Source organism: Tenebrio molitor, chromosome 4 (genome assembly GCF_963966145.1).
Source record: "Tenebrio molitor chromosome 4, icTenMoli1.1, whole genome shotgun sequence".
Taxonomy (NCBI): Eukaryota; Metazoa; Arthropoda; class Insecta; order Coleoptera; family Tenebrionidae; genus Tenebrio; species Tenebrio molitor.
In genome coordinates, this window is record NC_091049.1 from 24,951,112 (window position 1) to 25,092,568 (window position 141,457).

General features: G+C 36.2%; 14 protein-coding genes and 4 long non-coding RNA genes across 31 annotated transcripts; 9 read left to right on the forward strand and 9 right to left on the reverse strand.

The window, feature by feature from the left end:
* Nucleotides 1-2,749: 2,749 nt before the first annotated feature.
* Nucleotides 2,750-5,241, forward strand: LOC138129191 (regulator of microtubule dynamics protein 1-like). Of its 3 annotated transcripts, XM_069045448.1 has the most exons (6): nt 2,750-2,976; nt 3,033-3,117; nt 3,168-3,449; nt 3,503-4,038; nt 4,092-4,721; nt 4,769-5,241. In XM_069045448.1, exons 4-6 carry the CDS (start codon nt 3,631-3,633, stop codon nt 4,820-4,822), a joined length of 1,092 nt encoding a protein of 363 aa, XP_068901549.1. In that variant the 5' UTR covers nt 2,750-2,976; nt 3,033-3,117; nt 3,168-3,449; nt 3,503-3,630; the 3' UTR covers nt 4,823-5,241. The 3 variants fall into 3 exon arrangements, with proteins under 3 accessions (XP_068901549.1, XP_068901551.1, XP_068901550.1); XM_069045450.1 differs by lacking the exons at nt 2,750-2,976; nt 3,033-3,117 and having other exon boundaries at nt 3,414-3,830; nt 3,885-4,035; XM_069045449.1 differs by lacking the exons at nt 2,750-2,976; nt 3,033-3,117 and having other exon boundaries at nt 3,415-3,830; nt 3,885-4,038.
* LOC138129195 (uncharacterized) lies at nt 4,398-7,343 on the reverse strand. The gene is made up of 2 exons (XR_011159143.1): nt 6,651-7,343; nt 4,398-6,592 (listed from the first exon to the last, which is right to left on the reverse strand). It is a non-coding gene; the product is annotated as an uncharacterized lncRNA (long non-coding RNA).
* Nucleotides 7,344-7,920: 577 nt separating this feature from the next.
* On the reverse strand, nt 7,921-33,935 carry LOC138129189 (putative fatty acyl-CoA reductase CG5065). Of its 5 annotated transcripts, none has more exons than XM_069045445.1 (6): nt 33,790-33,935; nt 21,290-21,784; nt 20,945-21,199; nt 14,364-14,847; nt 9,079-9,283; nt 7,921-9,024 (listed from the first exon to the last, which is right to left on the reverse strand). In XM_069045445.1, exons 2-6 carry the CDS (start codon nt 21,533-21,535, stop codon nt 8,619-8,621), a joined length of 1,596 nt encoding a protein of 531 aa, XP_068901546.1. In that variant the 5' UTR covers nt 21,536-21,784; nt 33,790-33,935; the 3' UTR covers nt 7,921-8,618. The 5 variants fall into 5 exon arrangements, with proteins under 5 accessions (XP_068901546.1, XP_068901542.1, XP_068901544.1 ...); XM_069045441.1 differs by lacking the exon at nt 33,790-33,935 and adding an exon at nt 30,190-30,365; XM_069045443.1 differs by lacking the exon at nt 33,790-33,935 and adding an exon at nt 29,994-30,183.
* Nucleotides 33,936-33,983: 48 nt separating this feature from the next.
* LOC138129190 (putative fatty acyl-CoA reductase CG8306) lies at nt 33,984-63,576 on the reverse strand. The gene is made up of 5 exons (XM_069045446.1): nt 63,360-63,576; nt 47,266-47,972; nt 34,589-35,021; nt 34,277-34,534; nt 33,984-34,224 (listed from the first exon to the last, which is right to left on the reverse strand). The coding sequence occupies exons 2-5, from the start codon at nt 47,969-47,971 to the stop codon at nt 34,086-34,088; spliced, it is 1,536 nt and encodes a 511-aa protein (XP_068901547.1). The 5' UTR covers nt 47,972; nt 63,360-63,576; the 3' UTR covers nt 33,984-34,085.
* Nucleotides 35,018-38,995, forward strand: LOC138129197 (uncharacterized). Of its 4 annotated transcripts, none has more exons than XR_011159145.1 (3): nt 35,018-38,113; nt 38,167-38,307; nt 38,394-38,995. It is a non-coding gene; the product is annotated as an uncharacterized lncRNA (long non-coding RNA). The 4 variants fall into 4 exon arrangements; XR_011159147.1 differs by having other exon boundaries at nt 38,167-38,276; XR_011159144.1 differs by having other exon boundaries at nt 35,018-38,307.
* Nucleotides 57,796-62,244, forward strand: LOC138129194 (uncharacterized). 4 transcript variants are annotated; one of them, XR_011159142.1, is made up of 8 exons: nt 57,796-58,159; nt 60,408-60,886; nt 60,946-61,247; nt 61,309-61,471; nt 61,523-61,663; nt 61,721-61,880; nt 61,923-62,021; nt 62,081-62,244. It is a non-coding gene; the product is annotated as an uncharacterized lncRNA (long non-coding RNA). The 4 variants fall into 4 exon arrangements; XR_011159141.1 differs by having other exon boundaries at nt 57,797-58,159; nt 61,928-62,021; XR_011159140.1 differs by having other exon boundaries at nt 57,799-58,159; nt 60,420-60,886; nt 61,941-62,021.
* A 427-nt stretch (nt 63,577-64,003) lies between the features above and the next one.
* On the forward strand, nt 64,004-65,013 carry LOC138129193 (large ribosomal subunit protein eL22-like). Its single transcript, XM_069045452.1, has 3 exons — nt 64,004-64,132; nt 64,481-64,630; nt 64,682-65,013. Exons 1-3 carry the CDS (start codon nt 64,124-64,126, stop codon nt 64,970-64,972), a joined length of 450 nt encoding a protein of 149 aa, XP_068901553.1. The 5' UTR covers nt 64,004-64,123; the 3' UTR covers nt 64,973-65,013.
* Nucleotides 65,004-66,446, reverse strand: Mdh2 (malate dehydrogenase 2). The gene is made up of 3 exons (XM_069045451.1): nt 66,270-66,446; nt 65,930-66,099; nt 65,004-65,882 (listed from the first exon to the last, which is right to left on the reverse strand). The coding sequence occupies exons 1-3, from the start codon at nt 66,330-66,332 to the stop codon at nt 65,105-65,107; spliced, it is 1,011 nt and encodes a 336-aa protein (XP_068901552.1). The 5' UTR covers nt 66,333-66,446; the 3' UTR covers nt 65,004-65,104.
* A 3,292-nt stretch (nt 66,447-69,738) lies between these two features.
* On the reverse strand, nt 69,739-77,272 carry IntS2 (integrator complex subunit 2). The gene is made up of 6 exons (XM_069043719.1): nt 76,145-77,272; nt 74,510-76,097; nt 74,265-74,462; nt 70,445-70,612; nt 70,110-70,323; nt 69,739-70,054 (listed from the first exon to the last, which is right to left on the reverse strand). The coding sequence occupies exons 1-6, from the start codon at nt 77,050-77,052 to the stop codon at nt 69,765-69,767; spliced, it is 3,366 nt and encodes a 1,121-aa protein (XP_068899820.1). The 5' UTR covers nt 77,053-77,272; the 3' UTR covers nt 69,739-69,764.
* On the reverse strand, nt 70,610-74,201 carry LOC138127667 (probable ATP-dependent RNA helicase DHX34). Its single transcript, XM_069043720.1, has one exon. The coding sequence runs from the start codon at nt 73,955-73,957 to the stop codon at nt 70,622-70,624; it is 3,336 nt and encodes a 1,111-aa protein (XP_068899821.1). The 5' UTR covers nt 73,958-74,201; the 3' UTR covers nt 70,610-70,621.
* Nucleotides 77,273-77,577: 305 nt separating the features above from the next.
* RpS27 (ribosomal protein S27) lies at nt 77,578-78,127 on the reverse strand. The gene is made up of 2 exons (XM_069043723.1): nt 77,973-78,127; nt 77,578-77,879 (listed from the first exon to the last, which is right to left on the reverse strand). The coding sequence occupies exon 2, from the start codon at nt 77,877-77,879 to the stop codon at nt 77,625-77,627; it is 255 nt and encodes an 84-aa protein (XP_068899824.1). The 5' UTR covers nt 77,973-78,127; the 3' UTR covers nt 77,578-77,624.
* Nucleotides 78,128-78,211: 84 nt separating this feature from the next.
* On the forward strand, nt 78,212-80,057 carry Arc42 (Activator-recruited cofactor subunit 42). Its single transcript, XM_069043721.1, has 4 exons — nt 78,212-78,388; nt 78,447-78,832; nt 78,883-79,550; nt 79,591-80,057. The coding sequence occupies exons 1-4, from the start codon at nt 78,355-78,357 to the stop codon at nt 79,715-79,717; spliced, it is 1,215 nt and encodes a 404-aa protein (XP_068899822.1). The 5' UTR covers nt 78,212-78,354; the 3' UTR covers nt 79,718-80,057.
* A 2,188-nt stretch (nt 80,058-82,245) lies between these two features.
* LOC138128837 (leucine-rich repeat-containing protein 15-like) lies at nt 82,246-83,969 on the forward strand. Its single transcript, XM_069045040.1, has 2 exons — nt 82,246-82,348; nt 82,402-83,969. Exon 2 carries the CDS (start codon nt 82,423-82,425, stop codon nt 83,641-83,643), a length of 1,221 nt encoding a protein of 406 aa, XP_068901141.1. The 5' UTR covers nt 82,246-82,348; nt 82,402-82,422; the 3' UTR covers nt 83,644-83,969.
* A 135-nt stretch (nt 83,970-84,104) lies between these two features.
* LOC138129072 (uncharacterized) lies at nt 84,105-86,031 on the forward strand. Its single transcript, XR_011159058.1, has 2 exons — nt 84,105-85,198; nt 85,249-86,031. It is a non-coding gene; the product is annotated as an uncharacterized lncRNA (long non-coding RNA).
* Nucleotides 86,032-86,622: 591 nt separating this feature from the next.
* Nucleotides 86,623-90,756, forward strand: LOC138129415 (odorant receptor 30a-like). Its single transcript, XM_069045706.1, has 5 exons — nt 86,623-86,680; nt 89,723-90,242; nt 90,293-90,392; nt 90,441-90,530; nt 90,580-90,756. The coding sequence occupies exons 1-5, from the start codon at nt 86,623-86,625 to the stop codon at nt 90,754-90,756; spliced, it is 945 nt and encodes a 314-aa protein (XP_068901807.1).
* A 4,813-nt stretch (nt 90,757-95,569) lies between these two features.
* LOC138129574 (probable multidrug resistance-associated protein lethal(2)03659) lies at nt 95,570-99,754 on the reverse strand. Of its 2 annotated transcripts, XM_069045881.1 has the most exons (8): nt 99,613-99,754; nt 99,331-99,564; nt 98,850-99,280; nt 98,644-98,800; nt 97,846-98,588; nt 96,916-97,782; nt 96,635-96,865; nt 95,570-96,584 (listed from the first exon to the last, which is right to left on the reverse strand). In XM_069045881.1, exons 1-8 carry the CDS (start codon nt 99,693-99,695, stop codon nt 95,650-95,652), a joined length of 3,681 nt encoding a protein of 1,226 aa, XP_068901982.1. In that variant the 5' UTR covers nt 99,696-99,754; the 3' UTR covers nt 95,570-95,649. The 2 variants fall into 2 exon arrangements, with proteins under 2 accessions (XP_068901982.1, XP_068901981.1); XM_069045880.1 differs by having other exon boundaries at nt 96,916-98,588.
* Nucleotides 99,755-101,522: 1,768 nt separating this feature from the next.
* Nucleotides 101,523-105,235, forward strand: LOC138129151 (probable multidrug resistance-associated protein lethal(2)03659). Its single transcript, XM_069045408.1, has 6 exons — nt 101,523-101,645; nt 101,692-101,925; nt 101,977-102,407; nt 102,456-103,345; nt 103,396-103,626; nt 103,674-105,235. Exons 4-6 carry the CDS (start codon nt 103,174-103,176, stop codon nt 104,216-104,218), a joined length of 948 nt encoding a protein of 315 aa, XP_068901509.1. The 5' UTR covers nt 101,523-101,645; nt 101,692-101,925; nt 101,977-102,407; nt 102,456-103,173; the 3' UTR covers nt 104,219-105,235.
* Nucleotides 105,236-105,310: 75 nt separating this feature from the next.
* Nucleotides 105,311-110,286, reverse strand: LOC138129649 (probable multidrug resistance-associated protein lethal(2)03659). Its single transcript, XM_069045934.1, has 7 exons — nt 109,922-110,286; nt 109,640-109,873; nt 109,158-109,588; nt 108,953-109,109; nt 107,238-108,901; nt 106,961-107,191; nt 105,311-106,907 (listed from the first exon to the last, which is right to left on the reverse strand). Exons 1-7 carry the CDS (start codon nt 110,005-110,007, stop codon nt 105,940-105,942), a joined length of 3,771 nt encoding a protein of 1,256 aa, XP_068902035.1. The 5' UTR covers nt 110,008-110,286; the 3' UTR covers nt 105,311-105,939.
* Nucleotides 110,287-141,457: the final 31,171 nt, after the last annotated feature.

Below are 141,457 nucleotides of genomic sequence, written 5' to 3' on the forward strand. Positions count from 1 at the left end.
GGGAGCCTTTGAGCGAAACTCCTGAAGTTAGGCAACCACATATGCAGTAAAATAAAAATTCAGTGTTATTCGGGAATCCATTTGTCAGTGAGACATCTGGTGTGAATTGTATAAACTAAGCAAAGTCATACTCAAGTCGGTGGCTATTTCAGTGGTTCTTAAAACAAAACGATGGTTTAATTGAAATTTATTATGTATTAAAAAATGACTAAAATTAAGATCGACGAAGCAAATTGTTGTTTTTGGCTGTGGCACGTGCCAAAAAACGAACCAGAAGCATGTTTCCATTTATTTCCACGTTGTGGCGTAAAACCAAAATATGTTTTCATCGAAAATCTTTTTGGTTTTAAAGATCGAGCAGAGAAACGGAAAGCACGGGAAAGTGCTTTATTAGTCATTAGTCATCGAATTATCTGTAGAAAACACTTTAAAAATTATTAATTCCCACGTACATCAAACGTGCGTGTTCAGCCAATCAGAGCGCTTGCTTTTATCCAATCAAAAATGTTTATCGGGATAAAAACGTCCTACTACTCTGTCATCTGTCAAAAGTGATTAAAATTGCATGCCACTCCTATCAGATTCTCAAATTATTTTTAATAATTGTGTTTTCAATAACTGTATTATAAATAAATAATTACCTAACGTTAAAGTTTGTATTCTGGAATTAATCTTGCCAAAAATAACACGACTTCATTTTTAATATTTGATAAATTTCCCAATTCCTGCCATGCGCACATTATACTTGCTCTTAACAAAGTAGTTGAGAAGATGTTTCTATACTGCTCCCACCCATGGCAATGTTTGCTTCACTCTCGAGCAAAGTAAAGATTTCTACGACGTTACCCATGTACAGTCGGAACATTATGGATGTGGATTGGGGTTAAGTTGGCACTACCAGCAAAAGTAACTAGGCGTGCCAATAAGGTTATTGGAATTTATGACAGATCTCACTAATGTACAGTTCAATCATAAGTTTTAAGCGACCTTGAGTTTGACAATCCATATCCAAAACATTTCGAGTATAGTAGTTAATAGATATATGTACAGTCGCGAGCAATAAATTTTGGTCGTCAAGGTCATTCTTTGACACAATCGAAAATGCTCCATTGTAATGTAAAACAGTCGTAGATATCATAACCTCTCATCATGTTGTATGACATGAATTGTCATTTGTATTTCAATTTTTTGACACTTTGTTGACATAATCAGGCAGGGAAATTTTTTAAATTTGTGACAATCTAACCAAATTTTGAAGTGACATTGACGACCAAAATTTATTGCTCGCGACAGTATGTAATGCTAATTTTGATATTACTAAGATCCCAGACCTTTTTATCCATTTCTTCTGTCAATTCACGAGTTATTACACGCAAGCGCAAAGAAATTTCATAATTAAAATCACGACCTGCTGTATAATAACCGGCCTGTTCATTTCATTAAAAAAGCATTGCGAAAATGTTTCCGAGAAAGAGCCAATTTTCGCCGATGAGGGCGCCACAGTACGGGCGCTTCTAAAGAATAAAAATGCGGAAAAATATGTTTAGACATGATTTTAGAGTTAAGATTGAGAACAGTAAGTTCATATTTTCTTTCTAAAACAATACCGAATACAACTGTATTTTTTAATTTTTGATTTTAAATTCGAATGTCATTTGAACGAGAAAAACTCTCGGTGACAAAAACTTAAGATGGATAATATCCCCAAAAAGCGCCCGTACACTAGCGCTCTGCGGGGATCACTCAAATTACACTTTTGAACAGGCCGGTTATAATCACTGACCTCTATAACACCTTATAGAGGTCAGTGGTTATAATACAGCAGGTCGTGATTAAAATACCCATTTTCTCAAGATTCCTGTAATTTGCCTTTTTATTCTCACTTTTTATAAGCCACTACCATCGATACCATCCTAACGTGATCCTAACCAAACATTTTTATTTCCGCCCTGTCAAAAGTCAAATCTAATTACACTGCGTTGCCGCTTGATTTTCTGCGTAGAATGCAATGTTGATTGTTACTTGGTTTTGACATTTTTGCAATTGATACTTTGACAAATTTGTCCACAAAACACAACTTATACCACTCAATTTTATAAAATTTACACCGCGTAGTGGGCGAATATAAGTAGTAATGTCCTCAGCTATCGCATGAGCAACAATTGCTGTTGGCGTGTTGACAATAAAACTGGTGACTTTTATGATGTCATGTTCCAACGAGAAAACCATTTTATCAATTAAAGATTACAAAAACCAGGACGTTTCAATTTGAAATTTATGTCAGCCGTCAATAACGAGAATAAAACAAACGGAAAGAGTTATTGTTGCTCACGCGATGTATTTAAATATAAGTTCTTGTTCTTCCAGTGTTAAAACTGCAACTTTCGAAGTAAAATCTTGAATTTTTAGTTGCGCACATAATTTCAAAGGTTTCTTACATTTATTTTATATCATATCAATGTAAAATAATGTTAACAATCGTAATTTGTTACTATAGAACAACAAAATTGGCAAAAACATTACATTAATAATTACATTATTACGTCATTGTTAATAGATAAAGGAGGTTGGAAAACAGTGACAATAGATAATAGAATGCACTTACAGATTAATTGCGGTCAAAACAGATAATTTTCATCTTCTCCATTGTAGATTAAACTAGATAACACATTCAAAATGAATTAACAACAATGTTACCTATTAAAATTGTGGAGATAGGTACTTTCTGACAAACAAAATTAAATTACAATTTTGAACGGGATCAAGTAGTCCGCGTTGGTAATAAATCCAAAACCCCCATACATTTTCAAAACAAATAACTAGCGCGAAATTTTTAAAATTCCATGACACCGTGCCAAAACTAAACAGAAATAGCAATTTGTACTTGAACGATCTTGAGTAAACAACAAACGTAATATATTTATTATGGGAAAAGGACCGAAAGGCGGCAAGGCAGCCCCAAGTGGCCAAGCTGAAGTAAGACTTAATTTTTCCGTTCACATTCACTATCTTTAATTGTTTGCCACTTTCAGCAAAAGAAAACCCCACCAGCGAGCACCAAGGCGGGTGATCAGAAGACGGCGAGTAAAGAGAGCACTCAAAAAGGAGGAAAGAAAGGTATTTTATCTGTCATTTTATAAACAAATCGTTCAACGATAACCTTCTAGGTGGCAAGAAATGACCCAGAATTAACCCCGGCTTGTTAAATGTTTGTTTTCTTTGAGTGTTTGTAGGGGAGTTCTGGTAAAAATGTTGCACAAAATTTTCGAAATTGGACAGTTGTAAAATTGTTATTTAGAGATGGTGTTTGTACATGTGACCGTGTTTGTACACAAATAAACAATCATTTCGAAAATAAATCTCGTTTTATTTATTTAAAAAAAGATTTGAGTACTTGAACTTTGATATTTGACAGTCCACCGCTGTCATTTTTTATCAAAACGTCAAAAGTGCGTCGATTAGTTTTTGTAATAACTCGATTATCGCTAATTTTTATTTTCAGGGACGTAATAATATGTTTAAAATTTAGTTTAGTTTCGAAAGGAGCGGCTCAAAGTCGAGGAATTATGTCCGGCAGCAAATTGGTGACATAACCTCACTTTAGTGCAGTCGCCCCCAAAATTGAGCAAAATGCCGTTACCCCAAAACATCAACGCTATCATAGGAGCCGGCGTGTTCGGCATCGTCTGCGCCGCGACCCTGTACGTGGTGGAGCACTATCGACAGGACCGGAGAAGACACGCCATGGCCAAAGACCTCGCCCGCCTCAACAACGAACTGGCGGTGCTCCGGCGCGAACTGGACTCGCTCCTGGCCCAGCAGAAACAAAAGTATTTCTATAACATGCTGGCGCCGCAACAAATTCACGTCTGGAGCATTTCCAGGGCCACGAAGCGAGGTAAGCGCAACAAGCGCGAGTCCCTCATCTCCACGTCCACCGCCACCGAGGACTACGCGTCGGCGTTCGACGCCGACAGCTCCGATCTGGAGTTCTACGACGTCAGCGATGAAGAAATCGACACATCAACTCTCGAAGTGGTAATACCCCCAAATTGTTAGCTTTGAACTGATTGACTCATTCTCACGCGCAGGACTTGGGCAAGCTGGACGCGACTCTCGACGAGGGCACCGCCGGCGACCTCGACGCCTGCGTGCGCCAGCTCCAGAACCTGTGCCTGGAGTTCCCCGAGAACCCGCAGCTCCTGTGGCGGCTAGCCAAAGCCCACTACCGACTATTTGAAAAGACTGAACTGACAGACCACATACACAAAGGCATCGAAGCGTGCACCAGCGCCCTCAAACTCAAACCCGAACTGGCGAACGTGCACAAGTGGCTGGCCATCCTGCTCGGCAGCCGCACCAAGATCCAGCCCATGAAGGAGAAGATCCTCGACGGGCACCTGTTCAAGGAGCACGTCGACGCCGCGATCCGACTCAACCCGCTGGACCCCGTCCTGCACCACATGCTCGGCCGCTTCGCCTACGACATCGCCGAGCTCAAGTGGTACGAGCGCAAGGTGGCGGCAGCCCTGTTCGCCGACCCGCCCAACGCGACGTACGAAGAAGCGCTGGACCACTTCTACGAAGCCGAAAAGCTGCAGAAGGCCGACTGGAAGGAGAACATGTTGTACATTGCCAAGTGTAAGATTAAGTTGGGGGAGGTGCCAGAGGGACTGAGTATTCTGGAGAGGATGGTGCACGCTAGTGATGATAACGGAGTGGTGAGTAGAAGATGTGGCACTGGTGAGGATTGATCGGATTGTTTCAGGATGGTCAGGTGGAGCTCGAGGTTAAGGAACTGCTGAAAAAATATAGTCGATAGGTAATTTTAGATGGATTTTAATTTAGTGTTGTACTGTTGCGGGCGATTTTATGGATGGATTGGGGTGTATTTGTTTTAATATTTTATACAAGTTTTTACGGCGTAGCATTCCAAATAAAACTACTACTCAGAATAGACTTGCCAGTGTCGTAGACCCACTTATATTTGTATTTTTATTTCAAATTCGAGCCAGATGAGGGAAAAGTACAGAGATATTAATCATGACAACAAGATGGTGCTAACAGATTTTACTCAATTTTGACAAATTGGGTGGTTCGCGTATAGGGCCGCTCAGATTTGCAGACATGATACCTCTAGATTTTCCACAACTTTTTCCTCAACTGTGTAGAGCACACATTAGTATAATTATTACAAAACAGGAGTGTACTTTGTGGGTTCAAATAAATCTCATAAATCCAGTCAGTTTTTGAAACATTCCTTCGACTAGAAAATCACATTTTTATAGTACTCTTGTAACAGATGACAATAAAGGTGATACATTATTGGAAACATTGTTTTAGACAATTTAACGGTTTTCCAGTTCTCGAAACTGCAGTCAAATGTGTTACACGAGTGTTGAGCATAGATCTGGAAAACGCGCTGGTCACCACGTTTCCGGACGTGTTTGTACACGCGCAACGTGGGGACCAGCACTGTCCTGTTGAAGTGACGCCACTGGTTGAAAATGCGAACATTTTCTAATTAATGTTGCAATTTTTTGACCAGTTCTCTGTCGCATTTCTGATACAATACATTTAAACGAGGCAAAGTGTGATCGGGCTGCGTCTTGTTGTGGACCAGTGGCGGCGGGTCAGGGCCGAAAGGTTCGCCATTACGTAGCGGTTGTTTAAACTAGATAAGTGCAGTGCTTATCAAACAGTCCTCGCCATATGGGAGAGTTTTCCATTCATTGATTTACCGGTCCAAAGACTAAGAATATGAGTGACAAAAGTTATCACGTGACTCGCGGTATACGTCAAATTTAATATAACAAAAAATTAATGGGGTTTGGGTTGGATATATTGAAAAAACTTATAGGAGGAAGTTAACTCTAGTTAGATTTTGAGCTAGTTTTCGAAATATCCAAAGTAAAAAAATTTTCGAATTTTGTTCTGACATTTTGCACATTGACGTAAAATCTCATCAAAACCAACTTTTTGCTATTATTTGTTTCGATAAATTTAACATAAACCTCATCATAATTATAAGGGAAAAATGTCACATTTAAGGTGTACAATAAGTCACGTGATAATAACTATTCTCTTTAGACAAGGAACGCCAAATCAATGAATAAAACACTGTGGCCCGATTGTATAAAGCGGTCTGATTGGAGGATATTTAACGTTTTATTTGAATCACCCAATCAAATGGGCGGATTTCCGACTTAACGCGTTGTTAGCTGACACGATGTTAACTAAGCTTTATACAACCGGGCCTAAATGTAGCTTCCTAATAACAGTAATTGAACTATGATGATATAAAGTAGATAATTTATATCAGAGAATTTTGAGTATGCAACCAACAAAACAGCGGTGCCACTTGCCGATGACTAATCAATCAAAAAACTCCTGGACTGTCAAAATCAAATTTTAAATAAAATGTTTGTTTTGACTGTACTTGGCCATAAAAATTTTTCGCGAGAGTGTACCACGTCAAAATCTAGTTACAAAATATATTTAGGTTATGTTTTCATTTTTAATCATTGAATTAAAAATGTTTGGAAACATTCGTTGCTTTGAACACTTGAGCGAAATCCAGCAACTAAAAGAACTGGAACAATTTAATAAAATTTAGGTAATTAATTACACTAGATTCTATCAGCACTAACCTTTTTTCTGCGTCCGTTCTTCTAATCAACATTGGGTTCTCCTGATTCATATTTTGTAATCATATTTAACAATTATTTAACACTTATCTGCAAAATTTTGATTTGTGAATCAAAAGAACGAACACCAATTATTACTTAACTAACAGTACTGAAAATATACAATTTCTTCCCGTTATTATCACTTTTTTTTTTGTCCCTCGTAATAATTTGTTACGTCCCTCTTCTCTCGCGCCAATAGAACCACCCTAGTTCGTTATTCACTTTCCATTTTAACCTTTTTACTAAATATTTTAAATAATTTTGCAATTTATTTGACAATGTCAATTTAAACAAATGATTAGTTTGAAAAATCAAAAATCCTAGACACCAACCGAGCAATATGAAAATAACTAGTGATTTAACCAACCTAATAACTGCAATTTTGATAGGCCAGGTGTTTTTTGAATGTACTGTCGCGAGCAGTAAATTTTGGTCGTCAATGTCATTTCAAAATTTGGTTAGATTGTCACAAATTTAAAAAATTTCCCTGCCTGATTATGCCCACGTCAACAAAGTGGCAAAAAATTGAGAAAAAAATGACAATTAATGTCATACAACATGATGATAGGTTATGGTATTTACGACTGTTTTACAATGGAGCATTTTCGATTGCGTCAAAGAATGACCTTGACGACTAAAATTTATTGCTCGCGACTGTACTTTGGTAAAAAATCATTTATTCAGCTCTTATTTTATATATTTCACACTGTGATACTGTTTTTAAGGGGGGGCGGAGGGATTGTTTAGGTTTAAGACTATAAATTATATTATCTGTAGTATTAATAAAAAAAATGTACTGATCTGATTTTTTTTAATGCTCACTGCAATGGTTTATTACTTTGTAAAACATACTCTCGATGATTGACAAAGCTCCACAATAAATTAAAGTGGTGGCAGATCCTTGGTATCCATATAAAATCGCATAACGTGTAATTCACAACTTTTATCACCTTTAATAACACCTGTAGGGCCTCTAATTTAATAAATCGGACAAGAAATGGGTTTCGTGAAATGACTTTCATTAGACAGGGCGTTGCAATTAAGCGATTCCATTAACTTTTAATACAATTAGTAATCCATTTGGTGAATGAATTTGCAAGATTCTATTTCTGCTTTGTCGCCACTGAACTTTCGTCACCCCTTTTATTTGTAATTTTTAGCATCCCGATTCAGAATTACGTTGTAAAGGGGGTGTGGGAGCTGTGACGTGTGCAACAAGAAACACGTGACAAACAATATCTATTATTTTAATTCAATTCGCTTAAACAGAGATTTGTTTTTATTTTATAATAAAAATTAACAATTACAATTATGTAAAAACAATTTCAGTGGAAAAACAAGCAAATTAACGGCAAATTGTACAATTTTCCCTACTGTCTAGATATCTAAATTAAGTTTCCCTTTTTAAGTTGGCGAATGTTGAAAATGTCCGGTTATTCAAGAACCACGAATACAAACAATAAATAATAAATTCATCAACAAAGCGATCCCTTTAATTTGCTATAAGACTAGTACAATGGTAAAATTAACAAATAAATTATTTGTAATAATAAATACTCGAAGGTGAACTTCTCAAGTGTGTGAAAAATAATTAGAACGTTTCCACTTAACGTTTGAGGAAGAATTTTAATTTTCTCCTACGAGACCGTTACCAACTAAGAAAAATTAAAATTCCCCACGTAAAACCATTTCACTTACACAGCTGGAATGAGCGTAACATGTCGGTAAAAACTAGCAGTCACGGTCAATAAAACAAAAAGAACTAAGCGAAACCAGTGAATATGTCAAGAGGGCGCCACTTCTCCTTTCCACTTACATAACATACAATTATCTACAATATACACTCACGACACATAAGTAATACAAGAAAACCGACGGTGAAAAAGAGGAGCGGGGCCCCGTCACAAACCGAACCTACCTAATGATTATCTATACAAATGGCAGCATTCTGGCTAAGTGTATGAGCAGTCTGAGGGCGTTGCCCCACAGCTGTCTCAACGGGGCGTAACGTAACGTGAGGAAGTGCCACATGCACATCACCGACGCGACCTGCAGACACCTGTACACCCAGTACAACCTGGACACTTGCCTCCGCGCTTTGGGTATCGTGGCGACGTCCTCTTTAAATATGAACCGGCGGATGCCGAGCACGTAGTCCTCGACGTACTGCTCCCAGTCGATTTTGGCCACGTCGAAGTTGAATTCCTCCTTGTCCTTCTCGCCCAAGGTCAGGCTGAGGGTGCGCACGTTCTCGTCGCCGAAGCGCCACTCGTGCGTCGTGAAGTACTCCAGACAGGTGGCGGCTTTGCACAGCTTGTCTTGGATCCGGACCATTCTGCAAATTGCCGACGGATTAGACGCTGCAACTGAAACCCCGACGCCAGCTTACATCGGTTTGCCCCCGGTCATCCACACCAGGCTGTCCAGGACGTAGGCGGGCAGCCAGTGCAGGAGGTACTTGTTCAAGATGTTGAGCGTCCTCGAGGCGGTCACGGTGCCGTCCGGGTACCACGTCACCTCCGAAAACGGGTGTTTCCTCATGTACTTGAAACACAAGTCGATGAAGCGCTTCCACGTTATCGGCTTCCGTTGACCTGAAAATGTCAACGATTAGTACGGATTGGTTAATTAGATTTGTCGCGCTGGGACACGAGACACTCCTCTCTTTGTTGTCGCGAATTGCTGTGAAGAAGGCATCAATTTGTGCAAACACAGGTGTGCACTGTACACACCAAAAGAAACAAAAACACCCGACCGAGCGGGTTTTTCACCTGGACAAACATTTTTCTGTCAATTTTTTGTTTTCATAATCAGCGTGGAATAACATTTGGATAATAGAAACAACAGGTCACGAGAGAGATTTTCTTTTTACACTTTAACGCGGGTCGATGACTTGAAACCCTTTGCATACGTTCAAAAAATGCAAATTTGTGGTTTCAGATTGGCACATAAAACCACTTCTGAAAAATGTTACAGTTAGTATTTTTTTTTATACTGCTCTTTTTTCTATACACGGTGATTCACGAGTAATAATGAGCCTAACGAAATTTGTGATGCAACCAACATTACATTTGCACCTATTATGTGGATTTGTGGAAAAGTATACAGGGTGATTCCACGAGGAATAATGAATCTGACCAAATTCTCGATGCAACCAACGTTACATTTTCGCTACTTGCTTTGCGAAACATTTTACAAAAATTACGATTTGGATCCACGATACCTATCAGTCATTATTATCACTGACATTTTTTTACCAGGCAGAAGTAACAAGGCAAAAGATGATTTAATAACGAACAGAACAAAAAAATGAAGTGAATCAATAAAGGAGATGTTCAAAAACTACCGATTTTTTTTTGACGTGCATTTCGAGGACACACTGTAATTTCCTTGCTTGGCCCCTACGCTCTCCGGATTGAAACCCTTTGTATTATTATTTGTGGGGTCATGTGAAATCTGTGTTATACCGCGCAGAACCTGCACATGCAAATGTGGAATCGAATTCAAGAAGCTGCAGATGAAATAAGACATAAACGTTTGGTTTTCGAAAATGTCAAAGCGTCTTTCCTGAGACGTGTTCAGCTCTACTTGGCTCAGAATGAATAACAATTCTTTTTTATTTGTTTAATTTGTACCCACTAATTGTTTCTCCTCACTTCGCTACTGATACTATTTTTCAAATTTGAGAATATGCAACTTTTTAGTTTTTATGTACTGTCGCGAGCAAAAAAAACTGGTCGTCAAAATCATGTTTTAACACAATGGAAAATGCTCCATTGTAAAACGGTCGTAAATATCATAACCTATCATCATGTTGAATGACATTGCTTGTCATTTTTTTCTCATTTTTTTGAGACTTTGTTGACATGGGCTTAATCAGACAGGGAAATTTTTTAATTTGTGACAATCTAACCAAATTTTGAAATGACATTGACGACCAGAATTTTTTGCTCGCGCCAGTAACTTAATTTCGTATTTTTGTTCCATTGGTTAATTTTAAAGTAGTCTAATTTTTGAATGAAGATGTTTAGGAAAGAAGAAACAACAAATTATTGACCTAATGCTTGATGTGGACGTGTACCATCCGCCTCTGAATGTTTATTTTACTTACTCATGTTATTATAATCGTAACAATCTTGTACCTGATTTTCGTTTTAGATGTCGCGTTTATCATATAGCTTTATCATGCATGTACTAATTATTTCACAAAGTTAAGTGGGCTTCTGTCTTATGTTGCGATGATGTCGAGGTGCTTGTAATAATATACACAAAATTGTTTATTGTCTTTAACTCGTGTGTGCCTCTTGAAGTTTATAAAGTGAGTAAAAATGACTGCAGTTGAAACGAAAATATGTATAAAAAAATTAAAATTAAATCCTGTATTTTTATTGTAACATTCTTATGCATTTTAATTCGTTGGACTAATGGCCAATTAAAGTATGCTAGGAGCACAATAATATTTTAAATAAAATTTAAAATAAATTAGGAAAGGGCGTCACGGGCTTTTGGAATTAGTATATTTTCATACGAGTTGCACATGACAGTCAATTATCGAATGAGAGGGTTTAGAGCACGACGAAAGCAGTGAGGAGTGCTCTAAAAGAACGAGTTCGACAACATGTCTTGTGCAACGAGTGAATTAAATTTTTTCCCCGGTTTCATCCTCTTCTATCTCATTTTCATCTGAAATAGTTGGTGGGCAATTGCTACAGGTTTCCCCATTACCGGTGATGTCTTTATGATTTCCATGATACCAAATGTTTCCTTAACGTTTGAAAGGACTCTCAGTGAAAAATTATGTAAATTAATGTAGCGGTTATTGAATTAAAACGAAATATTTACTCGTTTCATTAAAAAATTTGAAATTTTTACAGAATGTTCTACAGCGTCACATAATCATTCCTGAATTTTTTGAGAATTTTAAATCGATTAGAAGTGTATGTTTTCTTTCGGGCGGTAAAACTTGAATCAGATCATATCAAAAAAAGTCTCATGGAGATCGCCTTTGGTTTTACGACTAATGTTTTAGTGCCGGAGGTTTTTTTTTTTTCGTTTTTGTCTGACGGTCTGACCTCTTTTTTTTTGTTGATCGTATTGTAAATCTGTTCAAGTTGATAAAGCGAAAAAAATATGTTAAAAAACCGCCTGTTTTTGCTTCCATTCATTATTAATTTATCTCAGTAATCAAGACCTTCGCGGCAATCTCACCACCCTGACATGTTAAAACGCGATACCAACACAAATTACATGTATTTTGCTTGCATAGAACGTCGCTACAAGTGCTTATTTGCAATAAAGACAAATAAAAATGAATGCCAAGATCCTTGTGTCCAAATAAAAGAGAAAAATGTACATATTGTAATGGTATTCGCTTTTCTTATTTCAATAAAAATAGTTAAAAACAAAACAGTTTTATTTTAAATTTATTGTGTTAATTTATTCACCTGAGTTTGGATTAACGTGATTTATTTCGATTTCTGATTACATTAAAAAACGATGTTTAAATAAGAATGTTTAAATAGTTGTCCTATGTTGAAAAACTAGTCAAACAAATTAAGAACAAAAATCATCGCTAAGTTTATTATCTGTACCTAAAAACGAAGTAGTACTTAATAACAAATAACTCTAGGATAAATATATCGACATTTTATTTCTATACCATTGACGTCGTTTACAAAGTTTTACGATGGTCGTTAATTTTTTTATTTTTAATTTATAGGGCACTGATATTTCTGATAATAGTTAGGTGGAATCAATTTTACAGATAACGAATATTTGAAACATTAATAAAATTATAAATTAACCAACCAGTCGGAATTCAAATGAAAACAAATTTTAACAATTAAAAATGAATAATAATAAAATTATAGACCCAACAAAAATCTGTTAACTAAAGGGCCTTCAAATAAATTTATATTTAGAGCTACCTATGGAAATTCAATTGTTTGCAACATTTTTCCAACGTAGAAAATGACACAAGAAACGTCTGACATTTTAACGAAATAAAATTAGGTTAGAAAATATTTTTAATTTTTGTAGTGCATTCTCCCTATTCCCCCTCCACGGAATATGTCAATATGAAATTGGGAAAAAGCTTACTATGTAACCTGTGTAACTCCGGGGAATAATTGATTACATACAAAAATTACTTTACACTGTTAACAGAATTAGAATGTCGCGTACGCCTACTCTAAATATATATTTATTTGAAGGCCCGTTATAATCGATTCACGATTAATGTGGTTAAGGGGTGGTTCAAATTTGAATGTCGGAATAATCATGTCATATTTCTGACAGGAAAAAATATAAAATTGAGTCAGTTTATCCAACATGATAAAAATAAATTACAAGCCACCCCTTATCCACATTCATGGTGAATCGATTATAAAAATGAACCACAATAAAGATTTGCAAAAGTGTCAAATTTGACAGAGAATTTGAACCATTTGTCCAAAGTGTATGGACCCCTTTGTAAAATATCTTCGAGTTCGTAACTGTTAGGAGACATTTACAGTGCTTACTAAGAAATGTGCGCTGTATTGAAAATTTTTCTTATCACGTGACCTCTTCAAAAATGGGATCTGTGTTCAATATATCGAAAAAAATATACAAAAAGGTCGGTTCCAATAAAATTCTATGCCCTTATGCAAAATTTTCAAAATAAAATTCGAAAAATTAGAATCATTTGCACCAAGATTAGTCACCTTATTTATTAGTACATTTCGAAAATTGATTCAGAATAAAAATTGTAAGTTTCTTTTTGGACCACCAGTGACCTTTGAGGCGGTAGTAATTACGGAATCAATGAAAACAATAAAAATTCCATACGCTACCTTGGAAAGCACTATACAAAAGTAGATAAAGAAGAGTAGCACTACAATTACTTCGCTAAGTAATTACTAATTAATTAAGATTGTTAAATCTAGAAAGCCTTTTAGTTATAGCATGTAATTGTCAATTCATATCTACTTTTCTTTGCGTAATGTTTTTAATTACGACAAAAGATATCGCTTGAGGACAGTGTAAATAACGTTTAAAAAAATGTAGTCAAGTGGCCTTGTGTTTGCTGTTAACAGATGCCGTAGCCTCATTAGCTGTCAAATCATACATGTCAAACGTCATTTATTCAGCGAACAAGCAATGATGCGAATTATTTACTTTACAAAATGTACAATAAAATGATGATCAAAGTGAGGTTATGTACATAAAGAAAATGTCATAACATACCAACTAAAAAACGAACCGCGTTTGTAAAATAACGGCCTACTTGACTACAATTTTTTTGAACGCTCGTTACAATTTTTCTACTATTTGTCCAATTGTTAAAGAACTAATTCGCATTCTATAGCACAAGAAATTAAACGGTCTTCTTGAAAGAAATTGGGATATCATTCTGACATATTATTTCATGCAAAAAAAAGTTTTTTGCACACTCTTGATGAGAAGCGCTCTAGTTTTTTCATTTCTCTCTCGTATAATTACTCAAATTTAGATTAAAAAAACACCGAAGAAGCCACAGAAAACCAAACACGTGTCGTAGATCAGATTTGACAACACATCTGACAAAATCGTAAGAGTCAATCTACGAGTAGACTTTTGCTTCCGTTGATAAATAGGAAACTTTAGTTTCACCCGAATTACAGTTCTCTGTAATGAACTTGTGTCGTCACTGACCTGTACTGCAGTTGTAGACGGGTATGGGCATGTCCTTGGTTTTCGTCGTCCCGATCCTCCACGCCGACACCAACATCAAGTTGATGACCATGTCGACGGGCACCAGGTCGGCTATTTTCTCCGGATCGCACAGCATCGTCCTGAACAGTCCTTTCCCGGCGGCGGCTATTATTCCCGTTGGTCCGTTCCAGTTGTCCACCCAGCCCTTCAGTGGTCCACTGAAGCTGCACAGCACGATGCTAGGTCTGACAATGACCAACGGTAGGTCCCCCTTGTTCTCTTTCAACCAGCATTCGGCGAGTGCTTTCGTGAACGTGTAAGTGTTGGGTCTGTTGCCTACCAGTTTCGTGGTCAGGGAGTCGAGCAAGCTTTCTTCGAGGCAGTCTACGAGGGAGGTCACTTGATCGGGACCCATGGGCGGTGGATAGATGGTTTCTTTGACGTCGCTTCGGTCGCAGTTGCAGTAAGCCGTCGAGACGTGCACCTAAAACACACGAAAATGTCTATTTCTGAAATAGAATGGTCCCAAAGGAAGAATACCGCAGGAGTAAGAAATAACCAAAACTCGCCAAATCGATAGTGACAGCGTGTAGCGTGTTTTTCACTAGGTGTTTTTATATCATTGCGTATCGACTTACTGTATTAAGAAAACAGTTCTTTTCAGAACTATTTAATTGTCGAAGGTTTAACAAAAGCTAACCGTTGGTAATAATAACATTTTTCTCAGATTTTGACTCAGCATGCTGTTCTTGCTTTGGCCGAAATCTACCACATTATTAAAAAAATACTGAGAGCCCAGTTAGTCGCGACAAGCGACAGTCCACTCGTAGATTGATTCGTACGTGTATATGTATAACTGTCAAAATAAGTTGACATCTGTCAGTAATATAATTTCAAATTTTCTTTTTTTTTTAATTGAACCTATGTACAGGGTGATTTTGAAAGTTGTGCAGATATTTTAATCACGAGCTACTGGCTTCATGTAGAACTCGGAAAAAATAATTAAAAAATTCTATGTCAAAAAATAAAATGACATTTATTTTTTGAACTACAATTTTTTTAAATTGCTTTTAGTTTTCAACGTTGCCAAACAACCTCGTAGGTAAAATTTCGGTACATTTTAAAAATACACCCTGTATATCATGTTTTATAAAATGTACGCCAATACGAAGTAACCTATAGGAAATATGCTTTAAAACAAGGAAACCGCATTGGTGTACGTTTTATAAAATATGATATACAGGGTGTATTTTTAAAATGTGCCGAAATTTTACCTACGAGGTTGTTTGACAACGTAGAAGACTAAATAGCAATTAAAAAAATTGTAGCTCAAAAAATAAATGTCATTTTATTTTTTGACATAGAATTTTTTAAACATTTTTTCCGAGTTCTACATGAAGCCAGTAGCTCGTCATTAAAATATCTGCCCAACTTTGAAAATCACCCTGTATTATCGTACAAATCAATCCACGACTCGAATTTCTTTCCACTGCTAAATGTTTACGTTGCTGGTGACAGTTGTCATCTAATCGAAAACATACTAATAAAATAATGAATAATTTGTTACAACAAACGAAGAGGAAAATTGCTTGCGTGCCTCCAAAAATCGAATATGTAAAACTGGCACCAGTATTGATTCAAACGAGTACATTTTCCCAACCAGAAAACTTGTAAATTAAAACTATTACTGTAAGTGATTGGACTTTCAGTCGATAACAAAATGTTATTCAAAACACAAATGATCAATATGGCTCAGACGTCGGTACTTTGTTTAGTTTAATACACTTTTTTAATGAAGCGCATTGCTTTGGTGTTGTTTAATAACCGATCGGTAGTGAACAATAAGTCATTAAAAATGTAATAGTAATTATTTGTTACCCACTGGTTATTGACACCTCATAAACGCTTCATGCCGTAATGCACAATATTTTTATTCAATAATCTTCTCGGACATTTTTTTAAATACAACTGTCACTAATTTATTACAGAATAGTTTGTACTCAAAATTAACGAACCAATTAACTTGTGCACAACTTTTGTTCACAAGTGGGAAGTTTACACGCACGAGCGCGGCGAGTGCTTTTCTGTATTACTGCAGCAAATTATGCAACATTTAATACAAAAGTGTATGTGTAACAACGTGTTAAATAAAGTTCTACAAACTGAAATAAAATATCTATTTTCTACTCCTATACTTTAATTGTTTTATTAGACATTTACTATCTGTACTTTAATGATATTCATTAAGAATGATTAATGATCGCCATTAAGACACTCTTATTCGTTACGACACTCACCTACAGGGCTCGTGCCGTAATTCTCATACTCATGTCTTAATACCCATCATTAAATGCTCGTTGCATAATATACTGTTGTTTTACTTGTTTAAAAAAAAAGGTAATTTGGTAAAAAAAACTACTACATTTGCAATGATGATGCAAAAATTATGTTATTTTACACTGTGAAAAAAATGCCCGCCTTAGACACATAATGGTAATTAAAAAAACAACAAATACAAAAAAAAATGCATTATCACATTTCAATTGGCATAATGTGTGGTAGATTGCTCACAGGAACAAATAATTTCCTTCCAATAAAGACCTTCTACCGCTTGAAGATAAAAATAAATAACATCATCGCGTTTCGATCATTTTAAGAGGAAACGTAAAAAGAAAACAGAATCAGAATTTAGACCGAAACCGAAAAAGCTGTGACCATCCTCCGTAGCGTAAATAATCTGTTTTACAGTTACGGAACGGTTTTCACTGAGACAAATCTGCCGAAATTAGTGACTAATTACGTCTCGTGTCAATCTTTGAACAAGGAATTTAAAATTCCATTTCGCGCGATCGAAACCGACAACCGAGAGAACACCTCTCCGATCGCTTCAAACATTTACTACAACTTCAGATACTCGAGTCTCGTTCTGATTGTTTTCCAACTTCCAATTCCGGACACGGCAGAATATAATCCCTCAACGCTTCAAACAACGCCAATTACTTTACGTTGCTCCAAGTTTTTTAATTTATAACGCGATTAAGTCCCGGCTCTCCTTATTCAATTTCACGTCTGATCGTTTTTTGATCGTAAAAATTACCCTCCAACCCGCTTGTTTACGAATAAATCAGTGGAACAACGTAAACAGGAAATTGGCCATAATGGTATTTAGAAAAGACATAGATTATTCCGCACGATAGTCGCGTGATACTTGCTAATTCCTGTGATGATAACATCGCTCGACCATTACGATTAACAAATGGTCTGCTTGACGGAAAAATAAAATATGCAAAAGACTAGCACGAGTATTTAGAGGGAAATTTACGACGACAGGACGACGAAAACTGTTTGACTAAATAATCCTAAAGTTCGTAGGGTTTTGGGCGGATAATTTTTGAAAACAATCTGACTGAGCTAGATGGTCACTCCCAAATAAGTTCGACGCTCTGGGTTGTTTCCGTTTACATTCAATAAAATTTTACAAACAACTTCATATTTGAAGGAATCGAAGTCTGTAAAGAAACTCGTTAAAAGAGTAAGAGCTGTAACGAAATTAGATCGTTGGAAAAATTTAATTATAAAAATAGAAAGATGAACGCGAGTCCGAATCGTTGAGCCACAATTTCGACAGGATTATCTCTAAATTGGTGTTACGAAGGAATGAGAACTCTTAAAAGAAGAATGCCGCTATAGCAACTCGTGTTTTTCGGTGGTCCAAAAAAATTATTTTTTTTTTAATTTTTATCTTCAGTGGTGTTGGTACACCTCGAATTTATAAAATATTCCATGAATGGAGGTGAAGAAAGTTCAAAAAATATTAAAAAATAAAGATGAAAGGAATGCTCTTTTTTTCTGGTTTCCTATTACAGCAGGCAGATAGTCCAAAATTTTGAAAAAAGTAAATTACATTTTTTGAAACAGCTTTGAAATAAACTTAAAATGCATTCACGTTGTTTTGGCATAATGGGAGGCCATGGAAATTTTGCATTTAATTTGGTAGTAAAGCTGTCTGTTGAATTAGGTTATGTTTTTGTAAGTTTGAGGTTATAAATAGCGTCAATGTCTAGTACATTGTTGTCAGTTTTACTAGTTTGCAATAGAAGAATACTCAGACAGCGCGGGAGATTCAGCGGAAATCAAACAGGGTGTCCAACGTTAAAAAAATAAATCCTGGTCTTCCATTATGCCAAAATAATATGTAATGTGAACGGTGTTTTGCGTATTTTTTAATTAGCTTGAGATTTTTTTACAATCTGTTTTTATCGGAAATGAACGACGGAAGTACGTAATACACGTTTTTTTTTTGACATTGTGGAAACCAAGAAATATACAGGGTGAAAATGACGTGTATACAGTTCAAGCACAGAAGTTGAATACGCCACTGATATCACGTTACGAAGAATATTGGGTGATTCAAAATGGTTGTGGATAAATATGGCAACTATGTACGAAAATGTATGTGCCAACTCTTTGGGTAGAATAGAGTTGACATTTCTTTGACAGTTCATAGGCGCGCAATTTTGAAAACTGTTAAGTCAATTTGCAATGAAATGTCATACAAATGTCACTCACGCAGTTGCCACATAAATTTTCGTACATAGTTGCCATAACCATACTATGTAAAAATTTGTAATTTTAAAGACACCTGAAATAAGCCCATCTGAACTTTTCGCGTGAACGCCCGGTATATTGTTCTACACCAATTACGTAATACGTTAATTGTATATCCGCTAACCGTTAAGTAATGATATTCATTACCCTCGGTCATTAGTAATTATGACTCATGACTCCACGAATTGTGGCCAATCACAAAAATTCACCTACAAATGATCCCGTGGACTATAAACTTGCTGTAATACATATGTAATAATTATTTTGAAATGAAATATGCGAGTTTTTATACAATTGGTTGTTAAAAAAAGTAATAAATGAGTTTTACTAATGAAAATGACGTCTACTCGCGTGTAATAGCTATTACCCACTTCGCTCCATGGGTAATAAATAACTAACAACCATTAAAAAACGCTCTTTGGAAATATGATATGTATGTATTTCTTTAGTGTTGAAAAAATGTCTGACTTGAAAACTAAAACTTGCGGAGCTGTACACAATACTCACTAGAATCATTACGTTTCATTAAAATTTATTAGAACTTCTTGATTTTACCGAAATTTGTTAGGACTTCCTGAAAATAAGACAGTTTTCAATTCCTAAATTCGACAATTTATACAGGGTGTTCCAAAACTATTACCAAAAAATGTTACACAGCAATGTCCCATATCAATATTAACGCATATTTTATCATGTTCTGTAAAGTTTTGGCGCCAGTTTTGAAACACCCTGTATAAAACTAATTTTTGAATGTCGTAAAAATGTCTCATTTTTAAACGAAAATTTACATTGAAGTTATACAGGGTGTTTCTGAAATAAGTGCGTTAATTTTAACTGGTAATAGAACTCATTAAAAGGAACAACTTTTCTCTCTGCCATTTTGGCGAAAAACGTTGCGTAATGGCTTAAAAAACTAGGAAAGATTTTCCTAAAACTAAGCTACCTAAAAACGTGAAACAACCAGATTCTTACGAAGTGGATTTTTTGCTATACGGGTAGATTTATTTGAATTTCGATTTTGGCGTTAAAACACGTTTTCTGGATGAAAATTGATGTTTTTTTCATATTATTTAGTGGCGTTGGGCTATTTTAGTGAAAAATCTCTCCAATTTTTTTTTGGAATTAAACATCGTTTTTCGGCAAAATGGTAGATAGAAAAATTGTTCCTTTTGACGAGTTCTATTACCAGTTAAAATTAACACACGTATTTCAGAAACACCCTGTATACACATTGCATTAAAATTTATTAGAACTTTTTCACAGCTTTTGACTCCTTATCAACATTTAATTATTATTAGGTAAATTTTATTTGTGCATTTAGAAGTAACAAAATTAAATTAAAAAATGTAAAGTTAAATCTTAAAAAAAATGTCATTAGAACTTTTTGGGCACTAAAATAGTATATTATGCAACAAGGTTTATAACCGCCTTTTTAGTTATTCTATAAGTTTTATTAGCCACGAGCGTAGCGAGCAATTTTTAATTCCACCTTTTAATTGATAAAAAAAAATTCAAACACGCACGAAATTGTACCGGGAGAATTAAAAACTTTTACTGCGTCACCTAGTACTTTTCTGAAAAATATACGATTCTTGGAATACTATTTATTCGCATAGAAAACCGCTAATTTCTGAATCACAATTCAAATCTACACTCCTGTCGTTCAAGCGGAAATGACATCAATCTTATTATCTCAAACAGAAATGCCCAACATATTTGTCACCGCAAAACGCACAGACGCAACTTTATGACCATTCCGAAACCAAAAACATTCAAAATCACAGTTCAAATTTGTACGCTTGTCGGACATGACATCAATCTTATCATCCCAAGTAGAAACTCCTAACGTAATTTGTCACCACAAAACACACAGGTGCCAACTTTATGACCATTTTGGCAACAAAAACGTTCAAAATTTCACTGAGACCAACAACAAACGAAAACAACAAAATTTTGTGCGATCATCTACTTACTAATGCTTCTAAGTTGGTCATCCTTTTGCACAATTCGACCAACCTTTGCGTACCCAGCATGTTGATCGTGACCGAAAGTTTGAGTTTCTCGTCGAATTTAATTGTGGCGGCGCTATGGAACACAATGTTGACTGTGCGGGCCAACGTTAACCTGTCGTTGGGACTGATCGCCAATTCCGGTTGGGTGATGTCGCCCTCGATGGGCAGCACCTTGTGCAGATCCGTCGGCCGGCTCTTCCTTATGGGGTCGAAGAGCTGCAATGACAAAAAAAAAGATGCGTCAGAAGAAATTCCGCTTTCGCCGCCACTCGGATCCGGTGGAAAACGAAAAGAAATGTGACTCACCGGTGAACACAGGAGCAGTTTCAATCGTTCGTGTGCATCTTGTCCCTTCTTCGGCCTGATCAGGAGGTAGATCTTGGAGACTCCCGGACACGACCTGAGCAACTTCTCCAGGAGCACTTTGCCCATGAAGCCGGTGCCGCCGGTGATGAAGACAGTCTTCCCGCCGTAGAACTCGCTGACGCCGATGTGCGAAGATACCGCGTTCTGTATGGCAGCCATCTCTTCCGAAATTCTCTCGGACACCATGTATAATATCGATGATCCCTACTCTGTGTACGCTACTTTTAAAAAAACGTCCATCAACAATATATCCTTTGGTAAAACTTCAACATTTAATCACTAGAAAAATTGGAAATCTTCGTAAAATTTGTGCTTTTCTAAAGGAAGTTGCGGAGCAATTGGAAGTTCTCTTTTCTTTTTCTTCTTCTTCTTCTTTCTCGTTTTCGTCGTCGTCGCGCCCTTCAGTTCTTCATTTCTTTCTTCTTTGTAGTGATCCTGGAACAACACCAACATCAACGGACGCACACACCGGACTCCGCCACTATTAGAAACCGTCGGGTTAGTGGGCTAAGGAAGTGGGTCGAGTGAATCAGAAGATCTTCTAGAAGGTCAATGTCTTCCGTCCGTTAGAGTCGCTGCACCTCCGACCGCCGTGTGCAGCATACTTTCCACCCGAAACAGGACACACACGCGATCAAGGACGCAAACCTGGCCCGCTGAACTAATTCAAAAAAAACCGACGACACCGCGATCGCCCGAACTGGACCCCATCGAACTGTAAAAGTGTGGATGTGCGTGCCGCGGACGGTCCCAATACCACAACCCTCCCCACTTGTGTTTCCCTTATCTCAAAATTACATAGATCGAAGGTTTTTATTTGGATAATGACCAGTTAATTGAAGTGTAGGTATACAACCGTTTTACGCTAAGTGGAGTGAAATAATACGAATTATTGATTCGTGGGAGTGTTATTATTGGAAGCGCGACGAACTACACTCAAAACTTTAATTAAACCTTACATTTGACACAAAATAAATGGTACAACAGCGGGACCAAAACTGATCCCTGAGGAACTGTTCAAAAGCGCTACAAAGCAATTTGCGGAAGAAATCCCAACGCGACTCGTTCTGTGTTGACATTCAGACTGGTGTTCTAGAAGGGTACTTATACATTATTCTTACTTTGCTGCTTTGTATGTACACATCGGTAAAAAATCAATTATTACCATTAGGTTTTTTAGAAAATTCCCACTTTGGTGCTTCGATGTACACGTCAGTAAAAAATCAATTATTACGATTAGTGTTTTTACGTTAATAAATTAAAAATATTTTTTTTACTAATGAGCGTATTGTGTTTCAAACATTGGCAAAACCACAAGATAAGTATTGGAACTTTTGGGCATTAACAATTTTTTTTAAAGATCAATTTAGTTCAAGGTGATTCATACACATAGTTCATCTGTTTACACTTTCTCCCTTAATTTATGGAGAAATTTCCACGGAACTTTCATTCATTAGGTAAAGCACAAACGTAAAGTCTAGATGCGGAAAATAAAAATCGACTGGAACCAAATCCGGTGAGATCGAGGGTCGCCATTTGCCAACCGAGTTTTTTTTTACTTTTTGAAAATATTTAAAAAAATAAACACTGAAGACAAGGGTTAAAATGCCAATTTAAAATAGCTATTCGGCACAATTTTTACTATAAAAAAATTTACATATACAGGGTGTATCTGAAATACGTGTGTTAATTTTAACACGTAGCAGAGCTCGTTGAATGAAACATTTTTTCTATTTGAATTTTTTACGAAAAAGCGTTACAAATTGATTTAAAATTTGAAATAAATTAGTCATCAAAATGTACAGGGTGATTTTGAAAGTTGTGCAGATATTTTAATCACGAGCTACTGACTTCATGTAGAACTCGGAAAAAATATTTAAAAAATTCTATGTCAAAAAATAAAATGACATTTATTTTTTGAGCTACAATTTTTTTAATTGTTTTTAGTTTTCTACGTTGTCCTACAACTTCGCAAGTAAAATTTCGGCACATTTGAAAAATACACCCTTGTATAACATGTTTTATAAAATGTACGCCAATACGAAGTAACCTATAGGAAATATGCTTTAAAACAAGGAAACCGCATTGGTGTACGTTTTATAAAATATGATATACAGGGTGTATTTTTAAAATGTGCCGAAATTTTACCTACGAAGTTGTTTGACAACGTAGAAGACTAAAAGCAAATGTCATTTTATTTTTTGACATAGAATTTTTTAAACATTTTTTCCGAGTTCTACATGAGGCCAGTAGCTCGTGATTAAAATATCTGTACAACTTTCAAAATCACCCTGTATACCCGCCAATGGGTAAGGACGAAAATTTCTGTTGTGATAGAAAATTTGAGCATAAAGAAGACTTCTTTTGCTTGTTGGTGTTTCCTTTGCACTCAGTACTCTGCATGAAAAAGAATTACGTCCAGGGCGTTCAAACTCCTCAGAATGGAGGTCCGGCTCGCAGGACAGCTTTTTGTTAATAGCTTAATCGGAAAATAGGTGAGCAACCAAATTTTTTTAATCGGTTATTAACCAGACTAAGCAGGCTTTACACGTGATTGTGTGTTCAACATACGTATGATCTGGCGAAAACCTCATCTTTATACCCCCGCCATTAACAACGTTTCGAAACGTGTTGAACAACCTTTTCAAGGATGTGTCCTTGGCCACACGACGTGATATGCGTTATTTATACAACGAAGTTCCACCACACTGTTCAACAGTCGTCACAAATCAGTTGGGCAATTTCAAAGAAACGTGGATCGGTCGCTACCGACCTATTTTGTGGCCACCTCGGCCACCAGATTGAAATCCACATGATTTTTTCTTGTGAGGACGTGTGGAGCTGTCAGTACTTGTATCTACGATTAACACCATCGAAGATCCAAAATCAAATAAATGTCAAAATCTTGCGATGCTAGTATCAATGAAGGCACGTTGAGCATTTATTATACTTTTTATACAATGTCAGGTCGATAAACTTATCACTAACCTACCTTAACGCATTCTGTGTTGACACGATTACGTACGATTTCTGATTTTTTATTGCTTTTATTCGTGCATCTAACTTTTTTTCGTGCTTAGTTAAGAATGAACGTGTGAACACAGGCGGGTGGGAGCTTTAAAATGCACAGGTATTTTAATTTTAACTTTGATACGGAGAGCTTTCGGAAAAAAAAGATGATTAAAGATGTTACTCTTTTGACGAGTTTTGTTGGTGGTTAAATTTTTTACGTGGATTGCCATAACACCCTGTATACAGTAGCGCACATAAAGATGGCAACTTTTAAGAATTTGTAATACTTTAAGGAACCTATTTTTTATATTAAATTATGACAAATACCCAGTCAAACGTTTATTACAATAACTACATACAGGGTGATTTTGAAAGTTGTGCAGATATTTTAACCTGTGATAGAACCTCACAGAAGGTAACAATTGAGCCAAAATCCCTTATACAAATGTTGATATTTTTCGAGAAAAAGGGTTTAAAAGTTTGAGAGCCACAGAATTTTATGAAAAAATAGGTTAAATAGGCTTTTTTGTTGTCATTTAATTCAAAATTAAGTCACTTTGACAGGAACCTCAATCTTGACCTCAATTTAAATCAGAAATGGTTTTCACCAACCTGGAGAAAACCGATATGGTTTTGAATCTATGGCGAACCTGCGGACATCAGAGCTAGCACGGCAAATCTACGGTGAAAGGTTTCCTCAAAGAACCTTTGTAAACGTTGTGCAGCATCTTCGCGATTTCGGGCGTTTCGAAATGAATAAGCGTGATCTTGGCCGTCAACGAGAAGGTTGCATTTTAGTTGTAGCAGAAATTCGTTACGAAATCCAAGAGCGGGACTTCCAGCAGTCATTTTCAATTTGGGATTGTTGAAAATCATCTCGTAGGTCCCTATGTCTTACCTCGCCGTTTAAATAGATCTTCAATTAAAAGTTTTGCCCGAATTACTAGAGGAAATTCCTCTAGATCTAGACGAGAAACGACCTTCCTTTTAAATTTTTCTTCCCCTTGGAATGCATTTTTATATTCTGAAATTACTTCGCTTTTTTTTTAATTAAAAATGTACTTGTTTCACCCGAGATATTGATCCGACTTTGCACTTGTTATTTTTAAATACATGTGAAAAGCCCCGAAACTTATTTTTACATCAAACGTGACCCAAAGCATTATTTCTATTGCACGTTACGTGTGGCATCCAAAAATAATTCCAAAGTTCGATGTTTATTTGCAACCTACGAAAATCACAAACTGACCTTTAAAATGCACTTTTCAAAATTTCTTAACCAGCCCAATGTACTGAATTAATGATATTATCCAACATTAAGGGTTCACTTATTTTTTTTTGTTTTTTGTGTTATTACAACAGAAAAAAAGGATGCATCTATTATAAAAAATGTTGTAAGTCGGTTACGTAAAACACCTGCACGACTTTATGATTACATTTTTTTTTTCATACACTGACAAAATGTAAACACGTGACGTTATTTGAAACGGTTATTTTTATTTTACGCTACTTTATCATTCATATTAATGATGTCATAAGAATTTTGATAGTATTTCCGATCAGTAAACATAATATGTTCCCAATAAAAACCTAATTCATCAAATTTGTAATTGTCTTTTTAGTGCTAAAAAAATTAGAAGGCGTTTAGACGTCAATATTGCGTCTGCTTCATGATTTGACAGTAGGGGAAAAAGTAGTACTTTTCAGACTGCCACCAATGCATAAACCAAGTTGATTCTATCAACAGGAAAGGTGATGGTTAATGTTTTTTGGAATGCCAAAGAAACCATTCGTCACTTAGAAAAAGATGAAACAATCACAGTTGACTAGTACTGCCACCTTCTCGAATAGCTGAAGATAAAAACCAAAGAGAAAATTCTTATCCATAATGAGAATACATTGAATTGCTTCACAACCTCTTGGCCTGGACGTCCTATGTGCTAAGAAAAAAGAAGTTTTTGCTCGAATAAAAAAATTCCTGAGGCATTGGACGAATTTGAGTAATATTAAGTAAGGCGAATTAGCCGATTATAAAACCGTCAAGGAACTACAACCCAAGAAAAAAAAGGGGTGGGGAGATATACAACAAAAAATCGCCAGGATTTTGTCTTTTATTGGGTCAAATTCGGAACATTTTTCAAACAACTCTCACTATTTCCAAATTTCCATCTCTCAATATCAATAATTATTTTTGCTGTCTAGCAACCTGTCCGATTTTTTAGTACCTAATACCTGAGGATAAGCTTCTGGGATTGGTGAAATTGAAAACTTTATATGAGCTACAGGAAAATTTATTTTAATCATTTTGGAGTCTCTTTTGCTGTCGGCACATGCCTGCTTTCTATGGGGAGGCAGTTCTGGGACAGGCTGTATAAGTCTCTGTCAGCTCTTGAAATCTGCCGCCATTTATAAGCGTCTTCAAGACACTTTACAGTTTCATCAGCAATGATTCCAACTTGAATTACTGATTTTTTCTTGAACAAGGCGTCAACTGTGTCAAGTGGCAGGTTGGTTAAGAAAGACGAATTGTGAGAAGTTGAACCCGTATTTTTATTTTTATTTTTATTTGATAATGATTGTTCACTTAATTTGCAAATGCAAATTTATTATGCAAATACACTTTCCCTATCAACAAAAAATACATTTGATACAACATGACTAACACATTTTTTTCGTGGTTTGGGGATACATATTTTAAAAAGGTTGAGAACTGCTTCTCAAGAACTCGACATACCTATCGCGAGATTTTTTTTTCTTTGACTTATTTGCAATTTAGATAAATAATTTTTTACTTTGCAGACTTAAGTGTCGGGTGTTTATTTAAATTTCCCGTCAAAGTTGGTGCTGAAGAGTCGATTGTGAACGCACCACTCTGATTAGCTGTTTAAATGTAACCTCACTTTTTGCGTTGTTTGTATTTTCAATCTGCCTGGATGAAGGTTGTGGCCATTTTGATTACTTATTGTAAGTTGTTTGTTGCAATTAATAAAAGTTCATTTGATGAAAATGTATTGTTTATTACCCTAAAAACTGAGGTTAAGTTGATGACAGACTGTCGAGTGGTTCATTCACAATCGACTCTTCAACGCCAACTTTGACAGGAAATTTTAATGAACACCCGATATAATTAATTATGTTTTTAATTCTGTAAAACGTATTATTAAATCGAATTTTAAGTGTTTTAAAACAGATTTGTTAAAATTGCAAATGTGAAATAGAAACTGTAAAGAATGCCAATTTTTAATAAGAGTCAACGATCCAAGTATTTTACGGTTTAGATATACGTACATATACATAATATTCGAATTTTAAAATAAAACAGGATTAGTTTTGTATTTTAGGTGTCATCTAATTTTTTTTTTAATATATGTAATTAGAATAAAATTACATAATGGCCAAATTTCTCAATTTTTTACATTAAAAAATTCGTATTTTAAATAAAACAACATTTTATAATTTGGAAATTATAATTAAGTATGTACATATAATATTAAAGTATAAGAAATCATAATAATTTAGTGAAGTGCCTTTTGTCCTCGTCTGTTTTCAAGCCTCGGCTGCGCCTTGGCCAGAAAACTCAACTCGGACGAAAAAAATGCACTTTTTGGCCTTGATACATAAAAATAATGTATTATGAATAGGTATATCTAAATGTTCCTTATGTGGTTTATGGATTGACTGTCCAAGAAGCTTAAGGATCTTAACGTGCATATCCTAAAACGATCCATTTGCAGAGTCAAAAATCGATTCAAAATTGAAGACTTTCATTCCATTAATAAATCTAAATCAAAATCTAATCTAGGAGATCAATCTATTTATAGTTTTAGTTGGTTATTTTGTTTGTACAACTTTCTTATTTTTCAAGCACACAACAAAATTATTATTTTTAACCGATCTAAATTTAACTAAAAATGTTCTCTTAATATCTTATCAGTAGGGTGTAAAAAGACACCAACAGCTTTATACATAGGTAATTATTATAACATCTAAACTCGTTAATTCCTTATAAAAAAAATCTGTGTTCTAAATACAGATTTTTATTTTTATTTTTTACAGTTCTAAGCTGTACGAGATGACAAGAAACAAAATTAACAATTTTGACAAAATTTAAAAAAAGTTAATATGAAATTGTATCATTGCTATTCTTCCCCCACGTTTTAATTTTCACTTAATCAAATTTCAATTATGTTTAATGTATTAGGTAACTTTGCCAGAGGTCTGCACATCTGACTGCATCTTATTCATCCAATAATCTCTCACGCTCCAATAAGCCGCGCTCATACAAAATTAATTTGATGAAAATTTACACTTCAAACGCACAAATAAAAATAAACCCGTAAACAACAATAATTAAGCGTTTAATACCGAATGACGTCACCCACGTAATTACAACAATTGTTTATCTAATTGTACACATTTGTATTATCCCTCACGCCCTCTCATTACTCTTGTTCCATTTATAAATTTTTTGTGACACAAAATTACCATTACCGTTATCGCATGTACATTGGAAGTGTTTTATTGTTGTAAGGGAACAACACAAGCAAAGCTTTCCCAACCCATCGCACAAAACTTTTCCTTTTCATTTCCATTACCGCCGTGCAGAAAGTTTATTAAATTTCTGCGAACAATACGAAATCTTTTTTGCTTCCTGTTAATACTGGGAAGATCAATAACTTCGATCACGCCTTTCTTCAGCTTAATCCACTCATTTGCTTGCGAATTATGAGGACAGAATATGGCAATCGATACGCGTGTCTGTGCTTGACTCATCGGGCTTCGGCTTAGTTGACATTTCTGTTTTATTTTGACATTTAATGACATTTAATCAACGTTTAATGGACATACGTTATTGGCGATTTAATTTTAGATTTTATCACTCAATTAACGCTAGTTTCGACCTACCTTAACCGTTTGATTCATCTCTTTTGGTTGAACCAGCCGACCAACACTAACACTAGGTTCTTCCCGTTAAATCAATCCCGAGCGATCAATTACGAATTGCTAATTGGCTTCTGAATCATGATCTGTTTTGGATTGTGATGTGTGGAATGCTTGTAGCGTGACATTATCAGTAAATCTGGTAATCCAGCGGCGTGATCCCTGCGGCTTTGACAAAACGGTGGCTTGGTCTGGCGTGCCCGAAATGTTGTTTCAGCGGCGGTTAATTATTTTGCTAGCTTTAAATTTAGATGAAAAGTGTGACATACCGCTCTCCTCTTTAAGATCCAGCCTCGAATCCTCCCATTTCGTCGTCCTTAACCAAACTGTCACTTGACACATTTGACGTTTCGCCCAAACAACTGCCAAATCACAGCCCACCCCGAAAAATCGCCGCTAACACGAGGCCAAGTGTTGCGTTCAATTAGCACCTGGTTAGACCATCTCTGGTCCCGTTAGGGCGCCGGAAGCGAAATCGAGCGACTTTTTAGGCGTTCGAGGGTCGGCGCGACGCCTCCCGGGACGCCGTGGGAGGGGGTTTGACGTCCGCGCTTTCTAGGTTAGGTTAGGTTTTCGGTTCAGCGTCCGATTATGCGGCGGCCGATCGACTAATCGGCGCTAATTGCGCGGGGCAAGGCCCGAAACGCCGCCAACGGCCGCTTTCGGCCCCCACTCGGGCGCGTACTCTTACCTAATAGTCGAGGAAGGCCGGCTCGGGCGTCTTGATATTTCCAAAAAACCAACACAAATATGCATTAACACGTGAAGTGCACGCCCGGTCCCGCGCGAATTTATTTTTCGACGTCGTCAGCGCGAAATACGGGCCGTATTAATGTATAATTTAAGTTGTTTTGTGAAAAAATCAATATAATATCTCTGACACATACCAGCCTTTAAAATTGGGCGAGTACCATGGCCGTGACTGGAACGCCGACATCTAGCGGCATGGCGGCGAACGGCGGGAAGGGCGCTGCGCGCGAGGTTGAAATCTGGACTAGACACACTTGCACCTGGAGCAGGAGTCGCGGAATGGACGCGACGGTCTCGCTCTACACTTTAAAATACCTATTTCACAAAATAATGGATCGTAAATCGCATTATCTTTATACTCGCTTCGGGAATCTTATCAAACAGCCGAACCGATGTCAGCAAATATTTGGGAAACGTAACAGCAAATATAAAATATATCTTGCGTTCCGAGAAGATTATTATATAACAAAAGTAAATACGTATTACCGGGAACGATCTTTTGTTTTGTCACGAGTAAAATGTACTCCAGACTCGACCGGGAGGCAGAAAATTTCTGGAAATAGAAATGTAATGATCACTTGTAAACCACTGGCCGCTTCATTAATAAATATTGACTATAATTAATTCACAATGTGTGTTTGCGTTTCTCAACGCACCTAAATGACCTAAATCTGGTTTTAAGTCTTCAAATCTAATTCTAAGCAGTAAATATGACGTAACAACAAATTCCATTTTTTTAATACTCTTAATAAGTGGTTAATCTGAGTGACATTTTTATGAAATTATGTCTTTTGAAATACCTACTGATTAATAATCTACGTTGCAGATTATTAGTAAAGTCAAAACGAAAACATTCGTGAGTTTAGAAAAATTTTCGGAAATAATTCAAGCTCTGGATAAAGAAAGTAGTTTTAATCTAGTTCGTTGGTCATCGACACTTTCTGAAGTGGACACAACAATGGACCCATAAGGTCTTCAACTCTGACCTTCGTTCTTTAGTATTTATAGCAGTGCAACAAGGACAATGATGCTTCAATGTATTCAACACATCTGCATAAATTTGCGTCAATTTAATTTAAAGTGATATTTTTGTCTGGTATGTTTTCTTAAAGAAATCCAAACAAGCAATGTCACCTCCTAACTTTTTGTCAATCGTGGCGCGTTGAGATTTGCTTTTGTACACGTTGTAAACTAGCTATACTCCGTTCACTTGAGCAATGTAATAATCACGTGCACATCGCATGGTGACTTTCTGACGAGGCCCCTCTCGTTGCGAATCGTCTAAGAAATAAATACCTAACAGTCATTAAATGATCTTCAAGTGCTCTTTCTTCCATTAATTATATGACTTTTTCGTAACTGCTTCTCAACTGGGCATAATTCCGTTACAACTGAATTAACTGAATAAATAATGTTCTGAAATGAACGTGGGTCTTTTATCGTTGTATCACTATCTAGTTTTGTCCGAGCAAACAGACGCAAGTCACGTGATTTTATTACTACACAATCTAAGTGAACGAACTATAGATATCGATGTTTTCTCGAAGAGAAAGGGAAGTAGCTTGAGCTAAAAATTTTGAGATAAAGGTGTTTGTAAGAGGTAGGTTTATGAAATGTTACTTCTGGAAATTTAGCAAATGTGTAGAAATACCTTAATTTTTTTTAAACTAGATATTCAATGAAAAAATCTCTTGCGTCACTTAACATTTGATATTCTTCGAGCGTTTTTGAAGTTTCAAAGTGTGTGGACTTGGAAGTAACAAGAGGTTTGAAAAAAAAATTTCTGATAAAAATTCGCTCTTCCTGAAGAAAATTTAAGCACTTTAATTTTGTTCAATACATAGCAGCCTTCATATCTACAGTGACAAAATACTTTTCTAGATACGTTGCCGTTCCATTTTTAAGAAAAATTACAAAAATTTAAGATTTTTTTACTCCAAAGTAAAGCTATTCTTCAAAAAATTGTTTTACGTTATTATTTTCCACAATCATCTACACCATAAATAACAATAAACACTAAACTTTTCAGCCTGTATTTGAAGAAAACGCTGTTCAAAGAGTGCACCTTCAGACCAATGTATCTTTGTGGGGGGAGTCCCGATATTTTTTTTAATTTCCATATTTGGACTACTGACGTGATCCTCTACAACGCTCTGAATTCGGAATTCGCGAATTTTGAAACACTCTGTATAACCTTCTAGAAATCCTATTATAAAACATAAGCGACAGCCATTTTTTTAAATAAATTGTACAGTGTGATCAACAAGTCTGTTGGCAATGAAACAATTGAAAAGTAGGTACTGGTGTTTTTTGTCTCGTAATTGGCACTGACTGGATTTTTTAACTTGAGACGACATTAAAAACATTTTTGGTTATGCCGGCTTTGTTTATGCTATTACAAAAATGAACCTTTGATGGTAAATTTCAAATTTGCCAAATTTCATTGTTACCAACAGATTCATTCTTGATCACACCGTAGTTTTTTCACACGATTTAAAGGATTCACAGCGTAGCAAAAAATAATCCGTTTAATTTGCCTTATCGCTTTAATGAAATGATTGGTAAATCTTAATCTCAAATGTTCAACCTTCGTTAAAGACTTAACACATATAATAAACAAATTAAAACAGAGTTTGAATTGTTCAAATGAATGACAACGTCTTAAACGTAGATTTATTGTTTTGAATGTAGGTACTGTCAAAATTTTTGCTCATTAGTCAATCATTCTCGTTACCATAGAAACATTAGAAACATTCATTAGTTCGCATTTTTGACGCGGGACTTATTTTTGCTATAATTGTTAGTTTAAGTGTTTAACAGATAATAACCGGCAAGCTCTTACAATTAATTCGAAAGACGTCACGATTATGGTGTGGTGGAAGAGCATTCGAACAAATTACATTCCATTGCAATAATATTATTAATAACAGGTGTAGCACTAAATTAATTAATAATTAAGTAACTTGACACTTAAGTTTTACTATATTCGTGTCATTAAGTTTAACGTAATTAAAATTGTTAATGTTTTATTTGACATGTCAAGATCCAAGGTCAAAATGTGGGTACAATAATTATAAACACGACGTGGCAAGACTAAAACTACGATATATCCGTTTATTTAAGTTCTTAATTGTATATTTGGTGTTTTAATTCATTTGAAACGCACAATTATTATATGTATAAAATTACAACAGTTAATTCCAGTGACATTCAAGAAAATTACGATTGTGCAAACGGTAATCTTATCTTGACAGTATAATAAAGTGTTCCCGTCTTCTCTTGTCATAAAATAATCAATATCTTGTAATATCTTCTTCACTTTATCTATTTTTATAAGGAAATTATAAAAATCCGCAACATAGATGGCGCTGCAAGAAGTGAAATGTCACATTTCAGACACAATCTTCTTTGCTAAAATCTCTTTCAAAGATTAAAACAAAATGATAAAACATTAAAAAAATATCTAACAAATGAGAAATATTTTGATTGAAAGGCAAAATATTATTTTACGGTTCTTTGAGTTTTCCTATTTTTTAAGTAACTTTTCCTGACAAGAACAAACAGTTAACTGCACTTGTCAAAGACTTGGTCTTGCAAAAAAATAAAATTCGACTCTTTTCAAACAACCTTTATTCGTAAAATTTTAAAATTTGCACTTCACATCAGTCATTAACAAAATCTGTTAATTTTAGCATGTAACATCTTCATCCCACAATTAGAGAAAAATATCTACTTACCTCAACGTTTTGGCTCTTCTAACTCCATTCAAACACTCCAGTCAACTAATCTTCCATTATTCCTAACGAACCTACAAAGCGCATTCCGTCCACCCCCCTGAGCCGCTTTCACATAAATTATTCCGAACAATACAATATCAACCACTAAATGACGCAATGAAAACATTTGACACGCCCACAAGTCAAACCTCGTCTAATCGACATAACGGACCGCAACCTGAACACGATCCGCCATTTTTATTCGAATAAATATACAAAATAAGCCCATATAAATACAAAAACTCTTAACAACTATTTTACAACAAGCTGAAGATGAAATAGGCGATGGGGACGACGTACGCCGACGACGACATCTTCATTCCGAACATGCAAGCGAACAAGTACCAGATCAGGGAGAAGATGGCGGCTTGCAACGCCAGATGGAGAATCAACAAGCTGTGGAGATAGATGACAACATGAATAAATCACGGTGAGAGTGAACACTTACACGTTGTCTTTAGCTTTGGCGGAAGAGAGATTCTTGAGGGGCTCTCGGTTCAGGTAGATTCGCGACCCCATCGCCAAGTCCCTAAAATAGTCCGCCCAAGACAACTCGGCTATGTCCAAACTGTAAGTCTCTTGGTCGCTCTTCGACAGCACCTTGTGCAACTCCATCGTCTTCTTGGCGGTGAACTTCCACTCGGTGAAAATGAACGTTTCCAGTCGATCCAGTGAAGTGTTGACGTTCCTGTGCAACTTCATCAAACTGAAAACAACTCTGTTCTACACTTCCGAGCGATAAAAGATTTGGTTGAGTTACATGGGGCGCCCTCCTCCTAGCCTCGTCACGCTGTCGAGAATTATAGCGGGGAGGATGTGCACGAAGAACGAGGAAATCTTGTACCAGGTGATGGAAGGGAGGAACTTCAAGTAGGGGTACCAGACGGCCGATTTCAACGGGAACTCGTGGAGGTATCCGTTAATGCGGTCTTCGATCAATATCCAACTGAACGGGTTCCTCGTGCTGGAAGTGCAGTGGTACACTTCCACTTCTTTGCTTTGCTTGACGCCGGCGCTGCAACCTGCTGCGAGGAGGGTGTTGATCACCACGTCGACTGGAATGTAGTCGTAGACTAGGGTTTTTCCCACGGGCAATCGACGAACCACTCCTTTTGCGGCGCCCATAAAGAAACCTTGAGGGCCGTTCTTGCTGATCGTCCATCCCGGTACGGGTTCCTTCCACGCGCCGACAACTACAAAGTGTAAAAGAATATTTCTTAATAAATAACGGTTTTTCTTGAGGTGAGAATGTGGCGCACAGATTTAAACATCATCTATAGTAATACATAAAATTGTTCGTGAGTCTGTATGTTTGTATGTTCGGCATAAAGTCAGAAACCACTGGACCGATTTCAAAAATTCCTTCAGTATTAGATAGCTTGGTTCTTCAAGAGTGACATAGGGTAGCATCATCAGGTTATCGCGAAAGAGAGCCGAGTAGTAAAGTGAAATGTTCCGTAAGGGGAACGTAGCTGCGAGCAACAGCTAGTAAAAATTGTTTCTACAGAGCAGCTAGTAAATATTGTAACGGCCTGCATACTATTATACGGATGGAAGATGAAGATAAAGGTCAAAGATTGCAACAGTTAACCAAAATAAGCAACAATAAAATTTTATAACATAATGTTTGTGAGTATAATATATGACAACAGTTACTGGAGTTGAGAATTAGCTTATTTACCTGCTGAGATTTGAATGTAACCCGTCAGCTATCTCGCTGATAACAAATAAAGAAGGTTTCGCCTAATAACGTTTCTTTTAAACGTTTTAGTCGTTTTACATTTTCTTTTGAATTAACAAAAAAACAATACTTATTGTCTTGAGATTCCTAATTTCTTATATAACAACTAACATATAAATTGAGAAAAACAAATAATAATAAAACTATAAAACTCTCCGGGACAATTGTCAATATTTGAACGAGCAATTTCCGGTTGGGTTTCTGCAAATTACTTCAACAATTAATTTTTTTGCAGTAAGTAGATCGGTACATATTTCTACTTGTCACCAGTATTATGAACTTATTTTAAACATTGCAAATTGTTTGGAAAAAAGTTTGCAAGATAATTCAACAACTTACTGTACGTCGCTCTTTAACATTGTTTTCTGCAACCAACAATACAATGAAAATGGAATTGTTACCGACTGGATCAAAATGCTTCTGGTTTTACGACCAGAGCATTAAAAACTGTACAATAAAAACACCTATTCATAATGGATTAGTAGTCATGAGTAAAGCAACGAACGCAGTTCTGAGGCGTGTTTTTCCAGGACTATAAATATCTAGATCTTGCCTGCGGCTTTGTTCGTGCATATTACGGAATGTCACAACGTCCATTTCACGCTCAGCAAAGCAACTAATGTTCAGGTTTGATAAAAAAAAACCATCAGTCATAAGATGACACGAAAGTACGTCTATTACACTAAAATCGACGAAACAGAAATAAGCGAGGCGAGCTCACAACACTGATAATACTCGGCACAGATTTATCGTTATTGGACAGGCAGCTTTATGACGTAACGTAATGAAACAAAGTGCAGAACACAATCATGTAACAAATTTTATTTGAGGAAAATCCATTGGTTAGTTTTTGAATTAAGCGGATTCAAACAGTGAACTGGAAAGACAAAAAAACCTTCTAAAAACTGTTCAAATAAACAAATAATATAAAATATAAACAAACTGTCAATATTATCCCACGTTTTTTTTTTGCAGTGGATGTTAAATAAGGAAAGTGCGAATTATAATTTATGTACACCAGATTTTTTTACTCTCGGAAACGTTACAAAGCTGTTTTTTCTTTGTATACCTGAAGAAAACACCTCAGTCGATAAAATAGACGTTGTTTTTTAATTCCTAAATCACGAAGAAATTAATATTGATTTAATCTGACATGCAGTTAATATTTGAAGTATTATCTGCTGCAACACTTATCCGACACCTGCACCACAGCACAATATGATTGTCAATTTGCAGTTAAAACATTTACGTGCACTTTGCGAAACAATTGTATTGTCAATGTACATTTGAAGTATTAAGTACACACTTAGCGCTGTTATTTTGTCACCAATTTGTTTGAACATGTACGAACATTGCTGCATTAACGATTAACACTGAATAATTTTTATTTTTATTACTATGTATCTACTTACAAAAAGCAAACAATGGTGACTTACGTAACATTCATCAGAAGCGGCAACTACGAGCAATAAGTAAAGATGTAAAACTCGCAAGAAAAAATCTAACAATAATCATTGTGGTTTTTGTGGTAAATTCTAAATAGAAGCAGAAGCCTTCACACGTACCAGAAAAACCGAATCTTCCGGAGTTATTATTTTTGATAATTAGTCAGTGCCGGAGGGAAAGTCCATGACCAACTCCTTGGGCTATATTAAATTTGGAAAACACAGTGTTGCATTTCTGTTACGTCCTACTGTACCCACGAAGGTCTGGACGGGTGCTTACACCCCCAACCCTCAGTTTTCTAGAAGTAGGTTGTATATAAGGTAAAATTTTGTAAATAGTAGATAGAGAATTACTAGAAAGCAGAGACGAATAAAGTCATCAACATAAGTGACAGTTATTTTTTCTCTCGAATAAAGACGTCCATCACAAAGCGTCCAATTCGATCGCAACAACCCAGCAAAAACACAGCAGACAAAAGGGTTACAGTCCTAACACACAGTAAAAAAAAAACAAATACATAAACAGGTGGTAAACTCCGTCCAGCGAGAGATTGGGAGAGTTTAAATTGTAGGCTTGTAACCCAACACTACAAAATGCACTAGAATACAATACAAAAAATTTTAATAAAATAAATTATTGTGGTGGTACCTTTGAAATAATTTCGCGGGCATTGTAATCCTACGCCAATTTATGATGTCACAGCAAATTGTCAAATTTCAGCTGTTGTCGTTGCCGCTGTCACTTTGAATCGTCAACACCGTGTGTGGTTTATTTGCTCCGTCTTCAAGTGAGGTATTTTGTTGTGTTTAAAACTTCTTAATTATCTGGGATAAGTTAGTTTGTTGGTTTGTATTGACTAAGTTCTGTATTGTTAACCTCCGAGTAATGTGTGTTTTGTTCGTTATTTCTAGCTTAACTATTTTTTTTTGTGGTGTTTAAACTTTCCAAGTTTTTAAGATTAGTTAGTTTGTTGTTTTAGTTTGTTTCTGCCCTATAAGTTCCCTATTGTTTACCTTCGAGTGCCTTTTTTAAGTGACATTTCAATTTATAAACATGAATCCCTTTAGTGATATCACGAATATCTAGACTGATGCAAAGGTATGAAGATAATATTTTAAATTTAATTATATTGCTTTAAAACTGTTTTGTAGGCAACCCGAAGCTGTTTGACTGCAGCTAGCAACCCAGCAGCCCAGAAGATGATGCAAGTGCTTATTCATTTTTCATAAATGAAAAACTTACAACTGAAAGTCCACTGGAGGTTGCTTTTCATACCTTTATAACACAAAATAGTATTATACCTATCATAATTTTATTGACTTGACATCATCATTGATTAGGTCAGATTAGTCAAGGGTTAAAAGTATTTTTCTTAAAGGTCACTGCGAGATGCTTAGGAGTTAGCAAAAACACAGTGTCAAAGTGTAAAGGTGGTCCAACTAAAACATCATCAAGAAAGTTGACGAGGCAGCGTCCTAGAAGAGTTACAGCAGACTTGCATTGCAATATTAAGCAAGAAGTTCATCTTGTACTCAATGATATGGTGCAGAGCAGTAAGACAAGGGTTGTGTACTGTAAAGCTAGTTTTTTTTCAATGAGATATTTCTTTTTTAAATTTTCAGCCTTATACCGCCACAGGTTCTTCTGATGTTTATTCAATAAGTAAAGTTAATATTCTAAAATATATTTTAATAAGTCAAATTGAATTCGGACTGGCGCACGATAGTCGGTCATTCAGATAAACGTCTGCAGGAAGTTTCAGGATTTAATTTAAATTAACCTTGACGATCTCGTTGTCCATTTTTGTTTTATGTTTATATTACCTACGTATTATGTCTTAAGGATACTCGAGCAGCCCTGTCCATAATTTTGTGTAAGTCAGAAATTTAATTTGAAATTAACCAGTTACTGCAGGTGAAAACAAGAACGTATTTGATTTTATTTATTTGAAAAATTAAATACAGGCGTCCTTCAACCCAAGGAATTGTTTTATTTTAACTCCTAGCCCCCTGAGAAGTTCCCCATATTTTGCTTCACGAACTGATCTTCCGCTATTTTGAACACAACAATTTCGTAGACATTTCACGACCAGCAAAATTAAGTCGTTTGATTTCGCATTGATATAAAATTGATATATAAACGATCTTGTTGGTTGAGGTTTTACTTTTAAATACTCTTGACGCAAATAGTTATCAAGAGTAGGTAACCTACCTACACGTCTTCGTGTAAAATACTGCAACTGTAATATTTTCATTCATTTTATCTCTTATTCGTTAAGGTACTTCATTAATTAGAGCATAATTTCAGGGCACAAAATGTTACTGCTTGAAGGATATATTTCAAATTTTACGCGCGCTAGGTACTACTTTCTCTGCGTAGAATTTAGTGATTTTTATGTCAACCAATCTCTCACTGGACAAACTATAGATACATTATTGGTTTACGAGGCACAATTTATAGACAATTTAATGTTGGTATAGGCAACACACATTACACCGCAACTCGTTTGTGCCGCTTTTATTGTTATTATGGCTATATTCTAAAATAAGTTAAACTACACATAATTTCAATAATTTGACAAAATTATGGTGCTCACTAAGTTTACGTAAGATGTTGTAAAGCAAAACAAACGTTACGTTTTTTAACAATTGAAAATTATGTAGATATTTTGGTAAGTAATTGTTTCTTTATAATTTGATTTTTACATAAACCAAACAAAAAACCTCAACACTTGTCGGTATTCGGCCACAACAAAAACATCTTCATTATTTTATTTGAACGGAGTTGACGCCCACGCGATAAAAACACTCCAATAAAAATGTATTTCTCCTCCTATCACCTTTCGCAGACATTTTAAACATTGCATGAATTATGTCGCGATAAATATTTTTATTAATATCGCTCTTCACCTTGACTGGTACGCGTACGATACTTTTCAAATTAAAAGCGACATTAAACTGGTTAAAAACAACCATCACAATGCTGACTTGGTGTACGAGGCGATCCGCTTAAATGAAATTCACCGCTCGATAAATCCGTAACTCGTAACAGCTTTCGCTAGATTCCAACCCTCGCGATGGAAATAGCAAGAGATGATTTTGTGTTGGGTCGTTTTGTTTCTTCGTCGAAATTTCCTGATTTATTCAGTTTGAGAGAACTTGTGTTTGGTATTGGTAGGGAGTACCTCACGGTTCCCATTTGGGACCAACTTTATTTTATTTTCTCTGTTGACTTTAAAAAGCTTTTCTTTATTGCAGACTAGCTGACCCGGTGAACTTCGTATCACCTACAATCGCTGTTCGTTAGTCTTGTTAAAACTCAAAAACGGCTTCACCGATTTAAATTTTTTTTTTTTTGTAACATTTTGATTAGCCATAATCAATCCTAATCAACCTTCCAACTTCAATTCATTGAGATCAATAGTACTGGCTATATCTTATACGGTTTGAATTTCGTTCGGTTATTAAATGAAACTTGTTTACAATTCCAATGAATTTGATGTCTTTTATGTACATGAAATATAAATACAATTGGTACCACTGTGATCTAAACGCATTTCTGATTTCCGGTTGTCAGCGTTGACAGAGTTGACAGGCGAATTTGACGTTTACGTGGTATCATTCTTTCCAAATTAGAAGAAGAGTGGTCGATGCGGAGGGTAACCCAATATTATAACATCGCGAAGAGCTGACTCGACCGACGTTGTCTTGTCCAAATTTCAATACCTAAATTTGTTTGTGATCGTTTTGTGAATTTGTGAAAAGCTATTGGAAATGTGTAAACAAAGTAAAAATGAGGAATTTTACATGGGAGATGAATTCTATCGGCAGTATTCTACACTGCTGAAATGCTGGAAATGTGATGTGCCCGGAATGTGATCGAGTTGGAACCATACGGTTTTGTTCCAGAATTTAAGTCACAATTTAATTAAGTCAGAATTTCATGTCCAAACTAATTATTTATTTTCTTCCATTAAATTTGAAATCACAATGAATCTCAAGCAGTTTTCTTGGGTGATCCAAAATGATTATGAATAAGTATTGCAACTACATATGTATGAAAATTTATGTGGCAACTGTGTGAATGGGATAGAGTTGACATTTGTATGAAATTTCATAAGCGTGCATTTGATTTTTTAAATTTCAGTACACATTGATTTGACAACTTTCAAAATTGCGCGACTATGAACTGTCAAAAAAATGTCAACTCTATCCCACCCACACAGTTGCCACATAAATTTTTGTACATAGTTGCCAGATTGATCCACAATTACTTTTAATCACCCAATATTTACATTTCGATTGCAAGATCGATGTTCAAGCTAACAATCCGATTGGTTTGATTCCCAATTTCACAATCAGCTGTCACTTGACATTTGTGCATGTAGGCAAATAAATTGGAATAGAAATAAAACAACTACTACATTTGTCGGACAGATCGCGTAACAACACAAAAGTAAAAGCAAATGTAATTTTATTTTAATATACTGGATTGCGTTTTTACAGATTTTCCTTCAAATCTTCCAGTTTTTTTTTCAATTGAAAACAAAAAAAAAGCATCAAGCAAATATGTAGCTCCTATTGTCAGTTATGATCGAGAGTGCATACAAAAATTATAATTTTTTAAATTTGTCCGAATTTTCCGACTTTCCTTTGTAATTGTCCCGAATTTTTTTTCCGAAAACTTATCCAAAACCCTAACAAACACAACCAAAAAAGAATTACGCATAGCCATCGTTCGAATCCTGAGTTATGGTCTTGAGTTCATACAAAAAAGCACTTTCAGTTTTCCCCGAATTATTTTAATTTAGTTTTTCCAGATTTTTCTGCAAATCTTCCAGATTTTTTTTCTATTAAAAACTTTCAATTGAGTTATTTCCATTCCGGGGCATATCGAACAAAAAAAAAAGAATTAATCAAATATGTCGTTCCTATCGTCAGTTATGATCGAGAATGCATACAAAAATTATAATTTTTGCAGTTTGCCCGAATTTTTCGACTTTCCTTTGTAATTGTCCCGATTTTTTTGCCTGAAAACTTTTTCACGACTATAACGAACAAAAAAAAAAAAAAATAATGCATATCCATCAGAAAAAAGCACTTTCAGTTTTTCCCGAATTTTCCAATTTTCCGGGCAACTTTTCCAGTTTTTCTTTACATAAAAACCTCATACGGATTATTACGAACATTAAAAAAAAAAAAATTTGCCAAATCGTTCCAGCCGTTCCCACAGAAAAAAGCACTTTCAGTTTTTCCCGAATTTTCCAATTTTCCGGGCAACTTTTCCGATTTTTTTTTCTTTTTAAACCACCCCTGAAGTAAAGCAAACAAAATAAAAAAATAATTATTCAAATCGGTCGAGCCGTTTTTGAGTTTTAGCGAGACTAACGAACGGCGATTCATTTTTATATACAGGTGTCCCCGAAAAAAAAGACGAGTCCATAACTCCCTTATTTATCGGAGGATTTTAAATATTTATACACCAAATTAAATGGTTGTCAATAGGCTACAAAAAGGCCTAATAAATTTACGTATAGCCCCAAGGGTTTCAAGGCCAAACTGTCAAAATATTCTTTTTCAAATGGGAATACATATTTTTTTTTACTAATTGTAATAGAGATTTTTATTATGAAAAGAATAATGTATCACAAGTATAACTTACATACCAAAAATTAAAAAAAAAAAATTTAAAAACGCTACTATCGTCTACGCTAAAACTACGTTCTGCGCAATCCCACATGTTATTATTTGTCATTTGTTTTTCCAGCTAACTGAATTTGGTTATTACAGTGTAACGCAATGCATTTTGATAGGTTCTCGCTCGGTGCTCGTCATTTGTTTCCAAAAATGGATTATTTTTTAATTTTTTTTTAACTTTGAGGTTATACTTGTGATACATTGTTGTTTTCAGAATAAAATTCTCTATCGGAATTACTAAAAAAAGGTATGTATTCTCATTTGAAAAAAAAATTTTTGACAGTTTAACCTTGAAGTCGTTGGGGCTTTACGTGAATTTGGTAGGCCATTTTGCAGCCTACTCACAACCATTTAATTTGGTGTATAGATCATTAAAATCGTCCCATAAATAAGGGAGCTATGGACTCGTCTTTTTTTTTGGGGACACTCTGTATATAGATTTTTAATTTTTGCTTGTTTAGACAAATCGATTCTTATACAGGATGTTCCAAAACTATCGACAAAAAATGTTAACACAGCAATTTCCCACATCAACATTAACGCTAAATCGTAATCAAACGTTTTTTTTTTCTGCTTCTGTATGATTTTACAGAAGTTCAATTGGTTGTTGCATCGGGTTCTAAATAAATATCTGATCAAGAGTGCTCTGTCGGTTTTGTTGCTTGTTAAGACAACTGTTACAGTTGTCAAGTTTTAACCTTCAATTTTTCTAAGCGTCTTTGTTTTTCATTTTGTCTTGTATTTACATTTTTTCAAAACACATTATACCGTGATATTATTTAAATTTATAAATTAAAGTAGGCTAGGGGCCAGTTTATAGAAAGAGAATTAAATATTTAATTCGAATTAAATTTTAACGCGCGATTAATTAACCCATGAATCCCGAAACTTCGATTGGTTCAATCTAATCACGTGTTCAGTTAATCTCGCATTTGATTACGATTAACTTAATTTTGCTTTTGTAAAGTGGCCCTATGACTTTTAAATTAAATTGGCAACATTGTTGACACCTTCATTTGAATTATTGTTAAAATAATCCAAGCTGGGTATTCGATACAACCAACTGTTAACTCGCCGTTTCATATTTTGTATTGAATTTTGAAGCGCCACTTTGACGATTCAAATCAAGCTGTCAACAGTGTTGCCAATCTAATTTAAAAGTCATAGCCTACATTAATTATAAATTTAAATGATCTCACGGCATCTAATATTACAGTCGATTATTCAACGAAACAAAAAGCATTTATGAAAGTTATTTTCGCAACGTGTGCAAGATGAACTGTGAATGGTTTGTCACTTGGCTAAATATAACATATTATGCCAGACATGCGTTCGTAACATTTCACAAAGCATTCTTTATCAGATTTTTATTTAGACATACGATACATTCGTTTAAAGATCTGAGCGTCAATGTAGGTCGACAGTTAAACCTTTCGCATAATATACATATTGATGTGATATTAAATAATAAAGTAAATAGAATGTTGGGTGTTTAATTAGATGTTCCGAAGAGTGTCATCATCTTAGAGCATTAACTGTACTTCATATGTAATTTCCTTATTCGTTCTGTATTACAATTGTATACAATTGTATACAGGGTGTATCCGCATTCGACCGATAAACTTTCATGGCAGATTCTACAATAAAAAATAAGCATAAAACTCTTAATATACAGGCTGTCCCCAAAAAAGAAGACGAGTCCATAACTCCATTATTTATCGGAAGATTTTAATTATCTGTACACCAAATTAAATGGTTGTTAATAGGCTACAAAATGGCCTAATAAATTTAAGTATAGCCCCATGGGTTTCAAGGGTAAACTGTCAAAATATTTTTTTTCAAATGGGATTACATATTTTTTTTAGTAATTCTGATAGAGATTTTTATTCTGAAAACAACAGTGTATCACAAGTATACACTTAAATACCAAAAATTCACAAAAAAAAAAATGTAAAAAAACACTAATATCGTCTATGTTCCATTTTGCGCTAAACATTGGCGGCATATCTGCGCAATCCCACATGTTATTATTTGTCATTTGTTTTTCCAGCTACCTTAATTTGGTTATTACATTGTAACGCAATGCATTTTGATAGCTTTTCGCTTGGTGCTCGTCATTTGTTTCAAAAGTTAGTATTATTTTTTTTTATGTGAAGTTATACTTGTGATACATTGTTGTTTTCAGAATTAAAATCTCTATCAGAATTACTAAAAAAAAGTATGTGATCCCGTTTAAAAAAAAATATTTTGACAGTTTAGTCTTGAAGCCCTTGGAGCTATACGTGAATTTATTAAGCCTTTTTGTAGCCTATTAACAACCTTTAAATAAGGGAGCTATGGACTCGTCTTTTTTTTTGGGGACACCTGTATATGGGGTCAAAAACGCTTAGTTTGCGAGATAATCAACAAAAACCTAAAAACAATTACGATCTGTATTCCTTGGATTGAATCGGGGGGCGAAATTTTAGTAAATTGTACATAGCTCCTTTTTATTTTTGTATGTTTCATCAAAAAATTCCACCCGTGCCTTTTGTTGCTGGTAGAACTTTTTAGTCGATTATCTCGCAAACTAAGCATTTTTGACCTCATATGTATTGAGAGTTTTATGCTTATTTTTGATCACAAAATCTACCCTGAAAGTTTGTCGGTCGAATTCAGATACACTCTGTATTGTCATTTGGTGGCTTGAAGTAATATAAAGTAAATGCATTCTTCAATGAGCGTATAATGATGGCTATTATTCAAGAGGATGAAAATTCCAACACGAGCCGAGTTTAATTTTCAATTATGTACTTGCATTACATACAATTCAATGTGAGGTTATGTGTATCATGCAGATTTTTTTTTTCAAAGTTGACTTGACTTGCGGTAAAGTCATATTCTGCCTTTTAATGTTAAAATAATAAAACTTATGTACTTAGATTAAAAAGAAAAGATTTTATAATCTTGAAGTCCGGCATAAAGTAATGAAAAAATATGTAAATGCATTTTGTATGAGTACATGATGTATTAATGCAACGTAATAATAACAATAAGAGCTGAAGTGGTGATTATGTCATGCATTATTAATGTAGTATTTGCGTGTGTACAGTACACTTCAATATTATCTTATGGGAAACTGAAAAAAAATTGAATTGAAAATAAACACACAGCTTGTGAAATTGAAAACTCATTACTTAATCATGTAGGTATTCAGTGATATGTCCATAGAAAGGAAGGTCAAACTAGAGTCGTACTTTGGTCTATACTCCGTCCACTTAAATTGTATAGTAATAAAATCACATGAAAGAGGCCAGAGAAAGAAGTGTATTTGAAATGCAATGAATTTTTCCGGTTGGAACATTTTTAGATTTTGAATTTTTCTGGTCCCAAAATTTCTTCGCTACTTAGTTTCCTCTGCGAGAAGACATCGATATCTATAGTTCATTCGCTTAGATTGTGTAGTAATAAAATCACGTGACTTGCGCCTGCTTGCTTGGTGTATTCTGCAGCAGCAATTTAGTCGCAACAATGATTCGGAACACTTTACAAAATGGGTTAAAAGTTTACTGAATCTAAATCGCGTGGTTCCCTTGCTGTCCCGATTTGGACTACATGGAAAAAAATTGGAAGAACGTCAAAACAATTTTGAAAAAAATCCAAAACGAGGTGACAAATAATTTGGTATTAATTATTCCGCTTAAAAAATTGTTCATGTTTGAAAAGATTTGACAAATAAAAAATTTTGCAACAAAGTGCAAAGGTTCAAAACACACAATTACAGAATTCTTCCTTTTCAAAAGCAAAAAGTCATATCCGAAAAATAAAACCCCAAAAATTTTTTTGCTGTCTTTGACAGCAATCAACGATGTACTTACGTAATGTTTTCAAAAAATTCATTAAAAAATATGTTTTGCAGTTTGTCTAGATTTTAATAGGTATATCAAGGCCGCGAAATAATTCTTTAACGTACCGAGAGAAAAATTGTCGCCGAGGCCACTTGCGGCCGAGGCAGACAATCTCGAGGATGTTTAAGGATTTCGCGGCCAAAAGACATAAATACATTTTTTTGTAAATAATCGTAAAAATGTCGGAAGAGAATTGTAGGGAAAGTGATGTTTCAGTTTCGTGTGGATACTCCTCCAGAGTTAAAAAGTACGTATTATAAATTCTGCGGTTTCTAATTTCATACCCGAAAAATTTAAACGCCAGTTTTACATGGAAATTCTTATTTGTAGCACGTTTACTTTAACGGCCGTCGTTAAAAGCAACGGCCTCGAAATTAGATTTCGCGGCCCATTTTAGGTACGCGAAGTGCTCGTTTCGCGTACGGTTGCACAAAAAATTATTTCATATCATAATTATTTGGTCCTCACTGTACATTTCCTCGTTTTTAGTGAGCTGTTAGCTACGCTTCATTATCTCTCCAAGTTAGATTAAAAAAAAAAAAACGAGTCACACTCGTAAATGTTATGTAAAATATGTGTCGCCCGTAAACTCGTTAATGTCTTTTTTTTTTGGGGTAAACAATGACGTAATTTTTGTTTAAACCGTGATCAAATCATGTCAACTTACTCATACTGGGCCTGACGATGGTGCAGGGAAACAATCCTTCCACCCCTTTGATCTCGTGTTCGGCCAGGTGCTTCGTTATGGTGTAGGTATTGGGGTGATCACCCAACAATTCCGGAGTCTTCTCCTCCAGTTCCTCGTCACTTAACTTTTTAACTGTGGAGATTAACTCTTCCGCATCGCACGGTTTGTCGTAGACTATCTCCTCCGCTTCTAGTCTGAACGAATTCACGTAGGCACTGCTGACATGAATGAGGACGTTCAATTTGGAACAGTCCTTCGCCAATTCCGTCATTCTCCTGGTCCCCAACAGATTGATATTGACTGTGGTCTTGAGGGTGTCCCCGAAGTCTAGAGTCGCGGCCGAGTGAACGATAACGTTGACGTTGTCGGTGATGAGTTTCCTGTCTTCGACAGACATCCCCAGATTATCCTGGCCGACATCTCCGGCCACCGCTCTCACTTTCTCGAAGATCTCTTCCACGCTCTTCTCCTTGAGCAGCCTCTCGAAGATTTGATTCTTCTTGATTTCCTCGAGGCGTTCGCTGATCTCTTTGCCTTTCTTCGGCCTCAACAGCAAGTAAATGGTGCCGTGCTTGGGAATGGTGCGCAAGATTTTCTCGAGGAGGCAGATGCCGACGAAGCCGCTACCTCCTGTCAATAGGATGTTCTTGTCCGTGTAGAAGGACACGATGTCGGTCGACGCCATTCTGCAATCAAGGGTTCTATTGTAGAGAAGGAGTGCACTTTGTGTAGACACTAGACGCGTTACGTGCCGCGAACGACCTTAATTAAAAACAAACGACAAAAGAAAACACGAAGACGTTTACGGCGACCAGCCTTGAGGTTTGCACAGTTTGTTAAGTTAAACAACAGAGTCGGTGAGAAAAAACGATTGATGTAAACGTAGGTATAACGTAAATATTGACGCAAGCACAATTATCAACAGGTTGAATGCCTACAAAGTACAAACAATTTGTGGGTAAAAAAAATTTTACTTGTATTTTTTTCCGTTTTGATCAACGATAAATAAAATTAATTGGCTGTAAAAACGATGAAACGTTTGCAACAACCTTAAGAAATCTTTGAAAGTTTCGTAAATGAACCACTTAATTAAGTATTTTTTTAAATCCATAAAAGATTATTAGTATTATATTCTCACAAAAGTAACTACTTCCAGTGCTTAAGAAAAAAATGGAACACTTTCTTATCACATTTCTCTTTCCAACGAATTAGACGATTTTGATTTTTTCTAATTTTATGTAAGTTCAGTGATCTACAAAAAGACATCAAAATTTAAATAAAAAATATACAGGGCGTATTAAAAATGGCTCATAATTTATTAGGCCTTTTTGTAGCCTATTTATAACCATTTAATTTGGTGTATAAATAATTAAAATCCTCCAATAAATAAGAGACTTATGGACTCGTCTTTTTTTTTGGAGGACACCTGTATGTATTAAAAAACAACACATACTAGAAGCTCTTTTAACAATAATGAAATCCTTTTAGAACTACTGAAAATATGAAGCAGAGTAGTTTGTCCCATTTAAAGCTTTGAAGTTAATGTCATTTCCGGATTAAGAACAATGTCAAATTAAGAAATTTTCCAGATTACATTTTATTTGTCTTAGATGGTGAAAGTTGCTTCAAAATAAACAAATCACGGATGCTAAATAGTGACATTTGCTTTGCGGAAGACTTCTCCACAACAGCTCTGCGAGTTAATTTCAGGATCGCAAAAAATCTTAAAAGAAAATAATGATGCACATGACCCGTAAAAAACATATTTCCTTTCAGATAAATAGTTTCCGATGTGTTTTTGTCTATGGGTTTGACGATTTAAGAAATATCACCGGCGTTCGCGACACAGGTGCAGTTTGGGCGCTTGTCGACACTTCCACGTCCCTTACAAAAGGAATAAAAATTTGCAATGACGTCATTTTAATCCTCTTCATTCCCAGACCTGGTCAAGATGGTGATTACGTCTTTCGACAAGATAAAGCGTTTTCACACATGCTAAAACCACATCACATCAGATTTCCGGTTCAATAAAAACATGTTTTGATTCTGAAGAGTTACAACTTGAAAACTTTCGAATGGAGGCGGAGTGAAGGTTTCTTTTCGTTTCGTCTTGGAAATTAATTAACAGTTAACAAATGTTAAGTAGATCACCGATAAAAAAAGTGTTTCTGTCCAGAAAGACATATATTTGTAACAATGTGGATGTTGCAGCAAACTATGAACATAAAAAAAATTGTAACTGACACTAATACGTTCTTTTTCTTAATTATAATTAATTATATTTCATGTGGTTACAATCTCCCCTATAAAAAGCTAACAAAAGAGTACAAAATCAAACGAACAATCTCATTTCTATAAGACCAAAAAAACTTAAGCAATACTTTATTGTGATCTATTTATAAAAACTAAGTCTTCTTACGACCTCGTCTTCACTCTATTCAACGTGGAAACGCTGCAAGCATTCGGGGCACTTTTCCAGATTCCGCAATATTATCGGAAATTTTTGTATTATAAAACAAAAATGTTACGTAATTATGCTATTTTATAGGTTTTTTCTACTATGAATATTTTCTTGATGTCAAGAACCGGTTGGTGGGTATTTATTTTATTGTTATATAAAAAGAAATTGTGGTAAGATATGAATGAACCTGGCTGCATAGTAAAATGTGTATGTACTTTCATCCAGGATCTGGAAGAATTTCGTAAGTGGACTCAGAACTATCTCCGAAAATATTTATACACATTATGATAATTAATTCAATTAATTTAAATATCTAAATTTATTGAATTGGAAAAATACTGTTACGTAAATGTAAACAAATGATGCAGTTAACCATTTGAAGCACTTGCAATCACCCTAATAAATTGCATTATCTATTGTTATGAATTTTATTATCATCATCGCCAAAAAATTGATTTAAAAAAAATAAAAAGTCAACACAAAAAATTAAAATATTCTAACATTGGAAAAACATCAAAAAAATTGCCGGAGTCATTGTCTTCAACTTGGAAGTATTTTCGAACTAAAATCCGGATCTGCTGTTTACTTAATTTTGGAAAAAAAATGAAGGCCAAACTGACAAAACTGGAAAATTTCGAACTATGTACATATTTATCTGAATAATAACTGTGAGAATAATTTCTGATTTTTTTCAATTTGTGTCACATGTTCCTGGAATTTCCAACTATAACAAATGCGTACAAAAAACATTTGTTTTTGAATAGGTCAGAATTAAGCACTAGTACACCAGGTTTTCTAGGAAAATTACATCACATGCTTGTCGACGTCACTTACGAGTATTTGTACGCTACAATAAAACAAACGTAGTTACATTCAATCAGGAATTCCTGTTGTGTTACACTGATTTAAATGCCAACTTTTTATTGGAACAATTTACTCTTAAAGATGGATTTTAAAAAAATATACAGGGCGATTCAAAACTAACGCACCAACTACTAGCAGTTGTACAGAATACAGTGCGAAGAACATAAAAAAATTGAAAACAAATGTTTTCCCAGCTTAAATTAAAAGTTACAGGGTGTTGAAAATGTTAACTAAAAATGTTCTCGGAATAAAATGTTTTTGTTTCAATTATTTTAAATAGAGTATTCATTCAATTGCAGTAATATTCACTAATTAGATTATTTCTCTTTTAGTCCATTTGCTTTTTTAAAAACCGAAATTTAGAATTTCTGTTACACAATTTTTGAACAAATTTTAGTCAATTAATCATGTGCTTTTATACGTCAACAGTTGGTGCGGTGGTTTTGATACACCCCGTATGTAAGTTTATTTCATAACCTTTTTTTTTGTTAACAGTAATTTAATTAAATTATTTGTCTATCAACGTTCAAGGTATTAGCAACGTAATTACGGATAAAAAAATAGCCAAATACGATTTTATTGTTTTATTGACCATCGAGATTTATTATTTACTACCTTCTTTTTTGTGCGTAGTAATGTCAATAAAATGTTTATTACTGCGTCCTCTAGACAATGACGTAGCATTTTCTTGTTTATTTAAGTGAATTTACACACAATAATAAACAAAATAATGAGAGTTTTAGGCAACAATACATATTAATTTGTTTTGCACTCTGCACTTCTTATCTCTACCGATTGACCTTAATAATAATTTTCAACGCTTGGGAGCAATAGTCCACAGTGATACCGAACAAAATGTCACACCATTTTTTTTGGCATTTAGTAACATCATATCAAGTGTTCCAGCTTCCCACCAAATAATTTTTTTATTTATGAAATAGCTAATAAAAGTACTGGACATCTCGACAATCCACACATTTTTTCGTGGGAAAAAAATTACTCTTACATCATTTTAACGCTTAACGCACATGATTCTAAATTAATCATAAGAGGAAATCTAGTCTCGGTAGACTATTTTTTGTTAAAACATTATTTGGTAAGGTCTTTTGTGTACAGTATGAAATAATAATGTTCTCGAATTTATTTTAATTTTCCCAAGGTTTTGTTTATTTTACTTAACTTAATTACAATAATGTTCATTTATTAAAAATTCAATTTTTTTGTAAATGTATCCATAGTTACAAATAAAGCAGGAAAACTAATTAATAGGTAACTTAACATCAACAAGAGCATTGGTCAGTTTAAATTGCTTCTTTCCTAATCACTATTTAAGATAGATTTTTTTGAACATTTTTCCTATTATTCCCAGAAGATGATCAATTCACCGTATTATTTTGGTCCGCCAGTTCTGGGAGACCCTGTATATAGTGGCGTCAAATCAGGTGATCCAAGTGGACAGACATGGTCCGTGCGGGAGGAGTTAATCAAACGATCGTCATAAAATGTTCTTAGGTAATATAACATTATCGGTGCTGTATGAGCTGTCGCTCCATCCTGCCGGAAATAACAATTATGTAACTCATCGTGGTGAAGTTCATGAATGAATTTGCCACGGTATTTTTCTACTTTGGGTCGGCGGTTGGCAATTGTTGCCGGTAGCTCAGTCTTGGGCGGGGTAAGCGAACGAATTAGCCAGACCCGAAAGACAAGAAGATAAGGGCGCCAGGATCCTCCGACACTGATACTTCGGGAGTATCCGGATCCGACGATACTCCGGGGCCGATACCCGAAAAGAAACACACGTGTCCCAGTTAACAAATTTAATCAAATTAGATCCTCTGGTACAATAAATATTTACAATAAGTGAACATTAAAAAAAAATAATGTGTACAATTGATTGTTGGTAAAAAAAAATAAAATTACTGTTCGATGTTCGATTGCAGCAAACAAAAAAAAATCAAGGAACGGTCCTGACCGGTAACGCACAAAATAAATTAAAACTAAAGATGAAATTCCCGCGAGCCGCCGACGATACTTGTACAAGCTCGGTGCGACCGCAAAACAAACGGTATCGAATTAAAACGCAACTCTTAAGTTACCGGCGTCGGATTTACAAATAATATTGTCAAAAAAAAAGTTTGAATTCCAAATTACACACACACACAAGATAAAACACGCGACACAAGAGAGAGAGACAGTAAAACAAAAGAAGAGACGTTATCCCCTTGCCGAAAAACGGCTGCGGCCTCGAGAGAGGAGATACCCGGCACGAGCAAACTGGAGGCTCTGTTCCTGTAGGCGCGATATGATATTCGGGAACGATCTGACCTGAGCCTCCTGCGTCGTCCTTCGGCGTCCTGTGGGGTTCGCGGCTCGGCGGTCCTGCTGCCGTTGAGGCCGCTGCTGATTCCGGTGGAGATGAAAAAAGAAGGCCAGAAAAACAGGAAACTCGACGGATCCGCTGGAACGGGTCCGGCAAAAGGTCCTCGTAAGAGATCCGCTTAAAAGACCCTTTCATAGAAAGAAGAGAACGCCATTAGGTAACGTACGACGGGAAAACTGTGACTTACTCAGTCGGCGTGAGGTCTTTTTTTTTGGGGCGACGAAAAGCCAAAAAAGTCCGTGACTCCCAAGATCCGGAAATTCCGATTGAGTTGGGGTTCCAAAAGGTACGCTATCCAGCACGAAACGGAGAACCACGCAACTCTTCTGACGGGCACGGGAGACTTCGTGAAAATCCCGAAAATCGGTGCGATACACAAGAAAACGCTGCCACGAAGTTCACCCAGTCACGGTACTTTTGCGAAAGAGGAAGAGTGGCATCGAAACGCGAACTTATCGCCTTGCCCAAAAAAGTCTAACCAGTCTCGGTGAAGGAAAACAGACCTTAACAGCTGTCGACCGAAGGAATATCGTGAACCGACAGGTGCGTGCGTGGTCGAATTTTTGACGCGCGACAGCGGGACCGAGATAGGTTAGAAAAATCAAAACAAAGGCACCAAAAGGCCTACGCCGTCGATCATCGATGAGAACCGTCGATCGAGACCGTCTCCAGGTGTTTTGGGAGATGAAGAGAGTTCCGTGAAAGAAGGAGAAAAAAAAATGTCCAGGGACGAGAAGGTGAAGGGAATTTATGGAGTTGGTGTCAAAAAAAAAGGGAAAGGTAAGTGAACGGTACATTCAGAAGACCTACTCAACTCCGATAAACTCTAGGCCGTGAAGAAAGAAGAAGATAGGAAAGAGCGAAATTTTTCTGGCGAAGGGCCAAGGTTCGCGACCTGACAAACCCGACGGTATATAGCTACCGTCCCGCTGAAATTGTGAGGATAAGGGCACGATTCCAGCTGCCTCTTCAGCTGGGGCCAAACGAAAAGAAAACGAAGAAAAGCCGACAAGAAAAACCAAAAGAGAAGGCAAGGTAGAAAGGATTAACGACAACGACAAGCGAACGGGAGGATGAGGGATTGGGAAGGAAAAGACACAAACAAAACGGTCGCGGTAACATGCGATTACTCTCAGCCTAACTGCGAGCGAGAGTTTACTGAATTCGTTACTTTTAAGGTTACTTTCGAGGTGTTCGAGTAACGATGGTGCATCCCCAAGCATTAGTGGAACCCATGGGCCTTCCACTCCGGCCAAATCCGCAAAAAAACGAAAAACGAACGGAATGAAATTTTCGAACCGTGACAAATTCTTTTGTACCGCACTTCTGTAACAGATTTTTCAAACAAAACGGGCCCAATTAAACACCCACAATCCAATTTCTTGAGGGTGTAATTGCGATTCTTAAAAAAAAAATCATTTTCTGCACTCCACATCCGCATATTTTGTGAGTTCACATATCCCGAAAGATGAAACCAAGCTTCATCGCTGAAAAAGTATAAATCCAGAAGATCGTTATTCATTATCTGATTGAACCTGTGAAAATAAGTCCATTTGTTATGAACGTCTTCTTAAAGATGCATTATCGTTTTCAACAATTTCCGAGATTCGTTTCTCTTAACTGAATAATTTTACCACATTACCGAGGATGTGTTTATGCAATTTACATCAATTGCAATATCAAGGAATTTTTCACGAAATTCTCGAAGACAGCGTCGTACTTAATTTGTTGACCGTTACGGATGTACGATTCAATCATAAATGTCTTGTGTTCCTCAGAGAATCCCATTTTCACACAAATAAAAATGTTGTTTTGTTTGGACAAGTTTGGTTGTTCAATCACAAACGAAAGTCTAGTCTTAAAAAAGACTAATTTTTGGTAACAAGAGAGAAAACAACTAGCGAAATGAAATTTAAAAAAAAACAGCGCCAGAAACAAGGTTAAGTACATATATCAAAACTGTCACAAAAATGTAGGGCGAATTCTATATGCCATTCACGATGTTTTGGCATAAGGGGAGGCCATGGAAAAAGTGCATTTAAGTTGGCAGTAAAGCTGTCTGTTGAATTAGGTTATTTTTTTCTAAGTTTGAGGTTATAAACTGCGTCATTGTCTAGTGCATTGTTGTCAGTTTTACGAGTTTCCAATATAAAATACTCACACATTTTTAATCCAATTTAACAAAACAGGAAACTGACTTGAACAGACTACAGAATAGTAGGGACCGGAACCGAAAGATGAAGTGGCTCCTGTTAATTTATGAACCATTTAGATAACCCACCTATACAGTGTCTTAACCAATCAGTTAGTAACTTCTCAATTAATTTTTCATTTTAACCAAAACATTCCTAGAACTAGATTGTATAAAATCTTGAACCTACTTATTAAGCCTTACTTTATTCCAATCTTTCTGCAAAATATTTACACACCCATCGTCTATGACAAAAAAGAACAAAACTATTCAACTTCCATAATTTCATTAGAAAATTCTGAATCATCATTACCTGCATCAAAATCCCAATCAAATTCCGAGTCAGATTCTCCTAATGAAATTATTAAAGGAAGAACGTTTTCAAATGCAAGATTTCACATTAATTTTGCCCAATCTTCCGAAATAAGTTCTTCACAATATCTACAAAAATGTTGGCAAATTTCAGGAGTACATTTCAAAGTAGACTCAAGCCATAAATTCACAACTCTATCGCGAAGTTATAATAGGTCTTACAAAACCCCTGTGCCATTTCAATTGGGTCGTTGTTTCTTCCTTCACTATCCGTGCTACATATTTATCTTGTACTCACCTACGATTTAATTTATACACAAAAAAAAAAACTTGACTTCATTGTAACTTACTGAAAATATGTTCTGCAGTCTAATACAAACACCATCAATACGTTTTAAAGTCGCTTAATTATGATTACGGTAAATTCGGCAACATGTTACTTTCATTTTGATAGGTCCGCATGTCAGGCACTTTAGTGACAGTAGAGATGACAGAAATCAAACATGTATCCAACGTTAAAAAATGAAATCATAGCCTCCCCTTATGCCAAAACATCGTGAATGGCATATATCTATGCAATACATCTTTTTCTGACAAAAAAGTCATGGCTGGTAAGATGTGAAATATAAAAAAATCACTCGTTATAATTGTGCCAATATTAGAAAGAAAAATAACTATTATAACACATTTATGAACAATTATTTTCCAGTGGCTACCAAAAAAGAAGGAATTAACCCGGTTACCTATCAAATATCTGTGGCGAGAGGCAAGAATCTCAATTCCGTTATCTGCTTTTGGTAATTATTGTCGACGAACAGGCGATTTTTTTTTCTAATACATGACCAACAAAAATAATTACAATAAGTTGCACAGTTATTGTCCATTTACTAAACTCCCGCACTGTCAAAGTGTTTGCAAGTTGCCGCACTGTCGTTCAGAGACTAGTAATTTTTACGTTAACGTTGGTGCAAAAATTAGAAATTTCAAATTTGAAGTTAAGTTTCATAAATTCTGTTTCTTTCATTCAAAATATTACTTACACGAAGTGGCTGCACAAGAAGAAGATATGGAATGTAAAAGAATACTGTTAACGGCCAGAGAGAAGCAGAATATTGTTAATTATTGTTTGGAAAGAGGAGAATTAACTCCATTAATATAACCACACTTTTGTTGTTGACGTTCTTATAACTAGATTTTGTGTACAGGCAACTGAAAAGGTATGTCACCATAGGTACACTCCAAAAAAAATTCAACATTTTGACACTGACAGTGCGGGAGTTTAATAAACGGATAGTACTTGCATCGAAACAATTGATGATTTTTATCATGACACAACATTATGAAGCTTATGACATCGCTGACCCTGGACATGTGTACCACTATACGGAGTGCCATTCAAAAAGTACCGTAATATTACTTTGTTTTTAAGAAGAAAGTTGACTGTTAATGCTAGATGGGAACCTCGAGATGGTCCTTTTGTTGACTTCAGTACTGTACGGATGTAGCAAAAATGCAGAACGACATCTTACCAGCAATATATATTAAAAAAAAAATTAAACACAATAAAATTTGTCTAAAAAATTATGACATTTATTTACACCGGTAACAAACACTTGTCACATCAGAATGAAGTCGCTCAGCAACACTTTCTTGAAGTATGTACTTACATGTTACTGTTAATGTGTACATCGTGACAACATTATAATAATGTTGCTTAATCAGATGTTGCGAACCGTGCTAATTGATACTTAGATAGTCCACAAATTAATTGACTACAACGCCAACCGACAGCCGAGTTTGCGTGTGGACTGTGGACTTCAATAGTTCAAAAACATCTTTCAAGACCATTTGAACATTTCAAACCAAATTAAATCTGAACAGAATCACACAAACGAGAAAAAAGCAAAACGTTCAAGTGTAATTCTGAAATTCAGAAAACCAACTTCCCTAGTAACACAAAATATTTATATTATATGAAGGAAATATTTATAAAATATTATATAGTTTTTAAATATTTAAAAGATATATCTAATATTTATTAAATATACTTTTGCAAATATTTAATAATATTTTTAATGTAATATTTTTAAAATATGACTTTTTAATGTAATTTTTATTATTAAAAAACAAATATTTTAGAAATAAATCTGCAATATTTTGAAGTTAATATTGTACGAGTATGTACATTGCTCGTTTACCATATATGATGACAAATTAAAAATTTTCAAAAAATGGCACTGAATCAAAATTTTTGATCCCTATATAGAACATAAAGATAAACATAAAGTAAATATTATTTTTCGTTTCGTCAACATAAATTTATTTAGGTATGTAAGTTTTGAACATTTTTATTTTTTGGATTTTTGTACTGGCACTTCTCACTTGTGCGTATGTGCCCCATATTAGCTAGATACTTTTAACGTGCTTTTCCTTTAACGACCAACGAACCAATCAAGAACCAAGGTCAAAACAAAACTCAACACGCAGTAGCAGCACGCACATCGCACACGCCAGTCGCCAGGCCAGACGTTACGGTACAGATCCGCATGGTCATGGTAGAATACATTAATATAATCTATCCTTTAAGTTTGCAACTTGTGTTTTGCATTTTTTCTGTTTATTTTGGACAAGTGAGTTTCTACAATAGTTGTAACAGGAACAGGTAAATATCAAGAATGAGTGGAAGAAATTATTCCTTGAATTGCAAACGATACCGACATTTGAAAAAACTTAAAATCATGTAAAGGCAAGCATTCAATTACGAATTGCGAATCAAATTCGAATTTTTTAGCAATAGTACTGACAATAGTAATAACGAGACCGTACACACGGTAGACACTACGCCTCTCTCAAACATTAATCCTGCATCAGTATCAGTTCTAGTTAATGAAACTTTAGAGAATCAGGAAAATCTATTGTGTAATGTTTTAATACGTATTTTCTCCATTTTAACGCCTAAATTTAACTAAAAATTTTAGATTTTGCTGATCCTCCAACTACCAAAGAATATAATAATAGTAAAGATGAAACTGTTACAAGCCAAGATGATAAATTAATCACTTTTTTAAGAACTTGGGCTTTAGACACAGGCATAAATTTATCACAACTTAGTGCCTTATTAAAAGGGCTTTCTATTATATTTCCCAACTTAAAAATATATCAAGATGCTCGAACAGTTCTTGGTACCAATAGAAATAACAAAGAAATAGTATCGATGAAGAGTGCTCGTGGTACAGTTGGAGAGTTTATTTATTTTGGAATTGTTCCTAGATTGAATGTATATATGGGTCATGAAAAGTTTAAGAAAAAAATTTTAGAAAAGCATGAAATTAACCTTTCTTTTAATGTTGATGGTATACCAATTTTTAAAAGTTCTTCTAAACAATTTTGGCCCCTTTCTTGTCGAATTCATATTAAGAATGTTGTTGTGAGCCCTTTTGCTGTGGCAATTTTTTCTGGCGATTCTAAACCATTTTCTGTTGCTGTGTATTTACAACAATTTATTGAGGAATTAAATAATTTAACTTCTAATGGTTTTGAGTATAATGGTGATATTATTCCTGTTAAAATTAAGACTTTTTCATGTGATGCCCCAGCTAGAGCATTTCTAAAATGCATTAAGGGGCACACTGGTAATTATGCATGTGAACGTTGCAATGCAAAGGGGCAAAATATTAATAGACGGATTGTTTATTTGGAATCAACTGATTCATGTGCCCGAACACATGAGAATTTTGTATCTAAAATGTTTCCAGCACATCATTTAGCCACAACACCTCTAGTGCTATTAAAGAACTTCGACTTAATAATGAATGTTTCTCTAGATGCTATGCACCTATGTTATTTAGGAATAATGCGAAAAATGATGGTGTATTGGATAAAAGGAGGTGGTACACATGCTGCACGTTTATGTGTTAATTTACGCTTACAGTTGTCAAATAGAATAGCTGATTCTGCAAAGTATGTTCCAAATGACTTCAATCGAAAGCCAAGACCACTAATAGAGTTAGATAGATATAAAGCCACAGAATTTCGTTTTATTGTGTTATATCTAGGACCAATAGTGCTAAAAGGGATGTTGTCTCAAAATTATTACAAACATTTTCTATTATTTCACTGTGCTATTCGGATTTTATCAACGGTAAAATTTATTGATACGGCTTTTATTAATACTGCTAAAGAACTACTAATTTACTTTGTACAAAACTGTGAAAACTTTTACGGTACGGATTTTTGTGTATATAATACACATAGTTTAATACATTTAGCAGATGATGTCAAATACCATAAAGAAGTTTTAGACGAATTAAGTTGCTTCATTTTCGAAAATTTTTTGGGTAGTTTAAAAAGTATGATTAGGCGTCCAAATCGACCTTGTGCACAAATTTGTAACAGAATGTCAGAAAAAATTGATTTTAATTTTATTGATCAATCTCCTAAACCTGTTCAGTGTAATTCAAAAAAAATTCAATTTTCTAATTACGAAATAATCGCAAATAATGCGAGAGACTCATATGTTCTTCTTAAAGGAAATACAATTTTAAAAGTATTAGAAATTCTTAAAGACGATTTTTCAGTTATGGGAACTTTGTCTAATAAATTGGAGAACTTTTATGAATATCCACTTCCATCATCATCATTAGGAATTTTTAAGTTTACGAACTTCAGTTTGAATCATGTAATTATAGATATAGGAGATATTCTTTCGAAATGTTTTGTTGTTAAATGTGACAATTATTATGTTGCATGTGAATTGTTACATTAGGGTAGTCGAAAAGATATTTATAAAATAAATGCAAATTTGTTTATATTTGAACCTATAGTTCTAATGATTTTTTTACTATTGATGGTATATGTATACCACCATGATCAGAGTTTATTGGAACTCTCTATTACTCTATTTCTTACAGTTCAATTTCCAGGATGTGGGATCTAGTAGTGTGGGTAAATGAAGATGCTATTGATTATGTGCCGTCAGTGTGGAAACACGAAGAGAAGAATTTATATAAATACCCACGTGGGTTATCAGAAACAAAGCTTAGACAATATGTTTATGACTGTAAAGATGTTAAAGAGAACTATAGGTGGTGTGCAGCTACCATTAAAAAAAGGGGCATAAAGAGCCTACAAAAGGCAAAGAGTTTGTGTGATCAGGGACGGTACACTACAAATCTAGAAGAGAGTGAAAGTGAAGAAGGGGAACTAACTGGGAAGAGAGTGACGAAACCAACGAAAAGATTTTTAGATTCTGATTCTGAAGAAGAACATGATGTTTCCAAGAAGAAAAAAACCCGTCAGACTGACATTGGCGATTCCGGTGGATCTAAGGAACAACCTATACTAGACAAACAATTTTTTGTGCCTGAATTATCAAATTCGTCAAAAGTTGGTTAGATAACAGTCCTTTGGTTATTTTGATTATATATTTATTCTGTAATTTTGTTATAGTTGAGAGATCTAAATCTCCAAATGTGTCAGCTGTTTCAAATATATCCTCAGCTTCAACACTCACTGTTTCGTCGCGCAGTTCCTCGAGTTATCAAGACCTATTTGGTGAAAGAGTCGTATTTGAACTGCAACAAATTGGAAAACGACTAAACACAATGGAAAACATATTATTGCATAAATCGTCTGAAACCGTTTCTGAAGTAATTGATCCATTTATAACCAATCTGCCTGCTAAAACAAACGAACAATTGCAAGAGCTGAATATATCAATTCAAAATGATGAAAACAAGTTCAAACAATTGGTACGAAGTTTTTGCAGATTTATTATGTTTAATTATATTATTGATTATATGGCTTCTTTAGGTCAATATGTTTTATTTATTGGGAGGAGACGATCCACAAAAAACGGTTTATTTAATAATGAAAAAAATATTTGACAAAAATTTAGCTACATCATATTCTGGTCAAGGAAAGAAGCACAAACATTCTTTTTTAGACTTAAAGTTCCTTTATAATTCCGTCTTTTGTATGTAGTCCAAAAAATACATATTTTCTATCTCATGATGATCTATTTCAGCCTCTACTAGAAAACGCCATCCGAGCGTTACAGAAGAAAAAATCAAGAGGTTTATAGGTTTGTTTTTAGCTACAGCTAAATCAAGGCTGAGCAAAGGAAAAGACAGTTACTAAAATTTAGTGAGTGATGTTTTTCAATCAGGTAGGTGCCATTGAAATATTTTGTTTTTCTTACATTTTTTGAATTGAAACTTTTCAGGTTTTAAGAATTTTCTTTTGATTTTTTTTACCGTTTATCGTTGGATTAATTTCTTTTTGAAGTAGGAAATGAATTTAAGTTACCTTCCAGGTTAAAAAGTATATTACGAATTTTAAAATTATCCATCACACAAATGATTTTTGTGTTTAATGTTTACCAGGTACTTTTTAGCATAATATGGTTTTGTCATTAATTTTCTAAGTAAAGTCATTGTTTTCAGGTTTAATCACAGCGCATTTTGAATTAAACATAAAGGTACATGTTGCTAAATATGACGTCTTTTATGTCCAATATAAGTGAGGTATTGCATGGTCGCGATTATCTTGTAATTAATGTGCTAAATTAATTATTTTTTTTTAGTTAGCACCTCCACTGAAGATGTGTTGAAGGATTAAATATTAATATACATTTTTCCATAAAGTAGTATGTACATACCTATAATGTCTCAGATATCATATTAATATTAACTAAAAATATTCCTGTAATATTTTGTTTAAATATACTGATAATGTTTCCTTCAAATATATTGATAATATTTCTTTCAAATATATTGATAATATTTCCTTCAAATATATTAATAATATTTCCTTCAAATATATTAATAATATTTCCTTCAAATATATTTTAAATATTAAAAAGAATGGTATATAAATATTAAAACGGATGTCACAAAGATATTAAATATACATTTAAAATTACATATTTTAAAAATATTTATGTGCTACTAGGGTTGCCCTGCAACTTCTTACATTTTCTTGTTTACATGGAATATTCCAATAAGACAATTAAAAAACGATTCCGCTTTCTCTGGACATGTACTTGCACGTAGGTACGTATGAATAATCACTCGACTCGTTATGAAATGACAGGAACAAAAAGTAAATCGTCATTGCGACTTGTAGAATTTTTAAAAAGTACATTTCCGCAACAGCCAGACCAGGAACTTGACACCATGTTTGTTGGTTTCTTCATTGTATTGTATGAACGAAAGAAAATTGTGCCTTCGTCTTTTAATACGTTGTTTACAAATTATTGTTTGTACAATTTAATTTGAACAAAAAGGAAAACTGTTCGCTCAGACTCTTTTTTCTGTTCTTAAAACATACATATTTACAATTTGATCTTGTGCTGGTTTTAAAACGAGTTGTTTTTGTAAGTCGCTCCTTTTTGAAGTAAACATTTCTTTAATCTATTCTCGACCTAAAAAACTGACTGGAAATTTACCACCAGTAAAAGGACACTGGAAGTATTACCTACTTTTTTATAATTGCCTACCTAGTGTGATTTTGCATCAACAATTCTTATGGCATTGCATATTGTGTATTGCTTTAATGAGTAACAAATCTAAAAATTGAAATTTTGTGTTTTTCTCTAACTCTAAAATGAAAACATCTAGTAGGTGCCCATGTGTCAATTGCGGAAAAACATTTTAAGAAGGGAAGGATTATGCAAATACAGAAAAGAATAATAAAAACAGCAGGAATTCACGCACTAATAATCTAATTAGGTCAATAATTACCCGAATCAGTCTATGACCCCGCGACTAGTCCTCCCCTTCGTAAACCCACCCGAAATGACAGTTCTAGGTTATGAGATGTTTGCTCTTGTTATAACAATTTTGTCGATCGAATCTACTTACTCTTATCAATTTGCGAGTCTTCGGCAAAGATCCACGAAGAATCGGCACAACACACACACGTCTAGCCAAAGAAGAAACAAGAAAAACGCCAACACCGGTTCTTTTATACCGTGACCAGATTCTCCACATGCAGTTTTGATTACTCAGGTGGATTCACGCGAGAAACTAGTTTTGGTATCGCGGGCGATTTAATGAGTTCGTAAAGGACCGTATCTGGGCGATTTCTACCAAAACGATTAAATGAATAAATCAACAATCTCGAGCTAACACTTGCAACGTTATCGTCGCCAAGGTTGTGCCCTAGTGTTGCGATATTGAACAAGTGTCACCTAAAATTGGATAATTTCACGGGGCTAGAGCCGTTCCTGCCTGCGCGGATGTGATGTGATGTGGTAAATGCGATAGCGATACCATTAGCGGTTTTGGCACGAGCTCCGCGGTCTGCTAACGGTTGATTAATAGATGCATATAAAGTGCAGTAAGGTTATTAACCAGCGACCTTCACAGCATACTTTCCACAAAAATACCACAATTAGAGTAGGTTTTCAGTCGTTTTGTGGCAATTAAGCAATTTTTATTAAACACAATTTAAATTTTAAACTTCTCTTGTGCAAGTGACAGCAATCAATAATCCATCTGGTGATTTTGTTTGTCATTTTTAGGAACTTTTCTCGGGGGCCTCGCGTTGGCATCAATGGAACACACATCGCGTTCACGTGATCACGTCAGTCTTTCTGTTTTTGACAGTGTAGTGAACGTGTGCGATGGCTGTTGTAAGTGCAAATTTAACAGAAAATCGCCAAATGAAACGCGAATTTAGTCACAATATTGACAAAATCACCTCGAAATCGATCCATTTGGCAACTTTTAATTGATTTGTCGGCGAAATTTTGAGCGACGGTGGAGATGTTCGCGGATTAAAACGTGCCCCCCCAGTTGTGCGGATACGTGAAGTGTTCGCAAATGGGGGGGTTAGAGTTTGTTTCATGGGGCTGTTTTGTCAAATTGTGAATGAAGTTCAGCGTTTTGAGACGGCCAGTTTTGTGCGCGGAGGCCGCATAACCTCACTCTTCAACAAAAATGTCTGGCTGAAACACAACTGATCATGTTGTGGATTCCAGACGAAACCTGCCGCCCCCGCCGCCGCCAAGGCCCAACCTAAGAAGCAGCAGATCCGCGGGAAAGGTCTGAAGAAGAAAAAGGTCGCGTTGAAGTTCATGATCGATTGTACTCATCCGGTTGAGGACAACATTTTGGATGTTTTGAATTTTGTAAGTTGCCCTAATTGGAGAAATTTTGATTCTAGTTGTGTGTCTTTGCAGGAGCAGTATCTTAAGCAGAGGATTAAGATTAACGGGAAAACTGGTAATTTTAGTGGGGGTAAAGGCAACCAGCATGCTGTGACCTTGGGTAGGGAGAAGGGCACCAAAGTTATACTCAACTCGGAAATTCCCTTCTCCAAGAGGTATCTAAAGTATCTCACCAAGAAGTACTTGAAAAAGAACAATTTGCGAGATTGGCTTCGTGTCGTGGCTTCAGGTAAAGAAAGCTACGAGCTCAGATACTTCCAGATCAACAGTCAAGATGATGACGATGAGGAAGACAATGAGTGAATTAGTACTAAATATTTTTAAATAAAATGACTAATTTGTAATTGTGTTTATTTTAATCCTAAATTACATAAAAAGACATAACCAAAAAGAAAATCATGACACAAAATGCACTTTCGACTGACACTGACTTGATTACTTCTTATTAATAAAATCTTCACCCTTTTGGATGTTCTTTTTCAATTCGGGAATAGCCGTTTTGAGCAACCCTTGTTCGAACTCGCTTAGCTTACCAAGGCCCAAATTCTTCTCCAGTCCATTTTTACCCAACAATAGTGGAGTTGAAAAGTACTTTGCTTCTGTCACGTCCGACTCCACATAAGCGCACTCGATAATATTTTGTTCGCCTTTGAGCCCCCTTATGAGCGAAATCGCAAACCTCGCCCCTGCATAGGCCATCGACAAAGTGGCGGAGCCGGCTCCCGCTTTGGCTTTCACCACCTCGGTGCCCGCCTCCTGGATGCGCTCGGTCAAAGCTTTGAGCTGGTCTGGAGGGAAAGAGACCGCGGGGGTGGCTTGAGAGATCAAGGGGATGATGGTAACCCCCGAGTGGCCTCCGATAACCGGTACTTTCACGTCCAGAGGGTTCAAACCTTTGGCTTCGGCTATGAAAGTGTTGGCGCGGACCACGTCCAGAGTGGATACTCCGAAGAGACGTTTGGGGTTGTATTTGCCGGCTTTTTTCAGGACTTCGGCGGCGATGGGGACGGTGGAGTTGACGGGGTTGGAGATGATGCCGATCAGAGCGTTGGGGGCGTGTTGAGCCGCCGCCTCGACGATGTCTCTGACGATGGAGGCGTTGGTGTTAAAGAGGTCGTCACGGGTCATGCCAGGCCTTCTGGGCACTCCGGCTGGGATTATGATAACTTCGGCGCCCTTGAAGGCGTCTTTCATGCATTCTGCGCCGTTGAAGCTGGAATTTTCGTTGTAGTGGGTGTTTTAGGTGGGTGAAGGGCTTACCCTGCCACTTTGGCTGGCGACTCAATGTGGGACAAGTCGGCGGCTACGCCAGGGGTGTGGACGATATCGTAGAGGGAGAGTTCGGTGACGAGGGGGCTCTGTTTCAGCAAGAGGGAAAGGGGTTGGCCGATACCACCTGAAGCTCCAGCAACCGCCACTTTGACATTGTTCTGGAAGGTGAAGACTTACATAAATCACCGCCGGCTATAAATAGATCGATAATGTTATCCGATTCGGGGCTTATATGGACACGACCGACTATTTTAAGAGACATACGTGGCACTATCCTGTGAGGAATTTAAGGGAAGAAACAATTATCCATATTTGGTTGTTTTCTAACCTGTTTTGATGTGCTGAAATTTCTTGCGGAAACAAGTGTCGGTCTGACTAATCTCGAGAACATTTTTTTGGATTTTGTGTGAACTGCCGAATTGATGCTGTTATCTTGTTTAAACCTTTTGACCTTCTCCACAACCTTATGTGCGATCGCAAATGTCACAAAATGACATGTGACGTTAATTACGCAGGTTAATTATAAACTCCGGGAAGTGGTTAGAGTGTCGATTTTGGCTTGCGATCAATCCACATATAATCCCGAACATCAGGCAGAGAAAATTTTTTAATTTGTGACAATCTAACCAAATTTTGAAATGACATTGACGACCAAAATTTATTACTCGCGACATTACCTAAAGTCGACTCAAGTTGCAAAAAACCACTTGTCATTTGCAACAGCATTTTTTCAATATTTTTAAACCAAATAAAGGCACAAAAAGGCCAGAAAATCATAGTTTGGATTGAATATTTTCCATATAAGTACAGTTTTAAAGTAATTTCAAACGACTAATGCCATAAAATTGCTGTTGCAAATCCAAATTGGTTTTTTGCAACTTGAGTCAACATTACTTAATATTCTTTATCTTACTTGCATAAATGTAAGCGACAATATTTCAGGTGAAACTGGTCATGAAGAAGCTCCGGTTGGTCGACAATTCTGATATTTCATATTTGCTTATACCCATGATAGAAAGATGTATATCGTGCTTATACCGTACGATCAGTGTTGGGAGTCAGTTTTATTACCCGTAAAGTACCGGTAATATACGGTAAGTTTCATCCCTTTCGGTAATTTTGGTTTTATTACCGGTAACGTTACGGTAATTTACGGTAATTTTCAACACTTTCGGTAATTTTGAAGATGGCGCCTTTTATCTTCAAACAAATCTGATCTGATGCTGTATGATTGAGAGTGATTGAGACTATTGAGAGTGATGACTGATGATCTAAATTCTGAAATCTGAATTAATCGTGCCAAATTCCAAATCCACCATTCTCGCATCATGCGTAAAAAATCGGAAATCCGAAATTATTTTGGCAAAACAAAGCGCCAGGGAAAAATATGCAAATTTATATGCAAAGTTTGTAAAATAGTAAGTGTTTAGGTACAGTTGCGGCTAGTGAAAAGTGAGAAACTTTGACAAATGAAAAATTTTGACTTTGTAAATTTGTGCTAAAATTGACAGTCGCCGGTATTTATAAAATAAAAGGGGTGATATATTGTTGCATATTATTTTAAATTAGTCATTTTAACACTTGGCACGTGCCTATGATTTGTCAAAATTGACATAGTTGATGACGCCGACAACAACGTCTTTAATAAAAAGTTAATTTACAAAGTAAAATTTTTCAATTTTCGATCGAATGTGTAAATTTTTAGTGTCGCACTGTACATATAATTGATTTCATATAAATGTTCATCAAGTGAGCTGTGCATTTGTAAAAGCACCTTTAATTTAGTTACATTACAAAAGTCACATTTATGAAGGTCATGTCCAATAAATCTTTACTTGGTAAAAATACAAAGACAAAAACAAATAAGAATTACTTTAATTTAATCAGTAAAAAGACGTAACATTGCTTTTGAAATCAGCAATGTTAAAATGGACAAAAACTAAAAAATTAGTCAAATCGGGTTCGCGCAGAGCAAGCAACTTTGAAAGTTAAAGTCACTAGCTTTAGCTTTACTACCAACAGAAAATCAGATTTTCATGGCTTGCTTAGATGCACATTTATATGAAATTGAGTATAGGTACAATTTATATTTTTGGAACTCTTATTACTAATTGCGATGTTTTTACAAATATGTATTACCCAAAATTACCAAAAAAACCGTAATAAAACCGGTAATATTACCCAAACAGAAATTACCGGTATTTTTACAACACTGCGTACGATCATCGATCAACAATTATTTAGATCAAAGAAGGCTTTGAGATTTTGACGTATGTCTATAGATGCTCTGGAATGCATAGAAGTATTTTCGGTTGCATATACCTGTTTCAATTTAAATTTGGAAATGTTTGCCGAAACTCAGGGTCACACAGGCAACATCGCTGTATGTCCATTCTCCGTTATTGAAAACACCATTACGAAACTAAGATTCCATGATGAATCTTTTATGTTCTGAAGTAAAAACCATTTTTACGTTAAAATTTGATTAATAGTGACAATTGTTTGACATTTATTAGCTGAGTTGGCAAAGATACGAAAAATATTACACTATCAAAGTCATAGCCGCTCCTTATCTATCTTTGAGTAATTGTTAATCGCACGGTAATTGTTTTTTTTTACGTCAATGGTAGCCGTGTGAGCAACAAGTACTGATTGAGTTGGCAATAAATTCTGGTGATTTTTGGTGACTTTTATGTCATGTTCCAACGAGAAAACCATTTTATTAATAAAATATTACAAAAACCAAGACGTTTACATTTGAAATGTATACCAGCTGTTAATAATGTCAATAAAACAAACCGAAATAGGTACAATTCAGTCTTATAGATTTTATGTAAAATTTTTTTTTGCCAACTGAAACAGTTATTGTTGCTCACCCTATATTTTGATTATTGCATATTATGTTAGGATTTCGATTGGAACAAATTGAGATTATCTTCATTCTAATAAAAAGCAATCAACGAAATTTATTTTTAAATGTCGGCTGTTTTAGTCGAGATTTTAATAATTACGGGAGTACGGGACAATCCCGGCTTCATTGTTTTTGACATCCCCGCACGTCGCACATTCCCCGATGTAAAGATAAATCTGTAATCTGCCTTACCGACCGTGTGAGAACATTTTTAAACAAAAAGTAGTAGTATAACCTCAATTAACAATTTATATGAATCTACTCATTTAATTGGAATAAACTGTCAAAAATGTCTTCGGACAGTTCAGACGACGAGGATGTGAGCAAATTCCGTGAGGCAGCGGACTCCCAATTCATCAGAGACTCAATGTTCGACAAAAGTAAATGTGCGTATAAAGTGAGGTTAGGTGATTTTTTTGTAATTGCTTTTTTATTTTAGCAAAGATTAGTGAAGAACGCAGAATTGAAAAACCGCAGTCTTTGAGACGCAGTAAAGATGACGAGGAACAATTTAACGTGGTCCGCGTGTCACCAGAGTTTCGGGATCATGTGGCAAAACACCTCTCCAACATGTTAGAAGAGCTTCTACAGAAGAAATTGTCATACAAAACAACAAATTACGACAGTTATATCAAACCGAAAAGGCGAAAAAGCGGCATCAAACTGTTTCGAGACTCTTCTCATTATGTCAAGTTAAAATCCAAAACTGAAACAGTCCCAGTAAAAAAAAATAATACAAAGAAAACTGAAAACAGTGATGAGGATGATGAAAAATTTAAGTGTGTAGCTGTGCACGCCACCGACATTTTGACCCAAAAAGAAACAAAACACTGGTCCACACGGAGCAAAGCTCCTGTTTATGCTTACACCCAAACCAAAAACGGCCTCGTTCTTAAATAAAAATTTATTAAACTACTCCTGTTTATAAATTTTCGATTTCAACACAGCCTTATCTAAAATGTCACTGAAAGCCCTCTGCACAAGTTTACACAGTTCCTTGCTTTCCTGCGCCGAAACTTCCAGTTCTTTCCCGTGATGCGCATCAAAGTGCGACGCCAATGAAGCTTGAGACTCGCAGACCCTTGCCAGTTGCATCATGAGGTTGACGATGTCGTCGACGAGGGGCGGGAAGGCCTCGCTGATCCTGACCAGAGCCGGCAGAATCGGTTTGAACAGTTTCACTCTTTGGCTGCTGGACAGACCTACACGGAAATATCGATTGTTTACGAAATTTACAAGTCGAGAGTGAAAACGTACTTCCGAGTAAAGCGTAGAGCAAGTTCAAGGCCATTATGCACAGGTTGAGGCTCTTGGGCAGGGCGTACTGGATGCACAAGTGCGACAACAGCTGGATGGCGAAGATCTGCTTGTTGAGGCTGGGTTGCTGCATCAGCTCTTGCAGGAAGTCCAAGCAAATGTGCATGGAGGGCACCCCTTTTACTATAACTTCGATCAGTTCGCTCGGGTAGCCCTGATTAGTTAACACAATTAAAGACGTAAACTGACATGAACGCGCGCCATCTAGATTAACAGAAATAAGCGAGGCGCGGTAACTGCACCACGACATACTTCACCAGACAACACAGACTCACCTGGAAGTGTACCAGCTTGGCCAGCATCGTGTCCGCTATGAAAACCTGATGCAAATAACTGCACACCAACGACCTGACCTCCTGCAGCGCCCACTGTTGCCCCCCTATCCTCCTGTCGTCCTCGGTCTCTATGCAAGTCTCCAACAACATCTGCACCGCCGCACTCTCCTGCAACGATCAATTGCACGATTTTTTATGTTTCAGAGTCTCGACCGGCGTCAAGTACAAGTCCTTGCCGCACTTGTCGCAATGGTACGCTTTCGAGTTTGCTTTGACGGTGACTTTGACCGGTTCGTCGTCGACTTTGTCGACGTTGGGCTCGCAGAAGCGCTCATGCTGTATCACTTTGAACGGGGAATACCCCAGCTTGGTTTGTTCGCAAAACCGACAAACGAACGGAGTCGAACGGACTCGCTCCTCGATGTCGCAAGCCCACTCCTCCTGGACCAGGCATCCGTAGGTGAGGTTCTCGGTGACGTTCACTCCCCCCAATTCGCAGTTTGGCGTGATTTTGTACTTCTCGTCGAACGGATTCCTCTCGTTCTCGGGGATTCCCGCAGGCTCTTGCGTGTAGATCTCTTTCAGATCGGCCGGTAACAAACGCTTGACGTTGTAGCTGACCTCAGTATTCACAAAACTGACTAAATCATCGATGAAATAAAAAATCTCTCTCTTGTTTATCTCTTTCGAGGGGTCGTTCAGCTTATCTTCGAGCTCTTTTTTCCATTTGGTCCTCAACTTGAGGGCGCGCATCAACAGAGCCTTGCCTTGACCGTAGTAAGGCACGTCCACCAACAAGAAGTCGTCGAAGACGAATTTCGTCAACGTGGAATTACTCCCTATCGATTTGCCGAAGAGCATCAGAGTCTGAAGAGCAGGCGCTCGCATCGTGTTCACCAGGTAGACTTTCTTCGTCTCCAGTATGGACTGGTACACCAACACCTGGTGCTTCTTGCTGATCGGACGCTTGCTGAAGTAGCCGCTAGGTGGCACTTCGATGTCGTCGTTGTGCAACTCCAAGATCTCGGGATTCGTCGCGAAATAACTCATCGGCCTGAGAAAAACGTAATTTTTGTTCTTGGTGTGGTACAGTCTCTCGGACACGGTTTTGCTGGAATTGAACTCATCTTCGACCGCTATCTGGGGGTACAACCCGCTGGTCAGGATCAATTTCAACATGACCAGATCCTTGTAGCTGTCGGCGGAGGCTTCGTTCAGCAACTTCTGCAACCTCTTGAAGTCGTTGCTGATCCTGAACTCGACATCTCTCAGGTCGGTCCTGTCGTCTTCGTCCTTGTCGTCCGTGTAGATCTCGTACTTCAACTGTTTCCGCTCTGTCTTCTTCTCGTTCTTGAGGTTGTACCGCAGCGCTTTCAACTGTTTCAGTTCTCCGTGTCTGATGGCGCGCTCCCCGCTCGACAACTCCGCCAGCGCCACCTTCGACAGCAGATTGGCCTCGTCCAGGATGTCCCTGAACTGTTCCAGCAGCTTGGTGGCCTCGTAGAAGCGCTGCTCCTCGAGGCACCTCTTCCGCGCCCACGCCTTGGACGACTCGCTCTTCTGGTGGTGGCGCGAGTGCACCGGCACGGAGCTCTGCTTTACCGACAACCACTCTTTGTAGTAGTTGAGGAGCGAGAGGGGGTCGCCGTGGTTCGAGTCCAGGTTGCGCCTCAGGTCTTGCGCTTCGGAGTTGCGGTACGCGTTCTGCGTCAGGGGGCTCTGTATGCTCAGGAGCGCCGCCAGGGCTAGGACGGCGTTGACGTTGCCGAAGACCGTCGACAGCACAAGCATCTTGCCGACGGTGAGGTCCACCGGTAGCTGCCCCAGAGCGTCCCCTAGCGGCGTCAGACTCAAACAGTCGACTTTGAGCTCGAGCGCGCCGGTGAACTTCAGCTTCTCGACGCCCTCCTCGATGCTCTTCTCGCTGGGTTTCTCCAGGAAGGGGAAGTGCTTCAGGTCGCTCAGCCCCAGCGAGATCATGTGCAACAGGAGGGACTCAAGGGGGACGAGGTGGATTTCTGCCGGCGTGAAGGGGTCGAAGTTTTTGAAATCTTCTTCGGAGTAGAGGCGGTAGCAGACTCCCGGACCGGTGCGTCCGGCTCTCCCGGCCCTCTGCTTGGCACTGTCTTGAGAAATATTCGTTTCGCTCAGTTTGTTGACCCCGCCGTTGGTGTGATAGGTCATCCGGTTGACCTTCCCCGAGTCTACGACGAATCTGACGCCGTCGATCGTGACCGACGTCTCGGCTATGTTTGTGCTGACGATGCATTTGCGCACACCTTCCGGCGGATAGTCGAACACTTTGTCCTGTTCCTCCAAGGACAAGCTGCTGTGCAGCTGCAGCACTATCCAGTTCTTCTTGTACTGGCTGTATTCGGTCACGGCATCTGCAAGCGTGGAGATCTCGCTGAAGCCGTTCAAGAACACCAAAAGGTCTCCCTTCTGGTGGGGTAGATACTTCTCGTCGATCATCTGGATGATCTGCAGGTAAGGGGTGCAGTCAAACCTGTCCCTTTTGCGCTCGTACGGGTCTTTAATGATGGGTTTGTAGTTAATCTCGATGGGGTAGAGACGTCCGGGGACTCGAATCACTTGGACATTCTCCCGAGAGAAGTAATTCGTGAACAGTTCTAGATTGATCGTGGCGGACATCAGAATCAGCTTGAAGTCTTGCCTCTTGTACAACATGCACTTCATTATCCCCACTAGGAAGTCGCCGTGCAGGTGTCTCTCGTGCACCTCGTCTAAAATAATCACGTCGTACGAATTCAAAGTCTCTTCTTCGGCCGCCTGTCTCAGCAACAACCCCTCCGTCATGAAAATAATCGCGGTGTCGGCGCGCTTGCTCTTCTCAAACCTGATCTGATACCCTACGGTGCTCTTGTAATCAGTGAGACTCTCGTGTGCCACCCTCTTGGCCAAAGACACGCACGCGATTCTCCTCGGTTGGGTACAAACAATCTTACCGTACCCCGCCTCCAGGACGTACTGCGGCACTTGGGTACTCTTCCCGCATCCCGTATCCCCCGCTATCAGCATGACCCGACAATCTTTCAACTTCTCCACGATCTCCTTCTTGTGCTGGGCGATCGGGAGGTCGTTCTGACCCCCCCTCAATTTCTTCAACTTGGCAAACTTACTCTTCTGCTGAAAATCTTCGTAGACACGGATCGCCGTGAGGAAATCTCGGAAGTCGTCACGACCGATCCTGACCCGGTCGCCGTTCCGGTCCAGGACTGGTAACTTGTCGAAGAGCGTCTCGAAATCTTCGGAAAACTGCACGTTGAGGATTTTGCTTCGGTCGGTGCTTTTCGCCGACTGTATCGCTTGGTACTTGTCGTGGAATTTCCAAAAGTCTCGAGTGTTTTTCACGTTGGCTTGCTCCTCCAAGAAACGAGTCAGTTCGACGGCGTAGTGGTCGATTTTTCGCGATTTGGGCGGCGACCGCGACCGCCGACGCTTCGACGAGTGGGAGCGGTCCGAGTGCGAGCGTTTTCGCGAATTTCGGTGCATTTCACAAATTTGAGGTTATGTGGGGTGAATAAACGTCAAATCAAAACACAAAGTGGTGTCTAAAGTTACGCGTCAATTTAGTAGTGTCTACAAGACAGTTGTAATCTGTCAAAACAACTTCCGTATCTACGAGTACCGATGTCTAAATTTATTTCATAAACACGCTCCAGATTATCTTACAATTGTTCCAAATAAAGTAAACACAAAAATGCAACGCGCATTATGGACTTGTATTATTTACCGCTGCACCACAGTACATTGCAGTACGGAACCCGCGTCACTTTTGACGTTTCCTTCCTATACTTGCCTGAGCTGCAATCGTGGCCCTGCACATCTCCTCCCTGTCGCTCTCGTTCAAAACCTGCCCCGTCTGGTCCAGTCTGGGATTGGCTTGGAGATGTTGCATCAGCTGGCTCCTCGACGAGGCCAAACTGGCCCTCAAGACTCGCAGGACCACCGCGTAGAGAGGTGCGCACCGAAACACCCTCTCGTCGCACCTCATTATCTGCAAACCAGTCGACGATCAATCAATCGAGCGAGATTCCACCTCACCTGTAGCGGATCTTCGGCCACGTCGATCCTCGTCAAGCTGGAAAAATCGTCGACGAGGTTTTTGACGGTCAAGACCCAGAGTCTCCTCGGCAGGACCGTGTTGAACCTCAACCAGACGTCCTTGTACAAGTCCTGGAGGTATCTGGGAACGGTGTCGGCCAAAATGGTCCGCGCGAATTGCGTGAACGTCTCGGCGAAAGGCCACACGTCTATCGCCTCCTGCTTGAGGAGTTTCTGCATGAGTTTGGCGCACTTGGAGGGGTTGGTGTCGATGTCGTCGAAAGCTTCGACCACCATCAGCTCGCTGATGTGGACCGGTTTGTACTCGGTGTTGATGGACATGTCGTCCAGCCAGTCCTCAACGAGGGTCAAGTGGGGGAAATGGGTGGCGAGGAGTTTTAGGAGAGGCCCGAAGAGACCGGAGTACGAGCTCTGGTCTTTCTGGGCGTGGTGCAAGAGATATTTGATTGGGAGTTCCGACATGAACTCAGGACTGTAGATTTTGATTTTTCGATTGAACGACGCCAGGATGTGGGCGTTGGTCAGGCGACAGTCCTCGTACAAGAGCAAGTAGTACAAGAGCAACAACTGAGGAGTGAGACTGGTGTTGTCGACGACCACGTCTTGATTCTCTGAATTCAGGTCGAAATCCATGTTGAAAATCGACTGTTTTTGGTCGAAGTACTGTCCGAAGATCGAGCTCTGGAACACCCTCCTGATCTCGTTCTCGGTTAGCGGTTTGTTGGTTTCTGTGTTTTTCGACGTCGGCATTATGACGCTGTTCACGTAGACCTCCACAAGCATCGGCAGCACCGGATGCAGCGGACTCACGCTGGTGCAGATCTGCTTGTATATCCAGTTCTTAATATTGACGTTGTGCTTGGCGAACGCCCTGGATTTGAGGAGCTGATGTATGCAGTGTATCGGGAGGAACCCCATCATGGTGGCGCTGAGCGAGTTGGTGACTGGGACCTTGACCGCGTGCGCTGTCACCACCTGCTCGGTGAAGATCTCCTGGGTGAAGACTTGCTTCATCCGGGTCATGTTGTTGTGTCTGATGGGGATCTTCATGCCGAGAGTCGCGCACACTAGATCGCAGATGGCGCTCAACTGGTTGCTGTGGAAGTGGATGGCCATCAAGAGCAGCATCTCTCCGAAGCTGGCGGTCACCCCGCTGGCCGACTCGAAGTAGGCCTCCTCGCGCACCAACCACTGCACCCACTCGATGCTCCTCCTCTCGTGCTCCTGCAGAGAAATCAAGGAGGGACAGGCGATCAGCATGCAGAGGCCTATCGAGACGAAGCGGACCCCTGCGGGGGTGGGGCTGGGGTGCGAGGTGAGCAGCTTGACGGTCATGTTGACCTCTTCCTCTTGGAATTTGATGGCGGCGATGCCTCGGAGGGCGCAGTAGAGACGCAAGAGCGCAGACGCTTGCACCACGAGGCTGTCGACGAGCTGCCCCTCCGCGGACGAGTTGATTATGATCTGGAGGCGGCGGAGGAGTTCGTCGCGGAGCTGCTGGAGGGCGTTGCTCGAGATCTCGCCCTTCTTCTTCTGCCCGGTGCGGATGAACAGCGCGATCCAGTTCCTGCCAAATAAATTAAACCTCCGTCGAGATCTTCTATGTTTTCTTACCGAATGGTTTGATCGTTCCCCAACAGCAGCCCCGAGATGAAGGCCACCATGTCGCCGTCGTCGCTCCCGTTTTGGTTGTGCTCCAGCGACAGAGTGATCGCCAACGCTGGCATCCTGCACAACTCGACGCACTTGCTCCTTATGCTCAGCGCCTGGGAGGGGTTCATCTTGCACAGGAGAGAAATCGCCGAAGCTCTCACCATGCTCAGTTTGCTCTCTTCCTGTTTCTCTCCGGTCTGGATCAGGTAAGTGCAAACCTCGCGGAAGCAATCTGGAAAATTCGCCACGATCCTGCAAACAATCGCGGGGCCGTTGTGCAAGTGCAACAGCGTCTCAGTTATGGTCAGGATGTTGAGCGTAATCGGCAACTCTGCCAACGCTATGCAGATAATGTCCGAGAGTTCCTCGGCGAAGATGTCGTTGTCGAACAGCTCTGAAGGTTTGATGTAGGACGAGGTTTCAGCGCTTTCGTTTTCTTGGATTTGGGACTGGACGTACAGCAACTCGCCCAAGAGGATGCTCAAGCGTCTCGTCATGTCGCTACGCTCGTACTCTAAAGCCATGCTCGTGTTGGACAAATTCCCGATTAAAATCGAGTCGTTCTGAAGGGTCACGCCTTTCTGGCGCAGCTGCTGCTCTTTCTTCACTTCTGTTTCTAACCTGTGGAAGTCGATGGAGAGAAGTGCGACTATCGAATTTACCAACTCCATTCCGGAGACTATGGTGAGGATGTCCACCTTCATAGTGGTGCACTTTTTCGAGGTGTCTAAAGGTGATATCAGACCCATTCGCACCAAACAGGGCAACACTGGCCGAATTTCCTGCTCGGTGCATTCGCCCAACTGCTGCATGTCCACATTCTGAATGGCTCGGAACACCTTCGGGTCCACCCCTTTCTTGAAAGACATGATGGGGCTCACTGATTTGAGGTTATGTCATGTCCACATAAAAAAGCCCCACATTCACGAACACAAGTTACAGCAAAGTATTCACGTTAACATAAAAAACTATATTTAAGCTATCACTTGTTGGAAATACGTTTACACAACTTACAATATTGATAATTATTGTGAAACAGAAAAGTTGGGTTATGTTTGGTAACAGAACTACAACACTTCCTGCATTACCGATTGGGCAACTTGTCAACTGTAACGAACATGTATGGACTTGCAAAACCATAAATATTAATAAAAAATTTAATTTATATCAAATTTTTTGAACTCTGTAACGGCTGTCACAAACTTATTAAAATCGTGGTTTCTTTTTTAGTTCCAGATTTTTGCATTTCTCTCTGCATCCAACTTTTTCAAAAATTGTTTACTAATTTTAACTGTAACGTTGCGCAATGTCATTCAACATCACTCTCGGTCTAAATTTTCACGTCTCCACACTTCTGTTAAGAAAATTGTAACTGAATGAATAAAAACCTCCTGTGTTCCCAATAAAATTTATTAGAAAAGATGATTAAACTACATTTTTTTTAATGCTGCTTCCTTCTGAAGCTGCACCCCTCCGTCAATCTAGCCTTGCCTCCAGTAGACGTGCACAGTATGGTCGAACATCCTTTGCAGGGTACAGCTGACTGAGCGTGGGAAAAAATCGTGGATATGGCGTAGCACCCGGGACACTTTACGTCCATGAAATAACTGTTTGGGTGCTGAACCAACCTCTTCAGTTTGTGGGACCGCTTCTGTTTTTCGGCAGAAGGGTGCAATAAGTCAACCGCTAATGGCATCTGCGAACACACTCAAGTACGGTCAAAAACTTGAAATATTTAATTGTAGTTATTGCAGATACACTACGTGCACGTTTTTTCACTGTTACTTACTTTAACAACAGCTTTAAACACTTGGAAACGATAATTTTAGTCGAACACGCACGTGGTGCTTTCGGTGTCGACCATGTAAAGGAAAGTGTCAGGCGACAGATGGCGCCACAATAAATACACCAGAACAATGTAACAACCTGACGACAAAAAAGTCCCCAGTTTTCCGAAAAATATGTAGGATTATTCGAAATTTTCAAATATATAGACCACCACAAGTTTTTCAAACCAACAAATCCTGCCCTAAAACCATATTTGTTTACTGCTTTTATTATTTTGTTATCATTTTTTTTGACAGGTTCTTTTAACCTTGCATCCCGTAATCACTTTTTATTTACCTATTTAAAGTAGAGCAAAGTTCAAATTTTATTCATTTTTAATCACCATGGCCCTATTTAATCGAATAGTTATTAAAAGTGGTAAGCATGTAATTTTTTAATTTACGAAACAGTCGAAAACCCAAGCAATGCGATTTAGGCGGTATTCGTAAGGCCAGGGGCATAGCCTCTCTGGGGGCCCTCTCTGAAACCCATCAGATGCTCCAGAAAACGTGCAGAGACTTCGCCGAGAATGAGCTGAAACCGATTGCCGCAAAAGTAGATCGCGAACATTTTTACCCCAAAGACCAAATTAAAAAAATGGGGGAGTTGGGACTGATGGCTGTGGCTGTTCCTGAGAAGTATGGGGGTACTGGCTTGGATTATGTAGCTTATGCTATCGCCATGGAAGAAATTTCACGAGGGTGCGCTAGTGCTGGTGTAATCATGTCAGTCAATAATTCTTTGTACTTGGGACCTATTGAATACTTTGGTACTGAAGAACAAAAAGAAAAGTACATTACTCCTTTTACAACTGGTGATAAGGTTGTGCTGCAGATTGTTTTGGTAGTGGCACATAATGGTAAATGTTCCAGATTGGATGTTTTGCTCTGTCAGAGCCTGGAAATGGTTCGGATGCAGGTGCAGCCTCAACTACTGCCAAAGATGATGGGGCCAGTTGGACCATCAATGGGACTAAAGCTTGGATTACAAATGGTTATGAAAGTGAAGCAGCTGTAGTGCTTGCTACCACGGATAAGGGTTTGAAACACAAAGGAATATCAGCTTTAATTGTGCCCAAGCCCACAAAAGGACTAGAATTGGGCAAGAAGGAGGACAAACTGGGCATAAGAGGCTCTTCCACTTGCTCGCTAATATTCGAAGACTGCCAAGTGCCCAAAGCCAATGTCCTTGGCGAGCTGGGTCTGGGTTTCAAAATCGCAATGATGACGCTGGATGCCGGTAGAATAGGAATCGCGTCGCAAGCTCTTGGAATCGCACAGGCCTCTCTAGAGGTGGCCGCGGAATACGCCTCCAAACGAATGGCCTTTGGCAAACCTCTACTCAAGCTGCAAACAATCCAGAACAAGTTGGCTGACATGGCTCTCCAGTTGGAATCCGCCAGACTGCTGACGTGGCGAGCAGCGTGGCTCAAGGACAACAAGAAGAACTACACGAAAGAAGCGGCTATGGCCAAGTTGGCGGCGAGCGAGGCCGCCACTTTCTTGAGCCATCAGTGCATCCAGATTTTGGGAGGCATGGGGTGAGTTTTAGTGGAAGTGAAGATGTCATTGTCTGGGTAGATACGTTTCAGAGATGCCAGCCGAACGCCACTATAGGGATGCCAGGATTACGGAGATTTATGAAGGGACTAGTGAAATACAGAGGCTTGTCATCGCCGGGAACCTAATCAAAGAACTAGGAGTTTGATTTATATGGCTATATCATGTTTTTATACATACACAGTTTAACGTATTTTTAAGTAATGTGCAAGAATTTAAATTTTAGGGGTCAGTGCGGACCGCGGACTGAACTTATATTAATTAAGCCTTTGCAAGACTAACTCTACATAATGAAACTAAAGTAACTGTCTCTAAGCATAAGTTTCTGATGATCTTATTTATATTTGCACTTTGCAGCAGGGAATTTTATCAATAAACAATACATATCTCTAACCTCAAATCAGAATTTATCAGCCAGAGTTGTAATGTAATAAGATAGTAAGAATTTTATATTTACCTTTTACAAATAAAACTTTCTCAAAACAAAACTTGTGTTAGACTGTGAACGTGACGTTGAAGTATGCTAAATATAGTCAATTTTGACTCAAATTGTAAATCATTTTACAATAGGAGAGAAAATAGTCTTACTTATAACTACCATAAATAATGCCATTATACTCTCTAATTTTATTGCCCCTTTGTTGTGCAGTGCCGACTCAAGGAAGGGCAAACATCAGGTAAATTAAGAACCCCTACTTATTTATGGAATTATTTATGATAGTTATAAGACGATTTTCTCTCCTATTGTAAAATGATTTACAATTTAAATCAAAATTGACTATTTTTCGACGAGGACTTTACCTATACATATAATTTAGAATAAGAGGCATCGCGGCAGACGTAGATTATCTAAAGTGAGCCTTATATGTCAAAAAATTTACTAAACATATGAAACCGCCATTACTTTATTTTGAGGTTACTCACTAGAAATAAAAATATCCTGAGCGCAATGTGTCTTAAAAAAGACAGTTCTTTTTACACTTCGTAAATGAAACAAAGAAATTCCAAATACTATAACAAGAAAATAAACACAAAACGATTCCAACGATAATTTCAAAACCAAAGAACGAACAATACCAACAGCGTCGAAACTAGGGTATTATTAGCAAGGGTTTGTGGCCAACGTAGATTTGAATTTCCAACGCCTACCGCGATGCCTCTTATTCTGAATTATAATACACAACTATAGTCCAATTTTTACCCTTTTGAGGTGACGTCACGATTTCCTTCCTCGCTTTCTCTTTATTGAAACGACAGAAACAGAAAAAACAAAAAAAAAAAAACGCACGTTTATTTATTGATGGTCACTTTGAGGTTATTTTATGCTCCTGTCAATTTGACAATTTTTAATTTCTTTCACTTATTACATTGATTACAAACATAACCTTTCGAAGCAATTGTCAACAAATTTGACACATTTATAGTTATTTATGATCAATTCAAATTTGTTTCTGATCCTAGCTCTAACATACGTAAAGTTACTAGATAATGACGTCATCGCAAAAGGGTAAAAATTGGGCTATATTACACTTCAGATGTGTTATTTTTTAAGATTACATTTATGTTTAGCCTAAATAAATGGTTCTTTATTTTTTGGAATTATGTAAACAATAAAATTGCCAATAATCTTAACGTTCTTTAATTTCTTAATTCATAAGCCTGAAGAAATTCTCGATGCAACCAACAATACATTTTCGCAACTTCTGTACTTGCGCTACAAAAATTACAATTTGGACCCACGACCACGATGCCATGATGCCAATCAATCATTATCATTGTCATTTTTTGACATAGGCAGAAGTAACTGAAATACCAACGCAAAAGATGTTTTAACAACGAGCAGAACATAAAAATTAAGTGAATCAATTATGGAGATGTTCAAAATACTGCCCACCACTTCTTCCGCACGCGTCAATGCGGTTCTGGAAAGATCCTCTCACTCTGATGAGCATCGCTGGCGTTACAGATCTACAAGCATTCAAGAATTCAAAAATTTCAAAAATCACTGCGACCCAGACCAAAAACGGCTCAGGAATTATTTTAATTAATTCCTACAATCTGAAATACACCAAAAGTTGAGAAGGTACTGAAGAGCCCAATTAAATCACTTAAAACCTAACGAAAATATAGCGTATTTTTACATGGTGTGGGTCTCACAGACCCAACCCGTGCGACGCAGGGTTTATTGTGTTAATAGGTATAATAGTATAATATGTATAGTCATGAGCAATACATTTTGGTCGTCAATGTCATTTCAAATTTGGTTAGATTGTCACAAATTTAAAAATTTTCCCTACCTGATTGTGCTCATGTCAACAAAGTGTCAAAAAAATTAAAAATAAATGACAATTAATGTCATACATGATGAAAGGTTATCATATTTACAACTGTTTTACAACGGAGCATTTTCGATTGCGTCAAAGAATGACCTTGACGATCAAAATTTATTGCTCGCGACTGTACCTACTTACGTACAATAAAAATAATTTCAACAAAATATAACGAACATGAAAAGAATTAAAAAAATATTTCTTAGTTAAAAAATCTTCAAAACAGTAAAGAACAATTTTTTGCGTCACCTATTTTGTTAATTGCCTAATACATAACTGTTGTCTCATTATCCACTTTTTAAAGTAAATACGACCAGTTTCTGGTGGAAGACTTAAACACTCATTAAAAATTCGTTACTTTCTGACTGGATTTCGTCCACCACCGAGCTAATTTAAGTTTGAAAAACCTGGTTCTCCTTCAGTGTGTGTTTGGAAGAACATCGCAACTGGTGAGTACACATCACAAGTTAATTCGTTACTAACACTGACTTCCAATTTGCAGACGATAGAAACAATCCCAACAATGTTTCGCCTAGGTATTTGCCTCTTGTTTTGCTTTATCGCAACAAATGATGCAGCAAAATGCACCAAAGAAGAAAATCTAATTCCTTCAGAGTCTGATAGTCAACTTCTTACTATCATCGTCTGCAGACATGTGACGTCCGATATGCTGCTCGAATTCGATTACGAAGCCAAACCTCATAGGCAGGAATTATGGATAAAAAGTTCAACGATTCATAAACTGAAACCAAACTCGTTTTCCAAATTTTCCGGCATCAGTGATTTGCATTTGTCGAAAATAGGGTTGAAAGAAATCGAAGATGGAGCTTTCAACGGCTTGCTCAAATTGGAAAACTTGGTTTTGAGTGGAAACAAGCTAACAACACTCCCTAAAGGTGCTTTCGACAGTTTGACAACACTGAATAACTTGGATCTTAGTAATAATCAGATTGGAGCGATCGAAGATGACAGTTTTTCGGGACTGAGTAATTTGACAATTTTAGATTTGAGGGGCAATAAGATCAAATCTCTAGACAAGAATTTGTTCGAGGATTTGAAGATGTTGGAAATTCTTTGGGTTTCGGATAACCCTTTAACAACTCTTCCAGATGGAGAATTTCCCCAGCTGCGAAAAATCGTCGTCGACAACACACATGTCAAAGAAATGAATGTCAATTTTACAAAATCACCGTTGGATTTCTTCCAACTGACAGACAGCCAACTGGAAGAATTCGATTGTGCAAATGTGCCAAGTCTTACAACGCTGGAACTCAACAACAACAAAATCAAAGTGGTCCACCATTGGGAAAAACTGGATTGCGACCGTGTCTCTTTGCATCACAACAAGATAACTTCTTTTGACATTTCTCCGAACGTTATTCAGTTGCATTTACGCAACAACCACATCAGATCTATAGGGAATACGCCTTCTGGTCACGGCAAGAAGTTAGAATTGTTGGATCTGGCTCGCAACAAGATTTCTGAGATTACTTCAGAGTCCTTTCTCGAACTGACTCAGTTGAAGTTTTTGGTTTTGCAACATAACCAAATTACTGTTTTGCACAAGGACGTATTTAGGGATCTTCCAAATTTGATTACGTTGGATTTGTCTTATAACAAAATTAGAACTGTGGAAGCGAATCCTTTCAACGGGCTGAAACGTTTGAACACTTTACGTGTTTCGGGAAATCGAGTTCGAAAGGATGACTTTAGGAAATATGTTAATAACACACGAATTTGGTAATCAATAATTGATGAATGATGATAATAGACGTACTGCAGAAGAAATATTTAAAATTAAGCGTTTTTAAATTGTTGTTATTTAATGGTGGTTTATCTGAAATATTTTTAGATATCTTGGCGCTCTATTGGTGATTATTAGTTTTTAATGGTCTATTAACAGTGCATGTGTGACGTTGCAAGTGAATTGGTTGCAGATTTGTGTGGACGAGTGATTGTGACAAAACGATAATAATTATGCGACGTACAGTTGACCATGTGTAAAAACTGGCTGCCTCAATAAAATTCCAATTTTTTCGAATGCTTGTTTTTGAGACTTATTTATTGTCATCGCAAATGCGGGTATAATTGGAAATTAAGGTCTTTGAAAGTTAAATGGTAGAATAGAAACATGTTAAATTTATACGTGGAATCAAAATTCTCTTATTGCGTGCGGTTTTAGTTGAAACTTCGCAATCAATAGCATTATGATGCATAAACTTGATGCGCATTCTTGTTCCATTGACTAACGCTTCGTTTGTATTTAAGTTTCTGATCAGTCAAATGATGCAATTAACTTTTAATGCTAACTTATGTGGTGGCAAACCACTAATGGTCAAAGAATTTTGTATTTCACTCCGAAGATTTTTTTTTCTAAATAATCTAAATAAACTCCCTCTTGGAGTAGATTTCACTGCGGGGGGATTAAATCAATTACAAATTACCCACTCCGCATTCGCTCCAAATTCACTCCGCATTTACTCCGCTAATTTTTTACAGTGTATGAACGTAATATACAGGTGTCCCCGAAAAAGAATTTGAGTCCATAACTCCTTTATTTATCGGAGGATTTTAATTATTTATACACCAAATTAAATAGCCCTAAATAGGCTACAAAAAACCCTAATAAATCTCTCTTGGAGTGGATTAAGCATAGACGAAATAATAAAATCGTTACATAGATGTGAATTGTCAAAATGATGTTTGGTTGGTATCAACTAAAATTACTATTCGCGCTTCTCGGAATTTTTGAATTTAAGTTTTTGTTCTGGTGCCAATAGTCAAACGTGACAGGTAGATTTATGCATGTTATAAATTCGAATATTTTATTGGTAGAAAAATGAAAAAAAAATACCAAGATTTATCCCTTTTATAGTGAAATTTAACAATGAGTGCCCAAAAATTGCAATTTAATAATTATTATAATCTTTTAACAATGTTTTCCATTTTCTATCGCCAAATTATTTTTAATAAAATAACGAAAAATTATGTCATTTGTAAATTTTAGAACTGCAAACATTCACAGAGATTATTTTTTATTAAACCAAGATAATAGTGACATTCTGAAATATTCTAAAATTGTTTTGTCCATTTTTCCTCACAAAAACCTCTACCTACTGATATCCCAATAGTACAAAAACACTTTAAATAAAAACATTTGTATCGTGTTGGATGGATGAATGTAAATACTCTCCTAACGTGTCCCTGCTAATGTGAACTTGTCTTTAAAAACTGTATTCGTCTTGATGTGTGTATTACGTTTCACAAGAAAAAAGATTTTGGAAGCCAGACCAAGCCAAGTAAGTCTTAACAATTTTTTACAAAATCTTAACCACTCTTCATATTTTAGCATTGGAAAACATGGCTGCTGAGATGTACAGATGTGAAGATTGTCCGTACAGAACCAAATCTGGTACGAAATTTATAGACCATCGTCATCGCCACATGACCGGTGAAGCCAGCGCTCGACGCGGTCCAATAGATCACAACGCTTGCAGCCGATCCATCGACTTGTTACAATGCGAATTGTGCGAATTTACCACTTCCCTGAGGGTGTTGCTAGACAGACACGTCACCAACCAACACAAAGATGGACAGTCGGCCGTGGATCCGTTGGACCTGATGAAGAAGTACCGCTGTCGCTTTTGCCGCTTCAAGAGCGCGTCCACCGTTGTAGAACTGGTCAATCACAGCTGCTACCACAAGGATCAGCGTGGATGGAGGAGAGAGCAGTACAGAAGATGGTGGAAGAAGGAGCTGATTTGGAGATACGTGCACCGTTTTGGCGGACCCACGTGCCATTTTTGTTTCCTGAGGTACAACATACCGAGTGAGCTGAGGTTGCACATGTTGTGGCAGCATTCTTCGGCGGAGATACTCCAGCTGCAGTTTAGGGGCCAGAAGAATATGCACACGTACAAATGTTTCTTCTGTAATTACACTGCGAAGTACAAAAGGCTCTTGATAAGACATTTGGACCTCAGACATGGGACCAACAATGAGTGGCGTTGACGATAAAATTTTAGCTTAGAAGGTGTATTTGTAATATCAATATTTGATGATTAAAACAATTTTACAAAATCTTTTCTCTCTTTCTTCTCCGTTAGTGAGATAGTGAGCAGACGTGTAAAAAGTGCAGAGATTACTAATGTAAACAACGATGAGCGAGTGAGAGGTGATAAGCAGAAGGCAGCGGACAAGAAAGAGAGGGCATGACGAAATCGCCGAAAGTGAGGAAAGAAAGCAGAAAAAGAGAAAGAGAAGAGAGTAAGATGTCGGATGAAGGTATGAACGCATTCGGAAAGAGTTCCAGAACGGGAAGATCCCCAAGTAGAAGCGAAGAAGGAATAAAAGCAAGGAAATGGACAATGAAATGAAAACCATGATTAGAGAGATAAGAGAGGATACGGAGGAGGACAAAGTACTAAGAAAGGAATTAGCGGCAGTGAGAGAGGAGAATGGGGAGATAAGGAAAGAATTAGCGACAGTGAGAGATGAGATGAGAGGAAGAGAAGAAAAATGGCAGGTGGAGAAGGCAGATTGGAGGAATATGATAGAGGAAAAGATGGAACAAAGAGAAAAGAAGGAGAGGAAGAATAAAATTATAATAATCGTAATAGGGGAATTAAGTGGAAATATAGAGAGGGAGGCGGAAGAATGGTTAGAAAGGGAAATAGGTGTGAAAGTGAAAATAAAAGAAGCACTTAAAATAAACAAAGATAAGATGATGCTGGCAAAAATAGAAAAGTGGGAGCAGAAGAAGAACATTATGCTAAATAAGAGTAAGTTGAAAGAAAGAAAAGATGAGAGGATGTATAATAGATGACGATCTGACTAACGAAGAAAGGGGAATACGAAAGAAGATAGAGAGGTGAGAGAAGAGAGAGATGGAGGAAAAAGGGTAAAAATAGGATACAGGAGGATACAGATAAACGGGGAATGGCTTAGATGGGATGAGACAGAGGAGAAACTGAAGAAACATTTTTAGAAGAAGGAGAGAAGAAGAGAAGAGGACCCGGCGAGAAAAGGTACACAGATAATGTCAATAAAAAGGTAAATGGACCAAGAAAATGGAAAACGGAAAGTGAAAAGAATGAAAGCAGAAGGAACATGGAGCAGTGCGGAGCAGAGCAAGAGGGACAAAGACACGACCAAAAGAACCAAGAGAACTGAGGTAAAAGAGGGAGTATGAGAGGTGTGTGACAGAGGAAATTCCGGTGTATAAGAAAGAGAGAAAATGATGGCGACATGCAGATGTGGGAACGAGGAGAGACAGAACAGGAATTAGACTGAAGGAGAAGAGAGAAGGTGCAGGATGTGCCGCGAGGAGAGTGAGATGATCGAGCACATGCAACGAAATGAGAGAGAGGGAGGGAAAGGAGCGGGGAGAAATACTGAGCAAAGATAGGATGGATGAAACAGATATATGGAAGAGGTGAGAAAGAATAGAGAAAGAAACATTATTCTTCCTCTCCTTGTTTTCTCTTTGTTCCATCTTTTCCTCCATTTTCATCCAGTCTGCCTTCTCCGCCTGCCATCTTCTCTTCCTCTCATCTCCTCTATCCCTGCCGCTAATTCCTTTTTTAGTACTTTGATCTCCTCTCTTATCTCTCTAATCATGGTTTTCATTTTCTTATCCATTTCCTTGCTTTGATTTTCTTCTTCGCTTCTATTTGGGGATCTTCTCGTTCCGGAACTCTTTCTGAGTGGGCTGTTGCCTTCTTCCGACGTCCTCTCTTCTTCTCTTTCTCTCTTGCTGCTTTTTTTCCTTACTTCCGACGATTTCGACATGTCCTCTCTTTCTTGCTCTCCCTTCTTCTCTCTCACTGCCGCTAATTCCTTTCTTCTTACTTTGCTCTCCTCTAATATTTCCGCCATATCCTCTCTTATCTCTCTGAGTATGGTTTTCATTTCCTATTATTATCTATTTCTTTGCTTTGATTTCCTTCTTCGCTTCTACTTGGGGAACTTTCGATTCTCTTTCTCTCTTTCTGCTTTTTTTCTTTCTTGTCCGCTGCCTTCTGCTTATCACTTTCGCTCACTCGTCGATGTTTACGTTTGTTATAGCTGAACTTTTTCCACCTCTGCTCGCTATCGCTGCCAAACCAGGAATTCACAAAGCCGAATAATTTGAATAAAAGACAAACATATTATTTATTGTCTTTTCGCCTAATTGGAATTAAATGTGGATAAAAACAAAACGTTACGAGGGGAGAAGAAAAATTGCAACTTGATTTCGAAAATTTTTAAAAATCGCCATCTACTGATTAGGAACAAGTTTTTCAAAAACGTGAACTATAAAAGAAAAAACTCACTGTATCGAAAATACATTTAAAGGAAATAAAAAACGGTGAAACGATACAGAACAGAAAACAAACCTTGGAATTTAGTTTTTTTTTTAAGTTATATTATGACAGTAAACAATATTAATGGAAGTTTTTTTCGTTTTGAGCAAAGGCCACGTAAACTTTCAGAATATTCTACGATAAATTGTTATAATTATTATATGTAATTTGTAGACATCAGCATAAATAATAAAATAATGTCCTAATTAATAATACATGCTAATACAGCGTTTCTCAACCTTTTAGTCTTTGCGACCCAATTTTCAACCACAATTTTGATTTATATTTATGCATTCAGAGATGAAATCGACATTTTTCTACAAAAAGAAAACGGACCGGAAGCCGAGAAGTTTCAAGATGGCGAAAAAAATACAGGGTGTTTAGGGTATAAATAAGATAACAATCTTCTCCCGTGTAAAGAAATAGAAATTCTAGTAATCATTTTTTCAATTTGTAGAACCACTGTTTGGGATCCACCGGAATTCTAAATTATAAAGGCGGCAGCTATGGCATTTTCCTTTACAAATCTTTTTTGTACAAATCTTTATTAGATTGGTATTAATAATTACGTGTTTACAGGTACGAACAGTGGCTCTCAAACAGTGGAAACAGAATTTAGTTCAGCGTAATAAAAAAAGCAAATTGAAAAAATGTTCCTAAGAAAAGTTGTTCATTTAAACTAGCGGTGCATTTCAGAAAAGTTTGTTACCTTAAACACCGAACACCCCTATTATTTTCAACATCCTACCTTTGCGAAATCGGATTTCCTGTGGTGGCTGCTTTGAAGACAAAAAGACACGAGAGGTGTTTGTAACCTACGAGGGTTTGCCCGAGTAGGTTATTACTTCGAGTGGGTAATACTTAATAACCCACGTATGCCAAAGAACGGTTTATCCAATATTCCAAAATTTTTAGATAATAATGATAATAAGGAAAACCAAAAGAAAAACACTGTAACATTATTAATGAAAATCTGCTCCCGATGGGTTATGAATCTTAATAACCCACGATGCTAATGGCAACGTGGGTTGTTATAACAACAGACTCGTTATAGCCCAATTTGCTTAATTAAAACTAACTAGTAAAACACGATATTACTATTGAATATTGGATAAAAACAATTATTTAGCTGACCCCTTTCAATGAAAAACTACAAATTAATACTGTTTCATTCTATCGATGTGCTTCACTTAACACAAACCTGCAAGAAAACATGCAAAATTTTCCCAAAGTGGTTATCACATTGTTACAGTTTCACGGAGTATGGCCAAAAGAAGAGTTTGCAACAGTTTTCGACGCTGTTAAAGTCTTGCTGTTCTATAGCTTCAGCGGTTGGATTTTCGGCGGGATGATGCTGTACTTACTATCCACATACGTGGGTACGTTCACTTAAATTTCTTCTTTTTTGGGGAAAAAAAACCATTTTTATAGAAACGACAAACTGAGTTTGTATTAACTGCGGTGTCGTCTTAATCGAAGCAATCTATTTCGTCTACTCGTTCTCCCTCTATTTGGGAAACCTGAACGACATTGTCCATCTAGCGAAGAAGGTGCAGTCGTTCGAAGAATTCGGCGAACCTCGAGACTTGCCAAACTTCAAGAATCGACAGAACAAGCTGATGAAGTTCTTGTACGTCAACAGCGTGGGCGGAATGCTAGGTTACTCTGCTTGGAGTTACTTGGAAGAACCCACTTGCAGGAGAACCAGTTTTGACCAGTACAGACGAGAGACCTGTGGGGTGCTGGTACCGATTTACGTTCCCTTCAACTTGGACAACCCGCTTGTGAAGAATAGTGTTTTGATGGCGCAGATCTTTCACATTGTCGTTTCTCTAATGTGCGCCATCACGGTATCGTGCTTCATGTTTACTTGCATCGATATGATCACGCTGAAAATGCAGCATTTGAACGAAAATCTAGAAGGCGTCAAGGAGCTACCGCGCGACCAGAAGAAAGGGAAGCTCATCTGGTGTATCAACTATCATGTTCACATTATTGGGTGAGTGATAATCGTAAACAAGTATTCTTGTTAAGTTGGTATCACCACAGATTGACAGAGGAGTACAACAACATCTTCAGCACCATAAACGCGGTACATTTTACTTTGTCGGGAGTAATAATGGCGCTGTTGATCTATCAAGTTCTTCAGGTAAGTACAAAAAAATCAAAACTTTTTTAAAATTAGATTAGCCTTTAGGAAGTGGTACTGAAACAAGCGATACAGCTGCTTGGGTGGTTCCTCATAATTGGTCTGACGTGCCACGCTGGACAAAAGCTGATAAACGAGGTACGCAAAAATAGTAGTGACAAGACGATCATTTGGAAGTACTTTTCAGAGCTTTTCCTTATCGGAGATAGTCTACTGTTTAGACTGGTACGAGTACGACTCCCAGTTGAAGTACTACATCCAAATCATGATGATTCGTTCGCAGAAGGAGTTGTCAATAAGTGCAGGAATTTTCAATCAATTCTCCTACCAGTTCTTTCATTTTGTACGTATCAAAATCTTCTAACCACGAGTTCCTACAGGTGCAGTTTTAGATTTTACAAGGAGCGTACACATACATGACGTTTTTGGCCAGCTACCAATAACTCACTGGTTTTTGTTATTCACTGCAATGTTGAACTAGAATAATCACTCTATCGCTTTTGACTAGCTCTTGGTACGGCAGTATCGAAAGCAGTAGTACCCGAGTAGGTACTATTGGCAGAATTTGCACTTGTAATCTCTTCTGGGTCGGAAAAGAACAAACAAGTTTCAGAATGGAAATCAAAATTTGTTGTAAGAAAATTAAAATTAGATTTGGTTCGGAGAGTTGGTTTCGGTACGACCACGGAGAAAGTTTTTGCTGAAAGTAGTCTTAGAAGACTGCGAGGAAGGTTGTGAGCTCAGCATGCAAATAAGTAGTACCTCAGCGTACTCCTAGCACGACTATAGCGTCTTTACCTTTAGAGTTTTCCAGTAGCAATTTCATTGTTAGGTTTTCTTTCGTCGAGTTTTCTTTCTCTGGAATCAATTTGTTCTGTTGTGGCAAACAAAAAGGGCGAAGCAAATAATTGAAAGATTTTTTTTTACTCTTAGAAATTTCCAGTGTACCGTTGGGACTTGTCTTTCAGAATTTAATTGATGGGGTAAAACCTGTTATTAAATAATATAAAAATTATATGATCACTAAAAAATTATTTTCTCAATAGAGCTCGTGATAACACTTTTTTTAATGCTTTGGTTTCAGCGGATAAAGGTTACACACCTTTAAATTTAAGTGATAATGTAATTTCAGATATTGTTGAGCCAACCTGACACTATAGCAAATATAAAACAAAAGTCTTTACATGGGAGATATTTTAAAGAGCTAGAACAGCCAGAACTGAAGGGGAAACCATTGAACACATCATTTCTTCTTGCACCGTTTTGGCTCAAAGCGAATATAAAAAAACGTCATGATATATTCGCAAAAATTATACACATGAATTTAGCAGTTAAATTCAATTTATTAAAGGATACACAACCACATTACATTTATAAACCAGAAAGTTGTTTAGAAAATGACAATTACAAATTATATTTTGATCGGACAGTTTTAACTGACATTCACATTCAGCATAACAGACCAGACATTATTATTTTAAATAAACAACAAAAGCAAGCATATCTTTTAGATATAGCTGTTCCAAATTCACACAATATAACACAGACATATAATACAAAAATTAATAAATATTTAGATCTCTCCGTTGCTATGAGAAATCTTTGGTGTTTAGAAAAAATTTCGATTTTACCATTTATAATTTCAGCAACAGGAATAGTACCCCAATTAAAAATTTAAAAATTTTGGACTTAGAGAACACATTGGTGGTTGAAATTCAAAAAGGTATATTATTATACTCATGTCACATCGTGAGGAAATTCCTTAACATTGACACAGAACATAAAACACAAAAAAGTCAAAATGTGGAGGCGAGACGCCGGTAATTATGTTGATAAGCACTGCACTATTACTTGATAGTATTATCCGTAATAGTGTATGTACTCCGGCAAAATTGCCGTGCCGCCGGGTGGAGGTGGGATACGAAAAATGATCACTCAAGTTTGTAGTGTTTTAAGAGCCATTTCGTTTCCTGTATAATTTTTTTCATTTGGGTTATCAATAGCAAAGTTATAGCGTTGGCCGTTTTTTATAAGACAGCCTGTATATGCGAGTGTATAACTATTATTACGTAGATAATAATGTTTTTTAAGTGTTCCTTGAAAGTGTAATTGGATAGATAATATTTACCTATAGTGTATATTTATGTATTTTTGTACTAAAGGTTTTTGCGCTTTGCTTTTAAATGGCTAATTTTTGACTTTTCAATTATTGATTGCTTATGTCTGTGATACAAGCTGCGAGAATTTAAACCAATTTGTTCCGGCGTAATAAGCGGCCATAATGATCACTCTCGGAAATTCGAAAATAATAATTGAATTTCTTCTTCCATTTCATGCATTGTCATAGATACAAGACAAAGTATACAGACAAAAGAGTCTTGACTTTTCTACATATAAGCGCTTTTCCAGATCGTTATCAATGAATTTTCGTAATCCAGGTGAAAAATAATATCCAAGGGGCAAACTTGATGTTTATAAATCTCGGGCAAATTACAAAACTATGACATCTTGATTATGCCCTAGATACATAAATAACAATTAACCATATGATAAGTCAAATAAAATATTTTATAACAATTACACTTCTAATATAGATTGAATAAATAGTTTTAGATTTGAATGTGTAGTTTTATTTTCCAAATAGTCATCCGAATATCATTTGTGGTAAAGTTTTGTCAAGGCAAACATTTTCGCATTGATTTAGTTGAGTCTGTTGTCAATGTATGTCACATATTTTAGCCGGTGAAGAATAAAATCCCATTAGTGCAATCACCCAAGTCTTAAAAACGTAATTTTTACATGCCTTTTTAAAATGTTCAATCAATCATGTTCAATCAAGATTTACATAAAAAATTGATCGTCAATAAAAAATGCTGTAGGGAAAAAGTCGTCCTTGAAAGACGTCTGGTTTGCAAGAAAAAACTGTCTTAAACGTGGCTGCAATGCTGCAAATGCAAAAACGTAGATGCGTATGAAACAAACGCGCAATTTTGCAGTATTTTGGTCATCCCTTTTCGCAGAAGCGCAGGTGACATATTTGACGTTTATCTTGCTAACCTTACAAACACTTACAAAGTTAAAGACAAGATTTGGACGTAATTTATTATACTGGACGCTTTAATTCTTCCATAAAGGACTAAAACACGATCGGGATATTTTAGCAATGTATTTAGTTCACGTACGCTTCCTGTGTCTTCAAATAAATTGACTCTCTTAACCTTACATTTTGTAAAGCCTACATTTGGATAGTGTTCCACGAGAAAACGAACTGCGTCATTGAAGTTCTTACGACACTCTCCATAGGCAAAATGTTTTTCCTTTTTCAACAATATTGAAATTTCTGCCCCTGTAGACTATTATATTAGTATTTTCAATAAATTTTCACAATTTGACGTTTCTAATAAAGCGCGCCCAATTTTGACAGACTTTAAAGTGTGTACAAAATGTTGCTTGGCAATTAATCATCAATTGTTTCAAAAGGTAACTGCTCAAATACCTTCAAATTTTACATTAAATTTTTAACGACAAAATCTAATCTTTTCGTTGAATCAGACAAGTGATTTACTTAATTGTTTGTGTAGACCCCTATTTTTTAATGTTTAACAATCTAATAATAATCGCGCATAATTTTCGATAAAGGAAACATGTGTTAAAATTACATTTTTTAACTTGAGGTAATTTTATTATTACTAATTGAACCTTCACGATCTAAAATATCTGCATTTTAAATTTCATAAACATCCGTTGGCAAATAACCGAGATATTAGGCTCGAAAGTCTTAGCTGAGACACCCTGTATAGGCTGTATATTATTTTAGTTTTATTTTACACTCATGGTCTGTTTAAGCAAATAAGTACAGTGAGACTATTATCAATTCTACGTTCAGTTTTATCAGTTTAGTTAAAGGCAATGAGCGTAGCTTTGAGAAAATTTAGACTTGCAAACTAAAACACTAAAATATACTCTGGCATTATTAAGCTTGGCTAATGTTCATCTTTATGGAACGTTTAGATATCTTTAAGCATTTTTTAAAATACACTTAGAAGTTACGAGACATAAACAGATTTAGATTATTTTTTTATCGTCACGATATGTTAATGAATCTAAGCGACAAAGCCAATTTTTTCTAAATTGTAGTAACCAGTCACTACAAGAAAATGACTTCTTTCAGAGTTTAAAAAAAAATGCAACATCTCGAAAACATTCAAACCAAGAGAAAAGTTCATCCGAAAGACAAAGCAAATTTTCTATAACATATCTTGTTTTGGAAATATTAACTCTGCATTAATTAAAACTTAGTTGGCAGTGACCCATAGTTTATAAGCTTGTTGCAATTTTAGACAATTTAATTTTGAAAATTGAAAGTATATTTTATTAAAAATTAAAACAAACATGGATAGAATATGTTAATTAATTAATGTGAAATAATGGAAATATGTATTAGTCTTGTGCCAAAATGGTAATTAATTATACGAGTTTTATACGACACCATTGTGTCGCACGCGTTTTTTAGCAAATGAATAAAACGAGTATAATACAATATTTTTTCTATTTTGCCCCTTAAATTAAAAAAAAAAGTTCAAAACATAATGCTAGGAAAATTATATTTGGCAAATGTAAGGGTTGGTAACGCTGGTTAGACAAACAATTGTAAGTTCTGAATTTAAAGTGTCGTGAAGTGCAGTGATCACGTAGCAACAACTCACTATGAGTCACTGCCAACATAAAAAATTTAAGTAAATATTCCTGAAACGCGTATCGAAAAGAGCTCCTTTTCGAAACCCGTTTGAGTGTTATACTGACTGTGTTATAGGTGCAAAATTGAAAAATTTTATTTACACAATTTAAACAATTCACGAATATTGCCATCAAGAATTTATTTGTTAATTTAGGTTTGCAGTATTCCACGTAGGTATTAGGTACGCTGATTTAAAGTGTGTAGTAACATTGAACTGTTGATAACCATACATTTTACGGTTCAGGTAATTATGTAAAAATGTATAAATATGTATTTATACATATACATATTTAAATGTGAAAAGAAAAAAAGTACCTACTATCCAAGCGATAATCGAGAAAAGACATCCTAAACTTGATCAATCAGAGTTGAGCATCATCAAGGTAGGATGACAGAACAGACACGAAAGTAACTAAATGCATTTTTCATAATAAAATATTTTATTTAAATAATAAAGGCGTCTCGAAAGCACAACAACTAACTAAATACTGATTAAGTAAGAGAATAATGTTATGGTTATCACGTGCCAAGTACTTCTCTGTTTGAATTTCGAGTAACCAAACTGTAAAAAATTCCATCGGGATTTTGCAGAAGCTGTTGTGGTTCTCCAAATTCAGCAACACGTCCAGCGTCCATCACCAAGATCTTGTCCGAATCCATAACGGTATTCAGACGATGCGCAATGGTCAGCACTGTGCTCCCCTCAAACCTTTTTTTAATGGTAAGCTGTATCAGTTCATCTGTCTTTGTGTCAATGTTAGCAGTGGCTTCATCCAAGATGATGATTTTAGCATTTCGCAAAATTGCTCTTACCAAACAGAGCAACTGCCTTTCTCCCACACTGAAGTTGGCTCCACATTCGATTACCGTGGTTTCCAAACCAGAAGGAAGATTGGCAATGAGTGTTTTCATCTGGACATCTTCTAGAGCTTGCCAGATTTCACAGTCTGTGTATTGATCAAATGGATCCAAATTCTTACGCAACGATCCGATAAACAAAATTGGGTCTTGAGGAATGATCGAGATCTTCGACCGAAGTGTGTGGAGAGATACTGATTTGGTGTCGACCCCGTCGATAAGAATGGTGCCTTCAAAATGGAACAAGCGAAACAGAGCAGAAATGAGAGAAGTTTTTCCAGCTCCTGTTCTACCAACGATTCCTAGTTTTTCACCAGATTTGACATTAAAACATATCTCTTTAAGGACCTTAGGCTTGTCAGGGGAATATCGCATAGTCACAGATTTGAATTGGACGGTTCCTTCTTGAGGCCACAATTCTGACGGCACCAATTGACCATCATCTTCTTCAGGCGTGAGTTCTGCGTATTCAACAACTCTTTCTACTGACATTGTATACGCCTCGACGTAGCCCCATGTTTTCATTCCTAACTGAGCCGTTCCTATCAGATTGAGTGATAGTGTGAGTGATAAACCCACTATCCATACAGTGGATTCTAAAACAAAAATTAACTTTAGATTTCGAAGACGTTGAACGTTGACTTACGAGTTTCGAAGAGAAGATAACTGAAAACAATAATTGCTGTGTATAAAACGCAGATCATGTCAACCCAGAATGTAAAGGTAGAGATCGTTGCTTGTAACAAGTAGTAAACAGAAGAATGGACGTCTTGGTGATGGTCAAATTCCTGTTGCAAACATTTTTGGGCATTTAATGCTCTAATGGTAGTCATGCCTCGTACTGAAGTGACTAAATGACTCAATACTGGACTTCTTACTAAAGTGTGAAATGATATTTGAGAGATAATTAAATGTGACAGAACTTACCGATTCCTTCAGTCTTTCGAACACTCTTGTTAATTGGTTTGTATAAATGTGCAAAGGCATAGAAAGACAAAATCAATCCTATTGCAGGCAATACTAGCCAATAGTTCAAAATAGAGATAACCACACAATTTCCAATTACGTAAAATGTAGTTGTTATGACCTCAAATAGCATTATGGGAATGACCTGATCGATGCACCCCACGTCTTTAGAAAATCTGTTTAAAATTCGCCCGGAAGAATGGTCATTGAAAAATTTCATTGGTACCGCAAGGATTGCATCGAACAGAGCTTTATGCAATTTTTGTGAAACGCTTGTGCAATATTTTATATAAGAATAAGCTAATGAATGAGCTGAGATAACTAGAATTACTGTTAGAGTGGCATATAAATACAAGAATGTTTGAGTTGACAATATTTGTCTTCTTTCAACTCTAGAATTGTTTGGATTGTCTGTTAGATCGAGTGAAAATGCAACAAACAAGTCAATTCCGCTGGTCAACAACTGAGCAAAACTTAACATGATCAAGATAAAAACTAACATCGAGCAGCGACCGGCAAAGTAAAAAGTTTTGTACAGATTTTGAGAAGGTGTTTCTGAGCCGCGACGCTCTTTGACTTCAGAAACTGCACCAAATTCTTTCAATGCGGTTGTTTCTATTTTATTATCATGTGCCAACTTATTAACCTTATCGATGGTTTCACCAGCTGTCAGTGTTCCATTTTCTATGAAAAACATTTTGTTGACTTTCGTGAGGTATTTGATTTGGTGTGTGACCAACACGACACATTTACTTTTCAAATAATTTAAAATGCATTCGTTGAAGATGTGTTCAGCTACGTGAGCGTCAACCGCCGACAAAGGATCATCTAGAAGGTAGATGTCAGCATCTCTGTAAACAGCTCTAGCCAAACTGATTCTAGCTTTCTGACCTCCACTCAACATCATCCCTCTCTCTCCCACCAGTGTTTGGTCACCGTGAGGAAAAAGAGATAAATCGTCTTCCAGAGCGCACACTCTGATCACTTTTTGGTACTTGTCCATATCCATTTCTTGCCCAAACAGAACATTTTGTCTGACACTGGCCGAGAAAATCCAAGCTTCTTGCGCAGAATACGACAGTGTTCCTTCGACGTCAACCAATCCTTTGGTCGGCTCAACTTCTTTTAGTATGACTTGGAGGAGTGTTGATTTGCCACTGCCGGCAGCTCCTGCAATGCCCACCAGTTCTCCAGCAAAAACTTCAAAACTGACATTGCTCAAAATTGTGGAATTTTCAAATTTCACCTCAATATGTTTAAAACAAAAACCTGGAGGGCGGACGGGTTGAGGCGACGTGGATAAGAAGTCGTTGACAGTTTTGTTGTATCTTTCTCGTACGTTGCTCAAATCTTGAGATTCTTTATACTCGCAAAGTAAAAAGTCTTCAATTCGTTTAAGAGAACTTTTGGCATCTGCGTAATAAATCAAAGCTATTTGCAAACGTTTTATTACCGTAATATTAAAATTTCTGAATGCGTTGAACAAGACAAAAAAGAATTGAGGTGTTAATGGTAGTTTTGTTAGTACAGTCGTTAATACACAAAAAAAGACTGTAACTTTGTCTAAATAGAGAGTGATACTGACGTTACTCTCTCGGAGTAGATTAGTGGTGATGATTTTATCTATTTCATATCTGAAAAGAATGAAGAAAAGAAAGAAAAGAAGAAGGATAGTAACAGTATACTCACTTTCTGGAAACGTCTACTAGTTTGGTAAAGGGTTTTTCCCATGTGTACATTTTGATCAATTGAATTCCACAGATGATATCGTTCATTAGACGAATTCTGCGATCAGTTTTTTCAGCAATTCGTAATCTGTGACGCGCGACGTGCCGCACCAAATAAACTGAAACAAATGTTGTGCTTGTTGGGTCGAACCACTGAGGAAGACAAACCTTGCAGGATAAAAAACAGGAAGAATATCAAAAATCCAATCGTAACAGTATTTCCCAAAATAACGTTAAAGTAATATATTCCGACCACCAGCTTCAGAAGGCCAATCCAGATATAATGCAAAAACGGAAATACATCTAAAAATCGATCGACGTCATTCGATAATAAATTAACCATTTGGCCCAAAGTGAATTTTTGACAAGTCCCTTTTTTCAATGTGAGATATTTCCTGTACATGAGAGAAGAGCAAGCTACGCGAACCTTCATCCCCAAAGAGGAGAATTCTAAATTGAACTGGTGAAAATATAGCACTCGTAGAAGATTCAGCGATATAAGTGCTAACGCAAGCAGATAGGCTTGTTGCTTGGTGATAGTTTCCTCTTCCGGATTGTAATATTCCAGAAATTGTTTCAAACACAAAGGTTGTAAAAACCTACAACAGTAAATATTGCATGTTTTATGAAACGCCAAACTTTTGCTTACGTGACAGCAAACTCTAGTACCAGTAGTACAACACCGTAAAGCATATACTTTAAACCGAAAATTCGGAACAGTGCCCTGAAAAGAGATGGTCTCTTACGAAAATCCTCTTCTTCCTTCCACTTTTTCTCCAGCTCGTCTCCAAGTGCTTCAGAACTGTGTTCGGAAAGGTTTGGGAAAAGGTCTGCTTCGGTGAAGTCATTTTTGAAGTTTTTCACTATTAGACCTAACTCCCAGCTGAAAGATTTGATTAATTCAAAGCAAGAAGTTAATGAGAAAAATTACCAAAACAAGAAATGTGATAGAAAATTTGCTTTGGTTTTCGGATGCACTTTTCTATTGGTCTGAATGCTTTCGGCTTGTTGCATTTTTTAAAAACTTTCAAAGCAATCTGTTTCTATTTAGTGACTGGTTACTACAATTGAGGAATAACCTAAATATAATACATATGTATTTATCATCGCGTAGGTAATGTTAATGTTATTTAAATATTCCATATAACTATAGTTGAACAGATAACATTTATATATGTTTATACAAGGTGTATTAAAAATGGCGCATTATATTTATGTCACGCGAGTCTACGTTGAATACCAAACAAAAAATTCTAATGCCAATCACTCTAGCTTAGTTGCTATGTTGTAATAGCTTCAAAATTAATGAACAGACAAGATTTTGCATTTTTAAAAATGAAATCACAAATACCAAAGTACCTAAACCAGTAAATCAAAATGGAAAAATTATTGAATTATGTGATGTAAATATTATGAGCCATTTTTAATACGCCCTGTATATTTTACTGCTAAATGTTTTGCGCTTTGCTTTTAATTTTTTTTTTAGATTTGTTCATATCCAAGGTTCCTCACACCTACCTATACCTATGAGCCTAACATGCATGCAACCCAAATTACATTACAGGGACGCGTTCAAATGAAATCCTGGGTTGGGAAGACGTTAGAAACCTTCAATTGTTGTGCTTTTTTAAAGCGTAGATTACTTGGAGCATATTGACAGCTAACCTAAAATTTAGAGCCCAAAAATCTTTGTTTTTTTCGTTCTTTGCAATGTTTTACATTAAAAATAGAATAACGTAACAATTCCTATTCTCGAAGCAAATATCTAAGGGCATCCTTTGCTGAAAACAAACATGTTTAATTATGTCCCCATTAAACATAAACCAATGTCATTCGTGTCAAACGGAGGGAAATTCAAACTTTACACTGTTCTAAACGGTTTAATTTTTCCAATGTCTACTCAGCCCAAGATTTCATTTGAACGCGCGAAATTACTTATTGCATGAGGAAAAGTCGATTTACTTACAGCGCACAAAGACTGTCATGAATGTGTAATAATTGTTGTACTTTAATTGTAGTCACGGTTTAATGATTCAACCAACAAATAGTTCTTTATCGTACTAAAGTAAGGGTAGATTATTTTCTTTGAGAATTCGATGATAACAAGACACTTCAAAATCTTGCGTTTAGTTGGTTTTAAATCTTTATCGCAAAATATGTGATGTTTTTCCATTTTTCGATTGGGGAAACGCATTCTCGCCAAGGCGACCCATCTGAAATACTTTTAAAACATCTCGATTCATTATTTGTTCATTGGGCTCTCGCGGTCGGGGGAAACTACCGCCAGTGTCCATCGCTCACAATTAACTGTGGTCCAGTGTAGTACACAAAGAGCCGCGCGCCACGCAGAAATGGGATTATGGACCCATGATACACACACCAACTGACACGTGAAGAGAGGCACCCCTATAAGACCGTTAGTACTTCCTTTCCACTTTTGATTCCTTATATTAGACAAGACTTGACTGAGAAGTTTCATGGATATCCCGTGGGTTCATTCTAACAGGGGAGAGTCGGGACCAATCTAAAGAAACTGTCTTGCAAAATCTTAAACATCGCCAACGAAATAGATTTTTGACTAATGACTACTGCAATGTGGCTGAAGTTGGAATGGAATGTTGCTACGAACAAATCCAGAAGGTGTAGACTATCATCAGGATTCTCTGTTAAAATTTAAACTAAAACACTAACATTATCAAGTTGATATTCATCTTTATGCAACATTCAGAAACATTGATACATAATAAAAAAATCTTTATCTTTAAGCATTTTTTTAAATACATTACAAGTTATATAATATATGATAATGACGAGGCCAATGTTTTTTAAATCGTAGGAACCAGTCACTGTAAGAAACTGAATTCTTTCAGTATTTAAAAAAATGCAACGATCCGAGAATATTCAAACCAAAAGAAAAGTCCATCCGAAGGACAAAGCAAATTTTCTATCACAATTCTTGTTTTGGTAATTTTCTTCACTAACTTTTAAGTTTGCATTAATCAAAACTTAGTTGGCAGTTACTCATAGTCGTAAAAAAATACAAAAACGACTTCACAGAAGAAGATCTTTATCCAAATCTTGCCGAACACAGTTCTGAAAAACTGGGAAACGAACTGGAGGCAAAATGGCAAGAAGAAGAGAGTTCTCGTAAAAGACCTTCTCTATTCAGAGCACTGTTCCGAATGTTCGGTCTAAGATTTATATTTTACGGTGTTGCACTGCTGGTGCTGGAGTTCGCAGCCACGTAAGCTAAAATTTTGGCATTTCCTTAAACATGCAGTCTTAACTGTTGCAGGTTTTTGCGACCTTTGTGTTTGCAACAATTCCTAGAATTTTACAGCTCGCAACAGAAACATTTCACGAAGCAACAAGCCTGTCTCTTTGGCTTAGCAATCATATCGCTAAATCTTCTACGAGTTCTTTATTATCACCAGTTTAATTTAGAGTTTTCTTCTTTGGGGACGAAGGTTCGCGTAGTTTGCTCTTCGCTCATGTACAGGAAGTATCTCCGACTTAAGAGAGAGACTTGTCAAAAATTCACTTTGGGTCAAATGGTCAATTTACTGTCGAATGACATCGACCGATTTCAAGATGTTTTTGGGTTCCTGCACCACGTCTGGATCAGTCCTCTGAAGCTATTGGTTGGATTCTATTACTTTAACGTTATCTTGGGAAAAACAGCTATGGCCGGGTTCTTGATATACGTACTATTTTTTATTCTCCAAAGTATGTGGGATTTGGTGGTTCGACATATATACAAAAAAAAAATTTCAGTTTTTACGATGGGGCGTCTTACGAGTCACAGAGTAGATGTTGCTCAGAAAACTGACCATAGAATACGCCTAATGGACGACATCATCTGTGGAATTCAAATCATCAAGATGTACACGTGGGAAAAACCTTTTGCCAAGCTTGTAGACCTTTCTAGAAAGTAATATTCTCCTTCTACCTTATCTTGTAGCGTTGATTCCCTTGGCGATTTCGATTTCTTCATTTTCTTTTACAACCAGCGCCCTTTTTAGTTCATTCTGCTGTTGGGTTGCTAGATCCCATTCTGTTGACTTTCAAAATTTTTCTTCTCAAAATATTTTTTACTACAAATCCACTCTACACCTACATTCCAAAATATTTAGTCACATTGGAAGTTATTCAATTGCTTTGCTTCAGTTTTTGGAAGCTCTCGTTCTTTGTTGCATTTTGGATTGGCCTAACAGATACCCCAAATAATTCTGGTTCTGAATTGACAAAAGTATTGTCACCTCAAACCTTTTTGTACGTGTATTCCATTCTTACAATACTTCTGGTAGTATCAATTCATTTATTAGCTTTCTTTTACATAAAATATTGTGGAGCGATTTCAAAAAAGGTGCATGATGCGCTACTCCATACAGTTCTTGACGTACCGATAAAATTTTTCAATGACCATTCTTCTGGACGAATTTTAAACCGATTTTCCAAAAATCTGGGATGTATCGATCGTATTATTCCCGTAATGTTGTTTGAATTGATAACAAATATATTTTACGTGATTGGAATATTTGTGGTCATCTCTATTTTGAACTATTGGCTAATATTGCCAGCAGTAGGATTGGTTTTGTTTTTTTATTTATTGGCACATTTATTCAAACCCATCAACAAGAATCTTCGACGAACTGAAGGAGTCGGTAAGTTTTCTCATCTTTAATTTTCTTTCGAACAGACTGAACTATTTTAGTGAAAAGTCCTGTACTGAGTCATCTGGTGGCATCAGTCCAGGGACTAACGACCATAAGAGCTCTAAATGCCCAAAGACGTTTGGTACAAGAATTTGACCACCACCAAGACGTGCACACTTCTGCTTACTACTTCTTAAAATCAACAATTTCTACTTTTAATTTTTGGGTTGACTTGAGTTGCATACTCTACACCAGTGTTGTTATTTTGACTTATCTTCTCTCTGAAACACGTGAGTTTGCTAAATCTTTTCACAACTTAGTGACAACTTTTTTTTAGAATCCAGTCCATGGATGGTGGGTTTAGCAGTCACACAATCGATAAATCAGATAGGAATGGCTCAAGTAGCCATGAAAACGTGGAGCGATCTTGACGCTCGCATGACTGCAGTACAACGAGTTCTTGAATACGGAGAACTCTCGCCTGAAGAAGATAAAGGAAACTTTGTGCCGTCAGAATCCTGGCCTCAAGAAGGAAACATCGAATTCAAATCTGTGACGATGCGATATTCTCCTGAAAAAACAGTTGTTCTTAAGCAGATATGTTTTACTGTCAAATCTGGTGAAAAACTTGGAATTGTTGGTAGAACTGGAGCTGGAAAGACTTCCCTGATCTCTGTTTTGTTTCGCTTGTTTCCCCAGAGGGTACCATATTTATTGATAGGGTTGATACCAAATCAGTACTTCTCCAAACTCTTCGTTCGAAGATCTCCATCATTCCTCAAGATCCAGTACTGTTTATTGGAAAGTTGCGCAAGAACTTGGACCCTCTTGGTCAGTTCTCTGACTTTCAAATCTGGCAAGCTCTGGAAAACGTCCAGATGAAACGATTGATTACTAATCTACCTTCTGGTTTGGATACTATGGTGATCGAAAGAGGAAACAACTTCAGCGTGGGACAAAAACAGTTGCTCTGTTTGGTAAGAGCCATTTTGAGAAATTCCAAAATCATCGTGTTGGATGAAGCCACTGCGAGCATTGACCTGGAAACAGATGAACTAATACAATTCACGATTAGAAGAAGATTCCAGGAATTCCACGGTTTTGACCATAGCGCATCGTGTGAATACCGTTATGGATTCGAACAAGATCTTGGTAATGGATTCTGGACGAGTCGTGGAATTTGGACAGCCGCAGCAGCTTTTGTAAGATACAGAAGGAATATTTTATAGCTTGGTTACTCGAAATTCAAAGGAAGACCTAGGCAACATGTGAAAACAGAAGCATTATTTCGTTGGAGTCTAGAAGGTTTATTCGAAATTTTTTTAAACATGTTAGAATTTTTTAAATACAATACGATTCTATTAGGATTCTTCTAGATCTTTGTGTATATACAGGGTGTTTTTGAAATGCGTACACAAATTTTAATCACGAGCTACTGGCTTCATGTAGAACTCGGAAAACATATCTAAAAAATTCTATGTCAAGAAATAAAATGACATTTATTTTTTGAGCTACAATTTTTTTTAATTGCTTTTAGTCTTCTACGTTGTCAAACAACCTTGTAGGTAAAATTTCGGCACATTTTGAAAATACACCCTGTATATCATATTTTATAAAACGAACACCAATGCAGTTTCCTTGTTTTAAAGCATATTTCCTATAGGTTACTTCGCATTGGCGTACATTTTATAAAACGGGGTTGTAGGACAACGTAGAAAACTAAAAGCAATTTAAAAAAATAGTAGCTCAAAAAACAAATGTATGTGAGACCTCAGCAAAGCGCTCAACTCAACGTGTAAACCATTTTCATTGAGATAGTCAACAATGTTGTTGTTGTTGTTATTGTTATCTACTATTTATTTATTAATTTAAAATAAAACTGTTTGATAAAAAAAAGAATATTTTATTCAAAAAATAGAAATTACGTCAAAACCTCTGAAAATAGATATACACAATGTTGATAAAAGTGGCCGTAAAATTAAATTTTATATCTAGTGTCAGAAATGGTAGTTGCCATTTAAAAAATAAAGTTTTCTACATTTCTTATTATCAATTTTGAAAAATTGCACTATGCAGTAAAAAAATGCTACTAATGGCGCAGATGATCGGCTAAATCTTAAGAATGCAATGAAAAAAAAATCACTTACCTATTTTCAATACTTCATGAGTTATCAATTTTTTAATGAAGCCCTGCAACTCGGCTTTTTTTCGAAAAAGATGATATAGGTCAAAAACGATGATAGATAAGATAAGATGGCCAGGAAGCGGCGCCATTTTGAAAATATTTTATTTGAACTTATAGCAGTCGATTATAGTCGTCTACCAATTTTCATATTAATCCGATTTTGGAAAAATTTCTAACGAACGGGCTACGAATATACAGGGTGTCTACCAAAGGAATAGAGTGCTTTTTCATCCCTCATATAATGATTGCCCTGCCTGCACTCATGGAAACAAAGATACAATCACTTTATTACTTTGTTAAAAAATATACAATTTCATTTGTGTACACTAAAGTTTAGATTTAATGTGTCCAGTTTGGACAAATCACAAAACAACACAAATATTAACACCAATTCAGACTTTATCGGACAAGATCTAAACTATGAGTAAGTCTGATTTCTCCTTTGAGCAATTTTAACAAAGTTTTGGAGAACTTCTTCTCCACTTTCTTTGGCGAACAAGTACAGCAAGCCGTCCGGATTCTGCAAAAGCTGATACGGACTATCAAATTCGGCAACACAACCGTTGTCCATGACTAAAATTTTGTCCGAATCCATAACAGTGTTGAGCCGATGAGCCACCGTCACCACTGTAGACTCTTGAAATTTTCTTCTGATTATTGACTGGATCAACTCATCTGTTTCAAAATCAACATTCGCTGTGGCTTCGTCCAGAACAACAATCTTGTTGCTTCTGAGCATGGACCGCACCAAGCACAACAGTTGTCTTTGTCCCACACTGAAATTTGATCCTCCTTCACAAACCGGACTGTCAATCCCATTAGGTAAATTGTCGAAGATTTCTTTCAACTCGAGCTCGTCAAAAACCTTCCAGATTTGTTCGTCGCTGAACTCGTCAAAAGGATCCAAATTTTTTCGAAGCGTTCCCAAAAACAGAATCGGACTTTGCGGAATAATCGAGATATTCGACCGCAAATCATTTAACGGTATGTTTTTAATGTCTACGTCGTCAATGGTGATGATTCCATCAAAGTTGAACAACCGGAAGAGGGCTGAAATTAGAGATGTTTTTCCGGAACCAGTTCTACCAACTATTCCAATTTTTTGTCCAGATCGAATTTGAAAAGACACTTGGTTGAGTGCCAACGGTCCAGTAGGACAATACTGCATCGATACTGAATGAAACATTATTTTTCCTTCTGTTGGCCACAGTTTTGGAGGAGTCGTTCTTCCATCCTCTTCCAGAGGCAGATGAGTATATTCAGCAACTCGTTCGACTGAAGTTATGTAAGTTTCAAGTTCGCCCCACAGTTTCACCAAATACTGAAATATTCCCAAGATACCAGTGCAATGTGTTATTGCTAAACCAACAGAACTACTGGAAGCACCTGAAAATGTATCAGTTGAGAATTAATTTAGAAACAAGATAAATAGGTTACACCTGATGCAAAAAAGAAGAAACTGAACATGACCAGTCCAACGTATAGAACAGTCATTAAGTCTGTCCAGAACCCTAAAGCGCAATATGACGCTATCGAAAGATACAAAGCAGAACTGTGAAGGTTCTGGTGATTGTCAAATTCTTCTGATAGTACTTTTTGAGCACCGAAAGCTTTGATGGTGCTTAGTCCTTGCATAGTTGCGGTCACGTGCCCAAAAACAGAACTCCTGGCTGAAAAATATCTGTTGAAAGGTTGTTTCAACAATACCGTACGTACTTATTGCTTCCGTTCTTCTTAAATTAGTGTTGGTGGGTTGAAATACAACACAAAGAAAGTAAACGATTACGATTTGAACGATCGAAGGAAGTATCATCCAGTAATTAAGAACCGAAATAAGAATAAATGTTCCCATAACTGATAAAAACGCAGTGGTTACATTTGCGATTGCCAGGGGCATCAGTTCATCTATCAAACCGATATCGTTGGAGAATCGATTAAGAATTCGCCCAGAAGAGTGCTGATTAAAAAATATCATTGGTTGATAGATTACTTGTGTCAAAAGGGATTGGTGCAAGACTCTTGAAGCATTCGTACAAAGTTTAACCAGTGATATGTTTGCTATGTACGTCACAACAATCAAAGCGATCAGCAGACTTGTGTAAATGTACAAACAGTTTTTTCTGGTGAAAAATATTGTAAATGTTGAAGTCAGAGGTGCAGCTTCTTGTTCCAGATTGATCCAAAATGTAAGAAAATAGTCGACAAAATTGATCAAAAATTGCAACAATACAAACAGAAAAATTGTTACGCATGTTATCAACCAATGACCTGCTGAATTGCAGTAAAGTTTGTAAAGCACTGTGTTGCTGACTCCTTCACTCCGATGTTCTTTAACTTGAGAAGGCGAATTATGTTGTGTCAGATCAAGTCCAAAAGTATTAATTTTGTCTTCACTAATCTGTTCATCTTTTAAAATCAAAAGTCTCTCGTATTTGTCACATTCAACGATTTTTCCTTTCTCCAAAATATAAATCTTGCTCACATTTCGAAGATATTGGATTTGGTGAGTGACCAAAACCACACATTTGTCTTTCAAATAGTGCAAGACGCATTCCTCGAAGATTTGTCGAGCAACGTTGGCGTCAAGAGCTGATAGGGGATCATCCAAGAGGTAGATGTCTGCGTCTCGGTAGATCGCTCTTGCCAGACTGAGTCGAGCTTTCTGTCCTCCACTCAACATGACTCCTCTTTCTCCAACCAAAGACTGATCTCCATTCGGCAAGAGAGACAAGTCGCTTTCAAGCGCGCAGCATTTGATCACTTTGTGATACTTGTCCGTGTCCAGATCTTGTCCAAACAAGATATTTTGTCGAATGCTAGCTGAGAAGATCCACGGATCTTGAGGGGCATAAGAGGTGGAACCTTTGACACTAACATGTCCTCCATTAGCACCGATTTCTTTCAGTATGACTTGAAGAAGCGTCGACTTGCCACTGCCGGAAGCTCCGAACACACCGATTAACTCTCCTGATTTGGCACTAAACGTGATACAATTTAAAACATTAACTGGGAGGGACTCATCCCATTTAAAACTAGCATTGGTGATGGATATACCAACTGTCTCTTCCGCACTGGAGTCAGAACTAATTTTACAGTTGTTTGGCTTTTCACAATCATCCAGAAGGAACTTTTCAATTCTTTTGACGCTAATTATACCTTCTGTCAATTGAATGAGGGCTAATGGTAACAGAAAAGTCACCGAGAGATTTAAAGAATCGTAAATGGTTTTCATGGAGTAAACATTCTCAGAAGTTAGAGGTAATTTTCGTAAAACCATGGCAAGGACCCCAAAAAATATACAAAGTGGTGTCAAATACAATCTGACTGCGTTGTTGCCCAGTCGAAGACAATTCGATAATATGATTCGCTTCAGTTCAAGACTGTAACAAACTAGGTACTAACTTGGGAAGAAACACAAAATGAGCACTCACTTTCTTGCTGCGTTTACTAGTTTCAGAAAGGGTCTCTCCCAGGAGTACATTTTGATTGCTTGTATTCCACAGACGGCATCGTTTATCAAACGAATTCTGTTGTCTGTGCTAAGAGCCACCTCATTTCTGTTTATAGAAAGTTTCTTTGACATAAATACTGAAACGTAATTTTACATCAACTGAAGACACGAGGAAAGTGACTCACTTTGAAATAACAGGCAGAAAGTTATTGCTCCTACTCCAGCAACAGCAGCAGGACCGAGTGTAATGTTCATGTAAGACACTCCCAAAACAATTTCGATTGGTGCAATCCAAAGGAAATGTACTAATGCAAAAGCTCTTTCTAACCGATTCACGTCATTGGACAAGAGGTTTATCACTTTACCAACTGTGACCTTTTGTAAAGCGATTTTTTCAAATTTTAGAATGCTTCTGTAAATTAGCGAGGAACAAGCGATGCGCGTTTTCATGCCCAAAGCAGACATTTCCAAGAGCATCCAGTTGAGAAACAAAACTCGAATGGTAGACAACAGTGTTATGATTCCTGCACAAATGTATGCTTGATTAGATGTGATTTCTGTTTGGCCTGCTGTGTGGTATTCCAGTAGTTTTTTCAAAAACAGGGGTTGCAGTAAACTGAAATAATCACTTATGCAACTGTGTCCTTTTGTTTTTTTTTCGACTTACAAATTTACTAGCTCAGCAGGTACAAATACAAGTCCGTTAAGCAAAAGTTCTAATCCAAATTGTCTTATTAGAGCTTTTCCTAAAGACGGATTCTTGCATAGTTTTTCTTCGTTTGTCCACAGTTGCTCCAGCTTGTTTCCAAGTTGTACCGATTCGTGCTCCTTTGGAGGGGAATAAAGATCTTGCTCGGTGAGTTCCTTCTTCCAACCTTTTACAAGTATGGGTAGTTCCCAACTTAACTGGATTAGTTGAAAACAATACAAAGGAATATTTGGTTCTTACCAAAAGAATAAGTGTTGAAAAAAATTTCCACTTTCTTTTGGATGTTTCGGTCTTTCATCAGACGCACCCTGTCTCTTGTCTTCCATTATTAGATTCACTAGTGGTAGACAATTCGCACAAGTTTCTGTTTTTAAGGTAACTTGTTTTAAATCTTATCTAAATTGTTAATGACTATAGCCTTCATTTACATATATTCGTAAAAATTTGTTTATTGATGGCCGATTTCACCGACGTCAGTTAACGTTAATTGTAGGTTAAAATGCTTCATTACCTTAGTTATCTATTGTTGTAACAATGTTTTCGTCTATTTTAATCTGTAGTTAAATTTAACTCACGTTCGTGAAACCGGCCCATAGTATTTTAGTTACTTTGAACATAAATGTCGCACTTATCGCACTGAAATATATTCAAAATATGCTCAATGTTGATAAACGTTTGTTCTTACGCATTAGGTGATACATACAGGCTGATTCACGTAGCCCATTCATTAGAAACTTTCTGATTTCCCCAAATCATATTAATATGAAAATTGGTAGTTGACTATAATCGGACTATAATACCGGAAATCGACGCCATCTTTATTTTTTTAAATAGAAAGGCCTCATTTTGACTTCACATTTCGATTCTACGTTAAATTTTGAATTTAGAACGTCTTTTTGTCAACACTTATCTGTCATCGTTTTTGACCTATGTCATCTTTTTTGCAAAAAAGCGAGGTTGCAGGGCTAAATTAACAAACTCATAATTTTGAACCATCAGAAATAAATAATTGATTTTTTTAGTTGAATTTATACTTGAAATCAAAATTTTTATTAGTTAAAACTTCGCAATCAGTAGCATTACGATGAATAAACTTGATGCGCATTCTTGTTCCATTGTATATTACAAATACATTAAATAAAAAATAAAATAAAACATTCATTGTTTACGTTCATACTCTATAAAAAATGAGCGAAGTAAATGCGGAGTGATTTAGGGGCGAATGCGGAGTGGATGATTTGTAATTGATGTAAACTGCGCTCTGCGCAATATCATTATGTTATTACATATTTGTCATTTGTTTTTCCAGCTAACTTAATTTGGTTACTGGTTATTACATTGTAACGAAACGAATTTTGATAGCTTTTCGCTTAGTACCCGTCATTTGTTTCAAAATGTAGTGTTTTTTTTTTAATTTTTTCTTATTTGAGGTTATACGTGTCATACATTTTGGTTTTCAGAATAAAAATCCGTATCGGAATTACTAAAAAAAGTGTGTTCGCATTTGACAAAATTTTTTTGACAGTTTAACCTTGAAGTCTTTTCCTGGCTTTACGTGAATTTAGTAGGTAATTTTGTTGCCTATTCACAACCATTTGATTTGGTGTACTTATAGATAATTAAAATCCTCCAATGAATAAGGGAGCTACGGACTCGTCTTTTTTTTGTGGACATCCTGTATATTATACATACATCCTTCTGCACCTTTTCTCCACGTAAACTTTAACTATGCCAAATCTCACACTCTTCCTTGCGCGCAATTTTCTTAAAAAGGGGTACAAAGTTTTTCCTTCATGTATTAATGTATGTACAGATTCGAGTGATGAAAGAACAGACATGATTCTGATTTATGGCGAATGTTATAAAAATGCTTCTGCCGTTGCGCGTTAATGCAGACAATAAATATTTTCCCGAAAAATGTTTGTTTTGTCACAATTTCATTTAGCCAAGAGAATGACGTTTATGTCAAAATTTACGAAACTGCACAGGTAATGTTAATCCACGTACACTTTGCAAATGTACTGTGTGTTGCATATAAGTTTGTTTCCCTCCACTACCCGGCGGCACGGCAATTAACATATCAATGCATTGTGAGTTGCTATGCAACCAGTTATACACAAACCTGTCAAAAATGGTCGAAATGTCGACTAAAAATGTCATTCAAAATTATAAATATTATATAAATTTGTCAGGCACATTTCTGATGCTCTGATTGGGATGGAACAAGTGCATTATGTGCATTTTTTCTTCAGTTGTATATATTTTTTAAATTAATCTCAAGAATTATTCAAACCACTTGGCAATTTTTTTTTAACTGTCAATTAGTTATTTTTGTTACCTTGATTACCTACTTGATTACATACATGCATTGACTTGTGTTTTTTAAAACTAAACATAAGGAATAAGTAAGAATTAGTGTAAAAAAATATTCCGGTATAATGACTTGAAGCATAATAACATAAGTGTTGAAAAAAAATTCCACTTTCTTTTGGATGTTTCGGTCTTTCATCAGACACACCCTGTCTCTTGTCTTCCATTATTGGATTCACTTGTGGTAGATAATTCGCACAAGTTTCTGTTTTTAAGGTAACTTGTTTTAAATCTTATCGAAATTGTTAATAATTATAGCCTTCATTTGCATATGTATATTCGTAAAAATTTTGTTTATTGAGTACTTTAGTTACCTTGGACATAAATGTCCCACTTATCGCACTAAAATATATTTAATGGTTAGGTACATGCTGAATGTTCATAAACGTTTGTTCTTACGCATTAGGTGATACATACAGGGTGTCCCAGAGTTGCGAAAAAGCTCCATAACTTGTTTGTTATTAAAGATATCAACTTTTTCTTTTTTCTAGATGATAGCTACGCTTCTACTGCATATTCGGAAAATATTGCGGTATATATACAGAGTGTCCCAATATTATAAAAACACTAAAGTTATGTTTTTTTAAATGGAAACTACCCAGTTTGATTTTATATTTGAATTCTATGCTAAATTATGAGTCAAATTTATGCAGGTCGTTTTTACTTATCTGCCATCGTTTTTAATCAGTGGCGCTTTATTTACCAGAATTTCGAATTGCAGGGGTCCCTTCAAAAAAATGTCAAAAACTCATTTTTTTCACATGGCACCCTGCATTTATTATTGCACTGGTCGAAAGCTTTTTTGACAAGCTTTCCAACTGTATAGCATTTGTATAGCCGAATGTGAAAATCTAGGGTGCTATCTTAAAATCACTAAAAATCACTAAAATAATTAAATGCTCAATTGTTAAACACTGTTTTGTTGGGTGATTCATCTTTATGGAGTGACCATATTGTGTGATTATCTTTTGTTAAGCCTACTAGATTTTTGTATTTTCTTTTTAACGGAAAAATTGTACCAAATTTAGCAATTTTAGGATAGCACTCTAGATTTTCAGATTCGATTATACAAACCTATATTGTTCAAAAGCTTGTCAAAAAAGCTTTCGACCAGTGCAATAATAAATACGGGGTGTCATTTGAAAAAAATGAGTTTTTAACATTTTTAATTCGTTATGTTTAAAAAATCGCAGTAGGCATATGCGACTAAGCAGGTTATTGAGTAAACACTCAGCAGATGCAGCAAATATTCTGAAATCAAACAGCGTCAATCATTTTAATTTATGTACAACGATTTGGAAGGTACGAATTTTCGAAGGGACCCCTGCAATTCGAAATTCTGGTAAAAAAAGCGCCACTGATTAAAAACGATGGCAGATAAGTAAAAACGACCTGTATAAATTTGATTCATAATTTAGCATAGAGTTCAAAAATAAAATCAAACTGGGTAGTTTCCATTTAAAAACACATAACTTTAGTGTTTTTATAATATTGGAACACTCTGTATATATACCGCAATATTTTCCGAATAGGCAGTAGAAGCGTAGCTATCATCTAGAAAAAAGAAAAAGTTGATATCTTTAATAACAAACAAGTTATGGAGCTTTCTCGCAACTCTGGGACACCTGTATATTTAAACTGACAGTGCAGTGATTAATGCATTCACTGGTATCTCTGTACAAGTTTTTATCAGCACAATATGTTAATAAATTAGACTAGATTCATGAGTGATTTATCGAGTCTAGTGACCTATTATTATCAATTAGAAACTGATTAGCTTTTTTAAAACAGAGCTTGAAGAAAATGCAACAATCAAAAAGCACTAAAAGAAATGTCCATCCAAAGACCAAATCAAATTTTCTATCACGCTTCTTATTTTGATAATATTTTATTTCGGGGATCTTGCTTTTTTTTCGACAATTTCAGTCTGTAGTTACCTACTTATAATCGTAAAAAACTACCTTTGCAATATCTTTGTAAAAGTACGAAGTGGCACTCTACAAAAAAAATAAGGCAGTATCCTAACCTGAAAATATACATTAAAATAAAATCAAAAGGAATAATCTGAATGCAAAGTTGAGGTTTAAATTGAAAAGGAAGCTAACAAAAGCAAGTCACAGCAAGTGTTGAAAGTGGCCACCATTTTGCTGCATACATAAAACTACAAGACATTTCATATTACTAAAAATGTGCTGCAGTATATCTCGTAGCATTTCAATCTGATTTCTTTGAATACCTCAATTTTAAGAAAGCCACATATGGAGAAGTCTAACGGAGTGAGGTCTGATGATCTTGCTGGCCAAGTTTCCATGCTTACAACTCGACCAGAGAAAAAATCCAAAATTTTCTCGACTAGTATGAGCTGTTACTCCGCTTTGCTGAAAGTAACCATTTTCAAATTCTTCGGGATGCACCTGGTCTAGAAATGTGGCAAACGATTATTCCCTATAGTGGTGACAAAACGGCTAATTTTCACAAGTCACAAACTACTGGCTTATAAACAACAACAAATATTTTTTGTTTTGTTTTTGTTTTGTTATTTGTTTTATTAAATGAAATGAAGAAATTCATTAAAAAAAATCGCTTATAGATAGCTTTGTTCTTTATAAATTACTTAAACTAAACAAAAAATGTTGTTGCCATTTTATTCTTGAACTGAGTAGGAATATCTTGGAAATTGTTCTCATTATCAGGAATCGTAAAAAGGAAATATGTCATCAGATTAATGAAGAACTTCTTTCATGTGTCAGCTGGGTGGGGTTGCTTCATTTTATGCACTGCGTCGGACCACAGCAAATTAAGAGCCTCCCCGACTATGAGAGCTCCAGGGAACGAATAATGAATGAAAACATTTTAAACTTATTTTAGAAAGATCTACTTAGTTAGGACGCGTTTCCCCAATCGATAAATGCAAAACGATCACATACTTTACGATAATCAATTTAACGCAACTTAAATGAGGATTTTGAAAATAATTTTTTGTTATAATCGAATTCTCAAGGAAAATAGTTTACTTTTGCTTTAGTGCAAGAGAAGCATGAATAATAATCAATCTAGTCTAATCAACATATGTGTTGAAATGAGTCGAGAAAAAAGAAGAGAGTAACAAACCCCATCTGCCATCAAAGATATTTGTGTCATTCCAAACCTTGAAAGAAACAATCGGAAACAATGACTTTTGATTCCATGTATTCTAGAAGACATTTATAATTGTCACCCAAAGACTTTAAGTAGACTCCAAAAAAAAAAGAAAAAAGTGGAGTGGTTTTAATAATTCAACTTTTAAACTGCAATATATTAAACGTTTAATAAATTGTTAGTCATATTATTGATTTCTCTTTTTTATATAAACTTTATCGAAACCTGCAGTGATGAAATCTTACTTGGTTGACGGAATCATAAAAAAGCAGAGACAACTTTTAAAGAACATTAGCTGTAGTTGAATATTTGAGAATTTTTATTTATTAATCAATACCATTGTTAATTGTTTTTAAATGCTTTAGTTTGATAACAGCAACGAAAACTAATGCTTTTTTGACACCTTGAAGGAGAATAAATCATGCCACAGAATTAATCAGTGATTTTACAGACATTTTATTAAACGATTTGGATCTAACTAAGTACATATAAGTACCCTATATCACACTGTACAAGTTTATTAATAGTTAGTTAAGATATAAGTGTAAAAATTATTGTTTATTGCACGAACGTGTTTAAAATACGACCGAGGTACGAGGGGTTATTTTAAAGGATGTGAGTGCAACAAAGGAACCGCATGTCTTACAACATTTTATCTACGATCGTGAGATCATCGCACCGGTTTCAACATAAATTTGTATAAAATAATAAATTATTATTGATTCAATATTTTATGAATAACCAAAGTTGTTTGAAAACCACGTCGTTTAGCAATCTACTTCTAAACAATATTTCCAATAAATTGTATTGTTGTTTTCTGACAGTTCTGTGCCATAAAAGTGTGCACTATAGCTATTTATGCACCAAGGGCGTTACAACGATGATTACGCCCGGAGAACGATGAATCCAACTCGAGGGCTTTAGCCCGAGAGATGGATATCGTTCGATGGGCGTAATCATTCGGTGACGCCGTGGTGCATACAAGATTTTATTTTTCACTATACGTGTTCTTAAAAAAAATGGCATCTTTGCAATTTTGAATTGATGAGGGCGTTATGAATTCATTACGCCCGCTTATTCTTATTACGCCCGCTTATTTTTATTACGCCCTGTATTATTCTCCGGTTGTTATGGACATGTTTACGTATTTCGTATCCTAGGAGTTATCATGCAATTATACTAAAGTGAAAAATAAAAAAGTTTTATTCACTAAACGTCAACTTTGATAACGATTTTTAGTGCAAAAAGTGCCTACTTTTTACATGATTGTAGACAAAATGCTAAAAGTGCAGCACATTTGCTTCAAATATGTTTTGAACAAGAGCATTTTTACAAACAAAATTACATTAAAAAACACTTTTCAAATGCACGTAGATTGTCGAAGCAGCTAAAAGAAAGTTTTTTAAACCATTTCTCAAATCATGATAGTTACGTGCAGCTCCTGAACGACAGAAATCCTGTCTCACTTGAAATTCCTTCACCACCGTCGAATTGCGGTCTAAAATGTTTTCACAATAAAAACCAATATCAGTTGTAAATGCCCAGTTTACAATTAGGTGCAAAGTGCTTTCGTCAAAGTGTTTACAGTCAAAGAAAAAATTGTAAATTCTGCAGTTATTCTCGCAAAACTTATCTGAAAACGATTTAAAAGGGTTGTCTTGCATATTGATCATATCAAATGTGTGATCGTCAAAAATGTCCTCGGGTAGAGATTCAATTAGATTGAATTCTAAACGGAGGTTTAAATTTGTTGCTGCCAGATTAAGAAACACCTCTTTGTCTACACCAGAAATGCGGTTATGACGCAAATGAATTATAGCACAATTAGTTTTTATGAAAGTGAATGAACGCTTTTCCAAAAATTCAATTAAATTGTAAGTAAGATCAAGTCCATTTAAACTAGGCGTATCAATAATTGCGTCTGGATTCAATCGTCTTAATTTGTTTTCTTTTAAATCTATTGTTTCCAAATTTGGTAGATTAATAAACGCCTCATCTTCTAACGCCTCTATGTTGTTATTCACCAGTTGAAGAGATTTTAGTTTCAGATTTTTGAATGTCCCGTTTTTGATCGATCCCAGATTGTTGTTGGTAATTTTGATGTAATTCAACACTTTTTCAATTTGTTCAAGGAAGCATTTTGTTTTAAGTTCATCCACGTTACAGTCGTCAATTTCCAAGAAATCAATTTCGTTGATGATGTTTAACATTTTGCAGTTCAATCCGGTTAGATTTTGTTGAGAAACTAGAACTGCTAATGTATCATTGTCTGTGATTATTGCAGTTGAAGTGTAAAGTGTTCTCTCAAAATTTGGGCCTCCTATCAGGCTGTAGCTGATAGTGTTTATTGTAAAAGTATCGCTTCCAAAAGTTACTTTAATGATTTGGAACAAGAATAAAATCTTTTTAACAATGTTCTTCACCATTTCGTGAGCCTCTATCTTCGTTCTACACGACCACACGACTCCCTTCGACAGACTAAAATTATTCTTTAACTACATTTCAACACACTGCAGTCATCAGTTGGGTAATAAGTTTCTAGTAATAATTTATTTAACGACCCAAGTTTTTTAAAGTATTTTTTTAAAACTGAATAATCAATGTCTATTGACAGAGATAGCCTAGAAATACTTAGGGAATGAGTAAAAATTAAGTGAAACATTTTGAAGGGTTTTCCAAAAAATGATAGCTTTTGCAGCACACACTTCACATAATTGCAAACTCCATAGAATCCTTACCCGGGGCCATTTTTGACGATCATACTTTTGACACAATCAATATTCAACATAACCCGTTTAAAAATATTTCAGAGCAATTTTGCAAAAATAACTGCAAAATTGCCAACTTCTACTTTGACTGTAAAAATCTTGATGAGAAAACTTTGCAGCAAATTGTAGACTGGGCCTATGCAGATGATGTTGGCTACTGTTGCGGAGGCATTTTATACGACAATGCAACCTTGGCGAACAAATTTGGAGCAACAAAAAGCCGGACATCGAAGCGGTAAATGTCCGGGTTTTTCTCCTGATGAATTGCGGGTTGCTTTTTCTATTCCGTCGGGCTCATTATTCCTCGTAAATCACCCTGTATATTCGTAAAAATTTTGTTTATTGAGTATTTTAGTTACCTTGGACATAAATGTCCCACTTATCGCACTAAAATATATTTAATGGTTAGATACATGCTGAATGTTCATAAACGTTTGTTCTTACGCATTAGGTGATACATATATTTAAACTGACAGTACAGTGATTAATGCATTCACTGGTATCTCTGTACAAGTGTTTATCAGCTCAGTATGTTAATAAATTAAACTAGATTCATGAGTGATTTATCGAGTCTAGTGACCCATTATCAATTAGAAACTGATTAGCTATTTTAAAACAGAGCTCGAAGAAAATGCAACAATCAAAAAGCACTAAATGAAACGTCCATCCAAAGACCAAATCAAATTTTCTATCACACTTCTTGTTTTGATAATATTTTATTACGGGGATCTTGCTTTCTTTTTCGACAATTTCAGTCAGTTACCTACTCATAATCGTAAAAAACTACCTTTGCAATACCTTTGTAAAAATACGAAGTGGCGCTCTACAAAAAAAAAAAAGAAGGCAGTATCCTAACCTGAAAATATACATTAAAATAAAATCAAAAGGAATGATCTGAATGCAAAGTTGAGATTTAAATTGGAAAGGAAGCTAACAAAAGCAAGTCACAGCATGTTTTGAAGTGGCCACCATTTTGCTGCATTAATAAAACTACACGACATTTCATATTATTAAAAATGTGCTGCAATATATCTCGTAGCATTTCAATGTGATTTCTTTGAATACCTCAATTTTAAGAAAGCCAAATATGGAGAAGTCTAACGGGATGAGGTCTGGTGATCTTGCTGGCCAAGTTTCCATGCTTACAACTCGACCAGAGAAAAAATCCAAAATGTTGTCGACTAGTATGAGCTGTTACTCCGTGTTGCTGAAAGTAACCATTTTCAAATTCATCGGGATGCACCTGGTCTAAAAATGCGGCAAACGATTATTCCCTATAGTGGTGGCAAGACGACTAATTTTCACAAGTCAGAAACTACTGGATTATAAACAAGAACATATATTTTTGGTTTTGTTTTTGTTTTGTTATTGGTTTTATTAAATGAAATGAAGAAATTCATAAAAAAAGATTCGCTTATTAGATAGCTTCGTTCTTTATTAATTACTTAAACTAGATTTTTATAATCCAGAAAAATTAATTAATTTGACAATGTATGAGAGAATATTTTGATAGACTATTTACTGAGAAAAATTTTAATGGTAAGTACAAATAAACGTCCTTCTGTGTTTAAAAACTGTTTTTTCTTTAAATTTTTGTGCGGTCATTGACGGTCATGACATTTGCACTGAATTGGTATCTAAGGTGATTTATTGACAACAATTTTGCTCTAGTACAAATTATCGATAATTGCATTAGTGCAGATTATCGGTTGTAATTCCACGAGAGCTCTGAAATGATCGATTTTTAACACGAAAGCTCTCCTGAGTAACAACGAGTGTCACTTTGACAGTATTAATTTTCCGACACCAAAGGTCAAAGTGACACGAGTGGTTACCTTTTGAGAATTTCATGAATTAAACAGTAGTTACCATTTGACAACAGTATTTATTTTATTACTTTAGCAATAGGATTAAAAACATCTTGGAAACCTACTTGACGAATTATCGAATTATCATTATCAATAGTAATACGAGAGGGTACGAAATTGCCAGAAATTTTTGATCTCATTATACGAGTATTTGTTTCGACGACAATTTACCAAGAGTGAGCGTAGCGAACGAGTGGAAATTGTCTAAGAAAGAAATACCAGTAAAATGGGGAGAAAAATTTCCCGCAATTTCGTACCATCGAGTTGTATTCGGCATGACAATTCCACGAAGGAAAATTTCATTTTCATTTTACACAATTTTTTTAATTTATACGTATTCTTATGACTCTCAAAGCGTTAGTTAACGTTGTTGAAAACAACAAAAATTTTACTGTGGATCAAAAATGAGTTTATCAAAATTCGAGGAAGGAGGAGAAAATTACAGCGATAAATTTTAGGAAGGTGGAGATGATTACAGCCATAATTTTTCGATAATTTTAGAACCATGCTAAATTATCGATGTAATTTGTTCCTAATTGGTCCAATGATTCAAAATACTACAAACTGATTGGTTGAAATTTTCTGAGTGGAATTGTCACTATAATCCAAAAAATAAAGCCTTACGATTGGTCGAAAACGATGATGAATGAAATAATCGCTGTAATTCGATCGCTATTGTCTAAAAATCAAATATTACCTACAGCTTTTTGATTGGCTTCAATTTTTCGAAGGAAATAGTCACGGATGTTCCAGTGAAACAGCATATTATTTGCCATGACCGGTTCTTAAGCTCGCAATAATATAATTTGTCACAACTGGCATTTACGAAAACACGACGATTAAAATGTATTCGAGCGATGAAAGAACAGATATGAATCTGATTTATGGCGAATGTAATAAAAATGCTTCTGCCGTTGCGCGTTAATGCAGACAATAAATATTTTCCCGAAAAATCTTCGTTTTTTCACAATTTCATTTAGCCAAGAGAATGACGTTTATGTCAAAATTTACGAAACTGGACAGCTAACGTTAATCCACGTTAACTTTGCTAATGTATTGTGGGTTGCATATAAGTTTGTTATTATTATGTTTATACATACATGATTAATCATGCCGAGACATATTTTTAACGCTGAACATAGTCCATACTTATTCCCTATGTTCAGTTTTAAAAAGCACAACATATCAATGCATTGTGAGTTGCTATGCAACCAGTTATACACAAACCTGTCAAAAATGGTCGAAATGTCGACTAGAAATGTCATTCAAAATTATAAATATTATACAGGGTGTCTCAGCAAAGAGTTTCGAGCCTAAATCTCGGTTATTTGCCAACGGATTTTTATGAAATTTAAAATGCAGATATTTTAGACCGTGAAGGTTCATTAGTAATAATATATATATACAGGGTCGTCCCGATATAACCTGCCAAAAAAATTCTGGGCCATTGGAAGGATCTAACAAGTCCAAAAAACCCCCCTTCGGTAGGTCCAAAATAATGGGGATAAATTAACCCCTATCCACACCCATTAGACGCTGCTGACCACAAAAATACGTACCTACTCAGGAATTAATTGTTGGTGTTTGTAAGGATGACAGTATCTAAGCAACATAGGTACCTGAATCGTTTATGACAAATCTCAAATCTGACAAACTAAATCAAATTAATGACATTTATTGAAAATGCTGTACACTGTGTGCGTTAATTCACCGGCTTATTTAGGTACAAAAGCTGATACTGTAGACTGAGATGAATGACTAATAAATAAAGTGGTGTTCCTCAATGTGTAAATAAATGTAGAGGTAGTGTGTGCAAAACTGTGGAAGAACTGTGTAATAAGAGTATCGTCTTAATTGTGGTTAAATAGCCAAAATAATGTATTGAATAAATTTATTTACACTTTACATATTCGTACTTTTAACTCTAACTGAAAATATCTACTAACTAATGAAAGGTAGGTAAACTAGACTAGAAAAATTATTTTATAATAAATGTTCTGTGTGCCTTCCGTTGGCATTTAAGCACATTTGAGTACGCTGGTACCAATTTTCATAAACAGAATTCAGCATTTCTGGGTTTTTACGAATCTGTTACGCGTTTCTGGAGTTGGCCTTTTGTATTCATTTCAACTTCGTATACCAAATCTTTAGTGTGGTCCCAAAAATTAAAATCCAGAGGGGTTAAATGGAGGATCGGGGACGCCATCGTATTGGAATCAGTCAGAACCAACCTCACATAAATGCAGATGTAGCTCCACAAAAGTACAACGAGACGGAAGGACTCCTTCAGGAAAACGGTCGCCGTATAGTCGCCTTGCCGGTCTTGAATTACCACGTGTTTCGCCATAGAGTAAATGCAAATCAGCGTATTCTTGTTTTGTGAATTTCATAACTTTTTGAAGGATTCGCAAATTTAAAATTAAACTTGACAAATGTCATAGGTGTTACAGGTACCGTTGCTAAAGAAATTGCAGCCAAGTAACCAGAATTACCTTTTTAAAACCGATTAACTCATTAGCGTAGGTACAGCAAATTTTGACCAAATTTTCAATTATTTTTATCTCGAAAACGAAAAGACTTTTAGTAGAAACTTTTTTTGTGTATGAGTTCGACTCATCGTCACCTATTACTGGATTTCTTCTGGCAGGTTATATCGGGACCACCCTGTATATATATTCGTATGAAGAAAAATACAATTAAAATTCGAAATTCACAAAATAATTATGGTAAATTATATGTTTTTAATTTGTTGTAGCCAATTTAGGGCGTCTTCGGTAAGTAGATAGAGTTTGGAGAAACCTTGCTGGAATTTAGTAAGGGGACATTCTTCCACAATGTGTTGGATGGTTTCTTTTTCTGCACCGCATTCACAAGAAGGGTTTTCACGAATGTTCCAGTGAAACAGCATATTATTGCATTTGCCATGGCCGGTTCTAAAACGATTTAATTTACACCAGATTTTCCTTGGTAGGTCAAATCCCGGAATTTGTTTTGTAGGATCCTCAATTAAATTTTTGTTGAAAATATCTACGTCTTGCCAGGCTGTTTTCCAATAGTCAGATTTGGAAAATGGTTGCATGAGGAAACCACTTTTTTCCAAAGTGGTTTACGCGATTTTAATCTAAAGGGTGGTAAATTTGCCATGTCTTGTGTTATGGAGCACATGTTCGGTGAATTTTGAAATTTATCGCAAATTCGTTTTGTTACGTATTTTCTTCTAATATCGTACGGAATAATGTGCGCTAAGACATGTAGCCATGGTGTTGGAGTAGATTTTAAAGTACCCGTTATTATTCGAAGTGTGGTATTCAATTGAGCGTCTATTTTGTTCACGTGTGCACTGTTCTTCCAGACAGGGCAACAATATTCTGCCGTAGAATATACTTGAGCTAGACCTGTGACACGTAAAGTGTGTGCATTCGCTCCCCAACTTGTGCCTGCGAGTTTATGTATAATGTTGTTTCTCGTTTTCAGTTTCTGTCGTAACTTTTCGATGTGTAATTTGAAGGTTAGAGACGAATCAAGAGTTACTCCTAGATATGTCGGAGAATAATTATGCTTAATTGTAGTTTCGTTAAAGACTACATTCAGTTTTCTATTTTTCTGGTTGTTTACGAGATGGAAACAGCAAACTTCTGTCTTTTGAGGATTTGGGCAAAGTCGCCATTTTGTGAAATATTTATTCAAAGGTATTAAATCTTCTGACAGTCCGTTTTCTACATTTTCAAAATTCTTATGTTGGTAAAAGTCATTGCTAGGTCGTCAGCATAGACGAATTTTCGGGAATTTGTTGGGGGTAAATCACTTGTATATAAATTAAATAAGATTGGTGACAATACTGAGCCTTGAGGTAAACCATTGTTGAGAAATCGAAATTTACTGCTTTTGTCTTCAACGAAAACCCTGAATTGACGGTTAGACAACATATCTTCTAAGAGTGAGACCATTTTTCCACAAGGTATTACGTTATACAATTTATGTATTAGTCCATCTTTCCAGACGGTGTCGTAGGCTGCGGTGAGATCAACAAAAACAACTCCAGTCTTTAGATGTTTTTGCTAAAATATCCCGACCGTGTTTTAAATTGCGCGTTTGTTTCATAGGCGTCTACGTTTTTGCATTTTCAGCCACGTTTAACACAGTTTTTTGCTTTTTTCTTGCAAACCAGACGTCTTTAAAGGACGAGTTTTTCCCTACAGCATTTTTTATTGACGATCAATTTTTTATGTAAATCTTAATTGATTCAACATTTTAAAAAGACATGTAAAAATTACGTTTTTAAGATTTGGGTTATTGCATTAATGGAATTTTATTCTTCGCCGTCTAAAATATCTGTATTTTAAATTTCACAAAAATCCACTGGAAAATAACTGAGTTATTAGGCTCGAAAGTCTTAGCTGAGACACCTGTATAAATTTGTCAGGCAAATTTCTGATGCTCTGATTGGCATGGAATAAGTGCATTATGTGTATTTTTTCTTCAGTTGTATACATTTTTTAAATTAATCACAATACAATCATTCAAACAATTTGACAATTTTTTTAACTGTCAAGTAGTTATTTTTGTTACCTTGATTACTTGATTACATACATGCATTGACTTGTGTTTTTTAAAACTAAACATAGTCCATTATGGACTATGTTCAGTGTTAAAAAATGTCGTGGTATAATGACCCCAAGCATGAGTTGAAACACCATCCTCTTTGTATTTAAATGAATTTTTCATTTCGTTGCATTGTTTTGGTTTACTAATGAGACAGCCTAGATAATAGAGCGAAGCCCTGAAGTAATACGCACAATCGTTAGCTTTGAAAGTACCTATCGATAAGAAGAAGTGACGCCATTTTTAACTATGCACTTGGAACAAATTAACTAGATGAGTATAAGAATCTAGCTGATAAGTTAATTGCAATGCAATTTTCCAAGTCTTCGAGCGATATACTATCGTCAGCATTTAAAATTTTAATTTTAAAAATCGACAATTCGCAATGAAAAAAAATAAGAATTTAAAAACTGGTTATTAGTTATATGACTCACTTCTCCTATACTAATTTTAAGGAAAAAAAACAAAAACCTTAACTGAATCAATTAACTACATAGAGGTTGCATTTATCTATGAATCATCTTGATTTTGGAATTCTAATTATTAATCAGTATTTGGATCTGGACATCTTCCAGAGGTTTCCAGATTTGACAGCCGGTCTATTGGTCGAGTGGGTCCAAATTCTTGCGCAATAAACAAACCTGATGAAGGTCTTCGAACGAAGAGTTTGGAGAGATGTCGATTCTGTCCAGACCCAGTTCTGCCAACAATTCCTAGTCCTTCAGGAGATTAGACAGTAAAACATATTTACTTAAGCCAAGTAAATACAAGTAAAGAAAAAAATGTGAACGTCTTGGTGATGGTCTAATTCCTTCATCAAACATCTTTGGGGATTTAAGCTTTAATTGGTCTCAGTCGTTTAACTGACGCAACCCGATGACTTAGTGAAGAGGATTATTATTTGAATGAAAGTGAAATCTGACAAAACCCGTAGATTGTTTTAGTTCTTCAAATACTTTTGTTGATAGGTTTGCATAAATGTGCAATTATACAGCGTGGAAATTAAGTAAGGCATAAATCCAGTAATTCCGTTGATATTCATTTTTTGGAAAAAAATCTTTAAATTCAGCAAATATTTTCAGTTTCTTATGTCATTTGTTATGAATGACGTCATCGACTTTTTTTTTAATAACAATCTATATTTTTTATTACTGATTTTGGTAGTACTTTTTATTCCGTTTCCAACCGTATTAAAAAAAATCGAGAAAAACAGTGTTAAATTTCAAAAATTAAAAATTCATTACATTGGGAAAAATTATCTAGTTGCCGGTGTACTCGTATAAAAACAAAAAACATTAGTTACGGCTGGCAGAATTACACAATTTGTAAATGTCACAATAAAGTACTGTCGTGAGCAATAAATTTTGTTCGTCAATGTCATTTCAACATTTGGTTAGATTGTCACAAATTTAAACAATTTCCCTGCCTAATTATGCCCATGTCAACAAAGTGTCAAAATGAGAAAAAAAATGACAATACATGTCATACAACATGATGATAGGTTATGATATTTGCGACCGTTTTACAATGGAGCATTTTCGATTGCGTCAAAGAATGACCTTGACGACGAAAATTTATTGCTCATGACTGTAGGTGTTATTATTTTGCTTTTTCTAAATTAGAAATACTATTTTATTAATGATGAAGCAACATTTTGTTTAAATGGATCGGTCATTAGACAAAACTGTAGATATTGGGCTAGGGAAAATCCCCATTGGATGCAGGAAATTCATACCCAATATCCTCAGAAAGTTAACGTTTGGGCAAGAATTATTGATGACAGAATTTTAGGTCCATTCTTTTTTGCAAACAATTTGACTGGAAATAGATACTCGTATCTTTAATTCTTACAGTCGGGATTGATGCCTGCATTAGCTGCATTATTCCCCAATGCAAATAACCCTGACCTACCATCCTACCAAATAATACCATTTGGTTACAACAAGATGGCCTCATTACACAATTAATGTGCGACGTTACTTGGACCAAGTTCTCCCAGGAAGATGAATAGGAATAAGAGGTCCGATGGATGGCCGACTAGGCTTCCTGATCTAACGCCATTAGACTTCTTTTTCTGGGGGTATTTAAAAAGTAATCGACCCAATAATTTAGAAGATCTCAAGCATTTTTAATAATAAAATCCTTTATTTAAAATATAAATACCTGGCGAAAGTACCGTGCGATCAACAATTACTTAGATAATGGGCGGCTATGCCTTTGACAGTGTCAGATTTTTCGTATCTTTGCTAACTCAGTTAATGAACGTCAGAGAACTGTCACTATTAATAAATAATGTTAATAATGATAAAAGATTCATCATTGGATCATCTGATTTTTTAGATTCGGACACACGTTCCAAATTCCAAAAGCTTCTTTGATCTAAATAATTGTTGTTTGCACGGTATAATAACCATCTGGATACTGATTAAGTGAAGGAATAAAGTTTTGGTTTTCACGTGTCAAGTACTTCTATGTTTGAATTTCGAGTAACCAAACTGTAAAAAATTCCATTGGCATTGTGCAGAAGCTGTTGTGGTTCTCCAAATTCCACAACACGTCCAGCGTCCATCACCAAGATCTTGTCCGAATCCATAACGGTGTTCAGTCGATGCGCTATAGTCAACACTGTGCTCCCTTCGAACCTTTTTTTAATGGTACGCTGAATGAGTCCATCCGTCCTTATGTCAATATTAGCAGTGGCTTCGTCCAAGACGATGATTTTGGCATTTCGCAAAATGGCTCGCACTAAGCACAGTAACTGTTTTTGTCCCACACTAAAATTGGCTCCACCTTCGATTACAAAGGTCTCCAGACCAGAAGGTAGATTAGCAATGAGTGTTCTCATCTGGACATCTTCTAGAGCTTGCCAGATTGCACAATCTGTGTATTGATCAAACGGATCCAAATTCTTACGCAAAGATCCGATAAACAAAATTGGGTCTTGAGGAATGATCGAGATCTTCGACCGAAGCGTTTGCAGAGATACTGATTTGGTGTCGACCCCGTCGATAAGAATTGTGCCTTCAAAATGGAACAAGCGAAACAAAGCAGAAATGAGAGAAGTCTTTCCAGCACCTGTTCTACCAACGATTCCTAGTTTTTCACCATGCTTGACATTAAAACATATCTCGTTAAGAACCATCGGTTTCTCAGGGGAATATCGCATAGCCACACATTTGAATTCGACGTTTCCCTCTTGAGGCCACGTTTCTGATGGCACCAATTGCCCATTATCTTCTTCAGGCGCGAGTTCTGCGTATTCAAGAACTCTTTCTACTGACATTGTTTGAGCGTTGAGGTAGCTCCAGATTTTCATTCCTGTCTGAACGTTTCCTATCAAATCGAGCGATTGCGTGAGTGCTAAACCCACTTCCGATGCAGTGATTTCTAAAAAGGAAAAATCAAAATCTCAACATTTCGAGAACGTTTAACAATCTTACGAGTTTCGAAGAGAAGATAACTGAAAATAATAACCACTGTGAATAGAACGCAGATCACGTCAATCCAGAATGTAAAAGTAAACATCGTTGCTTGTAACAGGTAATAAGCAGAAGTGTGGACGTCTTGGTGGTGGTCAAATTCCTGTTGCAAACTTTTCTGGGCATTTAAAGCTCTAATGGTTGTTAGTCCTCGTATTGAAGTTACCAAATGACCCAATACTGGACTTTTTACTAAAATGTGAAACACCATTTGAGAGATACTTAATTAAATGTGATTAAACGTACCGATTCCTTCAGTCCTTCGAATGCTCTTGTTGGTTGGTTTGTATAAATGTGCAAATGCATAAAAAACCAAAATTAATACTACTGTAGGCAATATCAACCAGTAGTTCAAAATAGAGATAACCACGCAAATCCCAATTACATAAAATATAGTAAATATGACTTCAAACAGTATCATCGGAATGACTTGATCGATGCATCCTACGTCTTTAGAAAATCTGTTTAAAATCCGTCCGGAAGAATGGTCGTTGAAGAATTTCATTGGTACGGCAAGAGTTGCATCGAACAGTGCCTTATGCAACTTTTGTGAGACGCTTGTGCAATATCTTATGTACCAGTAAGTTAATGAATGAACTGAGATCACTAGAATTACTGTTAGAATTGCATATAAATACAAGAAAGTTTGGGTTGGCAATATTTGTTTCAGTTCAAAACTAGAGTTGTTTGGATTGTCTGTTAGATCGAGTGAAAATGCAACAAAGAAGTCAATACCGCTGTTCAACAACTGAACAAAAATAAACATGATCAAGATAAAAAGTGACATCGACCAGTGACCAGCAAAATAATATTTCTTGTACAGATTTTGAGAAGGTGCTTCAGAGCCGCGACGCTCTTTGACTTCAGAAATTGCACCAAATTTCTTCAATGCGGTTGTTTCGATTTTATTATCATTTGACAACTTATTAACCTTATCGCGACTTTCACCAGCTGTCAGTTTTCCATCTTCTATAAAATACATTTTGTCCACTTTAGTGAGGTATTTGATTTGGTGTGTGACCAACACGACACACTTATTTTTCAAATAATTTAAAATGCACTCGTTGAAGATGTGTTCAGCTACGTGAGCGTCAACCGCCGACAGAGGATCGTCTAGAAGGTAGATGTCAGCATCTCTGTAAACGGCTCTAGCCAAGCTGATTCTAGCTTTCTGGCCTCCACTCAACATCATACCTCTCTCTCCTACCAGTGTTTGGTCACCGTGAGGAAAAAGAGATAAATCGTCTTCCAGAGCGCACACTCTCATTACTTCTTGGTACTTGTCCATATCCATTTCTTGCCCAAACAGAACATTTTGTCTGACACTGGCCGAGAAAATCCAAGCTTCTTGCGCAGAATACGACAGTCTTCCTTCGACGTCAACCAATCCTTTGGTCGGCTCAACTTCTTTTAGTATGACTTGGAGGAGTGTTGATTTGCCACTGCCGGCAGCTCCTGCAATGCCCACCAATTCTCCAGCAAGAACTTCAAAACTGACATTGCTCAAAATTCTGGAATTTTCAAATTTCACCTCAATATGTTTGAAACAAAAACCTGGAGGGCGGCTGGGTTGAGGCGACGTGGATAAGAAGTCGTTGACAGTTTTGTTGTATCTTCCTCTTACGGTGCTCAAATCTTGAGATTCTTTATACTCGCAAAGTAAAAAGTCTTCAATCCGTTGAAGAGAACTTTTGGCTTCTCCGTAATAAACCAAAGCAAATTGCCCACGTTTAACTACCGTGATATTGATATTTCTGAAGGTGTTGATCAAGACAAAAATGAATTGAGCACTTAGTGGTAATTTAGTCAGTATAGTCGTGAGAACACAAAAGAAGACCGTAATTTTGTCTAGATAGAGAGGAAGATTGACATTATTTTGTCGGAGTAGATTAGTTGTGATGATTTTACGGATTTCATGTCTGAAAAAAAATTGAAGCTTTATTACATGGAAATATGAAAATTTGTATCAGACAAGATTTAGTCAACCATCTACAGGGTGTTATTGAAATGCGCAGCAAAATTTTAACCACGAGCTACTGGCTTCATGTATAACTCGGAAAAAATATTAAAAAAATTCTATGTCAAAAAATAAAATGACATTTAATTTTTGAGGTACAATTTTTTTAATTGCTTTTAGTCTTCTACGTTGTTCCACAACCTCGTAGGTAAAATTTCGGCACATTTTAAAAATAAACCCTTGTATATCATATTTTATTAGATATTTTCATAGCAAGGTGGACCAGACAATCATTTATTATGATAATAATTATGTCCACTTTCCGCTTCACATTTTGCTACACAAATTTTTCCTATTAATGAATTGATCGACTCCCGAGATTTTAGCTTGCTGCGAACGATTTTAGCGTGTCGCATGAAACTAATTTTTTGCTCGGGAATAAAATGAATGTGATGAAATCTAGTAATGCAATAGAAAAAATTACAAAGTACTCTTTGTAGTTTGTAGCATTGACAGATAAATCCAGAAAAATTATACAGGATAATTAAAAAAAAGTGTACTCACTTTCTGGTAACTTCTACTAGTTTGGTAAAGGGTTTTTCCCACGTGTACATTTTGATCATTTGAATTCCACAGATGATATCGTTCATTAGGCGAATTCTGCGATCAGTTTTTTCAGCAATTCGTAATCTGTAACGTGCGACGTGTCGCACCAAATAAACTGAAACAAACGTTTTGTTTAGGCCAAACCATCGAGGAGGACAAACCTTGTAGGATAAAAAACAGGAAGAATATCAAAAATCCGATGGTGACAATTTTTCCCAAAATGACGTTAAAGTAATACATTCCTACTATCAGCTTTAGAAGGCCGATCCAGATAATATGTAAATACATAAACACTTCTTGAAATCGATCAACGTCGTTAGATAATAAATTAACCATTTGGCCCAAAGTGTATTTTTGGCAGGCTTCCCTTTTTAGCTTGAGATACTTCCTGTACATGAGGGAAGAACAAGCTACGCGAACCTTCATCCCCAAAGAGGCGAATTCTAAATAGAACTGATGAAAATAAAGAACTCGTAGAAGATTCAGCGATATAATTCCTGATGCAAGCAGCCAGGCTTGTCGCTTCGTAATATTATTCTGTTGCGGATCGTAATATTCTAAAAATTGTTTCAAACACAAAGGTTGCAAAAACCTACAACAGTAAATGTTGCATGTTTCATGATAGTCAAAATTTTTGCTTACGTGACAGCAAACTCTAATACCAGTAGTACAACACCGTAGACCATATATTTTGGGCCGAACATTCGGAACAGTGCCCTGAAAAGTGATGGTCTCTTACGAGAACACTCTTCTTCCTTCCAGTTCTTCTCCAGTTCGTTTCCGAGCTGTTCAGAACTGTGTTCGGGAAGATTTGGAAAAATGTCTTCTTCGGTGAAGTCATTTTTGTAGTTTTTCACTATTAGACCTAACTCCCAGCTGAAAGTTTTGATTAACTCAAATTGTAAAGGTAATGAGGAAAATTACCAAAACAAGAAATGTGATAGAAAATTTGCTTTGGTCTTCGGATGCACTTTTCTTTTGGTCTGAATTTTTTCGACTTGTTGCATTTTTCGAAAACTCTGTTTAAAAGCAATCTGTTTCTATTTAGTAACTGTTGACTTACACTATCATTATGGTATGTTTTAGTAGATAATATAATGCATCATTACGTGAGTAATAATAGTTTTTTTACGAGGTTATAATTGAGCAGATAATATGTATTTATACTGCGTAGCCCAAAATTAGCGCAATAACTCAATAGGGCAATGTCATCTTATTTTAGAAAAATATGACTACTAAAAGAAGTGAAACTCAAAAAACGTTGTTGATATTTTATTCTTCAACTGAGTAGGAATATCTTGGAAATTGTCCTCATTGTAAGGAACGGTAAAAAGGAAATATGTCATCAGATTAATGAAGAACTCGTGAAGAACTTCTTTCACGTGTCAGCTGGGTGGAGTTGCTTCATTTTATGCACTGCGTCCGACCACAGCTAATTAAGAGCCTCCCCGACTATGAGAGCTCCAGGGAACGAATAATGAATGAAAAGATTTTAAAATTATTTTATAAAGATCTACTTGGCTAGGACGCGTTTACCCAATCGATAAATGCAAAACGATCACATACTTTGCGATAATGAATTTAAAGCAAATTAAATGAAGTGTTTTGAAGATAATTTTTTGTTATAATCGAATTCTCAAGGAAAATAGTTTAATTTTGCTTAGTGCAAGATTAATCCGGTTAGATTTTGTTGAGAAACTAGAACTGTTAATGTATCATTGTCTGTGATTATTGCAGTTGTCATGTAAAGTGTTTTCTCAAAATCAGGCTGTAGTTGATAGTGTTTATTGGAAAAGTATAGCATCCAAAAGTTACTTTAATGATTTGGAACAGGAATAAAATCTTTTTAACAATGTTCTTCACCATTTCGTGAGCCTCTATCTTCGTTCAACACGACCACACGACTCCCTTTCAACACACTGCAGTCACCAGTTGGGTAATAAGTTTCTGGTAATAATTTATTTAACGACCCAAGTTTTTTAAAGTATTTTTTTAAAACTGAATAATCAATGTTGTATTCGTCTACTTTAATATCTGACAGATAGCCTAGAATTACTTAGGGAATGAGTAAAAATTATGTGAAACATTTTGAAGGGTTTTTCAAAAAATGATAGCTTTTGCAGCACACACTTCACATAATTGCAGATTGTTGTAATTAAAAACGCAGCTATAACTATATATGTACATATTTTCGCAAAATTTATTTGAAAATTGTTTATGCTTACTCGCATAAACGAGACGTTAGGCGAGTGTAGTAATCATCCGAGTATCGATATCCTATACGTGCGAGTCTAATACGATCTTTTATCTACGACTATTGGCAAAAATCTCGTTTTTAACAAACCAAAACTATGCATTCAAAAGTCAAAATTCAATGACCGTAAATGTTTGTCTGTTATAATTAATAACAGATGTCTTATTTAATAGTCGTAGATAATATAAAATATTACGTTAGTGCACGTGTTTGTTTGTTTATTTAAATAACCCATTTCAGGATTCCACAAATGCATGACGAATTTCTATGATAATAATGAATTAAAGACACGGCACTTTCTTTTTCATAACTATCCTTGATGGCATTTTTTTTGCTAAAATCGTCAAATTTTACATTTACAAAAATATGTATATTTTGAAAATTGTTAAATGTCAGTTTCAATCGTTTTAATTCAAAATCAAAGCAACAAAATTGAAGCAATTTGCTCAATACCAGGACAATCAGCTAATTCTGGTAATAACCTGCTAATTTTTAATTTTTCACAGTTGGAACCGGATCGTTTAAGTCTTGTGTATTTCACGGACGACCTGGAGTGCATTCGGAAGACACGAGCGTCTCTGGAGGCGTCACAGCAGTTTGCGTCGTTTTTCCAGTATGACGTGTATTACAAAGTGGTCTGTTGTGCGAGCAACAAGGAAGAGAATAGTAGATGATATCATTAAGGGTGGGGTTTACCTGATTTGAAATGGTCGAAAAACGGTGGTTTTTAAACATCCATATCTTTAAAACCACAACAGATGAAGACAAGGTCCTTTCTTTACCTGAAAGATACGTCTTTCCTCTAGGGCCCCATACTTTTCTTTTTTAGATTTCGTTATAAATAACAATAAAATAAATTGCAATTTGAGGACTATACAGGAAGCTGTAACACTAAAACCTGATTCGAAATTAACAAAAAAAAAAGTATAAGAATGCCACACACGAAATGGCGAAGAAGATTGTTAAAGTGATTTTTTCATGTTTCAAATCATCGAAGGAACTTTTGGGTCAGATGATTTTTAAAGCAACTCCATCAACTATGCTCTGATAAATTTGCATTCGCTGCAAAATTCTGACATATCAACTGCAATTACCACCGAAATTGATACATCTAGTGTTGTAGTGCAGTAGTAGAAAAGGAATTGGGAGAAAACACAAAAAAGGGAGAAGCCAAATGTGTGAGTGAGAGAAAATTCAAAGAAAAGTAGAACAATTCTTAGAATTAGCAGATCAACAGAATTGGTCAAACTCTTTATTAGCATTTGCGCAAAGGCGTTTACTTTTATTTCTCTTTGTTTTTTTGTTGCATAGAATCAGAAATTTAGAGTTATTTCCAGATTAGCAATCCAACGACAAATTATGTAAATTTGGTCTGGTACTAAGAAAAATCTTGTTTATACATACTTCGATGTAAAGACGTTACAGCTTGTCTTGCGGTCAACAAAAATACAAAATGCTATTTTTTGCATATCGTAATGAAAGTGGCACTTTTTTACACGCAAAATCGTAGTGAAAGGAGCACTTTTTTACACGAAAAATCGTAGTGAAAATAGTACTTTTTAGCATCATTTTATTCCATCTCCTTGGAGATGATTGTCAAAGCATACCTTTTTTTTTTTTTGTATTTTTTCATAAATCCTTTTAGACTAAATTTCTCAACTTTTTTCGATATGCAAAAAAAAATAGTGTATACAACACGTTATGAAAGTCTTTTGTTCACTTATTTGCAAATTTCTGAAAAAAGTATGACTTTCATAACTAGTTGTACAAATAACTATTGTTGCATTGATGATTTTCTATTTTTCCAATAATGTGATTTTAATCGGTTGGTAGTTTATGCTTTCTTGAATTTCAATCAATTATTATTCCATCAGGTTAACCTTAAAAAATCTGTATGTTTCAAGAAAGTTTATGTAAATAGGGAAGAAATACATGACATGACATGATCAATATTCAACATAACCCGTTTAAAAATATTTCAGAGCAAAATTGCCAACTTCTACTTTGACTGTAAAAATCTTGATGAGAAAACTTTGCAGCAAATTGTAGACTGGGCCTATGCAGATGATGTTGGCTACTGTTGCGGAGGCATTTTATACGACAATGCAACTTTGGCGAACAAATTTGGAGTAAGACAGAGCTTTTGTGCTTTGGGAGCTGGACATAACTCTCAAAATTTGAGAAGTCATGTAATGATCATGATTTTAATAGTTTGGGTATACTTGTTCTAACTGCATTGAAAATCGTATTTATGTATTTGAAAAGAGATTTAAAATGTGTTGAAACGTCGTTTGTATTATAAAAAATGTTTATTGGATCTTTTTCACACTTGCCTAAAATATTTTTCACTCAAAAATTAGGAAAGTAAAGAAAATGCATTTTTAATAATAAAACCATTTACTTAAAAGATATATGCGTGTCGAAAGCATCATAACCAAATATATTCTCATTAAATAAGCAAATTATGTTTTGGTAATCACGTGCCAAGTACTTCTCTGTTTGAATTTCGAGTAACCAAACTGAAAAAAATTCCATCGGGATTTTGCAGAAGCTGTTGTGGTTCTCCAAATTCAGCAACACGTCCAGCGTCCATCACCAAGATCTTGTCCGAATCCATAACGGTGTTCAGGCGGTGCGCTATGGTCAAAACCGTACTCTCTTGGAAACTTTTTTTAATGGTAAACTGTATCAGTTCATCTGTTTTTATGTCAATATTAGCAGTGGCTTCGTCTAAGACGATGATTTTGGCAGTAACTGCTTTTGTCCCACACTGAAGTTACCTCCGCCTTCGATTACCGTGGTTTCCAGACCAGAAGGAAGATTGGCAATGAGTGTTTTCATCTGGACATCTTCTAGAGCTTGCCAGATTTCACAATCTGTGTATCCAAACTTCTTTTAGTATGACTTGGAGGAGCGTTGATTTGCCACTGCCGGCAGCTCCTGCAATGCCCACCAGTTCTCCAGCAAAAACTTCAAAACTGACATTGCTCAAAATTGTGGAATTTTCAAATTTCACCTCAATATGTTTAAAACAAAATCCTGGAGGGCGGATGGGTTGAGGCGACGTGGATAAGAAGTCGTTGACAGTTTTGTTGTATCTTCCGTTGCCCAAATTTTGAGATTCTTTATAGTCGCAAAGTAAAAAGTCTTCAATTCGTTTAAGAGAACTTTTGGCTTCTGCGTAATGTATAAAAGCAAATTGCAAACGTTTTATTACCGTAATAGTTAAATTTCTGAAGGTGTTGAACAAGACAAAAAAGAATTGAGGAGTTAATGGTAATTTCGTCAGCATAGTCGTTAGGACACAAAAGAAGACTGTAATTTTGTCTAGATAGAGAGCAAGAATGACATTATTTTGTCGGAGAAAATTAGTTGTGATGATTTTACCGATTTCATGTCTGAAAAAAATTTGAAATATTATTCCATTTAAATATGGAAACCATCCATACAAAGGAAGATAAGTTTTAACAGTATGCTACAAAAGGAAATGAAATTTTAATATGACTAAAGATTTTGAAAGTTTCTGAAAGTGGACAGACTAAAATGTGGTAAAGCAATAGAAGAAATAGCAAAGTACTATACAGTGAGCGGCAAAAGTATGGAATAAATTCATTAAAAATTAAACAAAATTTTTTTCAAAAAAATCTTTGGACAGATCGATTTTAGTTTATAAAAACACATATTTTAATAGAAAATAAAATTCCAAGCAGTCATTTGTTTTCGAGTTATGACGTCATCGATAGTTTTTTTAAATGGAAACCCCCTATTTTTTTTCTTGATTCTGATAGTCCTTTTAATTGTCTAAATGGCAGTATAAAAATTTTGTTATCTTACATAAGAAAATTTTTGAGAAAAGAAATAATAGATTTGGAAAAAATAAAATTTCATTCGTATGTGTTATTTGTTTTACAAAACGTTTTCGAAAATGACTCATTTAACAGAAACACAACGTATAGAAATTTTCATTTTGATTGGATGCGATAGATAAAACTGAAACAGGGAATTTCTTCATAAATTTGCTTATTGTCAACAAGCTGGGGGATGGCAATTCGAACATTTAATTCCATAATTTTAAGTACTTAGTAACACAGTTTTTGACTTGTTTTTGTTCGTTATAAAATTTATTTTTTCCAACTTTATTATTTTTTTTCTCAAAAATTTCCTGGTGTAAGATAACAAAATTTTTATACTGACATTTAGACAATTAAAAGGGCTATTAGAATCAAGAAAAAAAATAGGGGGTTCCTATTAAAAAAAACTATCGATGACGTCATAACTCCAAAACAAATGACTGCTTCTAATTTTATCTTGTATTAAAATATGTATTTTTATAAACTAAAATTGACCTGTTCAAAGATTTTTTTGAAAAAAAATGTGTTTAATTTTTAATGAATTTATTCCATACTTTAGCCGCTCACTGTATACAGGGTGATTTACGAGGAATAATGAGCCCGACGGAATAGAAAATGCAACCCACAATACATTGCAACAAAAAGCCGGACATCGAAGCGGTAAATGTCCGGGTTTTTCTCCTGATGAATTGCGGGTTGCATTTTCTATTCCGTCGGGCTCATTATTCCTTTTAAATCACCCTGTATTTGTACTTTGTAGCGTCCATAAATAGAATCGGAAAAATTATGCAAGATTATTAGGAAGCATATTGACCGTATCGTATACTCACTTTCTGGAAACATCTACTAGCTTGGTAAAAGGTTTCTCCCAGGTGTACATTTTGATAATTTGAATCCCACAGATGATATCATTCATTAGGCGAATTCTGGGATCAGTTTTTTCAGCAATTCTTAATCTGTGACGTGCTTATGTCAAACCACCGAGGAGGACAAACCTTGCAAGATAAGAAACAGAAAGAATATCAAAAATCCGATCATAACGGTTTTCCTAAAAGAACGTTAAAGTAGTGTGTTCCTACTACCAGCTTTAGAAGTCCGATCCAGATATAATGGAAAGATGGAAACACATCTACAAATCGATCGACGTCATTCGACAATAAATTAACCATTTGGCCCAAAGTGAATTTTTGACAAGTCTCTCTTTTAAGTTTCAAATACTTCCTGTACATGAGGGAAGAGCAAGCTATGCGAACCTTCATTCCTAAAGAATATAATTCTAAATTGAACTGATGATAATACAGTACTCGCAGAAGACTAAGCGATATAATTGCTAATGCAAGCAGATAGGCTTGTTGCTTGGTGATATTTGTCTTTTGTGGATCGTAATATTCTAGTAGTTGTTTCAAACACAAAGGTTGCAAAAACCTACAACAGTAAATATTGCATGTTTCATGAAATGCCAAGATTTTTGCTTACGTGACAGTAAACTCTAATACCAGTAGTACAACACCGTAAACCATATATTTTGGGCCGAACATTCGGAACAGTGCCCTGAAAAGTGATGGTCTCTTTTGAGAACACTCTTCTTCCTCCCAGTTTTTCTCCAGTTCGTTTCCGAGCTGTTCAGAACTGTGTTCGGGAAGATTCGGAAAAATGTCTTCTTCGGTGAAGTCATTTTTGTAGTTTTTCACTATTAAGCGTAACTCCCAGCTGAAAGTTTTGATTAAGTAACTCAAACTGTGAAGTTAATGGGAAAAATTACCTAAACAAGAAATGTAATAGCAAATTTGATTTTGTCTTCGGATGCACTTTTCTCTTGGACTGAATGCTTTCGGCTTGTTGCATTTTTTTTTAAACCTTATCACAATTGAGCAATAACCTAAAAGTTAGAATAAACATATTCACTGTTCTACTACTATTATGGTATGTTTTTGTAAATTATGTCAGTAGATTATTTGAACTGACAAATATTTAAACATAATATATATTTACGTTTATTTAGTTAAATGTTCCGTGTAGTATGACTAAATTGATAGTACTTATACAGGGTGAGTCCTAAAAACGCCGCAAGCCATATCTCCGTTATTTATGGCTCGATTTAAATGAAACAAAAACTGGAATAAATCATTTTAAAAGCACTATAGGCATGATGTAGATAATTTTTTTTCAAAAAGTCATTCAAGGTCAGATGATAGTCAACTTTGTTTTTTGAAATAGCTTGGTATATTTTTTTATTCTGATTTTGAAAGAGATTATTTTTCTGAATCCAACGATATGCCACATGTTAGAATAAATAAATAAATAAAATAGCATTATTGGAAATTTTTTGTTCGAAAAAAATCATACATACTATAGAAAACAATCCTAAACGCAATATTTATTACATGTTCTGTCATATTATTTTTTTTTGTATCTTCAGAAAGTATTGTTACTGCGTTTAGCATTGTTTTCCATAGTACATCTGATTTTTTTCGAAGAAAAAATTTCCAATAATGCTATTTTATTTATTTATTTTCGCGGTTACTGTTAAATGCATTCTAACATATGGCAAACTTTTAAAAATGCGACAATCTTAGATCGTTTTCGTTGTTTATTATAAAAATGACAGTAACCAACCAAATATTTTCAGCCACCTATCTTTTAAATTCAATTTATTCGCGGTAAAAATTAATTAATATTTTACTTAAATTTTGGCAAAATTGTAAAAAGCCTTGTATACAACTCGTTGCAATACTTCGCTTTTTTCGCACACGACGTGTTCTCACACGAGCGCAGCGAGTCTAGTGCGAAAAAAGCCTTCGTATTGCCACTAGTTGTATAAATAGCTATTTTATTATACCTGAATCATAATCCCTGTTTTTGACACTAAAATGCGTGCAAAAAAGGGCCTTTAAAACACTAAAGCTTTAGGGTTTGCTTAGGTACCAACAAATTCACCTATATTTTGAACAATGATATAGACATTGATAGACAATTTATGATAGCAACGAAACAACAACAATTGACCATTTCTATATCAACGATTAATGACACAGATTACTTCGGAAAAGGTATTTCAATTTACTTTTTTTGTTATAATTTCCAGATTGTAGTGCAGGTATAATAAAAAATAGCGTATGATACACGTTTATAAGGACCTTTAAAGCACTTGCTGTGTTAAAAGCACTCCGTTACGAGTCGTGCTCTTAAACTCGCCGTGCGTGCTTTAAAGGCTTTCTTATAAACTTGCATCATAATATACTATTTTTTGTTTTTCGATTTTTTTTTTGGTAGTCATTATCGCTTTACGTGAATAATGACCTCAATTTGACGCAATAGGCCAATGGGAATAAAGAATTCGTTATCTTTATAATGGTAAAGTTTTTCACATAAAATTTGTTCCAATGCGATATGGTTTTTACAGCAGTAATTTGCAAATCTGCAACCTGAAAATGACGTGGTATATGACCTTTGTACGAATTTACGTGTCCTCTTTTCAGAAGAGTGTCCTTAAATGGACTTGTTAACTCTAGTTGGTCGGACAGACATCCACAATGGATGGAACAAGGTCATTCTTGATTCAGATTTATTCTTTGTAATTTTTTTGACAATTTTTTAAACTTCAAGTGTATAAAAACCGCTGCATCACATTGCAAGGAGGCTCAATAGTAACGAAGAAGCTGAAGTTACTGCAAATATATTTTTGTACTCATAACCTCAAAATAGGTATTTCCTGGTTGTTCTCGGAGTGTTTTCTTGTGAAAAATTGTAATGGCGCCATCTTGTAATATAAATCGTAAGCATGTCAGTTATTGGTATAATAGATAACTTTCTGGTATTTCATTAATCAAATGTCAGTTTTTGACAAGTTTTGCAAAATTATTGGTTACAACAAATTTCAAATTTGAGAAAACGAGTCGTCGGCCAAAAAGATGAATACTCTACTCTTAAACTCAAATTAACTTCCACTCTGCTGAAAAGGCCAAAGCCTCAGCGACAGCACAAATATATCTACCCTGTAAAAAACAATAATATATCCATGACATGTAACTTATAAAAACTGAATAAATGTATTATCAATTCAATTCGAAATTCGTTCACTTTCGTTCACGCTCTAAACGTGTTCGTTTCGTTCACTCCTCTCCTCTCCCTCTACTCTTGGGACAATTTTCACGTCGCGTGCAATAATCATTGTCTTTTTGCACTTGTTGCATAAATAACTATTATCTACGATCGTATAGAAAGTAGGCACTTTTTACACTAAAAATTGTTGTCAAAGTTGACGTTTAGTGAACTGACGGAATCGTACCATAAAACTTTTAGTGCACGCTTTTATGGCACTGAACTGTCAAAATACAACAATACAATTTGTTGGAAACATTGTTTAGAAGTAGGTTGCTAAACGACGTGGTGCTCAAACGACTTTGGATATTCATGAAATATTGAACCAATGATAATGATTTTATACAAATTTATGGTGAAACCACACGCGATGATCTCACGATCGTAGATAAAAAATGTTGTAAGACATAGGTGTAAAAAGTTCCTTTGTTGCACTCACATCCTTTAAAATACTCCCTCGTACCTCGGTCGTATTTTAAACCCGTTCGTGCAATAAAAGATAACTTTTTACACTTGTATCTTAAATAACTATTACAGTCATTTAATTTGGATAATGTAATTTATTACCACACTGGTTTCATTACGTAACGCATTTTTATTTAGAAACAGACAAAATTTATTGAAAGGGAACAATACAAAAGAAAAGGTATAGTCCATGTAATACCCCAAGTCAGTAGAATGAAAGCATATATTTTTAATTATTAAATTTATGTGCATGATAATATGTTATGCATAATACCGTGCGATCGAAAATTAAAAAAATCGAGATAGCCATATATAAA

Excerpts from the sequence above, each read along its gene's own strand:
- LOC138129191 (XM_069045448.1), top strand. The coding sequence starts at position 3,631 with ATGCCGTTACCCCAAAACATCAACGCTATCATAGGAGCCGGCGTGTTC. Across the intron at positions 4,039-4,091 it reads ACACATCAACTCTCGAAGTG|GACTTGGGCAAGCTGGACGC; the intron begins GTAATACCCCCA and ends TCTCACGCGCAG. Across the intron at positions 4,722-4,768 it reads CTAGTGATGATAACGGAGTG|GATGGTCAGGTGGAGCTCGA; the intron begins GTGAGTAGAAGA and ends GGATTGTTTCAG.
- LOC138129189 (XM_069045445.1), bottom strand. The coding sequence starts at position 21,535 with ATGGTGTCCGAGAGAATTTCGGAAGAGATGGCTGCCATACAGAACGCG. Across the intron at positions 9,284-14,363 it reads CGTCTACAACTGCAGTACAG|GTCAACGGAAGCCGATAACG; the intron begins GTCAGTGACGAC and ends TGACATTTTCAG. Across the intron at positions 9,025-9,078 it reads ATGACCGGGGGCAAACCGAT|AATGGTCCGGATCCAAGACA; the intron begins GTAAGCTGGCGT and ends GGCAATTTGCAG.
- LOC138129190 (XM_069045446.1), bottom strand. The coding sequence starts at position 47,971 with ATGGCGTCGACCGACATCGTGTCCTTCTACACGGACAAGAACATCCTA. Across the intron at positions 35,022-47,265 it reads CATCGTCAGGCCCAGTATGA|TTGTCGGCGCGTGGAAGGAA; the intron begins GTAAGTTGACAT and ends TACACTTTGTAG. Across the intron at positions 34,225-34,276 it reads GCCAAAGCTAAAGACAACGT|CTTGTTGATTCTCCATCTGG; the intron begins GTAAGTGTTCAC and ends CTATCTCCACAG.
- LOC138129193 (XM_069045452.1), top strand. Across the intron at positions 64,631-64,681 it reads TTTTGGATGTTTTGAATTTT|GAGCAGTATCTTAAGCAGAG; the intron begins GTAAGTTGCCCT and ends GTGTCTTTGCAG.
- Mdh2 (XM_069045451.1), bottom strand. The coding sequence starts at position 66,332 with ATGTTCTCGAGATTAGTCAGACCGACACTTGTTTCCGCAAGAAATTTC. Across the intron at positions 66,100-66,269 it reads ATTTCAGCACATCAAAACAG|AACAATGTCAAAGTGGCGGT; the intron begins GTTAGAAAACAA and ends TTCACCTTCCAG. Across the intron at positions 65,883-65,929 it reads TCGCCAGCCAAAGTGGCAGG|CTTCAACGGCGCAGAATGCA; the intron begins GTAAGCCCTTCA and ends CGAAAATTCCAG.
- LOC138127667 (XM_069043720.1), bottom strand. The coding sequence starts at position 73,957 with ATGCACCGAAATTCGCGAAAACGCTCGCACTCGGACCGCTCCCACTCG.
- IntS2 (XM_069043719.1), bottom strand. The coding sequence starts at position 77,052 with ATGTCTTTCAAGAAAGGGGTGGACCCGAAGGTGTTCCGAGCCATTCAG. Across the intron at positions 70,324-70,444 it reads CCAAGCTGGTACACTTCCAG|GGCTACCCGAGCGAACTGAT; the intron begins GTGAGTCTGTGT and ends TTAACTAATCAG. Across the intron at positions 70,055-70,109 it reads GCTCTACGCTTTACTCGGAA|GTCTGTCCAGCAGCCAAAGA; the intron begins GTACGTTTTCAC and ends ATTTCCGTGTAG.
- RpS27 (XM_069043723.1), bottom strand. The coding sequence starts at position 77,879 with ATGCCATTAGCGGTTGACTTATTGCACCCTTCTGCCGAAAAACAGAAG.
- Arc42 (XM_069043721.1), top strand. The coding sequence starts at position 78,355 with ATGGCCCTATTTAATCGAATAGTTATTAAAAGTG. Across the intron at positions 78,389-78,446 it reads TCGAATAGTTATTAAAAGTG|GCGGTATTCGTAAGGCCAGG; the intron begins GTAAGCATGTAA and ends AATGCGATTTAG. Across the intron at positions 79,551-79,590 it reads CAGATTTTGGGAGGCATGGG|ATACGTTTCAGAGATGCCAG; the intron begins GTGAGTTTTAGT and ends TTGTCTGGGTAG.
- LOC138128837 (XM_069045040.1), top strand. The coding sequence starts at position 82,423 with ATGTTTCGCCTAGGTATTTGCCTCTTGTTTTGCTTTATCGCAACAAAT.
- LOC138129415 (XM_069045706.1), top strand. The coding sequence starts at position 86,623 with ATGATGCTGGCAAAAATAGAAAAGTGGGAGCAGAAGAAGAACATTATG. Across the intron at positions 90,243-90,292 it reads TATCATGTTCACATTATTGG|ATTGACAGAGGAGTACAACA; the intron begins GTGAGTGATAAT and ends GTATCACCACAG. Across the intron at positions 90,393-90,440 it reads TGATCTATCAAGTTCTTCAG|GAAGTGGTACTGAAACAAGC; the intron begins GTAAGTACAAAA and ends ATTAGCCTTTAG.
- LOC138129574 (XM_069045880.1), bottom strand. The coding sequence starts at position 99,695 with ATGCAACAAGCCGAAAGCATTCAGACCAATAGAAAAGTGCATCCGAAA. Across the intron at positions 99,281-99,330 it reads GTACTAGAGTTTGCTGTCAC|GTTTTTACAACCTTTGTGTT; the intron begins GTAAGCAAAAGT and ends TTACTGTTGTAG. Across the intron at positions 98,801-98,849 it reads CCTGTTTTTTATCCTGCAAG|TTTATTTGGTGCGGCACGTC; the intron begins GTTTGTCTTCCT and ends CATTTGTTTCAG.
- LOC138129151 (XM_069045408.1), top strand. The coding sequence starts at position 103,174 with ATGTTGTTTGAATTGATAACAAATATATTTTACGTGATTGGAATATTT. Across the intron at positions 103,346-103,395 it reads TCGACGAACTGAAGGAGTCG|TGAAAAGTCCTGTACTGAGT; the intron begins GTAAGTTTTCTC and ends GAACTATTTTAG. Across the intron at positions 103,627-103,673 it reads TTATCTTCTCTCTGAAACAC|AATCCAGTCCATGGATGGTG; the intron begins GTGAGTTTGCTA and ends ACTTTTTTTTAG.
- LOC138129649 (XM_069045934.1), bottom strand. The coding sequence starts at position 110,007 with ATGGAAGACAAGAGACAGGGTGCGTCTGATGAAAGACCGAAACATCCA. Across the intron at positions 109,874-109,921 it reads TTTCAACACTTATTCTTTTG|TTGGGAACTACCCATACTTG; the intron begins GTAAGAACCAAA and ends AATCCAGTTAAG. Across the intron at positions 107,192-107,237 it reads AAGAAGAACGGAAGCAATAA|CCAGGAGTTCTGTTTTTGGG; the intron begins GTACGTACGGTA and ends GATATTTTTCAG.